Source organism: Zootoca vivipara, chromosome 5, assembly GCF_963506605.1.
Source record: "Zootoca vivipara chromosome 5, rZooViv1.1, whole genome shotgun sequence".
NCBI lineage: Eukaryota > Metazoa > Chordata > Lepidosauria > Squamata > Lacertidae > Zootoca > Zootoca vivipara.
Window position 1 is genome coordinate 77,830,022 of NC_083280.1, and position 144,179 is coordinate 77,974,200.

Sequence of the window (144,179 nt, forward strand, 5' to 3'; positions counted from 1 at the left end):
GCTGAGTGTGGGGGTAGAAAATTAGACACAGTCCCTTTTTATTCCTTCAAGAACAGTGCGCAGGAGGCTCAATGTGTGCAGAGCATGGACATAGCCAAGGAGGGGCATGGGGGTAGTTGCCCCCTAAATGAATAAGAAATAAAAAATGGAGATTCTGTGTCTTTGGCGTTTGTCTAAAAACAACTCAGCAACTTTAAGGGTGTCCTGGTTTTTACTTTTTGAAATATACCTAACATGAAGCCTGCCCCCCACCCCCAACATAAATTCTGGTTATGCCCATGGTGCAAAGGGGCATGGAATTGTACCAGCTGTCCTCATCCCAATCCCATGAGAGTTGGAACAGATCCTGAATATGCACATAAATTGTATGCACACAGGCTCTCAGCTACATTAGTAAACAACAAATTGCATGTTCTTTAAACATTCAACACCAGATAGCGCCAGAGAGCAGGAATAGTTTAAAACATTTCCCATATGATTTTTTTTCTTTTGTTAAAACAATCTAATTTCTGACTTATTTATAGCGCCCCCCCGTGTTTAGATCCGCCCCCTGCAATTAGGGTGCTGAATTTTGCGGAGTTCCTGACTGCAGGCATGGATGCTGATGCAGAGCCTGTTGTTGTTGTTTAGTCGTTTAGTCATGTCCGACTCTTCGTGACCCCATGGACCATAGCACGCCAGGCACTCCTGTCTTGCACTGCCTCCCGCAGTTTGGTCAAACTCATGTTCGTAGCTTCGAGAACACTGTCCAACCATCTCATCCTCTGTCGTCCCCTTCTCCTTGTGCCCTCAAACTTTCCCAACATCAGAGTCTTTTCCAAGGATTCTTCTCTTCTCATGAGGTGGCCAAAGTATTGGAGCCTCAGCTTCACGATCTGCCCTTCCAGTGAGCACTCAGGGCAGAGCCTATGCGCATATAATTGCATATACAGAGACTTGTTCTGGCATTCAGATAAAGGTATGGAAACTAGAGGTAGAGCTAGTGGGCACGATCCCCCTCCTCCCTCAGCATACCCTTTTTAAAGGTATGAAAAAAGCTTGTCCCGTCTCTTAACAGGGAAAGCGTCAATGGCATTTTATTGATCACCCTCCCCCTCTAATTCCAAAATCCCTGCGATAAATCCTATCATTGTCTCCTCTGTGTATGACTGACCACGTACACTTAGGGTTGCCAACTTTAAACTCAGCTTTGGCTCTTCTGCCTTTAACTGCAACCCAGTGCCCAGGCAGTAGCAAGCTGGAGTTTTTCACTGCAGGGAGATGAGCATTATCTGGAGTCAGTGAACAGCTTCCTCCTGCTAATGAGGGCAGATTCATCTGCTCTTAAAAGCGCAAGAGCTGACCGAGCCAATAAAGAAAGTAGCAACATTATCTCTGCATTCACCTCCACTTGTGGGAGTTATGGTCAACACCTGACTAATTTCTTTTCTTGGTCAGTTGGCAATCCTTCTGTGCATACCCCATACAGTATCTTGCTGCAGCTGCTACCTGACTTGTTTGGGCCTTTCGGGGTAAAATTGCTGATGAGAACTGCTCTCTTGCCGTGTCCATGCAGAAGCATCTAGACCTCATTGTTTTGATCCTCTGTGCTTTGTCTGAGTGCATTAACAGTGACAGCAACAACGAGCAGCCGCCCCCTCTTCTCTCGTGCTGGATCCAGCCATCCTGTTCACGATCCCACATGCAAACTCAGTTTCCCTTTGCACGATTCCTGGATCAAGTCTTTTTCTTTATTTCTTTTGGCAATGATTTTGGACAGATTCTTTGCTTGCCTTTCTGTGCTTTCCTTGGCCAAGGTGTCCTTGACACAGGTGGTATTTCTTCCCAGACGCCTGGATTTAGGTAAGATGTTTGCTTATACGGAGTCAGAACGTTGCTTCATCTAGTTCAGTTTATTCTTACCATTGTGCAAATTATGAACAAGATTGCCATGTTTTGTTCCTAGTCTTGCTCTTGTACCTTTAACAGCAAGCTTTCACAGAGAAATTAAGCAAGAGGAGCTTTGGGTGGCATTAAGATAAAGGATGCTATCCTATAATACTTACCAGGGCTTACTTTGTAGTAAACATGCATGGGATTCCACTGAAAAAGGTGGGAAATTTCACATCTCCAACACATACTCAATTGCTTTCTGCAGATAGACACAGAAAAAGGTTGGGATATGCATAAAGGAATGGTTTAACAATCAATCTGTGTCACAGTGGCCGGAGCGGACTACTTCAGAGTAACGACGCTACGCAGCTCTGCATTTTATTCTTTTATTGGTGCTGCGTATTTACAGTGCTGAAGTCATGCTATTTACACGGAGTGATGTGATCAGTCGGTTTCAGAACCTCCTAATGGCTTTTGGCGCGTCTTTCTCCAACACAAAAGCTTTGGCAGACCCATCCTCTTTCCCCTCCTCTTTCTGCGTAGTTCTGGCGTTGGGGGGATGGGTCTCCCTCCCTTATTCGCCCCTTCCTGTCCCGCCTGGGACCCTGGCTCCTCTACCTTGCCTGAGCCTCGGACCCGACTTCCTGCTTCCCTACTGGAATCGGAACTCTCTCTGCTTTCCCCTGTGCTCGGTGATTGGCTTGAACTCAGGAGGGGAGGGACTTCGCGATATCCCCTGTCCCTCACATCCACCCCCCTCCCAAGCTCTCCTTCACCCCTCCCCAGGTCCCCCCCAGGTGTCGGTGACGACTGGAAGCCTAAGAACTCAGTGCTTTCCGAGCCCGTTGGTGTGAACACCTCCCCCCAGTCCTGCAAGCCCCCCCCTTCCGCCTGGGAGGATGGGAATCCCAAAAAGTCCGTGGCGTCAGAGCTGGTGGGGGTAAAAATGTTCTGCCAATCTGCTCCTTCCTCTGACTGGGTGGATCTCGGTGACACCCATACCTCATCCTCTGGTTCCTCAAACTCCGCTTCCCAGCGCCATGGTGAACTGCTCTCCCGTGCTTCCTCCCCCTCCCCCTCCCTTTCCATGTGCCAGGGCTTGGGTCTATGGGGAAAGAGGGCGTGAAATTCTTCTACCAGGAATTCCTCCTGTATCTGAGTGGCTGGGACCCATTCATTCTGGGACGGTGGAGCATCCTCCCATGCCATGAGGTACTCCAGTCCCCCCACCCCCCACCTTGAATCCAGGATGGCCGTGGCCTCATTGAGTTGCTCCCTGCCTTCCCTCTCCCCCCCTCCCTCAGGGGTTTGTTCGCTGTCTCGGAGCCTGCTGCTTTCCCTGTACGGCGACAGCAGCGATCTATGAAACACAGGGTGTACCCTCATGTCCTCTGGCAGTGCCAGCCTGTATGCCACCGGGTTGACCTGTTGCGTGACCGTGAAGGGGCCCAACCTTCTGGGCGCCAGCTTTTTGCATCGCCCTCTGATGGGAAGGCCCTCCGAGGACAACCACACTTTGTCCCCCACCCTAATGACCTCCCCCGGTCGCCTGTGGCGATCTGCCCCCTTCTTGTACGCTTCCTTGGCTCTCTCCAAGTGTTCTCTGAGCTGCTGGTGCACCGTCTCCAGTTCCTCTGCCCAATCCTCAGCCTGTGGGCCCTCCTCCTCCTCCTCCCCCTCCCTCTCTGGGAAAGATCTGAGGTCACGCCCGTAATTGGCCTTAAAGGGCGACACCCCTGTGGAGACGTGCACCGCATTGTTGTAGGCAAATTCTGCCAGTGGCAGGCGATCCACCCAGTCCGTTTGCCGCTGGCTGACGTAGCATCTCAGGTACTGCTGCAGAATGGCGTTGACCCTCTCCGCCTGTCCATTGGTCTGCGGGTGTCTAGCCGTCGACAAGCTGACCTCCACCTGCAGGAGGTTCATGAGCCGCCGCCAGAACCTGGAAACAAATTGGCGGCCACGATCCGAAATAACCCTTAAAGGTAATCCATGCAGTCTGAATACGTGATCCACAAACAGTTTGGCTGTCTCTTCTGCAGAGACCGCCCTGGCACACGGTATAAAGTGGCACATTTTGGACATGAGGTCCACCACCACCAACACTGCGGTCTTGCCCCTGGACGACGGCAGGTCTGTGATGAAGTCCATGGACACTACTTCCCACGGCCTGTGCGGTGTGGCTAAGGGCTCCAGCAAACCTGCTGGTGGCGCTCTGACCACCTTTGCCCGCTGGCAGGTGTCACAGCCCCTTACATAATCCCTCACATCCTCCCGCACCCCTGGCCACCAGAAGTGTCTCATGACTAGGTGAGCGGTTTTGTCCCTCCCAAAATGACCCGCCGTTGGGTTGTCGTGCATCTGCTTGAGGACCGTACGTCTAAGCTGGGTGGTGGGCAGGTACAGTGCCCCCTTGTAGAAAAGCAGCCCCCTGCGTTCTGCAAAGTCGTTTGCCTGCTCCCCCCCCCTCTCAGTTCTCTGAAGATGCGGCTGGCAAATTCATCCGCCGCCGTCAGTGCTGTGAGTTCTGCCTCGCTTACCACTGCTGCTCCGCAGGACCAAGCTGACGGGGGGAAGATGTGCCTGGGTGCCGGTGGCGCCTCCTCCTCCATGTACTCTGGCTTGCGGGAGAGGGCATCCGCCCTGACATTCTGCTCTCCCGGGATGTAGTGTATGGAGAAGTTGAAGTTCGAGAAGAACTCTGCCCACCGTATCTGCCGCTGGTTGAGCACCCTGGCAGTTCTCCAGAACTCCAGGTTCTTGTGGTCTGTGCACACCTGGATGGGGTGCTTGGCGCCCACCAGGAAGTGTCTCCAGTGCTGGAACGCAGCGTGGATCGCAAGAAGTTCCCGATCAAACACCGTGTAGTTTCGCTCTGGCTGGGTCAACTTCCTGGAGAAGAAGGCACAGGGTCTCCACTCTCTGTTGGCGTCCAGTTGCAACAAAATGGCGCCCACAGCTTTATCAGAAGCATCTGTCTCCACGCGTAGGGGCGCGTCCTGAACCACGTGGAACAGGTTCTGGTCTGAGGCGAACACCCTCTTGAGGCTTTCGAACGCTGCTTGCGCCTCTGGTGTCCACCTGAACTTCTGCTTGCCTCTCAGGCAGTCAGTGATGGGAGCCGTAACGCGAGAGAAGTTCTTGATGAACTTCCTGTAGAAGTTGGCGAAGCCTAGTAGGCGTTGGGCATCTTTGCGCGTCCTGGGGCTGTGCCAGTCCAGGATGGCCTGCACCTTGTCCTTGTCCATCGCCAGCCCCTTGTCTGACAGCTTGTAGCCTAGGAAGTCCACCTCCTTGGTGTGAAACTTCCACTTCTCCAGCTTCACATACAGGTGGTTCTCCTTCAGGCGCTGCAACACCTCCCTGACATCCTTCACATGCTGCACTGGGTCATCGGAGTAGATAAGGATGTCATCCAGGAAGACCAAGCATTTCCTGAAAAGGAGGGACCCCAGGACGTGGTGCATGAAGGCCTGGAAGCATGCTGAGCCCCCTTGCAACCCGAAGGGCATTACCAGATATTCAAAAGAGCCCAGAGGCGTGAACATCGTGGTTTTCCATTCATCGCCTTCCCGGATCCTGATCAAGTTGTACGCCCCCCTCAGGTCTAGCTTGGTGAAAATCTTGCCCCTGCGTGCCGCTGTCAGGAGATCATCCACTCTGGGCATGGGGAAAGCCACTGGCTCTGTCACTGAATTCAGTCGTCTAAAATCCACCACCAGACGGCGCTGTTGCGTGTCTTTCTTGTCCACCCAGAAGACCGGGCTGCCCCCTGCTGCCTTGCTTTCTCTGATGAACCCCCGCTTGAGGTTCTTGTCGATGAAAGCGCGCAGATCCTCCAGTTCCTGGTCTGACATGGCGTACAGCTTGGCTGGGGGTATAGTTGCCCCTGGCACCAGGTTGATCTGGCAGTCAAAAGGCCTGTGTGGGGGTAGGTGGTCGGACTCCGCTTCGCTGAAGACCTCCTGCAGGTCCCAGTACGGCTTGGGTATCGCCTCACCCCCTTTGATGTGCATGGTGGCCACCGTGGCTATCGGAGGCCCCTCCCCTGGTTGGTGCTGCATGCAATGTTCCAGGCAAAAGTCTGATCCAAAAGTGATGCATCTCTGGTGCCAACTGATGGAGGGGTCGTGGCGCGCCAGCCAGCTCATGCCCAAGACGATGGGGGGGTCTGAGATGGTGGTGACGTTGAATGCCAGTGTCTCTGAGTGCCTTCCCACCGTCATTCTCATGGGGGGGGTTTGATGCGTGATGGCCCCTCCCAGCAGCTCTCTGCCGTCAATGGTTGCCACGTGCAGAGGAAAATCCAGCTGCAGAAGCTGGATCTGGTGCTCTTCTGCAAAGTTTCTCGAGAAGAAGTTCGCTGACGCCCCACTGTCAATTAGGGCGAGGACCGTCAGGGGATAGCCATTTGGGAGCGTGAGCGTCACTTCTAGAACCACTCCTGCTCTGGGAGGGGTGGGCTGGCTCTGCTCCTCTCTGTGCGGGTGGGTGGGCTGGGGCTGTTGTCTGCTGACTGTGCCTGGCTGCTGCCCCTTGTCTCCTGCAGCCAGGCTTTCCCGTTTCCCTGCTGTGGTGCTGCGTCAGTGGGGGAGGGCACAACCGTTCCCGCCTTTCCTTGCCACTCCCTGCGATGTGGGCAGTCTCTGACGAGATGCTGGGGGGAGTTGCAGAGAAAGCAATTCCCACCCCTTCCCTCCTTGCGTCTTGGCGCCGCTGGGGTTTGAAAAGCCCGCGCGCGCGCGCTATCAATCTGCATGGGTTCCTGGTCCTGACTGGCCCCAGGCGTGGCTTGAAAGGGTTGTTGGGGGAGTGGCTTTTCCTGCGACCGTGGGAACCAAGCCCGCTTTGCGCGCGTTGCTTGCTTGTCGCTCCACCGGGATTCCTGTCTCACCCCCACCGCCAGAGCCGCTTTGCTCAGCTGATCCATATTACTGGGCTTTGGACCTCTCGAGAGCTCATCCTTCACCTCCTCATGCAACCCCAAGTAGAACGCCGCTTGCATTGGGGGTGACTCGAGTTCCCACCCCAATCTGTGCACCAGCATGGTGAATTTCGCCCAATACGCGCGAACTGTCATATTTCCTTGGCGTAAATTATGAAGTTCCTCCTTAGTCTGGTCCATATGACTATCGGACGAATACATCGTTTTCAAACCTTCTAGAAATAGTTTGACATTCTTCATGCAAGGATTCTTTGTTGCGATTAACGGTCTTAGCCACTCCCTGGCTGCCCCGGTAAGGTGCTCCACAATAAACGCTACCCTGTGCTCATCATCAGGGAACTCAGCGTGGTGCAGCTCAAGAGCATACACAATCTCAGTCTCAAAGCCCTGATATTCCCTCGGGTCTCCATTGAACTTGCTTACTAGCGTCCCGGCTCTCCTTCCTGGCAGCACTTGGACTTGGGGTGCCCCTCCCGCCTTGTTTTTCTCTGCATCCAGCTTGTTTTGGAGGTCTACCGCCACCGCCCTTAATTCCTGCTCTCTTTCCTGTAGCGCTCTCACCTGTTCCGCAAGTTGTAGCCGGTCGTCCTGGACCTTCCTAGTCTCTTCTTTAGCTGCCTTCAATTCCCCCTGCGCCTGCAGCGACAGCTGCTGCAGTTCTTGCTGGGCTTGCTCCGCGATCTGCCGCCATTTCTCCGCCTCTGACACGCTCATCCCGGCAACTCCAAAGTAGCCCAAAAAAGGATTAGGAGGTTGCTGTCACAGTGGCCGGAGCGGACTACTTCAGAGTAACGACGCTACGCAGCTCTGCATTTTATTCTTTTATTGGTGCTGCGTATTTACAGTGCTGAAGTCATGCTATTTACACGGAGTGATGTGATCAGTCGGTTTCAGAACCTCCTAATGGCTTTTGGCGCGTCTTTCTCCAACACAAAAGCTTTGGCAGACCCATCCTCTTTCCCCTCCTCTTTCTGCGTAGTTCTGGCGTTGGGGGGATGGGTCTCCCTCCCTTATTCGCCCCTTCCTGTCCCGCCTGGGACCCTGGCTCCTCTACCTTGCCTGAGCCTCGGACCCGACTTCCTGCTTCCCTACTGGAATCGGAACTCTCTCTGCTTTCCCCTGTGCTCGGTGATTGGCTTGAACTCAGGAGGGGAGGGACTTCGCGATATCCCCTGTCCCTCACATCCGTATTCCCAGGGCACTTTGAAAACAGTTAACTCTGTGAGGGGAATAGGGGTCTGCTAACAACTCTCACCACAATCAAATGTTGCTTCAGCAACGGGCAACCCCAAACTGAGAATGGCAAAAGATTTCATACCTTTCAGAAACAAATCATTCACACACATATATATATATATATATATATATATATATATATATATATATATATATATATATTGCAATGATTTTTTGGTGGTGGTTTTTATTGGATTTGTTGTGTCGTGTGCATATTGGCATATTGCTTTGTTATCATAAATGAGAAAGGGTATGTCGCAAGTCCTTTATTTCCTGGGCAATGAAACATCATGGTCATTACTTTAGTGCATTATGTGAACAAACAACTAAAAACTCACCCCTGGGCGTGAATTTTTGGAGGTGGATCAAAAGAGGTTTGTAAATACCGTGGGTTGACGCATACCCTCCGACATTTCTCGGATGAAAATAAGGACGCCCTAAGGAAAAGTGGGACATTCCGGGATCAAATCAGAAACTGTGGTGGCTTATGCAAATGTGACTGTCCGTTGAAAATGGGGACACTTGGAGGGTCTTGGCATCAATAAAGCAGGTGGAAGGGCAGGTGGAAGGATTGTAGCCTTTGGCTCCACCCAATCGCTGCGTGTATGCTGGAAGTATGCAAAGGGCTTCCACATGTGGCTTATGTAGAAGTCTCTTTCAGGCTTCTGCTAAATGTATGGAGGGCTCAGACTGGGGCACTACATTTATTAGATACATGGAGGGGCGATCTCAAAAGGACTTGCAGCACTTTTCAGACCGTTTAACGCACGTGGAAAGGACCACAATCAGACTTATTTTATCAAGTTTTTAATATTCTGTCGGGAGCCATCCAGAGTGGTTCAGGAAATATGAGTGGCAGACAAATATTATTATCCCTGCACACACACCCATTCATTGCACTGTACTGAAAAGACCCCTCTATACACACAAGGGACTCTTCTCTGCACAGTTGGGAACTGTGAATATCATATCTCTCTCTCTCTCTCTCTCTCTCTCTCTCTCTCTCTCTCTCTCTCTCTCTCTCTCTCTCTCTCTCTCTCTCTCATCTATCACTGGTTTAAATATCCCCCTTGCTTTTCTGTATAACCCCATTATTTTTCTTTCGCATTTCAGACTGGCCTAAAAACTGTGGTGTTGCGTATTTCCAACCAAACATATTTGCTAAGATTATTGCCGGCAATGAAGCGAGGCCTCATTCTTGGCCATGGCAAGTCTCCTTACAGGTATGAAATGTTTCAGTGATTCTCAAACCTTGGGCCAGAAGCTAGGTCCAACCAGAAGTAGTTCCAATCAGAAACTAAGTTCCAATCAGCAAAGGCCCTTTCTAAATTTGCTTGACTCTTTCCTGTTTGTAGGTTCAGCAAATTTTATTACTTCCCTGTTCAGCATGGCTGGGAGATGAAGTGGCTAGCTGCCCATTGTTTTGCTCCCAGGGTGGCGTGGTCATGGATTACTGGTTTCTTTGTACAGTTGTACTTTGGAAGTAAAACGGAAGTCCATTCGACTTCCAAAACATTCGAAAACCAAAGTGCAGCTCCTGCAGCCAATCAGAAGCTGCAGAAGCCCCATCAGACGTTTGGCTTCCAAAAACAATTCCCAAAACGGAACAGTCACTTCTGGGTTTGTGACGTTCGGGAGCCAAAACGTTCGGGAACTAAGCTGTTCGATTTCCAAGGTGCTACTGTATCTGTTTCTTCCTTCTCTAATCTCCAGCACAAAAAAATTGTACAGTACAGTACTTCACACTGCAATATTTAGTTGCAGGTCACACTTGGCTTTTATATACCAAGAGTGCACCAAATTATCCAAGTGCCAATTGTCATGTAGGGAAAAGTGCATCATCTTTGCACCACAGGGACCTATCAGCAGGGGAATGCCTAAGTTTGTGAAAAGAAAAGAAAAGAAAAATTCAGCTCTGCATTTTCTCCATCCATTTCCCTTCCCAGGCCCGTTCTAAACCAAGCGATAAATTCGTCCATGTCTGTGGTGGCACCCTCATTCACAAAAACTGGGTTCTCACTGCTGCCCACTGCTTCCAGAAGTAAGTTGTCTACTGTGTGTGAATTTTTGGAGGCAGATCAAAACGATGTGGGTGGCTCATGCAAACTGGTATGCCTTTTGGCATCGATAAAGCAGGCGGGGCGTACCTACTGTCATGGAATGCTTAGAGGACTCACCAATCAGGGAGAATGTTACTGACTTTCTAAAACAAGTACTGTACAGAACACTAACAGGAAACCCCTAGCCCCACCCAGAGACTATTAAGTACAGTGCCACCTGCTGGCTAAACTATATAATGACATTAAAGGTAAAGGTAAAGGGACCCCTGACCATTAGGTCCAGTCGTGACCGACTCTGGGGTTGCGCGCTCATCTCGCATTATTGGCCGAGGGAGCCGGCGTATAGCTTCCAGGTCATGTGGCCAGCATGACAAAGCCGCTTCTGCCGAACCAGAGCAATACATGGAAATGCCGTTTACCTTCCCGCTGTAGCGGTTCCTATTTATCTACTTGCATTTTGACATGCTTTCGAACTGCTAGGTTGGCAGGAGCTGGGACCAAGCAACGGGAGCTCACCCCGTCACAGGGATTCGAACCGCCGACCTTCTGATCAGCAAGCCCTAGGCTCAGTGGTACAAAATTTTATCTTCTCCACCACTTTCCCCCCTCCTATTTTCTGTCTGGCTAAGCTTCTTTCTGGTCATTGACCCTGTCTTGTGGGAAAGTCATTGGAGGAGAGGAGATAAAGGAGGGGGAAGCAGTAGGCAGGGGAAAGGCTTAAGCAGCTTTCCTCCTACCTGTTGTTTATTCCTTACGTATAATGTCCACCTCCACATGTGGCAAAAAGGGGTTGGGGACCTGTGTTGGCCAGTGTAATCATTCATATATATATTTTTCTACATGTAGAAAACAGAGTGGTTTTATTAACTTGTCCAGAGGGACGCAGGTGGCGCTGTGGGTTAAACCACAGAGCCTAGGGCTTGCTGATCAGAAGGTCGGCGGTTCGAATCCCTGCGACGGAGTAAGCTCCCGTTGCTCGGTCCCAGCTCCTGCCAACCTAGCAGTTCAAAAGCACGTCAAAGTGCAAGTAGATAAATAGGTACCGCTCCAAGCCCGAAGGTAAACGGCGTTTCCGTGCACTGCTCTGGTTCGGCAGAAGCGGTTTTGTCATGCTGGCCACATGACCTGGAAGCTGTACGCCGGCTCCCTCGGCCAATAATGCGAGATGAGCGCCGCAACCCCAGAGTCGGTCAAGACTGGACCTAATGGTCAGGGGTCCCTTTACCTTTACCCCCAGTGAAAAACTATACTTGGAAACTTCTTGTGGGAACAATTTTTTTCTGAGTGTCCATGTGGTTTTCCTTGTTGATGGTAGCGATATTAGTCTGGGTGGAGAATTAGACTCAAGTATAAAGGCAGGTAAAAGCAAATCGGGGTGGGGGGCATGTGAGACAACACACCCAACCCTACGGTGCATCATTTTCAGGGGGCAGGAAGAAGATGTCACCAACTGGCGAATTCTTCTCGGCAAGCATCACCTTAATCACCCGGAATCCACAGAACGAAGCTACCGGGTGAAGCGAATTTATCGGCATGAACGTTTTCAGTACCCACAGCTAAATGAGCTAGAGTATGACATTGCTTTGGTCAAGCCAGTGGAAGATATTACCGCCAACAGGTTTATCCATTATGCATGCCTACCAAAAAGAGGCAGTTTTCTCCGTCCGGGACACTCCTGCTGGGTGACTGGCTGGGGGGGCGCAAGAGGTATTTCAGAGTGTCATGTGCCACCAATAAGAATTACATTGTTTTCAATAAGTGTCTATAGCTTTGCAGCCTTAATTTGTGCAAAGTTAGAAGAGGTTGGCCCTGGAATCTGTTTTTGGTAGAATATGTTAGAATAGAGTCTCTAAACATGTGCAGAGTGCATTTCCTTGACAACCAAGAAGTCCGAATCAGCCACCCATGCTTAGGACTAAAAACCAGGCCTTCTAACACAAGTGTCATTATTCTGAGACAGGTTTGAACCCTGACATGATAATTTTCTTTAGAACTTAAGCACTTGTAGAAGATGGAAAATTAGAAGTATTTACCATTTCCAGTGTAATGCAAAGTCACGAAGTGCTAATCTTCAAGGTTCCAAAAATGCTCTGGTTCTTACACTTCTTCTGTTTTATGCACTGAAGGTGGAAAAGATGAAAACTTCTCTCTCTCCGAGGTTTTGAATCAGGCCAAGTTGCCAGTCATAGATTTCAACACATGTCACCTCAAGAAGTTCTGGGGAAGCAAAATCCAATCATCAATGCTCTGTGCTGGACTGGAAGATACAGCAAGGTCTTCAGCTGCTTGCCAGGTACAGAAATGGGCTATTAATGCAGAGCCTTTCCACACAAATCTGTTTTTAGGTGCTATCAGTAGACAACTCTCCCTGTCACTGTTGCTTTGAAAAATTTGCAACTTCAATAGCCAAAGATTTAAGAGCTTATCATGCTACTACTGCTAATTGTGTCCAGATTTTCACTTTTGGAAGTATGGCAACCCTATTATGTCACTACTTAGAGCACAACTTCAAGATCAAGCCAATTATGTATGACAAAGGAGATCTGTGAATAGGATCTCCAATAGTTTCTTAGAGGGTGAATACTGGGGGCTGGGGAGTGTTTCAGAACTATGGCACTGCTAATAACCTTGAAAAACTGTGGAAGATTTTATTCCAGGATATTTAGCATACCATCCCTTCTAGATTGACACTCATGTCTATCACTGGCATAAGAACATGTTTCAACTCTTGGACGATTTTTTTTTTCAGGGAGACTCGGGTGGCCCACTTCTTTGCCAAACTGGGAGAGAGACATGGGAAGTCCATGGGGTCGTGAGCTTCGGGCCAGTTGGGTGCCAGGTGCAGAACAAGCCCACTGTCTTTACTAGGACATCTGCGTATATTCCTTGGATTGAAGCAATCAGAATGCAGGATTTTTTTTTGTAAAGGACAGGAAAGACAAGGGAAGTCCAGGAATATCAATAAAATCCTTTGCAAATGTAGGAATGTGTGCTTATTTTAATACTGGAATTCTGGAAATGGGATTTGGGAAATGAGATTTGAGTTCATGGCTGAGCTGAAATTTGAACCTGCAATCCTACTCACAAACGAGTCTACCAACTAGAACAGGAACTCATTATGTAGCTGACTTTCCAAAGACGCCTTTTTCTCATTTTGTTTTGTGGTGGGGTGCCTCCCAGCAAGTTCTTCCACAGACAGTTGTGCAGCTTACCGTTGCATCTGAAATGTATGGGAAATAAGGTCAGGAAAATATGTGGGGCGCTTCCACCTGATTGGTTTGCAGGCTGGTAAGATGGAAGTTGGCTATTTAAGGAGCATTCATTTTTATTTGTGTGTGTGTGTGTGAAATTAGGTGATGTCACGCCAAACAAGTGTTATCACATACTTTCCAGTCCATTTCTCCATCCATTCTTTTGAGGAAGCACGTTTCTTGTGTTAGACCTCCCCGTCAACTATAATCATGCAACCTAAATTTGCCAGAGACGGACTAGAGGCGCCTGTTGATTACTGCGCTGAATAGAGGGAGGAAAGCTTCTTCCTCGGCAGCACCATGGAAACACAGAACAGAAGCAGAACAGTATCCTCCTCAAACAGGAGGCTTGAAAAAAATACGTCAACAAAAGGCAGGAAGCTTCTGTTAGCATACGGGCTCCAGAAAATGGGGTTTCCCCGCTTCCTTGACTGGCAGGAAAAATGCAGGCAAGTAGGCCTTATGGCGAGCTAGTAAAATTACCTTCAGGGTATATATATAGAGAGAGAGAGAAATAAAAAAAGAAAGCAATGAGGTTAGAGGGAGACAAAAAAACCCCACTCAACACACAACCCTGCATCTGAAATAAGGACAGCAAGTCAGCAACCATTCACAAAGCAGCATTGACATGTCACTCAAGGCAACAACCAGGAAAAGATAGTCATAACATTTTACCATGGACAGAATAATTGCCACACACAAGAAGAACAAGGATATAGTTTGAGTGCCTCACTTCTACTTCTTTAAATGATTTAATGTGTCAACATGAAGAGAAATTACTAATATTGTAGTTGTTGTATAAGGGATTTTTTTTGACTGGAATGCAATTGAAATTAGTAAGATTTTGTTTTGTTTTTAAATACATTTTATTCCAATTTTCCATATTCAACAAATTAACAAAACCAATCTTTTATACAAAATCTTATATTCACATCTTTTACCTTGCTCCGCCGAGCTATGACTTCCCCCCCTCCCTTCATGCGGGTTTCTTGTTAATTCCCTTTTTTGCAGTTCCTTTTTTAACATATTGGTCAATTCGTAAGGTTTATTTTAATCCTGCGAGAGTTTTTAATGATCTACAGTTTTTCTCCATATAGTCCACATATTTACTCCAGTCCTTTTGAAACCTTGTCTCCCCCTGGTCACGAATCTTGCATGTCAATCTAGCAAGTTCAGCATAGTCCATCATTTTTATCTGCCACTCCACAATTGTAGGTAATTCCTGTAATTTCCATTTTTGGGCTAACAAAGTCCTACCCGCGGTTGTTGCATACATAAACAGTGTTTGATCTTCTTTTCTAATCTCTCCTCCTATTATTCCTAACAAAAATGCTTCTGGTTTTTTTGGAAAGGTATATCTAAACATCTTTTTCAATTCGTTATATAAACTTTCCCAAAATCTTTTAACTTTTTCGCATGTCCACCACATATGATAAAATTCACCATCTTTCTCTTTACATTTCCAGCAACTTTTATCACTCATTCTATACATTTTAGCTAATTTAACTGGAGTTAAATACCATCTGTACATCATCTTATATACATTTTCTTTCAAGGCAGTACATGCTGTAAATCTTAAAGTTTGATTCCATAATTTCAACCACGCATCATATTCAATATTATGCCCCAAATCTTTTGCCCATTTAATCATCACTTCTTTTGTCAACTCATCTTTTGTATACCACTCCAACAACAAATCATACATCTTTGCCAAAAGCTTTGTTTTGCCTTCTAGCACTTCTATTTGAAATTTGGATCTTTTATCCTCAAAACCTATTTTTCTATCTTCTTTAAGCACATCATTTATTTGATGGTATTCTATCCATCCTGTTAACACTCCTTTAATGTCCTCAAAAGGTTTTAAACTCCATCCTTTTTCAGTTTTCGTCAAGATTTCCTCATACGTGGCCCGCCTCTTCTCCATATTTACTTTCTTAACTATTAATACCTCTGCTGGTGAGACCCACCAGGGTGTTTTAGTCTCTAACAGCCTTTTATTTCTTTCCCACACCTCGTACAGAGATCTTCTTATCACATGATTCGTAAACCCGGTATGTGATTTCTTTTTGTCATAACATAAATATGCATGCCATCCAAATCTATTGTTAAAACCTTCCAAATCTAACAAGTCCGTATTCTCTAGAGTTATCCATTCTTTTATCCAACAGATACAGGACGCTTCATAATAAAGTCTCAAGTCTGGCAGGGCGAATCCACCTCTTTCTTTCTTATCTACCAAAATCTTATGTTTTATTCTAGGTTTTTTCCCCTGCCAGACAAATCTTGATAAAATCTTTTGCCACTCTTGGAATTGCCTCGTACCTTTAACCACAGGTATAGTTTGAAATAGGAATAACATCTTAGGTAATACATTCATCTTTATTGTTGCGATTCTTCCTAAGAATGACATTTTCATATTAGTCCATCTTTCCAGGTCTTTCTTTATTTCCTTCCATACTTGTTCGTAATTATCACTGTAAAGATTAATATTCTTTGCTGTCATCCATATTCCCAGATATTTTACCTTTTTAGCCACGTCGAGTCCATGTTTTAACTGTAATTCCTGTTTTTCTTCTTTCGTCATATTCATTGCCATAACCTTGGTTTTTTGTCTATTTAATTTGAATCCTGCCAATTGGCCAAATTTCTCCATTACTTCTATAGCTTCTGCAACACTTTCCTTTGGATTTTCCAATGTTAAAACTAAATCATCTGCGAAGGCTTTCACTTTAAATTGCTTTGCACCTACCTTAATACCTCTAATTGTAGATAGGTCTCTTAATCTGATCAATAATATTTCCAGGACCATGATGAACAATAACGGTGATAAAGGGCAGCCCTGTCTAGTTCCTTTTGTGATTTCAAAATATTCTGTTAGGGTATTATTAATTATCAATCTTGCCTTTTGCTCTGAATAAATCGCCTCGATCCCATTCACGAATGTATTCTTCCCAACCATTGATTCCAAATTCCTCTTCATGAATTGCCAAGATATATTGTCAAAAGCTTTCTCAGCATCTACAAACATCAAGACAGCTGGTTTATCTATCTTGGTCTCCAAGATAATGTGTCTTACATTATCCTTTAACTGTCTACCAGGAAGAAAACCAGCCTGATCCTTATGTATTATTTGATTTAAAACTTCTTTCAATCTCTTGGACATTATATCTGCAAAGAGTTTGTAATCATTATTCAATAATGAGATTGGTCTATAATTTTTGACTTCTAAGCCATCCGTATCCGGCTTTGGGATCAATGTTATGTATGCCTCTTTCCATGTATTTGGGATCTTTCCCCCCCAATTAGTAAGATTTTGGATGATCAAGAAAATCATCAAACCATCAATTCTAGCACGCGGGAGGCCACCTAAATTATATACATACTGTAATTCGGTATTTGAACAATTGGTATTAGTAATTGTATTCTAATTTGGTATTGTTATAATGAAGCTATTATTGGATTGAAATTGAAAATTAATGAAAATTATTATAAAAAAAGCAGCGTTGAGACATATGGCAATGGTGAGTAAATGCAAGCTTGTTTTTCCGACACTGTATAACTGTCATTTAATTCAATCTACAAGCTCTTAGCAAAGCTTTTTCGTTTGCTTTTTTATTGCTTAATTTGTATACCGCCCTTCATCCAAAGGCCACAGGGCGGTTTCCAACGCAAAGCACATAATATAATAACAAATAATAATAACCCCTACACGACACTTTTTTTTTAAAAAAAAGCTTAGTAAGCCCAAGGCCAAGGGGAAAACCTTGAACCAAACAACCTCCCTGGCTATTTCTTTGAGCTACGAGCTATTTCCCTCCTCCCAGCGCGCATTACGTAAAGAGGTGGAAGCGACGTCGCCCACAATTTAGTCCGGGCAGCGACTTCTGAAGGCTCGAGTGCGCATGCCTCCAGGGCGCTTCCGTTGGTGCCGCTAACCAACGGGAGGGGGCGGTCGAATACCGTCACCCGAAGGCGCCGGGCCTCTGCGGAAATCTCGCGATATCTTGCCCCCGCTCCACCCCGCGAACTCTCTTTTCCGGCCTGAGCTCCTTGAGGGGAAAGTCGCTTCGTCGGGGATTTTCGCCTTTGCGCCGGCCGCTGCCTGCAGGTTGCTCGGTGAGTCAGAAGGTGGAAGCCGCAGGTTGGGAGGAAGGGCCTCGGCCGCTGTCCGGCATGAGGTTGTTGAGGGAGGTGGGGGGGGGCGGGGGAAGAGGCTCGCCTTGACCTATATTTCCCTCCGCTTTCCGTCCCAGTAACGTAACGGTAACGTAACGGCACGTGGGAAGAGTCCAACGCGTGTCAATCTTTCCTGGCGTTCACCGTGAAATGTAACTCTTAGGCCCTGTGTTGCTTCCTTATGCTGAAAATTTCTGGTATTTCTGCGGTTGGGGGTTGAATGTAAGCCCCTCCCCCTGCCTAAAAAAATAAAAAATTAATGTTTTGGGTGTCGTTGGGGACACGTGAGCGAGGGTGGCTCACATTCTCACCTGTTTATTTATGCCATTTATCGATCGCATTCGTAGCCCAAGCAGCTCAAAGTGCACGGAGCTTCCCCATTCTGGGGAATTGAGTTATTGAGTTATTGTTTTATACGTATATTGTGATCTTTAATGTGAACCGCTCTGAGACCTCTGGGTATAGAATGCTGTATAAATTCAATAAATAAATAAATAAAATTAAATTCTTCTCATTTAACCCCCACAACTATGGGGGTGCTTTTTCTGGGGGTACTCAGGGGCACGCAGTACTGGCACCTTCCCCCACAAATCATCTTAAAAGTGTGGCACTTACTGTAACAACTTCATGGTGACTACCAGTACCATTTTTCCTTTAAAAAGCACTGACAACAACCCTGTGAGGTAGGCTAGGCAGAGAGGCAGCAAGTGGCCAAAGACCACCCAGTGAGTTTCATGACCCAAGTGGGGGATTTGAACCTGGGTCTCCTGGCTGCTGGTTCCTGCGAGAAGGTCTGGATTCATAAATTGGCTACACAGTATTGATGCTCTTAAATAATGCTGGGCGGACTTACGTATTACAGGATTTCCTTTGTTGTTGTTTTTGCTTGATCCAGCAACTGGAACATTGTGGGGGGACAGGATGGGAAATTATATATTTAGAATTCAGGGATGACAAGCCTGTTGCTTTTCAGTGGCAGAAGTGGGTGCATAGCAATCTCCACCTGGTTTTCTTCATTTTAGCCATCTAATTGAGGATGAGGTGGGAGCTTTGCTGCTGCTGTCGTTAAATAACCTGAGAGTCAAACTCTTGCAAGTCTACCATAAATTGCCCAGATCTCAATCTACCTTCAGCCCACCTCAGTACATGATTTTGAATATACAGCTATCCTTATCCCTCAGTCTAGCCTCACCACATCAGCAAAATTGGAATTATGATGCCCTGTACCACATGGGAAGGGTGGAATCATGACCTCTGCTTTTTATATATAAATCCAAACATTGGACATGATCAGGCCAGAGTTAAGTGTTTCTCTGGTTGGTTACTTATATTAAGAATTAAGAGGCAGTGGTGGCAAGCTGTAGCTGATGTGGATAGGGAAAAGTTGCTACACAGTGCAATTGTTTTCTAGTACGGTTGTTATGGAGTGGGTGGGGTTGCCTGTCAAAAGGGCCAGAACTTCCCTGGCAGGTGCAGCCACACCTTGCAATTCCTTGCGTGGTATGATTCCAGCACCAGTCTCTCTGGACAAAGTGCATTACTGAAAGCTTTGAGGTTACACTGGCTGGTGCAATTCTTGTCTTCTGATATTCTCAAAATAATTTGGTTGCAGATGTGAGTGCCATGGTAGATACAGTAGGGCTGTATACCCTGCCAGATGGGTGGAGTATAAATAATAATAATATACTATGTTTATCACTAAAGTTGGGGTTGTGGGGCACAGGGAGAACTTTCAGCCCCTGCTAAGAAGCAAGAATGTAGAACTGCATGACAGCAAGAGCTATTTAAATGTTTGAGATTAAGTGTCTGCTCTGCATGCTGAAAGCTAGAGGGAAATGGAGTTGTGGGATATAAAATTATCTTGGGCTTTGAAAAGGGAGAGAATGCTATTTAAGCGAAACAACATTTACATTCATCTCTGCTTAATACTTTTCTCACCCTGCCTGGTATCACGGTAAAGGAAATTTAGGAAAGGAACTTATGAAATCCCAGGTCCGCCTTAGTGATGACATACCGTGTTTCTCATATTATAAGACATGTCTTATATTTATTTTTTCCTCAAAAAAACACACTATGGCTTATTTTCAAGGGATGTCTTATTTTTTTCCTCCTCCTTCTGCCGTGGCCGGCATTGCTGCTACGCCTATCACTATGTCTTATTTTCGGGGTATGGCTTATATTCCTTGAATGCTTAAAAATCCTGCTATGGCTTATTTTATGGGTATGTCTTAAAATATGAGAAACAGGGTAATGGCCTGTGTGCATCTCAGGAAGCTTCACTTGCACAGCAGTTAGGAGTAATTATTTCTAGCAGCAGCCTTCTCTATTGCCTATTATTCTGCTAAAAGCTAGAATTGGGACTAGTCTTTGTCATAATGCTGGACGTTATGTGTGTAGAAAATGGGTGCATACATTTATTAGTCTGGTTCTTGGTCTTGGTATAAAGGCCACTTACTACACCTTTCAGAATTTGCATCTTAAAAATATATGCTCCAGCAGATTTAGTTTCTTGTGAAACAACAAGAACATACATCTATAATTCAAGAACCAATTAATCTTCAACATGTCTTGTTTCTTCCCACCAATGTTCTGTGTTGGGGGTAAAAGGAAGTATACTTGGTTTCAGTGATATATGTTTATTAAAAGTTGAGTCCTGTTGTTGAGACATGGGCAAGTGGCTTTTTGTTGAAGCCTCTGGGTTTTTAGGGGAAATTCCTGAGGCTTTATGCTGCAGCTTTTATTTGCGTGTGTTTTATGTTTTTCTCTCTTGTATTGGATTAAGAGGAAAGGTAGTCAAAATAGAACAAAGTTGTTGTTTTCCTTTGGTCTCTTTTTAATGGAAACACATAGACAATGGAAAACTGGCAAGTCATAAAGTAGGTGACTTGATGATTCTGTAAGAATATAATCTTGTGTTTATGAGCATGCGAAGAATGTGACCACAAAACCTTTCAGGCACCACATGTTTTGAAGGTGGGATTGGATTTGCAGTCCCTTCAAAATGATTTGTTGGAAAACCACACAGAGGATTATGCTTCTATTAAAATAATCCTAGAGGAGCATCAGGTAACATGAAGTGGTTGTGTTTATTTCACTTCACATTGTATTTCGAATGTGCCCTCCCTCTCATTGTTGCACACACAGTAAATATATAACCCCATGCATGTATTGCACTCCAGTTCCTAGTTACAACCTTAGAAAATACTATCTGTGTTAGGACACACAGTTGTCAAGAATGTCAGTGTTAACTTCATTTTGCTTTGATAGGCTTTGTCTGGTGTGTGCAAGTTGTATGGAGCAGGGAATGTCTTTAGCTTGTAAACAGCCTCTTGACTATAAGGTTCACTAGGCAGTTCCCCCATTTCCTTCTAGGCCCCAAGTGACTTGACATAAATACGGTATGTGTGGGTAAGTTGGCTTGGTCTTTCCTTTCCCCTCCTTCCTCCAGCCCCTCATGAACACTACGAGTCTTTGCATGAGGATCCTCCAGACTGCGTGAGGGGCAGTCGAAGCTCACAAAGTTGGATTCCACCCATAGTTTTTATTTGCCTTGTGCTCTTTGTTTTTAAGGAGCTGGGCAGGAAAGAGTTATATGGGAAGAAGTGTTTGGTTTTAGTTTCAAGCGAACAGAGCATTAATTAGGTTTAGTAAAATGATGTTGCTGCTGGAATATCTGATACAGAGATACTTAATGGTGCATGTAAAGCAGTTGTATCCATACAGTATTCCTTGTGGTTGTATGCAGCTACTTGGTTAATTATTTGTGCTCATGTAGATGGGAAGAGGAGGACTCAGCTATGCTGGAAATTTAGGTTCTCTGACATAACAGTGCCAGAATATAGGAGTGGGGGAGGTCTATGGTATTGGTAATAAGTGCTTCTTTCCACAACCTACTTTAGAAATGATATATTCTGTGAAGCAGGAACACAGTGTTGCAAGAGTTGCAGTTCCTCTTGTAATGAACCTAAAATATCTTCTAGTTCCCTTATAGAGGGTTGTTTGAACTAACTTGCACCTATGCATCTGCTCTCAGTCTTTGGCACAATGAGTTGATAACATAACATGTTGCTTTTCGGAACATCCTGACCCATTTTGGCTGCATAGTGCATATGTAACACAGCTTCTTCTTCCTGTGTCTTGGTCCTACAATCATTAACAATCCTTGAGCTTTTGTGGAAGTCTCGTGACTTACAGGATCTATAGTTTGTTGACTGCTGTGGCTAGCAAGTTATAAAAACTTGAACAGATTGGGAGATTGCCTTCAAATTCCTGTGTGGCAGCATATGATATTTAAGAGGTAACGGATGCATCTTTTACACAAATGTAATCCCATGGAAGGGGCAGACTTTAGCAGTTGCAGCAAAGTAGCAGAATGAAGCAAGATACAGTACAGTAAGTCTTTCTGGAGTTAGGATACATTTCAGAAGGCAAGGTAGATTAGATATGTGGGAGGTGTTTTGGAATAGATATGGTTGCCATATTTCAAAAGGTGAAAATTTGGACACAAAAGTTGTTGAGCTATTTTAAAGAAAATTTGGCAAAACATAGACTTCTGGCATGGGTTGCTATGTGTCCAGATATGACACTCAAGCTATTTCCGCCCGGGTACTGTTTCTGACTGCCGTACTCTAGCTATGTCTGGGAATTCTGAATGTATGGCCACCCTAGAATAGGAGAAACTTGGGAGAGGTGGCTGGGGTAACCTTGTCCTGATAAGTAGGTAATTCCTATTATTAAAGTCTGCATGCTGCTTGTGATATGTGTGAACATGCTGCCACATTATTATTATTATTATTATTATTATTATTATACCACCCTATACCCACAGGTCTCAGGTGCCAGTGAGATCATAGCATTGTAGAGTTGGGACCTTGAAGGTAATCCAACCCCTTGCAGCGCAGGAATCTCAACTAAATCATACATGACAGATGGCCATCCAACTGCTGATTGAAGTGATGTAAATGTTTATGTGAATCAGCTCTAAGCTCCTACTCTGGGTTATAATGATGGGTTCAGACCTGGTGATAATGCTTGGAACATAAAGTTACCGTACATTAAGGCTTCAGTTCTATGCCAACTTCAGAAGAGACCCCACTGCACACTTTGGGGGAAAGTATGTACAGGACTGGGGTGCATGGATGGATTTTTAAGTTTACTGCACATACAATGGTTTGATTTAGGGCAAACAACTGGAACACCTAATCTGCAAGGCTGCTTACCAAAAACACACATTTTGTTTTTTAAGTAGTACCAAACAAGCAATAATTCCATTATACACATGTCTGTGCTTGAATTATGTAAGCTTTGTCAGGTAGGGCATAACCGTGGGATATATTGCAACATTTTGTGGTTTAAACTGGCAGATGGATATTATTAGTATCATTCTTCAGGCAAAACAAAATAAACCTAGAATGATCTAACTGAACACCTGCATTAAGCAGGCAAGGAGGACTGTCATCTTGTAAGCAATTTAAAAAATCATTCTTGAGTAATGCAGGTTTATTTAAATGCTGATTATGAGTAATAAGGACTACATTTGACAAAACTTCTTGTAGTTTGTCCCACAAATGCTTAGCAGGCAAACTTACAAAAATATGTTATCTGCAGCCTTAATTGGCTTAACATTTTAATTTGTTTCATTTGATCATTTGATTTAAAGGCAATATCCTGGTCTAAGATTGCTGCAGTAAAATAAATAAAGCAATAGGAAGGGGTATGAACAGAAGGCTGAACAGAAAGCTCTCCACCCTATGTGATTTTGTATCATTGGTCCTTGGGTGTTAATTCTAATAGCCACACTTACCAGGCTGGTTTTGACACCTAATCCTATGCATGTTCTCTTGCAACATTTAAAGATGCCTCATACCGAGGTGGACCTTCTAGCTCAGTAGAAGGAAACTTGTGTTTGGAAACCTAGACACTTGGACTTCAATTCCCATCAGCCCCTCCCTGCCAAGCTGGCTAATGGTTGGTGTGTGTGTGTGTGTGTGCAAGTTATAGTCCCAACAGCAACTGATGCACCTCAACACCCCACCCCCTTAGCCAATACCGGCTTTTCTGAAAGTGGCTGCCTGCAGAAATATTTCTTAATCCTGCTTCCTGAGATCCTTTCAATTGGGGCTTGAACATGGCACTTTCTACATGTGTGCAAAGCATGTGTTCTGTGTGCCTTTCAAATGTGCATATAGGATCAGGCCAGTGGTTGCATTTTGGAGGGGCTGCCGTGGAAGCGCTCGGCATAACAAAGGCTTGAAGAAACAGGCCTCTTTTAATGCACACCTTTTGCTAGTCTCAAGATTGAAACCGAATTAAGAATGCCACATTTCTGTGTCTCTCTCTCTTTAGTGGATAACCTTCCAGTATGTTGAAGGCATGTGTGTGCAGTAAGTAGTCTTTAGCTATTGTAAACAAAATCTGCTCTTTTTCTTTTTCCCTTATGGGGTATCCAAGAGCCCATATAATTCTTATAACAGTATGTTAAGACTTTTCTCTTTCCTCATATGCCATTTCTAAAGTTCTAACACTGAAACCAGTATCCTTCTAAGCTTCCAAAAGATGGCATCTGCTATCTTTGAATTTTTTTACCTTTGCATTAAACATCATCATAGATAATCCTGTTTATAGCACCCGTATGCAAGCACTACTTCACATTTCGGACATTCATAGATGTAAGGCCATATCTTCCTTTGGCCAGCAATGTAGTTTGAAGACACACTTTTATGCATGAATTTTTAATTATTTAAAAAGGGGCACGTGAACAAATGTGTGAATCTCTACTGGAGAACCAATGTGGCTATATTTGACATGCTTGCGGGAAATGTTTTCCGCATCATTTTCAAACAGTGGCCATTGTGGCCCTACTCTCATGCAGGATCTCCTCAGGCTCAGGTGCGCTGGCCGTCTCTGCACACTTTGCTGGCTCTCATATTTCAAACACTGTGCAGAAGCAATGTACACTATAAATAAAAGGAAACATGCATAATAACCCCTAAACCAAGCCTTAGGTTCCACATGGGAGCGTTGGAATATGGCAATAGCTCTGGCTGCACCCAAATCATCTTAGGGATGGGCCTGTGAACCACCCTGAGACCTGCGGGTATAGGGCGCTATACAAATATTATTATTATTATTAATCGTAAATCTATAAAGGCATGCATGCGCCTAGTGGCAGATCCTCTTTTACGAGGCGGGTTTCACCCTCGTTGGAACAAGTCTACGTGCCTCTCGGTTCCATTTGCATTTGGCCTTTCGCCCCCGATCTGCAGGACGGATTGGGCTCCCTCCCCGCGAGTTGCTGGGCAGTTTTCAAGCCTCCTCCCTCCCTCCCTCTCTCCGCTAAGACGTGCAAGGCTCCGTCCCAGCTGTGGCGGCTCTGGCCACGTGGGCGAGGAGGGAGGCAGCGGGGGAGGAGCCGGGGGCGGGCCCGGAATGTGCTCTGGGAAGCAGGCGCCCTTAAAGCAGCCTTGCGCGGGGCTGATAGCGATATCTCGTGCTGCAGGCGCCGGCCCCTGGCTCGGGAGGAAGCGGACCTCGTCCTCCCTAGAAACCTGAGAGACCGGTGCATAAGGTATGCAGGATTGCAGGGCAGGAGGGAAGCGAAGGGGCAGCCCAAGGCAGCCAAAATGGTCGTATGGATGCACAATTGGGATAAAGGCCCCTTCCGGGAGGAATGTGCACAGGGCCGGCCGATCCGATGCCAGGAAACACACAAGCGCAGGGCTCTGAAAACTGCACACGCGAGCAAGCCCCCTGGATCTTAGCGGGGGAATAAGCGTAGCACCGGGCTGCCGAGCTTGCCTGGTTTCATTTCGCGTGCTGGTTAATATTAACAGAAGCTGTTTCTCGTTTCCACACTCCTAAGGGGTGCAGGGGCCTAGAAGTCTTGTTTCTTTACAGGCAACGTCTGCTTCGCTGATCTGCTTCTTGGAGCAAGGTTGGAGGGCGGGGGGGGGGTGAGAGAGTGATGCTTGAATCCTACAACGGGGAGGAGACATTAGGTGGTATTCAGCTAAGTTTTACTTGGAATAGGCCCACTGAAATTAATGGACCTAATTTAGTCACACTCGTTAAGCTCAGTGAGTCTACTCACTGAGTAAAACTTGGCTGAGTGGCAAGCGCCTATTATTCTCAAAGCTGGTGTCTGAATTCTTCGCTGGATTTACATTGGAAAGAATGCCAGTATCATAGACTGGCTGTGAGCATGGCCAGGATTTTTGTTGGGGGAGGGGAGTTGTTGAGCTTTTTAGGGGAGATCATGGGTAAAAATCCCTCCAAAAAGAAGATATTGGGGGGCAGGTCCCTGCCTCCCCTTGGCTATGCCCATGTCTGTGAGGCATCTTAAACTGAACTAAATTTTAGTTCTGTGTGCTGGGAACCACATCTGTGTCATCTTGGGTACAATGGTGGAAGAAAAGAGGGGTGAAAATGTAATAAAATAAAAAAGTAATGGGGCTAAAAAATAAAAAGGTGAGTGCAATATGCATGTTCCCTCAAAAGCATGGCCTATTGCAGACAATGGAATTTACTGCTAAGTAAGTGTAGGACTGCTGCTTTAATCACCCAAATGGAACAACAACAACAAAAAATGCTTCAAGGGGCAAGGAATATGGCCTTGTGGAATTGAACAGGGGGCTAGTATTGAAAAAATGGTCCCTGCTGGGTTCTGGAAAGTGCAGGCGATTTGCTTTAATAGGGGAAAAACATTTATTGAAACATTCTATCCAATTACAATCTGAAGTCCTGTAAAACATATTTGAGTTTGTTGGTCATGTAACTTGACTCTAGGAGTGTGCTACTATCATGGGTGCCTGAAAGAATTTTTTAGAGTTTTTGGGAAGTTTATGTACAACTTGAATTTATAATCTGTGGTCATGAGCATTAGTTAAACTCGTTGTGAGCAAGGCAGGAGTGTGCAAAGATGATAGAAGCCATCTCTGAAGCCAGCTGGATAATGCAGCTGCTGCTTCCACCCAACAAACACTAATCCAGTCCTGGTTTCTCTTTTTAGAAGTGTCAAGGATGAGTCTACCCCAAGAGAGAAGTGCAAGCTCCAGCAGCAAGGAACCCCTTGTCAAGTGTCTTCAGGCTAAGAAGGACTTGGAGACAGCAATTGCTGGAGTAGTCAAGGCTGAACAGCAAGTTAAAGACAACTGGAGAGAGGTATTTGGGGGAACAGGAATAAATAAATAAAAAATCCCATAGCTTATTCTGGAGGTTATCATCTTGATGCTGCTCCATGTATACTGAAGCATCACATATGTAGCAGCACCTCCTGCTTTACTATACCTGAGTACTTCATAATTCCTCATCGATGCCAGGGAGGAATACTATAAATGCATCTTGTGGCAGTGTTGGGAGCCTTGGAGGAGGGTCAGTTGTGTGCTAGCTATCTCTTGAAACTTTCCACGTTGAAATGGGGGCCCACCACTGCATGAAGTACAAACAACTTGGCATAACAGTGATATTAAATGGGCTCTGGTTGATTCTACTTCAGACACTTGTGGCTTAGATAGAACTTGTCATAAGAACAGTGGCCGAATCCAGCATTTTTTATCTTGCAGGTGAAAGCTCAAATTCACAGCTGCATCAGCCGCCACCTGGAATGCTTGCGCAGTCGTGAAGTTTGGTTGCTTGAGCAGGTGGATCTCATTCAGCAGCTAAAAGAGGAGGCCTTGCAACAGCAGGCCCAGCAACTCTGTTGGGTAAGGTCTAACCGTATACTTAGTTCAGTTTATGCTTGAAACTCTTGGTTCAGAACTACAGTAATTTAGCCTTGAGTATGTGCTAATTGTGATTGGCACGAGAGCCTTGCTGAAGTTGGCTTTTGATGTTCATAGTGAAGTCACGTATAGTCCTTTGTCTCTTACAGTTGTTAGGACAATTCAATTGCCTCATCCATCAGCTGGAGCAGCCTCACAGTAACGACCTTGCCAATCAAGTTTCGGTGTGTTTGGAGAGGTAAGCAAATCTATTGAATTCATCTTACTGCCAGGCTTAGAATTATTATAATTACAAGGTGTGTTTCACACCATTATCAGTGGTATGAGATTGCATACAATTTATCTTCCTGCAAAATAGAATTTTCCAATTTCCTAATGTGTCTTGAAAATATTGAACCACAGATTTAAAAATTGTGACCTTGGAAAGTGAGTGACCTGTATGTGTCCTGGTTTTGATTTGTTGATCAAATTCGTAAGAACCTGAGACGCCTAATATTCTTGGCACTGTTCAAAAGAGGTCACGAAGGCCTCGTTTTCAGCAGGATCTGCTCAACTTTTTTATCTAATGAACAGTGGCTTCATTTTGGGGCTATGGAAAATAATGTTCATGATCGTTTGCTTGGGTACTTGATGCATATTTTCTTTTCCCCCCACCCTACTCTTTTGACAGACTGGGCAATTTAACTCTCCAACCAGAAGAAAATTCCACCCTGAACTTTGAGGCGAATATGCCATTCCTTCGTGAGGCCATCACATCTTTTGGCTCAATCACAACAATGGTGAGTAGAGGATTTCCTCAAGGGTGTGGGATCTGTTCTATGTATCTGCTACTTGGAAGCCTATAATCAGTAGCTACAATCCTGAAGGGCTGCATAAGTTCCTGCAAGGGCATGCTGCTTTCTCTGTGGAGTTTAAACTTTGGACAGCTGATCCTCCCTCCCCGAACTGCTTTTAAAACTCTCCTGCTTTGGTATAATTTTTTTTCTGGTGGTTTCCAACATGTTATTGACTTGAAAAATTCCAGAGTTTTAAAATGACAAGCTTTTGTAAGAAGTAAGTTACAACCAGTAAGTTTATCATAATTCTGACTTGTTCTGTGTATTTAAAAATAGCAAACCTCTGATGATGAAGAAGACTACACCCCATGGATTTCTGGGAAGAACTGCCCTGTGCCAGCCAAACTTGAGCAGGTAGAGTTAAAAGTATTTTTCTGCATGATAGTAGCAGAACAGAAATATCTACTAGCATTTCATTGTGGTCTCTGTGACTTGAGAGACTAACAGAAGGCTTGATTAGAGGTATAGGACCAAGTGTGCTTGCTTTGACCTTACAGTCCAGGAGCAGGGAACCTCTTCCAGCACATGCTCAATGCCCCACATCTGACATCAGATGTGGAGCAGGTAAAGGAAGTGGCTGCAAAGAAAGAATTCAAATTGCCATTTAGCAAGTGGGACTTGCATTCAGTGCCTTTCCAACTTTGTGCCAAATGGAAGCCTTGCTGGGAATGGCTACAACTCCAGAGTTCCTGATTTCTGCCAAAAGCAGGGCTTGTCCAGGCACTGTTTGAATCTAAACTACCTGAAAAGTGGTTTGACCTCATGGCAATGGTGGGTGGCTGTGCCCACATGTCAAAGTTGCTAGCAGGAGGAAGTTCAGGATCTGGACAGCAGCCCCACCCCGATTCTGACTTCTCAGGGTGATTACCTTTTGCATGCACCATAAGTGAGCATGCCTTTCATCTGTAGGGAGTTGCTACAATATTTAGAACTCTGTATATATATTTCCTGTGAATAGCTATCATGCCACGACCCACCAATTAGGGCACTTTATAATAGGTTTAAACTGAGCATACTGTGCAAATTCACAACAAATCTGATTCCAAAAGTGTTTCCTGCTCACATGTTGAAAGAATCCCTTCATAAATCTGTCAGGCTCCAATGATGGTTTGGTTGTTCCTTTGGGTGGTGGTAGTTTTTTCCTGGTGACCTCTAACCAGAATTGAATGTGTAACAATAAGTTTGCTGTTGTGATGTTAGCAGAAGTCTCCTTATGGAACTGTGGGGTGCCCACTCTCTGACTGGCTTCTTGGAAGTAAACCGGACAGTGCTTGCTGTGGTCCACATGTTCCTAGCAAGAACTACGAAGACTGGCTCTTGAAAACGCATTCACCAGAGACCAATCAGGTAAAGTATTCTAATTGATTACAGTACTTGGAAAAGAGTAAGTTTTAGAACTGGTGGGATGTCTCATTTTACATTTTCTGCATTACACCAAGGTGCAAATGGTATCTTGTTAACTGAACTCCTTCCTGGAAGTTTTTAATGTTTGGTATCAATTTTGTTTGTCAGGATTTAAAGTCTCCCGAAATGTGTTACTTGGAGCAAGCCTGGGGAAATCTGAGAAACTTGGAGAATTGGCTCCTGCAGAACCAACAAGAAGGATCTCCTGAGAAAATGGATTCACGCCGGCGCAAAAGTTCCACATCCACAGTTAGTTCCTCTTTTTCCATTGAAAAGATAGATGAGTTGGAGCTCCTGGAGCAAGAAGAGATGGATCTTTCCGACTGGCTACTTACGCCTTCTGAATCGGAAAACATGAATGCCTTGGAGAAGTGGGAATGTGTGTTTAAGCCCTTTAGGGAGGAATACAATATCAGTGATTGGCTCCCCAAAGCCGATTCCTGCAACAATTGTTGTGGCATCCAGGCCAAGGGTATAGAAATAGAAAACCTTGGCAATCTCAGGTGCCTCGGTGAGCACCTGGAAGGGAAGAAATCGTCCACCAATGATGCCTGGCTTATGCAGCCCTCTTTCAAAGTCGAAGATGTATGCAAAGCCAATGAGCCATGTTCTAGCTTTTCAGAGTGTGTGTGCGATGGAAACTGTGAGAAGGAAGCTCTGTGCAAGTGGCTTCTTCGGAAGGAAGGCAAGGATAAAAATGGGGTGCCAGTAGGACAGACACCTAACTCCATCACTGAGCCTAGTGAAGCTAAGCCTCCCCTGAACATCTGGCTCTATCCTTCTCAACAGCTGGGGGAGGAACCGGTCCCTTCTGCAACCGAACAGGACAGTCCCGATATTCTAAAACCACTGAAAGAATTGCTTGAAACCCCAATATCAGCCTGGCTAGCCAAGCCAGAGGCCATAGCATTGGGTGCAGAGGAGAAAGCAAGCAGGGAGAAAGCAGAATTGAGTTGCAAGAGTTCTCTTCTGGAGCTTCTAGAACCATTCCACCTCCCTCTTAATGTAAACAGCTGGGTGTTGTCTTCAGCGAACACAGACTCTTCCAGTCAGCCTCCTGCAGAAGACAAATGGCTGCAACGCAAGAAGGCACATGTATGTATTAACACTTAACTGTTGCTGGCTCCTTTAGCATTACATTTTTTAATAGCACCTACAAGTTCCTTGAAAAGTCTGTGGTGAGCAGTCTTAGCATCTTTTTAGCACCACTTGTTGCTTGTTCAAAAATACAGGATTAGCATGGTGGTCCACACTAGGTGCAGTTTAATGAGAAATCTGCCTTTTATTCCAGGACTATGGCCTTCCTACAGTGTGTGACCTCTTTGCATGCATGAAGCTGAATGGGGAGAGAGAGAAGTGGCTATATCGGAATCCTCTAAAGGTAACCATTCAGTTGCCATCTCATTTTTAGCAAGAGCCTTTAACACCTTTCCTTTGATAAGCCTGTTTATTCACCTCCAAGGTTTCAAGCAGCCCAAGTTCCTAAAAACTTGAGGGATCAAACATTACCATCCCTGGTTCCTTGAACTATGAATCATTATTGTAACCCAATAATTTTGCCCTGTGATCTTTTGATCTTTAAGCACGGCTTGGACTAGTTTTTAAAGTTGTATATTTGGCCAACCTACAGTTTAGATTTTTGTGATGAAATCTGAGGTGGTCATATTCTCGAAACTGGATACTCTCCCTTGTGATGACAATCTGCAATGTTGGGTGTCACTACTCAGTTGCTCTGTAACAGTTCGCCCACGTTGACCTTCAGATGAGGGAATTTCCTTGCTCTGGAGTTTCTATAGGTTTATCTTGTTAGCCACATTGCATGTTTGAAGAGAGGGGAAAGTTTAATGTGCACATGATGGCATTGTGTAGGCATAGACTTAACTGTTGCACTGGTCTATGAACCCTTATCCAGGTCAATTACTTCAGGAATGTACACTGCAAAGTACATACCAGTATCCCACAACCAGGATCTGCTGATACAGAGTGCGTTTAACCTTCCAAGAATATCATGGGTGTAGTTGCACAATTCCAGCAATATTATTGTTTCCAGTAATTGAATCTAGTAAGACAGGGGCATTTGAAAAAAAAAAGGATTTTGTGTAGCTTCTGTTCTAATGTAACAATTCTGGATTGCATTTCTAGATGTGAAAAACCTGGACTGTTTGAAGAGTTACCTTTTTGCTGATCATCGCACATTTGTACTGACTGCAATCTACTGCATTTATGTGGCTGATTCATGTCCTCTTCCAAACTTCACTTTAAAGCTGTATGTAGCTGAGATATGGGTGCCAACTTTGGGCTGTGGATTTGACGCGCACCACAAAGAAGCAACTTTATGCATCCTAGGGGCCTATGAAATGAAGATCTTTCCCTGGCTGGTCACATGGAAGTTAGTGCTTTGAAATATCTTCCTGATTATATGTGGAGTATACACAGCACAAAAGACTCTTGCTTCCTGTTCCATGATTGCTGAGTAAAGGATTTAAAAGTAAACTCTAACTTAGACCCCAGGGAGGGAAAGTCCAACTATGAAAGTGGAGTTTTTATTTTATTTAGCAAACCTATCCTTTATTTTAAACAACTCCTGGTTGTAAATATATTAGACATTTTAGACCAATATATTTAAAGTGATCCTGCTCTTATGCAACCATGATTGTTTTAGAGCTTCATACCAAGTGGTTAAAATGTTTCATTTTCTTGGAATGGATCCTATGCCAAACAGATCAGAAGCTTCCCAGTAACTTGGTGCCAACCTTAAGTTGTGGAAATTGACCAGGATTCAAGTGGTGTCTAGGTATTTTAAAGCACATTGCTATTTAATGCAAATTTAACTTCCACGTTTCTTAACTTTATACTATTATTATTGATACATTTAGATTAAGTAGCTTTAGGTGTTTGGGGTAAAGAAAATGTTGCTTAAGTACAACCTTAATACCACTTGCCTTGTATCACAGGATATTGAGGCATTTCTGAGAAGCTCTGATCTTTGTCAAAAAATCATCTTAAAGTGCTCTTTGACTGGTGTGATTAGACTGATCTAAACTACTGAAAACTATATAAACTTAGGCCTTCAGTAGCAAAAGGGTTATTGTCACCTGTCTTTAACCAGTGCACTCCTTTAATTGCAGTAGTAGTTTGAGCCATTTTATGGAAATGTGTGGCTTTTGAATGTTTAATAAACCTGTTGACCTGAAATCAATAATGAAAATGGAGGTCAAGCCTACTGTCTTAACTGGTAGGTGTGGTAAATATCAAGTCCTAAAATTGCTCTCTTCATCAGTTCAATATTTCCTGATGCTGATTAAGTCTTTCCATTAAACCATTGCTGTGAACAAAAACCAGGTTTCATCTTTGCATACTTCTGTTTCTTCATGGGAGATTTTGTGGAACTGTTATAAACTGGGTATATACACAGAAACAGTGGCAACTTCTTAGTTTGACATGTGCAGACTTTGTATAATTATACGGTTTGCATGTGTATACTAGAAAATACTGACGACTCAATCTGAGTTAAGTTTCTTAGAAAGCTGAATCATTTGGAATTGCAGACCACACCCAACTCTGCTAGTAAGGCAAGGTTGGGGCTGCTGTCTGCTCAGCAGCAGGGTTGTGCATTATGTGGCAGCATAGAGCTCATGCTCCAGCACCATAATTGCCATGGGTTAAGGGGTTGGTTCAGTTAGCTGACAATACTGTACCTTAAAATATAAACATGAAACCCGACAAAGAATTTGTTAGTTCGGTTAAACCTGAAATAGAACAAGAACAACACAGACTCAACATGCTTTATATTTTTCATTCCTTATTATATTTTTACATGTACATGTTTCTCTAGAGGAAAACTAGATTATGGTAATGAACCTCACTCAGCAGATTAATTTAGGTAAGAGGCCAGAAGGTGGAATCTTGTTTCCCAATACCGGACACGACACAATTCAGAACAAAACAGAAGGTAATAGGCAGGTATCACATTATAAAGCAAATGAATTGAATTGTGCAAGTTGTAAAATCACTCTAATGTACTGAGGCACAGTTACCTGCTACAAGAAACAAGTTGCCTATTACCAACAGGATTAAAGAAGTGGCAAAAGCTGTAGGGACAAAAACCTTTTTATTCAAACCAAATCAAGCAACAGTATAGGTACATAAACCTCATCAAAGGACAGACAATTAGCTTGGGTTAAGTAGAGTTAAATAACTTGCCCAGGCAAAAGTGAACATGCTGCCAAAACAAGATCTTCAGCTGACAACTTCACCACACCCTCATAGATACTAGCACATTACCATCTGGCAGCTGGAAGGAAAGACCGGTTCTGATAACCATGTCACAGTGAGGTTTTCTAGTCTTTGTTTCCATTCCGCTCCATGCTGTACTCAAAGGTTTCAAGTCTGATTGCACGACATATGTAGATTCTCAGTTCTCAATGCTGCTCAGAGTGATTGCCTCCACACTGAGCCCTTCATGTGCTCCCAGTTGTTGTAGAGAGCATAGAGACTAGTGAGCATGAGTCCTGCAACGCCACCTCTCGCTATCCCTCGTAGTCCACCTGTAGAAAACAGTGGCGGTAAGAAAAGATCAGCCAATAAATGTCAGGGGCTTAGTCGCATGGGCTCTGCCGTACTAGAACATTTGTACAAGGGAAACACAGTACCCGAGATCACAAAAACTGCCATTGCTTTGGAAAATATTGACACACCTCAATGGGAACAACTTCTTAAAACAGTGGTTCACAAGCTCAGCCACTTAGTAGGAAGAGATTTTAAGTGTCCTCACAGATCCAATGACTGCTACATTTAGGCTCATGATATACAGTGTGAAGAAAAAACAATTCCACTTACATACAGAAAACGGTCAAATATATTAAATTTCATCCCTAGTTGGAATATGAGTATATGAAAACAAAATAGTCCTGTGGCACTTCAAAGACTATTTTTAATGGACTGTGTAGTCCATGAAAGCTTATGCCGTGATACGTTTGTTAAGCTTTGAGGTGCCACAAGAACCTTGGTTGTTTTTGGTAAAATAAACTAGGTACCAACATTACCACCATGGAAATTATACTTAACTAGTAGCTAGTGTAAAGCTAGTTTTATGGTACCAGAATCCCCTTTCTATAGGTTTAAATTTGTTTTACCCAGGGCTGTCATTTCCAGCACCTTAGAATAAAAGCAGTTTGCAGCAAAGCCATTAGGTTTTGCACTGATAGATTAAAAAATAATACGTTGAGCAGGGAGAAAATCCCATCTATATATACAGCCTACAAGGGGCTATGTGACAGGATTTTTGTGTCATGACTTTATATGTGATGCAGGTAAAAGCAGTTCATGAAATAACAGGAACTACAACAGAACACTTAATGCAGTCTTAACTATATATAATAATAATAATAATAATAATAATAATAATAATAATAATAATAATAATAATTATTATTTATACCCCACCCATCTGGCTGGGTTTCCCCAGCCACTCTGGGCGGCTTACAACAGAAAACTAAAACACAGTAATCTATTAAACATTAAAAGCCTCCTCTTAAAGAGTTGTATTTTCAAGCAGGACAGAGGGGAAACGCTAGCCTAGTTTTGGCTTAATTCTGGTGTAACACACCAGAAGAACTTGCTCATGGAGATGAAAACCAGTTCTCATTTTTTCTGATAATGTGTAAAGCCCTGCAACGAAACCCACCCTTTGTACTGCAATGCAGTTGTCCAATACCCAGCTATGGGAGACTCCAAAGGAGAGCAGCAGAACTAAGCACCAATGTACAGCCAAGTCACTTGTGTGAAATTCAGTTTGCATTTGCGGAGCTGGCAGTGTTTGCCTTTCCTGCCTGAAAATATTCACATTAAGGTGAATATGTGGTTGTTTTTTTAAAAAAAAGTTTGGCAAAAAGAAGAAAGAGTGCCTTTTGAATAACAGGGCTTGGAACTCCCTGACCTTTTCAGTTATGCTTGGTAAGCGATAGGCGAATGTACTCCTGTCCCTCCTATGATGTCAATTCTGCTAGCCTTGGATAGCAAGTCACTTTACTGAATCCCCCAAAACAAGCAGCTATCATCTTTTTCTTGCATACATATGTTGAGATAGGAGAATGTCAAAACATGACTTAAAAGAGTCGCAGGCTGCAATATTTGAAAGCAGACACAGAGCCTGCCAATTGGGAAGGTCTATCCAGTACCGACTTTTGCCACAATAAGACAGCTTCCTGATTGCCATTGGAAATATCCCCTCCAAATCATGGGATTGCTAAAAATAAAATAAATGCAAAGTCAGACACCTCTTCATTTCATACCAGGTGTGGGTGGCATGCCGTCTGCTCTTATTTCATGGTAGTTTTTGTTACATAAATCAGCCCACTAATGTAAAAAGTTTTATGTAAAAATGTAAAATGCTGTGTTTTCAGATGGTTCTAGTAAACAGGTCACTCTAGCCTACAGGTGTAGCATGTTTAAAATTTATAATCTATTGGGACAATACTCTTAACAATGGTGGGACCCATTCTATGTAAATAGAACCAAATGGTTTTCAATACAAATCATGCCATTTCCACTGATTATGAAGTGAGAAAGCGAAAAACACCCAGTTTCAAGCCTGATGAAAGCTCCAAGCATGTCCGACAAGAACCCCCCGCTTTCTAAAATAAAAGAACAATTGCTGTCCAGGGCTATCAAACTTCTAAAACCTAGAAGTTTACATATACCTTTGTTAAACCCAACCTAGCTGGGTCCTGTGCCATTGCTTGTATCCAGAATAATGCCACCAATACAAACTATTTCATTTTTTCTCCAATTATACAGGCATAGTCATAAAGCACCACACATTCTGGTTCAACAAATATATTTTCCAAGTAGTGATGATTTAATTTCTGTTGGGTTTCCGTCATAATTAGCTTTCCTTCTCCAAGTTCTAATGCAGAATTCTCAGAAAGAGCTTTTGAGTTATACTAAGAAAGCTCAGATATACCAACTGTCCCTGCTGGTGGCTAGCCCCCTTTCCAAAATTTATCCCAATAAGGGGGCAAGCAGCAGCAGCAACAGCAGGGAGTGCTGGTGTAGGCTTCTGCAAACCACACATCTCAGCTTTAAATCTTGATGCTCCTGAACCTTTCTGAGCATGCTTGAAAGAATCTATTGCTGCATGGGAAGTAGAGCTTCCAAGTTCAATCTTTCCCAGTTCAATTTTTTGGGAAGGGAGAGAAAGGAGACAGAGTGCTAAGCTTTAATGCCTCATTTTCCAAACCAGGTGAGTTAGTTTCTGAAACCCACACCCACACACCCTTCCAAATCCTGCTCCCACTCTAACTTCAAGTTTAATTTATATGGCAGACAGAAGGCAACAAGCAGCAACTAACTGGAGAAAGCAAAGACTGTTCATAGAAATACAACCAAAGTGGTGAACTTTTAAATAAGCACAAACCAAGATTTGAATACATTTTTTCCTTTCTATAGATGCATGTACTTTTGGCACTCAAAAATGATGACAGATCTTTTTCATGTTTTTCGCTAATGTATCACTAATTTCAATTGGTTTTCCGATACTAGTCATATTTAGTCTACCGGTAATGGCACTTTGCTAAGATAAGACTTGCTTTCAGAATTGCAGTAGCATGTGTCAATAACATAAATCTGCCATTTAAAATTGGGAGGAGCCCTGAAAGTTAACTAATGTTGAAACAAATAGAACAAATAGCTTTATTGCTTATGATAATGTTGAACTAGGCTGGACCCGGAGAGTGATCTATTACAGCTGTAGTAGGTAGAAGTTCAGGTAAATATTTCTATCTAGAAAAGATGGATAGACTTTTTAAGAGGACTTTTTGATAAACCGGTTCCCTATTTACTGCTTCCAGTGTGTTAAAATCTGTGTAAAAAACCATGGCCTAGTTTCTTCAGCTCTTCTTTGTCTGTACAGTAACTGCTGCACACAGAGCAGCTCTATTATGCCAGCACAAATGTCTCTTAACATATTTGTTTTCACTTGAGAATTTGGAATAAATTTTTGCATTGGGTTTTGAGGTATATAACTTAAGGCTGCGCAACCCTTCCTTTGTTCCTAGGGGAAGAATAGAGGGTTTTTTTGTCTTTTAAATATCATTTGAAAACAGTGATGTTTTCCAGCTACAGTCTGAATCATCTTACATAAAGTGCTATCCTGTTGGGCTAAAATTGTAGGATGTCTTTTTAACACTAATCCTTACTGTTTCTGGATGAACCAAAGCTAACTGCCAGAGAACTGCTATGGAGTTTCATGACCAAATTCTGGTGTCATTTTCATAGTCAATGCATCTCTCACATTTACCCCCCAATTTCTATTTTAGGAACTGTTTGTTTCCTTTAGCTCTGGATTAACAGTTTCTATCACCATTAATCAAAAGTCAGAACTCACTAAAGGCAGAGCCATTGTATTAGGATTTCAGACAAAGGTTTAATGCATATGGAAAAGGGAAACGGAGTTTTCACATAGCTCATGCCTTGCTCTTAAGAATATATAATCACAAAAGTCAGTAGACATGACATTAAGCACACACAGAACAGATACGCTTACTTTTGACCCAACTCCTGTACGCAGAACCAAAATGAACAAAGGTAATTTTGCCAGCGTACCTGTGCTTTTATACAGCATGCCCGTCATGGTCCCAGCAGCAACTGTGTTCAGATCATCTTCTGCACCTCGTGTTTTTTCAATTATGACTCCAAATGCGCTATACAGCAGTGCTGGAATTGAATTAAAGTTGACATTGAGAACACGAACACACACAAAACAACAACACATGTCCAACACAGAACAACCCAATAAGATTCTGGTCTCAGTATCCTTCTCTCGGGGAAAGTACCCAAAACTGAGCTTGCATTTTTAGGAAGTTGACTTAAGATCAATGAAGGAAAGTTTCCCATTACCCTCTCGCTTCCAGTAGCGCCATTCCATGTTGTTTAGCAGTGCCCATTGGCCACCCAGAGAGGTTTTTCAGGGTATGGACATGTGCAGAGCGATGTCAATGGGGAGAAGAGGGCATGAAACATTTCTGTAAACTTAGTTAACTTTGGTGAAATGAACAGGTAAGTTAATCAGAGACGCAAAATGCAGCCCTGCAATGTAAGGAAATGGCAGAATGTGTCGATCCAGGGGACATGAAAGCACTGAAGCTTCTGAAGGGAAAGGTAATTTGCTACTAAAGTGTTTCAACTGGATCAGCTGTATGGCTCTACACAAGTGCCAAATGCAATATCAATCAATTGGGGCCAAAACCTTTGAAAAGCACCACTAAGGTGCATACAAGGGTTGTCAGCAGCAAAGCCAAATGAACAGACCTGCAATGTTTTACAAATACTGAACATAAAACAACAACACAGTTGAAATAGATTAGTGCCCACTATAACTTTTGAAAAAATTATTTCACATTATTTTAAAAGGGTGACTTTTAAACATCATATAAAACCATTCCTAATCTCATACTGGAAACTAAGAACGGCAGTTGAATTTGTCTTTTGGTTAGGAAGTAGAGCCACACTCACCCACCCATCCTAAAGCCCACAACTAAAGATTCTCTTCCCAGAAAGGAATTGAATTCTAAAATATTTGCAGACTTGTCACTAGACAGGTCAGGGTAAAGGACTATGACAAACAAGGAAATGTTACTCAAGAAAACAAACACAGCTGTGAAGTGTCTGTTAATGTATCACTTGCAAGGGTGGAATCTTGAACTTTGGGACCTTTGAGCTCAAATGGCAATTTTCCATGATCTATGATTTCTCTGCTGATGGGGGCGGGCAGAAAGCGGGGAGGGAATCCTTGAAGATGTCAGTCTTCTGTGACAAAGGGATATTTTTCAGGCCTCTAAATCTCATTTAAGGGAAAGCAAGCACCCCTAGTCAGCAGGTCCTAGATTCATTTTATGCTTTGCAATGCAGTGCAATGACTTTCTAAACCCGAAGCATCCAGAATCCTTGACAAAACTTCCATTCTAATTAAACTGAGTTACTAAGAATGATATTGACATTTCCCACGTAGATTTGGTTTACACAACAAACTTACCTAGAGATCCGAGAGTATTGGCCCATAATGCCCCTTGCCTTGTCACCATATTTAAAATCCTACAAGGAAGTAATGAGAGAAAGAGATTGATTTGTACTGCTTTATCATATGCTAAATTGTTTTCAAGGCCTAAACAGAACCAAAGACAACTCTGTTTCTTCTGCTCACGCCTTCTGTCCTAGAATCTGTTCATAAGGCAAGAGTGAAAAAGGGAAAGCTTAAATGAAACTTGTTCCACCTGGAGAAATCAAATGCTGTACAAACCTTTGATCTCTAGCACACCAGGATTACAGGTTTTACTATAGGAACCAAACTTGAAAGGATAAGTTAAATTCATTTGCATTTTTGAACAAATCTGCTCTGCTTTAAGGCAGGTGGCACTACGTGCCAAGGTTAATTAGAACGTTTATGTAACTCAAATGCAAATTTGGAGCTCAGTGTTATGCAATATTTTTTCCCACGTTTTCTTTTTCCATAAGCATCCATAAGCATTATTTTCCATAAGCATTATTGTTCACTTCTTTTTTAAAGAAGAAGATCCATAGATTTTTCTGTAGGCCAACATACTTAGCATGTTCCAGGTTCTGGAGAAAGCAAGTGCACAAAACATGGACTGTGATCCAAATAATTAGTTAAGGTGTGCATAATGGCTTGCTCATACCCACAGGGAATTTTCTTTCTTTCTCTCTCTCTCTCCCCCCCCTTAAATACCAGAGCCTTGTACCTTATTAAAAAACAGCCTCTGGAAGTCCCTCGGCTTCAGAAGCGCTTTGCCTTGTGGCATGAAGAGCACCAAGGACCTCTGTATTGGGGCTATGAAGCATAATATAATCATTTCTGCCCCGTTAATTACTCTGAATAACTGAAGCTTCTGAACAGATTCCATGGGACACAAACTAAATGCACTACCCAAAACACATGTTTATATAGACATTTCTCTTAGTTCTAATATATCAATTAAATGGTCATTAGGACACGATTCCAGAAGCAACCATATTTGGGTGAATATGAAATCAGGACTGAAAATTCTGGATGGGGTGACTGCTGCCTAGGAATGAAGAAGTATTTCTATGCATAGGTAGCTACTAAAGATGCAGTACAGTGCCTTAATAATCCAATTCCTCCCCCCTCCTTCAGATAAGGCTTGAATTTAGAAAACAACTTTGGGAGCCTGTTGAAGATAGATAATTTTCCTCTCCAAGACACGACAGCAGATTTGAATATATTCATCAAGCAATTCTTTAAATTGAAATGTTTTAAAGAAAAGTGCTTTCATCAAAGGCAACCATGTTAACTGAGCCAATTCTAGATTAACAATTTTTACCAGTACACTGCTCTACATATTTTAAGAATTAGATCATAGTGCAGTGCGGAGTGCTCTTGTTCATTTTCCTACTTCTGCAAGCCTTGGGAGTTCCCCTGAATATGCTGATGCTCCTACATTAGCCTGGATTTGGCTACAGTTCTGTCCACTCAACAACAGTTTGCTATTAGAATACTTTATATCAAGACTGCTCAAATAGTTCAGATTGCATTAAGGAATGTTTCTCCCAAGAAGACTATTAAGCATGCAAAAATTCAAAGTGCTAAATTATACACATTTTAATTTGGACATCCTTAAATATCACTTCTCATAAACTTTATAAAAACAAAGGGGGGGAAAGGTCAAACATCCTCTACCATAGAAATTAAAATCACATGCTGAACAAGTATGTATGCTCCCAGACTAGTGCGGAGTAGAACGTTAACTGCTCAGCACACTCTCAGAGAAGCACAGTATTGCCCCACACTGGTGTCAGCTGCCTCCAGAACAGAGACAGTGACAGACAGATAAAACAGGCAGTACTTTTATCTCCCAGCAGTGTAACACTGTCACAGGCATGATACTGACCCAGACCGCTGACTACCACTGGAACCTAGGGACAAATGATGAATGGGAGACAAAGGTACCTTTCAGCACGTGCAAGGTGTCATCTGCTCACAGCATGCTGTGCACCTTACAGAGAGTAAGAAAAGTGAAACTAAATCGAAAGATGTTCTTCCCACTGTGCAAGCTCCTGCCCAAGCAGAACTGCCATATAATTTACTTATTACAATCCTGTCTAACTGCTAGAACTTGCACAGACATGTGCTGAATGAACACCCATGCCAATTTCCCTTCTGTCTCTTTTTTATGGTTCTACTAACCCAGGAGATTCAGAACTACTTGCTATCAAATTAATGATTCATTATTAACTCATAGTAGCAAATGCTGTAAAGGTGACTTACATCTTACGTTTATTTTACTTATGCAATTGCAGCTTTGAGTGGAAGGGGAGGGGGAATAATAAATGGAGCACAGAGGAAACACACTATTTTTTCTCCCCACATTCTTGCGCAAAGCTTCAATTGTGCGCTTACCGGGCTTTGGGAAGGTGGAGCTATGGCTCTAGAAGGGTCCTAGAGCTCTCCTCCTTCCCAAAGCTGGGCAAGCACTTACTGGGCCCTGGGACTTTGTCAGAGTCCTTGTGCCTCTTCCCCATAGCCAGGGAAGCAGACCTCCACCTTGCAGAGGCCCTGGTTCCAGGGGATCCTGTCTTTATGCAGTTCTGCTTATACACACAATGGCCAGGAACGTAACCCCCACCTAAGATGTGAGCTACATACCTGTATAGTCATTGTAGCTTGAATACTCGCAAAGAGCCTTATTTTTTGGACTAGTGAGATCCTATGGGAGAACAGACTTCAACTGATCATTCAGGTAATGTGGGCTGCCAATTGTGTTAATGCAGGCGAACATGTCCTTTTTTAATCCACTGTACTTTCACAGAATTTGGAGTTAACATGTCTGAGCAATGAATATTGCTAGAACTGAGGTAAACAGAAGAAAGATGGGAGGCAACTGTTGTGTCCAATCTCAGTGTCTAATATGGATGCTCTAGGAGGCAGACCAATAGCAGCAGAAGTTCCACAGAGCTGAGAATCACAAAGAATCAGAAGGGAATTGCTGATGACTCGAGGAACAGGGTATGTCATGGATTCTGAGAGGCAGTTGGGTTATTCCAGTTTAGAGAACATGCAACTTCCCTATTGGGTAGGATACACTTGCCATTTTGCCAAAACCTATCTTCACTAGTTCTGTGACAATGTTGCAGTATAAAAAAATAAAAAATTGTCCAGTAGCACATTAGAGACCAACTACATTTGTTATTAGAACAAGCTTTCATGTGCATGCACACTTCTTCATACCCCATTGTTCTAGAAAATGGTAATAAGAAGTACTAACAGATGGATAATTAAATCTTATAGGTATTGTTATGGTTTTCCTTTAAAACAGTTTTACAAATGAGGGCCACATATGAGCCACATTTTGTGGAGCATATTTATCCTTGCAACTGCTAAGAATGGAGTGACTGGGATATCTGACCTTCAACATATCTTCCTGAAGGTCCAGTAGAGCATTAACATTAGTTTGCTGCCACCTGCTGGTCTAAAGGATTTAATGTTTTCAATCTTTCTACATAACAATCTGTTCAATATACTGTACACTTTTTAATTTTTATTTAAATGCCATAGGATCATGAATTTGAATCTTCTATGTCCAGCATAATTTGTTTTTGGCCAAGATTTCTCTGAAAGAACAAGAAATCTCATTTGCAAGAAAAGCTTATAGAAATCAAGTGCATGTATTGACATCCTATGCCCTTTTAAAATGTGGCTCTATTTTTGGTGGTGTGTGTGTGTGATTGGGTTTTTTAAAATTTTGATTATATATATTGTGTTCTTTATGTTGATCTTTTCTGTGAACCTCCAGGTATAGGGCGGTATATAAATCCAATAATTATAATAATGTATGCATGCACAAATTGATAGGTGGGGATAGAAAGAAAACAAAAAGGTGTTTCCTCAGAAATAACTCAATTACCGTACTTTCTTTTATCACCACCACATGTTGAGCTCATCCTAACTCAAGACTTCTCACACAACTCAGGGCAGTGACAATCTGCTGTCAGGAATACTAAAACATCCCAGATTTGTTACTTAGTCCTTTAGCTATATGGGTACAAAAGGCTTTAAAAGTTAAGACTTACACAGAAGTGTAATTTTATCCTGACTGCACAAAAGGCCAATTTAATTATATCTCACTTACACTTATAGGAAGTCAAAATTCAAGGCAAGCAAGTAGGGTTGCCAGACTCAATAGAGGACAGGACTTGTGTGCCTTTAATTGCCCTACTCTCCTTTGAGTCTGGAAACCTTAAAGAGAAACCAGCAGACCCTTTGCTTGGATATTAAACACAGGGTCTGCTGGTTTCTCTTTAAGGTTTCCAGACTCAAAAACAGCAATTAAAGGCACAGAAGTCCTGTCCTGTCCTCTACTGAGTCTGGCAACCTTACAAGCAAGCAAATAAGTATCTGGAAGGCTGTAAGTCCATGAATACTTAATAATTCTTCTGAAAACAAAATGAAAAATGAGCAACCCTTGAAAGCTGAAAAGTATCTGGAATTATGTACTTACTGTACATTTCTAGGTTTAGACCAAGCCATGCTCTGTGTCTCCTTCAAGCCCAATCGCAGGCCATTTAGTGCACCAAATGCAGCTCCTAAAAAGCAGGATATCAGGATTAACCACAGGAAAGGAAAACTGAACACACATTCCAGTATGGATTAAAAAAGCTCACCAATTAAACATGCAGTCTATGGAAAAATAAACTACAATGATACACTTCTACTAAAGCAGATATAACAGGCATATGTTGTTTTATTGAAGGCAATTTACATTTTACAGGCAAAATAGTGAATGTGGCCTGCCCAATCCTTCTTTCCTCTTTATTTTTTGTTCTTATGTTCTCTTTTCCTGTACCATCACACCCCATAGCAATTACCTATTCTCTACCTTGGGGTAAAGGTAAAGGGGCCCCTGACCATCAGGTCCAGTCGTGTCCGACTCTGGGGTTGCGGCGCTCATCTTGCTCTATAGGCCGAGGGAGACGGCGTTTGTCCACAGACAGCTTCCGGGTCATGTGGCCAGCATGACAAAGCTGCTTCTGGCGAACCAGAGCAGCGCACGGAAACGCCGTTTACCTTCCCGCCGGAGCAGTCCCTATTTATCTACTTGCACTTTGATGTGCTTTCGAACTGCTAGGTGGGCAGGAGCTGGGACTGAGCAACGGGAGCTCACCCCGTTGCAGGGATTTGAACCGCCAACCTTCTGATCAGCAAACCCTAGACTCTGGGATTTAACCCACAGCGCCACCTGGGTCCCTCCACAGCGCCACCTGGGTACCTAGACCCAGGGGAGAATAAATTCCCTAGAAGACATAGAATCTTTGATAGCCTGTTATAAATCTGCAAAGTTTGTATGTTCAGAAAAACCACAAATGCCATTTTTAACAGACATTAATGCCATCATATACAGCTAATGTGTATGCTCCCATTCTAATGCTGAGCAGGATATTAACTGCTCAGCACACTCTCAGAGAAGCACAGCATTGTCCCACCCTGCTGCCAAAATGCCTCCAGAACGGTGACAATGACAGACAGATTGGACAATATTTTCATCTCCCAGCAGTGTAACACTGTCAGGCACGGTAATGACACGGACAGCTGACTACTGCTGAAATTTAGGGAATCAACAACAGTCTCAAACATTCCAAACTTTCACTCAAATGTTCCATTGTTTATTTTTGGCAATGAAAGCCTTGCAACTGTTGTTACAATTTGATGATTATGCCCAGAAAAGCCTTCAAAGGGGATGGCGTTTAAAAAATAATAAATTGTCCAAAGCTTACAGAAAAAGTATCAACAGTGTAAATAGGGGAGATATACAACCTAGATCACAAGGCCTGGAAATCAATGCACCGTGAAAACAGTGTAAATCATTGACACTCTCAATGGTGCTAGAAGACTCTGTTCTGTTGTGCCGCAGGACTATTGCTTTTGCTACAAAAGAGTAACACGCTACCCCTCTACTATAACACACTCAAGTTTGTGTTGCTTGTTTTAGACAAGAAGTATGTCACTGGAGACTTGGTTAAATTTGACACAATACAAATATATTTTTATACACTACTCACCCCCCCCACATACAAATTCTATCCATTTTAAAACAGAACAACATCACAATATAAATTAAATGTTACCCATACCTGTCATGCAGCATCCTCCAATTGTAAAGAATGCCAGCTCAAACCTGCCCCTAGTTTTGCTAGCTCCAGTGGGTAAAATGAATTCATCTGTGTCCTGAAATGGAAATATCCTTTTAAATTACATTTGTGGCTAAAAGCCCATTTGCTTTCTAAAAATAGGTACATTCATTTGAATGTGTTGACATTTACGAGCTAATCAGGCACCTAAATGAAAGGTTAGATAGCAAGGTCCATAAGAGAATAATACATGGTAAATAAATCGACCACAGAAATACAAGCCATTGCATGTTGACCATGTGTGTAAGCTTCTAGTCTAGCACTGAGCAGGATATTGGCTGCTTAGCACACTCTCAAAGAAGCGCAATACTGTCCCCCACTGGTATCAGCCGCCTCCAGAACAGAGGAGCTGACAGACAGCTAAAATGGACAGTACTTTTATCTTCCAGTAGTGTAACACTGTCACAGACATGGAGATGACAAAGACAGCTGACCACAACTGGAGTTTAGAAACAAAACCCTCTGTATCACTGGTTCCCAGATTAGAGAGAATTCACACTTAGTTTCTGCCCATACTAGCCTACAGACCTAGAAGCTGCAAGAAGCTGGGACTGTGTGTCGCTTTAAGAGCACGCATGGCAAAGAGGCAATTGAACACTGTAAGCACTCTCAAGTGGACACTGCGTGTTTGAACCCTGTGATAGGGAGCTTCCTACTTCTCTTCTAGCTTATAAGAGTGGGTGGTGCATGCTTAAGAAGGGCTACACATCTAGATATATTTCTCTTTCTGAACTGTTTGGTGCTGTTTGAAAATGAGCCACTTCACACTGCCCACTGACTTCATTATTTATGAATAAAATTAACAGAGAAGATTCAACTCTTCTGTTAAAGTTTATTAATTTATCCTTATTCATTTACTGAAATATTAGAGGACCCGTCCTCAATTTGGAGCGCTTGATGAGGAAACTGGCCAAAATCTTTTTGGAACCTCACTTGCCCATGGGGTGCTTCCTGAGTGACAAGTGTCTCATTTGCTCCTGTGCAAAGTTGTCTTAGCATATTTGTAGAATATGTGCTTGTAGTTTAACCTTCCATGGCTAACCAGGCCAACATTTACTTACATATGTATAGGGGAAAAGGTAAAGACCCCTGGATGGTTAAGTCCAGTCAAAGGCGACTATGGGGTTGCGGCGCTCATCTAGCTTTCAGGCAGAGGGAGCCAGCGTTTGTCCGCAGACAGCTTTCCGTGTCATGTGGCCAGCATGACTAAACCGCTATTGGCACACAGAGGACTGTGACAAGTACCAGAGCGCACGGAAACACCGTTAACCTTCCCACCGCAGCAGTACCTATTTATCTACTTGCACTGGTGTGCTTTTGAACTGCTAAGTTAGCAGAAGCTGGGACACAACAACAGGAGGTCACCCCGTTGAGTGGATTTGAACTGCCAACCTTCTGATTGGCAAGCCGAAGAGGCTCAGTGGTTTAGACCACAGCATCACCCGCGTCCCTATACCTTTAATACATAGACTCATAACCTTTACATAAATTTATTAAATGAAAATTTAGCAATCAATTGTATCTATATAGTAATATAATTTGAACAAGCATTTACATCTCACCTGTATAAGGTATCTGGGATCTACATTTAAATATGGAGACAAAGGATTCATTCCAGTCACTGCAAAAAATAAAATATAAAACAAAATATAAATTTCAGTATAACTAGATGTAAACATTCATACAATAGTAAAGGGCTAAGAAGACAAAAAAGATGAAGAATTAAAACAGTGTTAACTTTCAAATGTACATTATGGCTTGGGTTGCACAAAATGCTAAGCAAGACTGGCTTAGAACTATCATGTGAGCTCTTCCAAAAAAACAAAACATGAGCTGATTCATACAACACATCAATCCTTGGCTTAGCCTTAGCCCAATAGCAGCAAATAAAGGACCAGAGAGAAGCAAAGCAGCTGCGTTCTTGCTTGGCTTATGTCTGCCAAGCAATCCCTACTCAATGAAATAATATTCATAGTGTGAGCCATGTCTATCCTATGAAGCTGATTAGTACAGAAGAGAGCAGTGTGGAGAATGAAAGGAGAGAAAAGCCAGTACATGAGTTTCTGGCTAAGTAGCCATACTTAAGAAATCTGTGTTTTAATGTAGAACTATCACCTTGAAACTCTGCTTACAACAGAGTAGAAAAGCCACATGCAGGAATACATCAGGAATATATACTTTTTCTGAAATGCTCAAAAGTTATTCAGACCATTCACTGTGTCAAGGCCTTAAAACTGGTCTCCCACATGCTAAGAAAGGAGGCATTTGATCATGCTGGCAAACCCAAGTTAAAACAGGGACCACTTTCAGCCTCATGCCTGGTGGAAACACCATGGATGCTTACAGGACAGGGATAGCTCAGTCAGTAGAGCATGAGACTCAATCTCAGGGCCGTGGATTCAAGCCCCACATTGGGCAAAAGATCACTGGATTGCAGCAGGTTGCACTAGATGACTCTCATGACCCCTGCCAACTCTACTATTCCATGACCTTGAAAATACACCTGGAAGAGTTAAATCACCCCAGGACAGCTGCTTTCCCTCCTTCACAACATTTATGAGCTGCAGCCCCACAAACCTGCCTGCCAGCACCTTCATCCCCCCCACCGCCCTCCTTCGCTTTAAAATGTACAATACTGCACAGTTGGGGGAAAATAAAAGAGGATCTAATACAAGTTCCAAGAAAGAGCACCAGCCTTCTGTTCAGTCCTATTTGATATTCCTCCTACGCTTTCAAGATAGAATTCTATGCCGCCAAAGCTGTCAGTTTTAAGTCTTTTAATTGATTGTATTCTATGGTCAAAGCTGGTTATTATTATTTTAAAATTTCATTTATACTTTTCAAGTTTATACATTCACTAATTTTACAATCATTTTAACATTTCAAAGCCTGACTTCCTTCCCCTTCTTTCTGCGGTTCCTTAAATTTATTTTTTTAATACCTTCTGCATATCCAAATTAACTTAATTTGCTTATTTACTCATCTACTTTAAATATATACGATTATAAAACTGCAGGTTATTACAATAATCCTGTCAATGTACCACTATCACCATCACTTTATCCCCCCCCCGCATCACTTGTTATAACAGAGGGGTGAATAAAATAGGGCACCCCCAACCCCACGCCCGAAACGAATGAAGAAGCTCCCCTCGCCAAATACTCACGAGGGACTCCGGCCAGGTCCGCGTGGGAATAGCCGGGCCCACCCATGGCCGCGCCGCCGAAGAGGCCGCCGAGCCCGGAGCCCTTCGAGTTCCCGGCTCCCCCTTCCATGGAGGACCAACTTCTGCCGGGGGGGCTTCAGCCGCCCGCTCCCCGCCTCCTCCTCGTCCTCAGCAGCGACGATTAATGGACGTTTCTCCCTCGGCGCCCGCTCGCTCCTTCCTTCCTTCCTCCCTCAAGGCCGGCGCGGGAAAAGACAGCGCGACGACCTCCTCCTCAGCACCAAGGCCGCGGCTGCCGTAAAACGACGCCACGGCGGCCGTAAAACGACGTCGCGACGCCGGCGCGCGAGGCTGCTTCGTTTGCGTCTTCTTGTTCCGCTTTACGGCGGCGGCGCTTTCTTGCTTTCCGGCTCGGCCGGGAAACGGGAAGCGACGGGCATCGAGGGAGGGCCGTCAGGGCCGTCGACGAAGGCTGGTCCCTGAGCTTGGGGCGCGTGTCCGAGAGAAGGGGGGATCGTTGGGGGTTGATGGAGAGAAGCGGTGGGGAACCCTCACAACGGCTGGGAGGGCGAGCGTGCGTGCGGGTACCCGCCTCGCTCCCCTCAGCCGGGAGAATGTGGAAGGGAACTTTCCCCGTCGTCTTTCCCCCTCACGGAGCCCCTTCGCCGCCCCCGGGCCCGCTTTCCCGCCGGTGGTGACCCTGTCGTCGTCGTCGTCGTCCCCTTCCACCGGGGCGTGTGAGGCGAGTGGAGAAGGGTCGGAGGGCGGGTGCTGCTCCCCCAAGCATGAGTGCGGGGTCTGACGCCCCCAGGAAAAGGATCAGGTCGGACCCCCCGCTCGCCCCCTCTGCCGTCGGCACCACCACCACCAGCAGCAGCAGCTCGGAAGAAGAAGCGCAGCCCCATTCCTGGAAGAGGAAAGTGACCCAGTGGCAGCCGCCTCTTCCCTTCAGCAGGGAGCAAAGGTCCAGCAGCAGCAAAGCCAGCCCCGCAGTCACAGTGGGGAACAAAGGTTCGCGTCGCCCTGGGGATCCTTTCTCTACAAAAAGAAGAAAAAAAGGCCATCCTTAGTCACTTGCTTTTCTCATCTGGTTTGCTGGGGGGGGGGAAGGGGTGTGTGCATTTCCATTTCCTGCGCATCAGATGCGTGGGGTTCCAGTGCCACCGTTGCCTTAATGCTCCACCCAGAAGCCAAGAGCTTTTGGGTTTACAGTGCCAGCCTTGATCACGCTTGGGTTTAAGGCTGTGGTCCACGAGACGCGCTGCAACTTGGAAGAGAACCCAGGGGTCATCTAGCCCACCCCCTGCAATGCCGGAACCCACAGGCCTGGATTTAAGAGTCTTGTGCTCTACCAATTGATGGAAATGGGCCCACTGAATAAAGTGATACTCGTTTCTTACTCAATGTGTGTAGGATTGGGCTGTAAAGTAGACAGATTTGGCATAGTTGCTTGCAGTAATTTAAAACAAGTTCTGATGCTTTTATCACATTATCTTTAAAAACTGAAAATCATTGTCCTGCTTTTATAATGTAATAGTTTGACAAGATAGTGGCTCCATCTAAGAAGAGTGGTCACTTCCGCTTTACAGAACATGCTGCAATGAAAAGGGAAGCATTATAAGAGGATTCTTGGCTTTGGTGTTCATTTGACAATAGTTAACTGACAACAGTATTTGACTAGTCAATTTATTGGCATCACAGTTCTGTATAATGTTGTTCTGCAACTCTTATGAGTATTTGGAACAAAGAGTATGCTTCTGAATTTGATTGTTTTAGCATCTCAGATTAGTTGTTGAGGCCCTGGTAACGTGTGTTTAGGAAGGCCAGAATGTATTAAGATACTGTAATTATTATTTGATAAATCGATATTGATGAAAGATAGGAACTATGTAGTACAAAGAAAGTTGCTTGGTAAAACTCAAAGTTGTGAATAAAAATTCTCAGCCTGAGAAAGGATACATTATTGGTATACAGTGGCATAAGTGTCTTGTGACACTTGAAAAACTAACCCAGTTATTATGCCATGAACTTTCATAGGCAAGAGCATACATATTTCATAGAATCCATACAGTGTAGTGAAGGTGTCAGAAATTATACACACTTGGGTGTGTAAGGCGCGAGTCCAAGGGAATTTGAGTGGAGCTTCCTTTTGAAGCAGAATTGGAGCTTCTGTTACTGAAGAAATCTCTCTGTTTGCAGTGCTCTTTTTAGCTTTTCTTAGCACAACAGTTTCTCAAGGCATTGTTTCAATTGCACTGGTCTTCTGTATCAATTCTGGACAAATTTATTTTTGAATAATTCAAATAGTACAAACTATTTGATTGTACATATAAATTCATCCAACTTTCTGTTTAGTAATAACCTGAAAAAGCATGTGATTTAATAGTTTTGAATTTGCTTTACCTTCATGGATTAAAGCATGAACAGAATTGGAGAAGAGATCACCCAAGAAATGCCATTTCTAGGAGTACACATTTTTATTAAATAACTAGTGGTATTAGTAATTTGATTACTCAGATAACCTATTGTTATCATATCATACAGATATGCTTGTCAGGAAGCTATGATTGGCTGCAGCTGCTTTTTGAGCATGCCTCACTGACCAGAGTTACCTAAAGCACCATGAAACAAGTTTGGCGTTTGTAGAAAATTCAGATGCCAAGACAATTATAAAATATAATATTGTATCTCTTATGGTTTTAAAATAGGAAGCTGGTTGTTGCAATATATTGTACTGTGTTTCTTCTTTCCCCCCTCTAGTTTACAAACAAAGGAGGATTACCTCTTGGATGGAGAATAAAGGACCCAAGACAGTGGAGTCAAAAAGGTAAAAACAGAACACAGGGGTAATTTATTTATCCAGAATGTAACAAAAGGAGAGAAAAGGACTCATAATCAAAATATGCCTGGTACTTCTTTTCATTCTACACTTACTGCGTCTCCACCCCCATCGTTCAGCTCAGACACAGAGGTCCAGCTCCGAGGGCCTTCTGGCAGTTCCCTCACCGCAAGAAGTGAGGTTACAGGGAACCAGACAGAGGGCCTTCTTAGTAGTGGCGTCCACCCTATGGAACGTCCTCCCATCAGATTTCAAGGAAATAAACTGACTTTTAGAAAACATCTGAAGACAGCCCTGTTTAGGGAAGCTTTTAATGTCTGATGTTTTATCGCTTTTTTATCATCATTATTATTATTATCATTAATTCTGTTGGGAGCCGCCCAGAGTGGCTGGGGAAACCCAGCCAGTTGGGAAGAGTATAAATAATGTATTATTATTATTATTATTATTAGCTGCCGCATTTTGCTCCAGCTGCAGGTTCTGGACCAGGCGCAAGGGTAGCCCCACATTGAATGCATTGCATTATCAAGTCTTGAGGTTACCAATGCGTGAACTTGCTCTTTTTAGCTCTGCCCCTGAAGGCTGGTGAAATTTAACTGGGTGTGTTGAGCCGATGGGCCCTGGGCATGGGGAATGCTTGCTACCTTAAAGTAGGTGGTGTGGCCACTACTGAAGAAAATGGCCTTGGACCCAAAGAATTGCAACAACCTTATTAAAATAGTGAAGTGTTAATATAGCGTTAATTTGTGGGAAGATAAACACTTTATTTGTATTTGTGTTGTTTTTCTTTTTACAGCTCACAAAACAAAACTTGCAGCACAGAAACAGAGCCCAAAATGACATTTGTAAAACAAGACAATGTTTTTGAACATGAAGTGAAAAATGCTGAGGGTGTTCTTCAGCAGGGGTGTTCCAGATTACCTGTGGAAATGAATACCAAGCTTGTGGCCTTGCCTCAGACTGCCGCCCTGCGTAATTGGGAAGCTGAGCAGCTAGGTAGGGATCAGCTTTCAGAAGCAGAGTCTTTGAAAGGAATCCAAGCTGGAGACCAGTTGAAAAATGCTAATGCTAATCAAACACATAAAACTGGCAGTCAGGCCCATCGGGGTTGCAACGAAAATCAGGAAAACTGTACTCATAGGAAACTTTCATCAGGCAGCCCTGTGAAGGTAGCAAATATAAAACAGCCATCAAAGGACTGTGATCCAGAAAGGCAAGCGACTTTGCAAAATTTGCAGCCGTTTAAGAACTACAACTCTGAGCATGTAACTTGCATAGCTGTTGAGTCAGAGGAGGTGGATGTAGTGCCTGAGAGCCCACTCTCAGATGCAGGCTGTGATGCTTGCTCACCTGATTTGTATGGCACTCAGAAAAGAGATCAAGGATGCTGGGGGGAATCTCCTTCTTTTGAGAAAGAGAGTGAACCTGACTCACCAATGGATGTAGATAATTCCAAAAACAGTTGTCAGGGCTCAGAGGCTGATGAAGAAACCAGTCCACTTCTTGAGGACCGAGAAGACATTGATGTGCCAAAAGCACCAAACAAATCCTCACGGTTTCGAAAGGCAGATGCTGACTTGGATTCAAGAAAGTCACAATCCCGGAGAGGTGAAGGTGCTCGATTTAATCTCCACTTGGAAGGGATGGATAATCAAGTCAAACAGGGTGAAACACCCACTGAATCACCTGGTATATCATTAGCTGTGTCATCAGAATGCAAAGGTGCCAAGCATTGTGGGAGGAAGGACTCTAAAATTACTTCCCATTTCATGAGGGTTCCCAGGACAGATGAGAAAAGGTAATCTGTCTCCCCTTCTTCTTTCCATACTATTGCACTCAAGTAGCACTGTAGTTAGAATTTCATTCTTGTCTACAGTATATGGTAAAACTTTACATCTATGAAAACAGACATAAGAACATGTCTAATTCAGTGTTACTTTAACATGAGCTATTGAGTAAGCTAAGGCTTGTGCAGCAACTACAACTCCTACTGGACAGGTATAACTTTGCTCTGGTAACTTCCAGGTTAGACTACCTTAAGGCCTCCTTCGTGGGATGCCTTTGAAGATTGATCAGAAACTTCAGTTTGTTTAAAATACAGTTGTGAGCCTAAATGGAACCAGCTGTAGCAGAGGTGGTGAATTGGATCATCCAGACTTCCACCCACCTTGGGTCATTTTGACAAGTGCAAGGGGCCACCCACCTGACAATCACCAGAAGCAACGTTATCAGGTGGAATGTTTTCCTTTGCTTGTGCAGTTTGAAATCAAACCATATAGGCAAAGGTACAGGGTTTTGCATGCATCACCAATCTGCTGATTGGTGGTGCCTGCAAATCCCACTTATGGCAGCGAGTCATATCCTCTTCTGCCTTGCATCTGTCTTATAGGATGTCAGGTGTAGGACAGGTTGGAGTGACTTGAAGAAAATGGCTCCGCAGGCCAAACTAGGGCTCCTGCCATGCCTAATTAGACCTGTGATCTGGAGTTTTCCCACCACTGGATTACAGGGATCATAGTATCTCAACAGGTCCTAAACAGTTTCATTTTGATGCATGTGAAAGTGTCTGTGCTTATGTTTAAAGCTCTAAATTGCTTGTGACTAGGGAATCTAAAGTTGTCTATTTCCGCATGAAAGGAATGTTTTGCCCTTTTGCTGGTTTTTATTGCTCTACTGTTGGTATTCTATTATTGTTAATAATCATAGAGTTGGAAGGGACCCTGGGGATTATCTAGTCAAACTCCCTGCAATGCAAGAATATGCAGCCTGTCAATATGGGGATTGAACATACAAAATTGGCATTATCAGCACCATGCTATAACCAACTGAGCTAATTTGTTTCATGATGGGTTGTGTGTGTGTGAAATTGTTAGCTGCTTTGGGAGCTACCTGCTGAAGAGTGGTATATAAATTATTTTCATAAATGAATAAATCTTGTGTATCCTGAAAACTTCTCCCAATATTAACTGAATATGTTCACTTATCATGGTTCCATTGTTTTAGGACAGCAGGTGAGCATTTTGAGTGTGCAGCAAATCCCCTTACCCACCACACAACACTAAGTTTCTTAAAAAGAACTTCAAGGGATGACTTGAATGTGTGAAATAGTCATCATAGATTAAACATCATAGCTCTTTTTATTACTTGATATCACCTCAAAAACAGTACTTTTCAAGAAAGGTGGTTCACTCATGCAATTGTGAGCTACATGTCACGTGACAAAAAGAAATGTATTACCAAATGACCCATTACTGAATGATATGCATGTTCATATGCTCAGCCTTGTGTGTGTGTGTGTGTGTGTATGTTGCAGTGCAAATTTTGCTTCCCCTCCCTCCAAAATACAATGATATTTATGGAGGGGGTGAGTATAAGTGCCTCTGAGAATATTATATTTAGTCCCCAGGGTGTAATAATAGTTCCTCTGTTTATATTTTGGAGAGAATGAAATAATTTCCGTTAGATAAAAAGCATCAGGCTAGTTTACATGATGCAAACATATTGCCTTACTGGTTTTGAATGTTAGTAAGACATCTAGAAAAAACAACATATGTTCAGCAAAAAGGCATGCTTAATATGATAATTTAATTTTCATTTTAATGGCAGGAATGAACAATGTGAATTAAAGCCGCCTCGACCAGGAAGGAAGATTGCTAAATATACTCCTCCTCCACTTCCAACTAATAAAAAATGGTTTGGGACACCAATTGAAGAGATGAGAAGAATGCCAATGTGTGGGACTCGTCTGCCACATTTGAGGCCATCTGCCAATCATACAGTGACAATCAGAGTATGAAAATCCAAGTTGCTTTACCAACAAAACTTCCCTTTGTAAATTAAAGCCAGACAGTTATTGTTCTCTACATAAAGTCTGGATTAAGTATTGATTCAGCAGGTTGTGGAGGTCTTTAGATCTCCATGTCTTGAGAACAGTAGACCCTAGAATTCAGAAGAGCAGCGTTTAGGGGCTAACTACCTGTTTCACACAGGTGTAAATATTCATGCCCTGTTGCCATTTTTTGTTTTAAAAGGACGACCACTTCAGGAAGGGATGAGTGAGATCACAGAAGTGTGGAGGGCAGGCAGTTAAAACATGTTTCCACCTGTAACTTAGCTCAAAATTGCCTCTTTGCTCTCCTAGAGGGAGAGCAGTTTGTTAAGTAGCTCTGCATAGCTTTGCAGTCTTAAGTTAGAACTACCTACATTGGTACCTTGGTTCTCTAACGGCTTAGATGTCAAACAAATTGGCTCCCGAATGCTGCAAACCCAGATGTAATTGTTACAGTTTGCAAACATTTTTCGGAACTGGACGTCCGTTGCAGCTTCCACTTGAGTGCAGGAAGCTCCTGCAGCCAATCGGTAGTCGTGCCTTGAATTTCAAATGGTTTCGGGAGTAGAATGGACTCCTGGAATGGGTTAAGTTCAAGAACGAAGGTACCACTGTATTTTTGTAGAGTATTGAATATGTTTATTTCAGTGTAATGCAAATTCTTGTATACTGCACAGACTGGACCTTATTGCCTGTGTATTTTTGGATATGTATTTATATTTTAAGTTTTAATGTGCATTGTACTTGCAGATAAGATCACAGGTAATTTCTTCCTTTTTGTAAGATTTCATACAGTGCTCCTTACATATTTTCTCTGTTGCAGGTAGATCTTTTGAAGGAAGGAGAAGTGCCTAAACCTTTCCCAACACATTATAAGGATTTATGGGACAATAAGCATGTTAAGATGCCTTGTTCAGAACAAAATTTATATCCTGTAGAAGATGAGGTGAGGCATGCTAAAAATTTGGGTGATAAAACTTTTGTCAGGCTAAAAACTCCACCAAGTTTCTTAGATATGCTCTAAATTCATAATCATAAATTATTGTGGTTTTAGACTATTTGTTCAGGTTCGATAACTATTCTAATGCATGTGATGTACTGCACTACATTTAGTGTGTGGATCCAGATAATTGTGTGACAGCATGACAGCTCATTTTCCTGCCTGCTACTTTTAAATATAGTTGCTTAGCACTGATAAAGTGTTTGTATTATGAGTGAAGATAAAGTTGCCACGACCCTTACTTCTCGCTACAGTGGCTTGTGTTAAGAAGGTTAACATGGTAGGTGCATGCCAATATATTTCCATGGGCTATAAAAATCCATGGTTCCAAGCTATCCTATTTCAGGAGGACAACAAATGAACAAACTTTGAGCCAAATAATTATATCTAAATATTAGAAGCTGTTTATTGGCTACTTGGGCTTATGGTAGAATTTGAGGTGATATTATTGGTTTGTGTAATTCCACGCTTTTCATTTTTTAAAAGAATAGCTCCCCATCCCAAAGGTTCACGGCAGTTGATTTTACAGCGTAGAAAGGATTTGCAGAGGTTCATAGAACATTACAGACAGAGCAGTGGAAGATTTCAAAAGCATATGAGTTGCTTTTATGGGTCGTGTAGTCAATCTAGTGTTCTCTTTGCATCAGTGGCCAGTTTGATTCCTCCAAAAAGCAGGACATGAGATTGATTCTCCCCTTTTGTTTGCTAGTGTATGATATTCAGCAAACTTGCTTCTGTATATAGTGGACTGGTTCCCCATTAATTTGATTAAGCTACTGGAAATCTCCATGTTTTGTTGATAGTGAAGTCCTTGATTAGTTATGTGGCATGTGAAGTACTTCCTTTTTGTCATTCCTGAATCCGCTGCTAAATGACTTCACTAAGCATAAAGACAAAGACACCATATAATCATACTATTTTGCTGTATGGAAGAACTTTGTCATTCTGATGTGTATACAGTTTATTTTTCTAGAGTCCACAAAAACTAAAAAAATGCTGAGTTGTTTGATATACTGTACCTGACATTTGGAAGAGTCAGCTTACCTTACTTTAGAGCCAACTTGAGTGTACTTGTACAGCTTTCAAAAAAAAAAGTGTGAAAGCCAAGCATTTCAAGAGTCCGCAAACATTGATACCATGGTGACCAATAATATAATGCTATAGATTAGTGTTTAGTCTCCATTCCCAATATCCCCCACCCTTTGTTTTTGTTTGTTTAAACATGGTGGCATTTTCCCTATTAGTAGCTAAACTATGATGTTGGATCAACCTCTGGTGCTGAATCACTAATTCTGCCACATCTTCCCATAGTCATCTGATTCACTGACTGAATGGGAACTAGCTGCAGCATTTTATTTTCCTCAGTCCTTGTTATTGCTTCTGTGCTTACCTATGTCTGCAGCTCTCCTTACCAGAGTCGAACTCCAGTCTCTCAGCTCTTCTTCAGGTAGCAGAGTCCACTTGTAACTGGCCTCAATCTTTTCCCCAGAGAAGGGAGGAAATTAGACATTTTTCACCAATCTTTTCAGCATAGTTCTTCCAAGGTTGATTGAAGAAAAAGCTATCTGTAGCTGTTGTAGCTGGCACGTCCAACAGGTAGATCATGATCTACCAGTAGATCACTGGATGTCTGTGGTAGATCACTGATAGATCACTGGCTCTCCCCTCAGAAGCTCAACAACTGTGAGCCAAAACCCTAAAAAACCGGGACTTTCCTTCTCCCTAAAAAAAGCTCAACAACTCTGAGCTGAACCCCCCCCCAATAAAAACAGGGGTGTAGATCACTGCCAGATTTTAATTCAGAAAGTAGATCGCAGCCTCTTGGGAGTTGGCCACCCCTGTGTTATAGGAAAGGATCTTCAGCAGAAAAACTTGGAGTGGACTTTTATTTTTTGTTTTGTGGAAAAAGGATGGTATTCACTACTAGTCTTTTTAGCCATGAAAACATATTGCATTGTTTCTTGAAATAAATAAAGCTTTATGTTGGGGGATGTGTGTAAGGAATGAAGAACAGTAAGAGCTGTTCAACCGTGGTACAGTCTCCCTTAGGAGGCTGTGGACTCTCTATCCTTGGAGGATTTTAAGCAGAGGTTAGATGGCTATCTGTCCCAGATGCTTTAGCAGATATTTCTGCGTTAAAGGGGGTTGGACTAGATGAACCTTGGTATCCCTTCCAACTCTATGATTCTATGAATCTTTCTATGGCAGGAAAGTTGGAAATGTCTATGTGAGACGATATTAATCGTGAATTGCTGCTGAGTTGGAGTTGAGCGGGAAACAAGGGCTACATTTTGCAACATGGAAGTCTTAATTATGTACAGCTCCTAGAGAGATGAGTGCAGTCTTAATTTTTGGAAAGAGACTTTAAGAGAGTCAGGCTTTTAGGGGAGGTATTCCATCTGCCCTGTAAGTCTTCACCCTGAATTCTGTGTGAGGAGCAGCAGGCTGTATTTGTTCAGGCCAAAGGCTAAGACACATTGCATGTGCTAAGAGGTGCATCTATAGTACAGTGGTACTTCGGGTTACAGACACTTCAGGTTACAGATGCTTCAGGTTACAGACTACGCTAAACCAGAAATAGTACCTTGGGTTAAGAACTTTGCTTCAGGATGAGAACAGAAATTGTGCAGTGGCAGCGTGCTACCTCAGCAGTTTCAGGTTAAGAACGAACCTCCAGAATGAATTAAGTTCTTAACTGTATACCCACTAGCAAAAATAATTGTTGGCTACCATATCAAATTTCAGTTTATGGACTCCTGTGAATTCTAAAACTGAGCCAATAGTTCTCTCCTCTTTTCCTCCATAATTGTGACACAGTTATCAAGTAGGCAGTCATTCTATTCCAATTCACTATTATTTTCATGTTAATTGTAGCATGAATATAATTTTCTGAGCTGAATCTTAAATATTATTTTCTTTCTTAAGAATGGTGAAAGAACTGCTGGGAGCCGATGGGAATTAATCCAGACTTCACTGCTTAAGAAGTTCACCAGCTCCCGTGATTTGAAGGTAAGGCGGAAGAACACTATGCTTTCTATTAAAAAAAAATTGGCTGCATTTGGTTGTCATGCTAAACCATAATTTAGCATGATGTGAACCAACATATGCTAGTAGGTCCCCTTTCCTCCTCCGGCACTGTGGCTAAGAGGAATTTGGAAACTTTCTCTTCACTTTTGCCTAACCATAGTTTACCATATCATCTGAGCAGACAAACTGGTTAATGTTAATTGTGGCTTGATTGAAACAAGCCAGTTTGAAATAATGGTTTCCTCAGAGAGATTTCTACTTATTGCCATAGTAAGAAAATTGGAAATGTTGGAAGTTTCCACTTAACAATATTAGAGAGTGGATGACCTGATTTAGTATGGTTATATTTTTGCACTCCCCAAACCATGAACATACCCAGTGGACTTTGTGATTTGGAGAGGTGACATGTTTGAAATGCTGATTACCCAGACCATCAGATATGCTACCATTTCCTCCTATCTTGGCAAGTGGCAAGGTACACACAGCCTGTGATTTGGGTGGCTTAACAAAATCAAAACTTTGGAACTATTTGGGGAAATTCCAAAACTGAGCAAATACTCCTTTGCTAGCTTCCTCCAAACATGTTGTTTAAGAACAGGTGAAAGTACAATGATATTTCTCATCTTTCAACTCAATCACATTTTAGGGCTTCTATTTACAGTTGTATCAGATGCATGACAAGTAGAATTGTGTGGTCTGATTAGATAGTATTTTTAAATAATATCTCTACATTAGAATGAATAAAATGCTTGTCACCAGTATCCATGAAAAATACTGTACTTTTAAATACTAAATTTCAGTTCAATGGTTTTAAAAATAAATGGCTCCTATCAATAGCACTTTTAATTACTGTAGAGCAATTCAACCAGTTGACTATATGAACCTGCAAAAGCATTGGAACCAGTGCTTTTTTCCTTAAAAAAAGAGGTGCCAGAACTCACCGTGAATGCCTCTCTTGTTCTCTTATAATGGCAATGGCATCTACCAGAGAGGTGCTGGAACTGGGTTCCGGTAAGTTCCAGCTGAAAAAAAGCCCTGATTAGAACTATGAGCAAGATTCAGCTTCCCTTTTGTCCTTTTTAGTTAGAATACTGTTCCTGTGTCAGAGCAATCCAAGCCAAAACAAGCCCACAACTGTTGTCCTGCTTCATTTGTCTTTTAAATGAATGAAATATCTCTTGATCTCATTTTCAAGATCTATATTAGTTAGCAGTCTCCTTTTCATACCCAGGTCTTCTATCTGCAACAGGGGAGACATGTTGAATATTTTATTATACATGTCCATCTTTTTTTCTTTCTTTCTTCCAGATGCAAAGGACAAAAACCTTTTACCTCCAGTGTTGTATAGAAGAAGAAATTTTGGCAGGTAGTGAGAAATGCTATAGTTGAAATTCCATCCTCTATACAACTATGAAAAGTAAAGGAATACTGGCCTCTCTCTGTCTTAAAAGCATAATAATAAAAGTGGTATGACTTCACAATACAACCCACCTTAGGTCAGAATGTGACCCACCAGTTAACTGGAAACCAGTGACATACAGAGAGAGCAGTGAAATGTTTATGTTGATCTGTGGAGGATAGTCACTTTGTGCAGAGGTTTCTTACCTCCCAAAAATATTAAGCCATTTAGAAACTGGAAAATCTAATACTTGCAAATACTGTAACTTGTTGTTTCACATAAACCACTATGTATTAGCAGCAATTGCCCGGCTGCCTTTTGAAACAGGAAATTATTGAGTTAGTACAAAGTAACTGGAAGGTGTACATAAGCCTGGGTAGATTCTTTTTAAAGAACATGTTCAGGAAGCCAAACTGGTCAAAATCACTGAAAGTATATTAAATAAAGTTCCTGTAGGTGCTGTTGTCTTCATATGTATGTCAGTATACTTCTTTTGTTGGAAAAAACAAGCTGGGCGTGTAGAGTATGTGCTTATAATTACAGCATTTTCTCTCTTTGTTTTTTACGGTAATGTGTGGTCCTTGCTGTAGCCCATTTCACCATGCTGGAATGCGTAATCCATTGTGGTGGAATTTAAAGCTGAATATCCTCATGGAAAAAATTGTTTTTTTCTTTAAGTATTCTTTATTTGAGCTTCCAAGATTCTCAGAACAGGTTGGTCTGCCATGCAGGCACAGCCAAGACCCATACATGTTTAGCTTTAGCAAGGTGGCAGCATCATTGTCCATTGCATTCTGCCCTGCAGCCAGAGTTGGTGTAGACAAATTTAAGTAGGTTTGTGTGATATAATAGTAAATATTTATTTATTGAATTTATTTATAGACCTCCTATACCCGGAGGTCTCAGGGCGGCTCACAGAACAAAACCAGAACACAAAACCACAAAATATATAATCAACAACAACCCAGTAACCCCCCCCCCAAGCCAATAACCCTCCAATAATTGATTTCAAAATGCCTAACTGGTTGTTTCAACACAATCTTCTGGGAAGGCAAAGAAATGTAATACCTGATCACTTCTTTTGTGAATGAGTAGTTCTGTTAGTGTTGTGACACTAATGCTTTAGTAATGTGTAAAGAATAAAAAGTAACTTGATAATTTTGCCTATATGATAGAAGCTCATTCTACCCAAAGTTGCCTGGCATCCTTATTCATGTACTACCAATATAGAGAAATACCTTTTCTAAATGGGCCACAATTATTATTGTAGCTCAAGGTCCTTTGTAATGCAAGTGGTGTTGAATTATGTGTTTTTCAGTGTTTTTGGAGGGGCCTACCAATGACAATAAAGCAAAATAATTAAAGCTGCTCTCAAGGTTGGTGGTGGCCTGAGTTTGCAGGACAAAAGATGTGCTAACATCTCTGTAAGGCAGTCTGGCATCCTTCCATTCATGTTTGTATTCCTATCCTGTCATCTATAGAAATAATCTTGATACAGTTGCTAGAAAAGGGGTAGGTGGTTCAAGATGTTGATGAAGTGGGACTACATGCTTCACAGTTAAATGAACATCGCATCAATTTTGCAAGATCCTACTGCATGAAAGATAGCACAGTGAAATATTGCTGTGCTGCACTTTGAGAATGATTAGTAGAAATAGACTGTTTTATTAGACAGTCTGTAAGCTATTGCATTGCGTAGTACACTTTTTCAGTATTCCCCCCCCCCCCATCTTGCCTGAGGAAGCTCTATGTAACAGGCGGTCACTTCATGTTCTCATTCAAAAGGGTTAAAAGAGTGACCCTTATGGACATGTTGCAGAAATTGTGGGAGTTAAGAAAATTGGGGAGTGGTGTAATAGACAGTGGCATAGGTCTGAGTCTCTGGTATTACATTATTTTTATGTCTGAGCAGAATCTGGGTTGTGACGACCATTGAGGTTTTAATACATACAGTTCCCGCCATGGCTGAAGCCCAAGGGGAATTTGTTCCCGAGTCACAGGGCACCTGGTTGGAGCTCTTTGCATGAAATAGCAGAGTTACAAACAAAAGAAAACAAATAACATAAAAAGCTGGTTGGAGATTTGGCACAAAAGCTTATCAAAGGCTAAATGTGGATTGGGGGCGGGGGCGGGACTAGCTTATGCAGGCTGGCAGCATTCCCCCATTTAAAAAGCTCTCATGCTAAATCCCCAGACTGCATTTTGAACTTAATGGAATTTAAAAGTTACTGGGGGTGAGATGGAGAGAATTTCTGGAAAGGAAATACCACCACGTATTGATTACACTATTCTGCGTGCACTGTGGTAACGAATCTGTTTAAGAGCCTTTCTGTATGATTAAGGGTATAATTAGAAAATCTGAATTAAAAAGAGAGAGATGAAATCAGCACAAATTGTGAAAATCAGACTGACCAAAGATTTTGAAAATAAGTGCCATTACTAAAATCAATAGGGGTAAAAATTATGTAACTGAAGAAAATAAATTCTGAACTTACTATTGGTAAGATTTTACCAGAATAATGGTTGGATTGGCCTTTGCTGGGAATGCATAAAATTTGGGAAATTCTGTCCCAGGGTGGGAGGTATTGGATTGAATGGATCAATGGGTCCATTCTTGCAACTCTGTGTCTGCTGAAATTTGGCTTCTCCTTTACAGTGGTACCTCTACTTACAGACGCGATCTGTTCCGGGGTGCCGTTTGTGCCCTGAAAAGTCTGTAAGTTGACCGCCGCTTCTGTGCGTGCACGTGACATGATAGAGCATTCCTGCGCATGCGCGAAGCGTGCAGATCGCTCCTGCGCATGCGCGAAGCAGCAAACCTGGAAGTAAACACTTCCAGGTTTGCCGCGTTCGTAACCAGAAAAAACGCAATGTGAACCTAGTGCAGCTAGAGGTATGACTATCTTCTTGTGACAGGGTATGTTTTCTAAGGATTGCTGAAAAATTGTCCAGAACTACTTGGACCAGCAGAGGGTGCTGATTTCTCAAAATTCAAGTTGTTCTACTGATCACCTTTTTACCACTTTTTGTTTCATAGGAGGCTATACTCAGATATAATGTTGCATATGCCAAGAAATGGGACTTCACAGCCCTTACTGAGTTCTGTGATAAGGTAACAAGCTTTTTTCATATTGGAAAATGAAATAAATATATGTTTTGTCATTATTTGTTCCTTTGTCATTACTGTAATATAATTTATTTGTAATGTTAACCAGTAAGTAAGTGAATGCACTTAGTGAAGCATGTGCAGAAGTGATAATTATAGATAGAACAATGGGAATAGACTTTGTGACTCAATTCAGACTTTGTAGCTGATAATGGCTAAAGAAGTTTTAAGTATGGTTTGGCATGAGCTCTGAATTGACAGACCATAGTTTATTATGGGCCCTCAAACCAGAATTGGAAACAATGATTTGAAGTGGGTTTACAAATAATGGTTTTAACTAAATGCAGATTAATGTGATGCCTGAATTGACAAGTCGTAGTTAATACAATTGCTTCCCTCCAGGGAATTAAGTTTTGGGAAGGTGGAACACAGAAGCAGACATGTTGTCTGAAACTATGGTTTGCCTGCTTTATATTTGGATGCTAAAACAATAGTTTGCTTCTTAAACTATGGTTAGTATAAACCATACTTGGTGTGATGTCTCAGTTAAACATATAGTACATTTCTCCAGTAATATCCATCACCTGAGTGAGTAGTCAGTGAAATTGGACAAAACCAAGAAACAACGGAGGCTGTACTATTAAAAAATTTTTTTACTAGTAGTTTTTTATTCCACTCATTAATACTGAAAAAGTATAAGCATGTGACCACCATCTTTCCCCTTTGTATTATTAAAAATGCAGTTGGGTATTTTAAACTAATGTTAAACACAGGAGACACTTATAAACGGCAATAAAGCATGCAAGACACTTAAAAGTTCAAGAATCTGATGGATTGGATTGAGAATGTCATCCAAAGAGAGTATATGCTTTCAGTGACCTTTGCAGAAGAAGGAGTAGGGTTCAATGAAAAGAGAATGATGATGTTTTCTTGTTTATTAGAATAGTAAATTATTTTGAATTATTTTGAAATTTCTTAGAAATTTAAGGAGTGAAGCTAGAGTGACACATTCAAATGATTACTGGGTCATATGACATTACTTGAATGATTAAAACTAGAAGAAAAGGTGGTGACCTATTTAACCATCTTTTTGTTCGCATACTTGCACATGTACAAAACCCTCGCACAGTTAACTGACAGCTTTGAATTACTTCTGTCTGTCCTTCAAAAATTGAAGAACTACAGGTGAAACTCAGAAAATTAGAATATTGTCGAAAAGTGCATTTATTTCAGTAATTTATTATTTTTTATTTGTCTTTAAATTTTTACAAATGCTTTCTTTTGGAAATTCCACAGCAATAAAACAAATAGTTACAATAATACAAAAATAAACATGGCTATTACATTTCATTAATTACATTCCGTTTATAATTGACCCGCCTAACGACAAATAATTACAATTACAATAAAGGCTTGACATATCTTGCTTTGCATGTCATGCATCTATCTCATACATTGGTTTCACCTTTTAAGTTGCATTACTGAAATAAATGCACTTTTTGATGATATTCTAATTTTCCGAGTTTCACCTGTATTTTGACTGTTCAGGCATGTATTTTAAAGAGAATTGACCTTATGCATAAGAGTTAAGTACTGCAAAAGCTTTGAGGTATCCTGTTAATTACCAAGGCAGCTGCTGAAAGCTTTGCAGTTCCAGAGCGTGCTAGCTATTGAATGGAAATGGAGTTTCCTTGGGGACTAAATGGAGATGATTGCCGATTAACTTGAACATGCCAGCTGGAGTGAAATGCGGGGTTTGATCCCAGTGATACTGCAAGCTGACAGAGCTTCAACAATAGCTGATGCTTTGACTTGTTTGTCTTCTACTCTTATTAAGGCAAGATGTTTCATATAGACTTAGCTTCCTTTTGCTTGGGAGACTAATAGTTCAAATCAGAGAACTGGCTGGACAGGGGACAAGGGAGAATAGTAAAGTACCATTGTACAGTTCTTAAAATCCGTGTAACTGTGATCACCCTGTAGATCAGTGTTGGGCAAACTTTTGAGCTGGGTGTGTCAAAATTTGCCAAAAAAACGAGCATAACTTGGGTGGTGTGTCACTTCGAGAAAAATCCATAATTTCGCGGTATTTATAGTTTAAATAACAAAAATGTATAATTGTAAAATATAACTGTATTTAATAAACCAAAAACTAATTATTTAACCAAACCAAACAAAAAACCCCTTATTTATCACAAAGTGCCCAGAGTTGTTGAGCTTTTTGGGGGGAGCTGCTGACCAAAGTTTTGGAGGTTTTTTGGGGGGTGAAAAAGTTGCTTTGCTTTTGGGGGGGGATGCCCCAAAGCTGTTGCGCTTTTTGGGGGGGAAAGAGAACAGAAATAAATGAAGAATAATACCTTTGCTGGAACTAACACACAACACCGACACAGTCTGCCGAAGCGCCAAAAAACCCCAGCACAGAACGGGTTTAAAAACGAACGCTGTTACACCCAATCATCGTCTGCCAAAGCGCCAGAAAAAACAGCACAGAAAGGGTTAAAAAACCAATCTCTGGCTACCAGCAACAACAACAACAAAAAAGGATCCGGGTTTTACACGACAAGCTGTAGCGTGAGGAGGAATGTGAGAACAAATGGGGGGGGGACAACAACTGCGCAAATGGGCCGATGGGCGCAGTGAGGGCTCTGCGTGTCACGTCTTACACGCGTGTCATATGTTCGCCATCACTGCTGTAGATAATAAACTGTGATCCCAAAATACCGGATTCCATGGCAGCTTCTATCTTCTATCTTTTTTTGGTTTTTAATAGAAATGGGGAGGTTTCTAGCCCTTGTGATTAGTGTTTACATGATTGCAGAAAAGAGAAACCACAGTGATCAGGGGGCTGTTGAAGCTCTCCTATGAGTAGAAGTTACAGTGTTTGGGCTTTTTAATTCAGAAAAAAAAGTTGAGTAAGTGGGGAGACATATTAGAGGTGTATACAATTATGTGGGATGTGGGGAAAGTGGTTTAGGAGAAGTCATTCCCCTCTTCAAATACTAGAATATTACGAAGCTGAGAGGTGGAAGATTCAGGAAACGAAGAGAAACCACTTTGTTTCCTGAATCGTTAGATAAATTGTGATGCCCACTAACTTTGATGACCTTAAAAAGAAAATTGTGCAAATTAATGGAAGGTAAGGATATTGATGTCTCCTAGTCTCAGTATCATGGTTTCTTACATGCTGTTTCTGATCCCGGAAGTATCTAAATTATCAGTTGCTGGAGAAGATGAAAGGGAGAGGACCAGTGTGCATTGGTCCTGCTTGTGGCCACCATTGGAAATAGGGTGCTGGACTAGATAAATGTTGGATCTAATCCATCAGGTCATTAGGGTGGCAGAATCTCTGTATGTGTGTGTAAAGTGTCCACAATTAATTTATTAGGTTATTAGACTATGGAGGGGGGAGGGGTTGGGGTTTTTTTTTTTGGTGGGGGGTTAGCCCTCAAAAAAGGAAGGTATGTATTTATGTATGTATGTATGTATGTATGTATGTATGTATGTATGTATGTATGAGTAGTAGGGGTGGAATGGAATTTTGTCTATGTTGGAGTTGAGGCCCATTGGATTGTTTGAGCCTGGTTTGTGAAGGAATAGTAAGTGGACTATGGAGGTGCCTATGATAAGAAATGGGAGTATGAAGTGAAGAGTAAAGAACTGAATTAGGGTTGGATTGTCTACTACAAATCTACCTCAGACTCATTCTACTAAGGTCCTTCCTATGTACAGTACTGCAGAAAGGAGGCTGGTGATGACAGTGGCTCCTCAAAATGATATTTGTCCTCAGGGTAGTACGTATACCTTAGTTAGAATGTTGAGTGATGAAGTGATACTAAATCCAAATATGTATTTCTGCTTGAGCAAACAGGAGAACTTCTATGGAACTTACTACCGTAATAATAGCATTGTGCAAACCTTTCCACTAGCATTTGAGCAAGATATTTTGTAGATATGTTCTAGCAGCTATTTTCTTTCAGTAGAGTCCTCTAAAGCTGAGAATATAATCTATTTCAGTAAAAATGACATCTTATCAATCAATCAATCTAATCGGCTAATGTTGGTTTTCCTTTTACCTGCTGCTGGAAGTAATGAGCTGTATTTTATGGCCCACTTGTGTCACGTTCCACTAAATTAAATCTCAAACATTTACTCCGATAATTTATATTCCTAATGTATCAGTTCACTTAATTTGGCAGTTTCTCCCCCCAAAGGAATTGTAATAGATTTCCAATAAGTTACAGAATAAAGATCATCAGTGCTAATGAATGCTTTTAGAAGCCTGTATCTTTAGTCAAACATTTATTTTTCATTCTTCTCTGATGTTTAACAGTTATATCAATGAAAGGTAAATTAATGAAATAGTGCGTTTTTTTGCAATTTACAAGGAGCAGCATTAAGTGAATAGTGTCTGGTTGGTTTTTTTTTTAAAGGGTGTATCTTATTTTATAGTAGTATTGCTTTTCAAAAGTAATGATCATTGTTGGCCTATGTTGCCCGTTAATTCTTTCTGATGAATGTACACAGTCCAGCCTTGATTATTTCCTAGTCATAAATAAGAGATGGAAGAACCTTTGGCCTCCGTGCTATTAGGATCCCTTTCCATTTTAATTTAGCTCCCAGAGCTAGTCCTATTAATGAGACACATAAGGATTTATTGTTGACTTGACATAAGTCAACAATGATAAGGAGCCAACAGTAGCCTTACACAAGCACTGGGTGAGCTTAAAGTTCCTTGGGAGTCACTAGGAGATGATTAAGGTCATATGCAATTCAAGTTTCTGACATGCCCCCTTAACCAAATGCCAAGTCTATAATGCTGCAGTTTGCTTTCCAAATGAATGTTTGATAGGAGCATCAATAGGTGAGACATACAAGATCCTTTATTATTATTTTTAAAAGTTTTCTACCCCTTTCTTGTTTTTCTCAGAAATCAAAGCAATGGGAATGGGCTGTTGATGTTATGAGATTGATCTTGTGCAGCAGCTGCTTTGATAAGAACATACAGTATGGGCTTGAAGTAGAGAGACATTAAATCTCTCTATATGCTCTCCACTATTTAATTGACTTTTGGATGGCGAAAAAGAGAGGATACGGCACTTTTCCTACTTCCTATTTCTGTTTCCTTGTCTGCATGTGAGTTGCTTTTGTGTCCATGGAATGGTTGACTTCATTTAACCATGATATTAGACGAGGAAGGCTTTTTAGAAAAGCACAATACTAAATGACTGATCTTACATGACAGCACGGGACAAAATTAACCTATTTCTCAGACTTGCGCATCTTGTAAGAAACTTAAAAAGGATCTCAGTTGAATGTACTTACTGTAAACATACACCTCAAATTGTAAGCTATTCAGATTAATATCTTTAATTAGAACTGAAATGTAAAACATCTGGCATGCTACAGCTGGGATAATATGACCATCTGGAAAAAACCGTAGATAGGGATTTTTCCAATATATCAATAATGTATATCTTAAGAGAGACCAGGATGTTAAATGCTTTAGTTGTAGCTCAGCCTTTTCTATGATATTGCTGTTAATATTCATTCTCTTACAGTTTGTATATATAGCCAAAGTGAGAAGCTCTGTTTTCAGAGCAGAAATGCATAAAGTTTGCCTATATGGTTGTCTGTATCTCCTAACTAAAGAGGACTGTACCCTGTTCGGTTTGCTGATGCACACTTGAAAGGGGTAATATGAACGATCCCTCTTGTATGTCACTGTGGGAGCCAGCCTTTATATTCCTACAAGCTCACATCAGTGCATCTGTTTCCCCTTACCATCTGTGTGTGTGCGTGTGCGTGTGCGTGCTGTGTAGATATTTAGATCAGACAAATGACTCTGTTGATTTAACAGTTGCTTGGATACTCAGAAAGCACTTACTTAGTATTTTTGTTGGTTTTTTAAGACACAACCAGTTCTACTAAGACACTGAATTGAATTTGAGTGTGATAATCTAATGAAGACTTGCTAGCTTTGAGCTTTAGTTGAGGTAAGCAAACACGATGTGTACAAAAGCATTAAAAAAGTTGTAGCTTGTTAAAACCTAAAACAAATCCGCAGACCAATTCTGGAGCCCTCTGTCCTTCCAGTATGTATGAAATACTATATTTGTTACAAGGAATATCTTGCCCTAAATAAGCATTGCTAATGTACCTCTGTGCACCTATGAGCACAAAGTTTATCTTGCCCCACTTCATGATTATAATTCAGATATTTTTTGTCAATGTCTGAAGAGAGCTTTAGATACCATGATTCAAGCTGGCTTGTTCCTGTTGGTTAAGTTGGCTGAGAGCAGTAAGAATTCTCATCTGGAGACCGAAGATGGAATAACTTGGACTTACTGTGCTGTCCAGACATGGATATCTTGTTTTATAATATGCAGAAAAATCATTGTGTCTGACATGTAGGCCACTCTTTTACTCCTCTTGATTCCACAGGGTGTTGAGATCTACTTGATCTAACATTGAAGTAAAACTTAGGGTTAATTTCTACTAGTAGTTACAAGGTCAAGTGCCTGCTATGGACTGCTGGATATAAGAGATTTGGTTGGACTGAGAATGATGAGAGTACAGTGGTACCTCGACTTACGAATAACTCGACTTATGAATGTTTCTACTTATGAACAGAGCTCCGTCCGCCGTCTTGGATGCGGTTTAGATAGGATTTTATTGACTTGCGAATTTTTAGATAGGGTTGCTTCGACTTACGAATTTTTTTCTCCCAATGCATTCCTATGGGATTCGACTTACAATTTTTTCGACTTACGAATGTGCGTTCGGAACGCATTTAATTCGTAAGTCGAGGTACCACTATATATTACGTGGTGCAACATTGCATTGGTTAAATGCTATATCTGCTGCAGCCTACTCTCTCTCCACACATAGTGAAATCAGATGCAGGTTTTCAACTTCCACATTACTTCACTGCTTGTAGATTATGATAACCACACTGTTCCCAAATTTATTTGAATATAAAGTCTCCCAACCTTGTGACATAGAACTGGGAAGGGAGCATGCAACTCCCCCAGCTACATCTCACCTTAACAACTAAGGTTCTAGGTGTCTTTAAACAAGTCACTATTTCCTCGGCCCTGGTCTGCATTACTGGGGTTATAAGAATGGTTTCTAGTCAAAATAACACAATTTTTGGTATCTCTTGTGGAATCCACATAACATTCAGGAGGTGTTTTAGGGTTGTGGTTTTAGTTCTGAGCTCTTGGCCTATACCTATGTAAATTAATTTGCCTTGAAACAAGTTGATTATATTTTGAGGCAAATGTGTTATTAGGTTCGGTTAGCAAATTTTCACTCCAAATGAACAGTTCTGTACAATATGCTTGCATGTATTAACTACTGTATGTTTTTAAAAGACCAACAGAAGAGGGAGCCCTTCCACTGCAGAAAAGAAATAATCCACTAGACCTGAATATTGCTAATCTTCTTTAATTTCAGATGCATGTTTAAATGAGAAAAAGTCAAAGCATTGCTTTCAGTGTAGATGGACATAGTCCAAAATGTGCATAAGTCATGCTTATTTTAAGATTTCTTACCTTCTCTTCACCACAAGTTTCCAAAGGGGACTACAGCAGTATAGCACACAATTCTAAAAACAAAACAATTATAATTACAAAAGGAAGTAAAAGCATTCCATCCAGAACAGGTATGCTATTTAATTAATTTATTTATTTGCTTGCTTCTATCTTTCCCTTCCTCCCAAAGGAGCCCAGGGTGGCAAACAACAAGTGATAAAACAATAAATGCAGATTGGAATAATAATAATAATAATAATAATAATAATAATAATAATAATAATATAATTATTTGTACCCCGCCCATCTGGCTGGGCCTACCTTTGAAGGTGACCCGGAAACTACAACTAATCCAGAATGTGGCAACTAGACTGGTTACTGGGAGCGGCTGCCGAGACCATATATGGTAACACCGGTCCTGAAAGACCTACATTGGCTCCCAGCATGTTTCTGAGCACAATTCAAAGTGTTGGTGCTGACCTTTAAAGCCCTAAATGGCCTTGGCCTAGTATACCTGAAGGAGTGTCTCCACGCCCATCCTTCTGCCCGGACACTGAGGTCCAGCGCCGAGGGCCTTCTGGCGGTTCCCTCACTGCGAGAAGCAAAGCTACAGGGAACCAGGCAGAGGGCCTTCTTGGTAGTGGTGTCCGCCCCATGGAACGCCCTCCCATCAGATGTCAAAGAGATAAACAACTACCTGACATTTAGAAAACATCTGAAGGCAGCCCTGTTTAGGGAAGTTTTTAATGTGTGACATTTTAATGTATTTTAATCTTTGTTGGAAGCTGCCCAGAGTGGCTGGGGAAACCCAGCCAGATGGGCAGAGTACAAATAATTATTATTATTATTATTATTATTATTATTATTATTATTATTATTATTGATTAATAAAAATGTTAATCTAGATATTCCAAAAACCCTGAAGGAAAGAGGCTGTAATTATATGGTCAGCAGATGATTAAAATAGGAGTGACAAATTCATGCGAGGTCAAGGCCAGGCATCCCCAAACTGCGGCCCTCCAGATGTTTTGGCCTACAACTCCCATGATCCCTAGCTAACAGGACCAGTGGTCAGGGATGATGGGAATTGTAGTCCAAAACATCTGGAGGGCCGAAGTTTGGGGATGCCTGGTCAAGGCTATCAATGGCTACTAGCCATGTTGGCTATGTTCTGTCTCTGCAGCTGGTATCAGTAATACTTCTGAATACCAGCTGTGGGAGACCACAGGAGGGGGGAGTGCTCTTGTGCTTGAATCCTGCATGAGGATTTCCCACAGGCATCTGGTTGGCCGCTGTGAGAACAGGATGCTGCCCTTAGCCTGATCCAGAAGGCTCTTCTTATGTTAAGGCGCATCTGGTTTTTAAAAAGATACTCATAATACAAAGTGTTGTGGGGAATTTTCATTGGCGCTGTAGTGCACAGGGAAGGGAGGTTGAGGTCTTCCCTTCCTGCGTTCCTGGTTAAAATCCTGCCCCCGCCCCCAGGCGTTGAGTTCTAATGACAGCTTTTCTCCCTAAGGCAGGCTTCTTCAAACTCTGCCCTCCATATTTTTTTGGCCTACAACTCCCATGATCCCTAGCTAGCAGGACCAATGGTCAGGGATGATGGGAATTGTAGTCTCAAAACATCTGGAGGGCCAAGTTTGAGGCAGCCTGCCCTAAGGCTTATTGCAACTCAAAGGAGGTGCAAATTCATCGGGATAGATACTATACAGGAAAGGGTTAAATCTCACCTCCAACCACATAGGGGTCTTATAAACCTCCCATTTTTATTTCAACAACCATGCAATTACAGTAATTCAGAGTTTGGTCCTAAGAGAATTTATAATACTTTTGTTTTCATGGACCAGGCAGAGGGCCTTCTTGGTAGTGGCGCCCGCCCTGTGAAACGCCCTCCCATCAGATGTCAAAGAAATAAACAACTATGTGACATTTAGAAGACATCTGAAGGCAGCCCTGTTTAGGGAAGTTTTTAATGATTGATGTTTTAATGTATTTTCTAACTTTTGTTGGAAGCTGCCCAGAGTGGCTGGGGAAACCCAACCAGATGGGCGGGGTAGAAATAATAAATTAATAATTAGTAATAACAACAGTATTTATGAACACATACAGATGATGAGCCATAGCCTCTTTGCAGAAAAATCTATATAGGTAAAATACATATTTGGATGCCTGCCTCATGTCTGTTCACTTCTTTGGTGTAGGAGGAGGTGCCTGGTATATGTTGTTAGCTAAAGTCCAGGTATTTATTGCAGTGTTTTTGCTTTCTTTGCAGTTATTTCTAGAGTGCCTTCAAAGATTATGGGTTGTACATAAAATAAGGCAGATCCTGTTCTCTGACTTACAAACTATGTATAGATGGCGTGTCAGTTAGAATGTAAAACCCATATATAATTTTAATGAAATGGTTGCTTCAATTAATAAAACCAGAATAAATGGCAAAGCTAGTATATATAAGCACTTTGTACCGATGACTGGTTTTTTGATCAATCATTTTTATAATTGTCTGGACAGTACTAAAAGAAACAGGCTGTACTGAGAGAGGTCAGTGCTATAAACATAGGCTTTTAAGCTTGGAACGAATGACCTAAGGCACAAGAATATATTATCCTGTTACTCCATGCTCCGTTTCATTTTAGTTTGTACGCTTTAAAAATACTAGGTCATATTATAGTTGCAGAATCCAGTATTAATAAAACTGAACTTTCAGATGCAGAGTGGAGTTTTTTTCCCTATACAGAATGTTAGAAACATTCCCTTTTAAAAAAAAACAAATTGCAAACTTATTTGAACTCCAGAATTGAAAGACGGTTGCTTTGTGGACTATATGCATTTTGGATGTATGAGTTAAGCATTTTAAAGATGAACCAACAATAAGATTTAAGTATGTGTTCAAAGTAGAGATTTCAAGTGTCTGAGGGTGGACTTTATTTTAAACAGATATCAAAGGGCTTAGACTAACATTTATATGCAGCAATTGTTGAATTATCTGTTCTAAGACCTTTCCTGGTATCGATGTCAAGCTTACTGGTCTGTTGTTACCTCGGTTTTCTACCCCACCCCCCCTTTGAAAATGGGGTCAACATTTACGCGTGCGTCTCCAGTGTGCAGGGACCTCAACTGTTCTCTAAGAATCTTCAAAGATTATGAGATCCTCTGCACCTGCAAGCTCTTATAGTACCCTTAGGTGCAACTCATCAGGCCCTAGAGATTGTGTTCCCTTACCACCTCTTACCCTATCTTGGGCTGCATCTCCCTCCTTGCACCCTTTCTTCTGTTATCACCAGGTTGGGCACTACTGGTCTTTTCCTTTTGGGTGAAGATAGGCAGAGTAGGTGTTGAGCAATTCTGCTTTTTCCTCTGTCACCCAATAGCATTTCTCTGTCTTTTCCATACAAGCCTACTTGCTCGATCTTCCTCTTTCTCCAAACATAACTGAAGAAGCCTTTTTTAATTATTATTTTTAACCTCTCTTGCAAGCCTGAGTTCATTCTGAGCCTTGGAGAAATAGATAAACTGTGAAAGGAGCTGGTGGGAGCACTATCTCATGCTTTATTTAAAAATTAGAAGTTTACATTTTAAAATGAAGAAAATACATTCTTATTATACACTCTCATAAAACATTTGAACTTTATTTAAAATTATGGAAATCATATAAATGAAGCATTGCTTGTCAAGTAAGATACACCTGAGAGATCATTGCAGTCTGGGATTGGCAGGAGACATAGTTTAGCTTTCAGAAACAATTAAAGAGAGCCAAATTAACCTCTGTCGGTGTAAGCTGTCTCCTCCTTTCTTTTCCAAGTGTCAGTCTGTGGTTTTGATAAATGTCAAATGTTCCTCCCCTCCCCTCAAATAAGGCTCTTTCCTGCATAATCCAATGAGATTTCCTCCCCCTACTTCCTCTGAAGATTACCTTGTCTTTTTCGTTGCTTTTTCTAATCAGAAAACCATTCTAAGATAGTGGCTGCATTTTTGACAGCTGTACATGTTTTCCTAGTGGATTCATTTCATACAATAACTGAAGTAGAGAATGGATACAGCTTGCCATTCTCCTCTCCTTCCCTTGTGGTGCTGGTAATTCATTTAAACAACTTGTAAGAATAGAAAATTTATGTATAAAAAAACAACACTAAATAACTTGAGTTTACTGACATGCTTTCGGTGTTTAGAGCAGTGAATAGGTGCCCTTCAGATATTTGTCAGACTATAACTCCCACCAGGCTCAGCAAGTATTGCCAACGGCGCCGGATTATGAGGGTTGTAGTCCAGCATCCTCAGGAGAACATCACACTGGCTGCCCCTGGTTAGAGCAGGCATCCCCAAACTGCGGCCCTCCAGATGTTTAGGCCTACAACTCCCATGATCCCTAGCTAACAGGACCAGTGGTCGGGGTAGATGGGAATTGTAGTCCAAAACATCTGGAGGGCCGAAGTCTGGGGATGCCTGGTTTAGAGGATGCATTTGGATTGTGCTGGTAGTCTTGAGTATTTTCTTAACCTTAAATGTTAGAAATTGGAATTAGCATTATTTGTGGGCCAGTGCCTCCAAAATCTCTTCCGCCCTAGCAGGAGGAGATGTTGTGCGCCCACGAGGCCTTCACGTGGGGGGGGGAATGGTTGCCATTCCCCCCCAGCCCATTGGTCGGCTCCCTGCCGCGGCGCGCCCTTGGCTCACCCAATTAGGAGGTTCCAAGGGGGCGTGGCTCGCTGATTTAAGCAAGTGCGCGGCAGGGAATCGGCCTCGCTTCTTTAGGACCCCCAGCTGCATTGCAGGACTCATCCAACGGTGGTTAACCCTTCACAGACTGCCAGCAGAGCGGGCTGGAGTCGGATATAGTCGTTTAGTCTACATCCGTTATCAATAAAGTTGTGGCCTTCTACGCCCATTAACCTTATGCAATGTGTCCTGTGTCTTTATTTTTCCCGGGGAGGCATCGGGGTATCGCCACACAATGCACAATAAGCACATATAAGCAATTCTCCATTTACCCTTCCTACTGTAGCCCCATATCCCAAAACCTTCTGAGAGTTTGCTCAGGATAAGCTTTTCAGGGGACTCAGGAGAGTGTAGTCTGGAGAAGGGAGGAGGAAACCCCTTTTGGGCAAGCCATCTCTACACTCATGCTGTCTTGGATACAAGCCAGTGATATTTGATTCAGGTTTCTGGAGTCACCTTCATGGTTCTTGGTTTGCTTAGATGACTCTGCCTCCAATATCAAGAAATGACCCCGGTCTGAAGGGTTTTGTACTCAGTGGCCTCTGCTAATACATGGTCATGTAGACTAGGCTTTGTAAATGGACACTTCATTGACTGTGGATCGTAAGAATTTTCTCTATGAAACCAGGTAGTGAACCTTCTGTAAAAATATTTTTAGAATGAGCTGATCCTCTCTTCCTTTTTTGCTGTCCAGTCAAGTGACTGCTTGAAAGTCAGGGCATCAAGGGCTGCTGAGGGGGCTTCCAGACCAGCTGGCTGTTGAACATTCATATAAAACTTGCACGGAGGTTATACAATGTAACCTGCTTATTGAGTAATAATAATAATAATAAATTTTTATTTATACCCCGCCCTCCCCAGCCAAAGCCGGGCTCAGAGCGGCTAACACCAAATACAAAACAACTGGTTAAAATACAACACAAGAAGACTAAATACATCAAAATTAAATTAGAAATAAAAAATGCAGCCTCATACAAAAGGGGAAAAGAAAGGGAAAATGGGGGAGGGAATCAGGTTGGCTCCAGGCCAAATGCCAGGTGGAACAACTCTGCCTTACAGGCCCTGCGGAAAGAAATCAGGTCCCGCAGGGCCCTGGTCTCAGGAGACAGAGCGTTCCACCAGGTCGGAGCCAGTGTTGAGAAGGCCCTGGTTCTAGTAGAGCAGGGGTGTCGAACTCAAATTCATCGGGGGCTGCATCAGCAGTTTGGTCACCCTCAAAGGGCCGGTTGTATCTGTAGGACTATGTGTCCACTCTTTATTATCATAAATTATTGTCACTGCATTCAATTATTACTGTTTTTTGTAATAATGTAAGTAATAACTAGCTCTGAAAGCAGAAACATAGTCAGAATAATGGCAAGTAGATATTCAAATGTACAATTATTGTACAATTTATTGAAAAATGATTTTTGGTAACTGCACTGGGTGGTGGAGGCTCTCTAGGGTTTCATGCAGGACCTTTGCAGAGCTACTAGTACCTGGAGATGCTGGGGTCCTTCTGCATGCAGGATAGATGTTCTGCCAGTGAGCCACCACCCTTCACCAAAGGGACTGGCTGAGGTTGACTCACTGGAGCTGCTCTCCTGGTTCCAGGGTTTAAGGGCCAGAAGTATAAAGCAGCACCCTATGTTTCTGAGGAGAGGGAGAGGGAGGAGAGGGAGAGGGAGGAGAGGGAGAAGGAGAGGGAGGGGAGGGAGGGAGGGAGGGAGGGAGGGAGGGAGGAAGGAAGGAAGGAAGGAAGGGAAAGAAGGGTAGGAAATAAGGAAGGGAATAAAGAAGGAAAGAAAACGAAAGAGGGAGAGAAGACAGAGATAAAGAAGGAAGGAAGGAGAGGGAAAGAAAGAATAAGAACGAGAGAGAGGAAGAAAGAAAGGGAAGGGGGGGTCGCAGCCTTGATTCAGCGCCAGAAAAGAGCGCGAAGGGACCCAGGGGCAAAAAGCATTTCCCGTGCAGCGTGAGGCAGCGGGTGTCCGTTTTAGGAGAAGTGCGTAAAGCCTCAGAGTTGCACGTTCGTGAGGCTGAGCCGCTGCTGAGCTCACGTTCATGAGGCTGAGCCGCGGCAGGAGGAGGAGGAGATGAGGCAAGAGGAGGAGGAGGCGGTGGCGGCTTGCCGGGTCGGTGTCCGGCAGCGCCGTGCGGAGAGTCCCGAGCCTCTGGGACGCAGCAGTGCTCTGTAGCACTTTGAATCCTCCTCCACGCGGCACTGCTGGGTGCTTTGTCTGTGCTTCAGCAGCAGCAGCAGCCGTTTCCAGGCGCCGAGCCGTGGCAGGAGGAGGAGGATTCAAAGTGCTACAGAGCACTGCTGCGTCGCAGAGGCTCGGGACTCTCCGTGCGGTGCTGCCGGGCGCTGACCCGGCAAGCTGCCTCCTCCTTCTCCTGCTGTGGCTCGGGGTGCTCCACGCAGCGCTGCTCTGGCCGCCTTTCTACCTCCCCGGCCCCAGCTGTTTGTTGGCGCTTTGTCGGTGCGGCGTTTCAGCAGCAAGGTCCCGCTGCTGGGTCCCGCTGGCTGGGGCGCTCGGCGGGCCACATGACGAGGTCTGGCGGGCCGGATTTGGCCCGCGGGCCTTGTGTTTGACACCCGTGTAGTAGAGGCTAATCTGATTTCCTTTGGGCCCGGGACCACTAAGGTATTACTGTTTGTGGACCTTAAGGTCCTCCGCGGGTCATACCGGGAGAGACGGTCCCGTAAGTACGAGGGTCCTAGGCTGTAAAATAAGAAATAAGTAGTCTTCCTGACACATTTGTGTGGCAGTTATGAGACATTGCCAGCTGGTGACGGTTGCCCCATACTTTCCAGTGCAATTTCCCATCACATTTCTTATTGAACTTCCTGCAGTTAGAAAATTGATGGGATAATTGTGCTAGAAGATGCAGGATAATAACCAGATTTTGTGTGAATAGATAATCCGTCTTAATAAAGACAGTTTGGGGCTATCTGTTGAGATAGGAGAGTCAGTGCTAGCTGAGAACACACTTTTACATCAAGTTATTTTCTATAATCACATTTATGATGCCTATTAATTTTGTTTGATTCTGTTCCAAAATGTGTTAAAAATAAAGAATGTCTTTCTGATGCAGAAATAATCATATGGCTTAAAATAATTTGAAAGTGATGCTATACTGAGAAGCAGATGACTGTCATTTTGGGGAAAACTGTAGTCATTTTTCAAACTAAGAGAAAAGAGCAGCTCATTTTGAATTCAGCAGACAGCCTTTTTCCTGGAATTGTGTTTTGTATTCATTTAACATAGGAGGAGAAACTTCCTTTTGTTAAAGAATGCTGTGGCAGTAAATGGCCACATGTAAAGACAATTCCTAATCAGTCATGGCACTTAGTTTATAAAAAGTCCAGCAAGCAAAACCCCTTTTACAGTATTTTTAAAGTAGAGTGTGTGTGTGTGTGTGTTTGAGCTTGCACAATTGCAACTGGTCTGAGGGAGAGATTCATCTTCTTAAGGGGAATATCAATCAGTTAGCAAGCATCCTTTGATTTAAAATGGGGCAGACAGAGGACAAAGTGAAGCCATTTTTGTGTGGTGCATCACATGCTTAGTTTAGCCCAGGCATCCCCAAACTGCGGCCCTCCAGATGCTTTGGCCTACAACTCCTATGATCCCTAGCTAAGAGCACCAGTGGTCAGGGATGATGGGAACTGTAGTCCAAAACATCTGGAGGGCCGAAGTTTGGGGATGCCTGGTTTAGCCTGTCAAGATTACAGTTTAAAAACTCACACCAGCATTTCTGTCCCATGCTATCCTTCCTTGCTTCTCCTTTGTGATGTCAAGTGTGCTCAGGGTTTTGGAGGATCAGTTTATAAAATTACTTACGGTGCTGCTTACCAAGCCCGCTTTTACTGCACAATGAACATTTGTTTTGTGAAGCTGCAAGTCACAGTTGTTCAGCCTAGAGCTGTTAACCTCTTGTTTATAATATGCTGAGCTCCTTGAATCCTCAGCACAGTCCTCAAGTGTAATCTGCCTGAGCAAATTCCCATTAAAATGAGCAGGACTCTTGCTGATACAGGTCTTTGATGATCAGAGCTAAAACTAGGTTTCATGTAAGCAATCACTCATGTACTAACCTTGATAAGACTCCCCCAAGTAATTTCTCTGGTGAGTGGCACACGGTATTGTGTAAACAAGGTACCTTTCCTGAGAAATAAAATTTGCTTTAAAATGAGAGTTTTAAAAAATGGTATCTGTCAGTATTCTGACATCTCTTAGGTGGTAAGATAGATATAGTCTAGGTTTTATACCATCATACAACTATGTTTCAAAGTGTAGGTTGCTCAGAAGATGAGACAACCAATACAGTGTTATAATAGGATATGGATAAAAAGTGGTCGGAAGTGTGTGGGGGTGGGTTATGAACAGTACTGTAGTGTTATTATATGTGAAGAAAAGCCCCCTTTCCTGCAAGTTTCAAAATACCAGTGTCATTAAAGAAAAATCAATATTCTTGTTTTCAGTATTCAATAGTTGAATCCTGAAGGTAGAACTTGAGCAGTAATTGGTGACAAAGGGTTGATTCATACATTATACAGCAACAAATCAGATTTGCCAGTGACTTCGTTGGTCATTGCAGGAATGAGCCTTGGGTTCACGTACTCCCTCTCCAGCTGCTTATTGAGTGAGGAATTTGGAAGCTTTTGTTCTAATTTGAGAGTTGGAATAAGTATTGTCTGAACCTGGACACACTAGTTATTCTTAAGTATGATGGGTTGAAGCTGTATGGCTTCAAGCCATAGTGTTTGAAGCCAACTAGTTTCAACCAACCATAGTTAAGATTAACCACATTTTAGGTTTCAAACAGAATACTCAGCTGTAGTCAATTTACAGTTAAAACCTCTGTACCACAAGAGGGGAGGGGAGAGAAACAATTCTGACTCTCATGCATGTAATGATAAACAACATTAAGTCTGAATAGATCCACTGAGTAGCTGAGTAGTATCAGCTTGTTCTGATAAAGGTACCCATATCATACATGTGCTGGTTGCACCGTGTGGCAAGTCTAAACCAAATAAGCCCTTGCTTTTAGAGGTTGAAGATCCAACATAACTTCCTATTTTGGATCTGGTTGAGATCCATGGCAATATATAAATTCAATAAATAATAAAAATAAAACAATAATAAACCCTTTTCATTCTTAAGTGACTGGTGGCCATATTTGTCTAGGTAGATGCTGCAAGAGCAGCCTCTGGAGGCTGGTCCTTAACAAACCTATACATGTCCTTCTTCGTAATACCTGATGCATTTATTCTAATGTGAAGTGCTAGTTTGCTAATCGATTAACTTATTTGCTGCAAGTAAATGAAAGACCGTTTTACATTCAGGCAGACCAAAGCAGGATGAAGCAGGCGTAAAAAGACCTTATTTACCCAGGCATTTTAGATTGTAGTTGATTTTTTTGGAATTGTGTTCTGTTTTTAGTGGTTTGTCTTGTTGTATTTTGTATGTTTATTTGTTGGTTTTAATTTTTATATACATGGTGTGAATTATTTTTTTTTGCAATTTTGTATACTGCCCTGGAATCCTTTGATGGAGGTGAGTTAAAAAGAAATAAAATACAATTAAAAAGAAATAAAATACATTTTAAACAAAACAAGTGCAGTTCTTATTTGTTTTCCAAACCTGTGCTCTGAAATTGTTGGTTGTGGTTCTGTTTCAAGGGGGAAGTCTCCTGTGCTCTTACTGCATTTACTTCCAGAGCTGCATAAGGGAAAGGTTGAAGTGTTGACAGCTGTGACAAAGTCCAGTGCCATAATCTGTCACCAGATGAGTGAGACTATAGAGTTTGTGGCAGTCAACAAAGCATGGCAGTTACTATTCATGTGTCAGTTTTAAAAGACAGGAAGTGCTACCCAAAGGAGAAGAACTATCAGAAGCTGACAGTCTTATAGATGCTTAAGGTTAAATGTCTTTCTTTGAATTAAATTTATATGTATTTGTTTTATATTGCCTCCTGAAAACCAAATCCAACCTTTAACATTCCAATATGTTACTACTTGGGAATATGTTTACTTTTGCAGAACATATCCACAGTTTTGAATTTATCTCTTACAATTAAAGCCTAGGGGCTGCTAAAGTGCTATTTTACAGCCTAAACACTCTTATTTGATGCAATTTGTGTAACAAAGAAATCTGTTACCAAAAATAGGGATCACTGTGGAAGTATGTAGGTCACACATAAATAATCAGAAGGCTCACTAGAATATTGCAAGAACTGTGCCATAAAATTTACAAGTCTTCATCCATAAAGAAAATGCATGTGGATGCCAAGGAATGCATGGATCTTCTTGTCGCCCCCCGCCCTTCAAGTCAACATTCATTGGCATCGGTTGGTCACACAGAGAGTAATAGCTTTTCGGCATCTGGAATCTATTGCGTTTATTTATTTGGCACATTTGTATTTCACCTTTCCTCCAAGGAGCTTAAGGTGGCATAAGTATTTTTTTCTTCTTTCCCCAGCTCCACTTTATCCTCACAAACACGAGATATATGGCTTTCTCAGTGTCAGCTAGTGAGCTTCATAGCTGAGTGGGGATTTGAACTCCAGTCTCCCTGCTCCTAATCTGACATTTCTAACCACTTCCCCACACCTGTTCATCTCAACTGACAATTGAAATTACTCTTGTGCCCCATGCCTGTAGTTGAGAGCAATGAGGAATTTTAGTGTGCTCTTACATTTTGTGAAAGCTTCTGGACCAGTTTGATGGCTTCTTCATTTTCCTAACTGTTAGATTTCTCTATGCAGATGCATTCCCCCCATAAAATTACTTTGAATTAATAGATTTTCTTCACTATGTGCCTTGTGCAGGATATATTATTGTTATTATTATCATCTAAGCATCTTACAAATATTATAAAGCAACATAGTCCATGGCTTGCAGTCTAGTTAACATACTGCAAAAAGAAAAAGAACTAGATGATGATTTGTGAAATGAAGAAGAAAAAAAACCTCAAACGAAACCTTAAATCTAATAGTACTGTTCCTTTTCAGTATTATGCGGTTACCAGCTGTTGCAAGCCTAAAACTCAAAGCGTAGTTTTCTAGTCCATGCAGCTGCAAAATATAAAGTTGTAATTGTGTGGTGCATGAAATGTTCATAAGATAAAAATCTGATTGTTTTGCAATTTATTTTACTGGTATTTTTAGATGGTATCATCTTCCATTTCTTCCCTTTTTATTTTTGTTCATGTTGTCTGATTAGATTGTGAATAAAGCCTTGTTCTTTTTATTGTTTGTCATGCTTGAATGTTGTTGTTTTTAAGGTACTTGATAGATAGACATTATTCAATGTAAGCATAAGCCAGTCAAGTTGGGTTGTAAAGTAGAGGGGTTTGGAGGGACATTGTCAAGGTTGACAATGAAAATCTAAAGACTGGGGAGGGGGCATCTTCATACCACCACCAATCCTTCCCCATTTCTCCCCACCCCCACCCCAGTCCCGGCTGCAAAGAAGAGCCAAGTACAGCAGGCTGTCTGCTTGAGTGAAGAGAACCCCGGTCCTTGGGGACAAAAACATTTGGTTGCTAGGTAACACACTTTTATGGGGGATAGCGTACACCTATTTGAAAAAGTCGCAGGACTACTTTGCAAAGCCTCCCACAGCCTCCCCCCCGCCCAAAGCAAACTGCCTCCAGGGTCTGAAAATATAGATGGGAATACTGTAGTGTGTAACCTAGGAACTGTGTTTCCCTTTCCCCCTAACCTTTTGGATGGGGGGGCATAACTGTAATGGGGCAAGTGTGCCCCTCCCCTTCAAAATGAGTCAGAGCTCTTGTCTTTGATGTTCATTGGGAGTCTAGAAGTAAACTTTCAAGACATGAAATTAGTTACGACTATAGTATTTTCTGATCTCTCTGCCCTTAACATTCCATATTCATGGAAGCTCTCAGGGCCACTTCTGGGGTTTTTTGTAATCTTTTTCCTTTTACTTTTTGAAGTTCTGCATATTCAGGGAGTCGACTTCCTTATTTTTAATAGCCCTGTTTTGCTTCCAAACTGATGCACACTCCAAACATCTGCGTGGGTTGTTAGAATAATAGCCTTACTTTTAAACTTCAGGATTGTTAAATATTCAGGATTGAAAATGTCTGATCTTGATTGGTCATATATTAAAATCCAGGTTATGGTTTCCAAGAAGATGGAAGAGTTGAGTGCCAAGGTTCTTAAAAAGCTTGTTGTAATGTGTGCACGCTTCTAAATTCCAAGAATCTTATTCTTTCATTTTAGTACATTTCCATGCCCTTTTGTTGCAGAAATAAAATTTAAAAATATAGTGCCAAACATTTCAGGTTTGACTTGGTGCCAAACACTGATACTACTCTAGCATTACGGTAGATGCTGAATTGTAAGGGCTTCCGAGTTTTATGTTTGTATATTTGACTTTTAAAAATGCTTGCACTGAGAAATCACTTCGTCTTGAAAAGCCAGTTGCTTTACAGAGAGACCAATTTGGCAGACCATATTCCTAATACTAGACCTAAATGCACCCTCTTATTTGCATTCTAGGTGCTTGAAGATGCAGAGGCTCAGCATTTGTTTCAGTCCATTTTGCCTGATATGGTGAAGCTTGCACTCTGTTTGCCTAGCATCTGCACCCAGGTTAGTACACATCTTAAGTATACTCTCTGTTGCAGATTAATTTGCTGTGCACCATCACAAATGGTTGAGGTCAAAATGCCAAGGTCCTTATACGTGGTACTTGCCTTGCTGAGCTGAGGCCTAGGGAATAGTGAAGACAACACACATCCATAACAATATAAAAGGACATTAAAAATTCCCTATCCCATTTCTGAACCTTGATTTGAGCTATATATCAAAATCTTGCATACACTGGAGGGATGTGGTAGAATAGTCAGGAAGCTGGCATTTTCAGGTGGCTTCTTTTTGTTCAGGTCTTTCTAATGTACAAAAGGATAACCGGTTGTGAAATCGTTGTTGCTTTAAGCAACACCTTGCTTTCTGAGAATTCTTGATTTGTCACTTTTTGTACAAACTCAAGTGTAACAAAATATTTGATCGGGTGAACATATTAATTTCAAACAAAATAAATAAATATATTATTTCTTCCTGTAGCACCTTAGAGACCAACTAAGTTTGTCATTGGTATGAGCTTTCATGTGCATGCACACTTCTTCAGATATCCTGAAGAAGTATCTGAAGAAGTGTGCATGCACACGAAAGCTCACACCAATGACAAACCCAGTTGGTCTCTAAGGTGCTACTGGAAGGATTTTTATTTTTATTTTGTTTCGACTACGTCAGACCAACACGACTACCGACTTGAAAACTGTGAGCAGGGCTTGGGGCTGGGGTAAGTGAATACAAACTAGACCTAAATGCATACTCTTATTTGCAGACAAACTACAGTTAAGTATCAAGTAGGTAGTCGTGTTGGTCTGACGTAGTTTAAACAAAATAAAAAAATTCTTAGCACCTTAGAGACTAACTGGATTTGTCATTGGTGTGAGCTTTTGTGTGCATGCACACTTCTTCAGATACTTCTTCAGGGTATCTGAAGAAGTGTGCATGCACATGAAAGCTCATACCAATGACAAACTTAGTTGGTCTCTAAGGTGCTACAGGAAGAAATAATATATATATATTTATTTTGTTTCGACTACACCAGACCAGACCAACACGACTACCTACCTGTAACTATATTAATTTCAATTTAAATAATAATATTCCGTATCCAAGTAATAATTGTGTAATTGTGGGGGCCATTTCCCCCCTTCCCCAGTAATACATTTTTTTAAAAAAAAATATGGGAGTACAACATTTATGCTTAGTTAAATGCTGACAAAGATATTTTCAGGAAAAAAGTAAGTAGAATATTTTTTTAGTCCTTTGGACAGCTGTATTATTTTAAAAACGTAAAAACAGCAGAGCTCTGAGATCCACAAATAATTATATATTTAAAGCTGTTCTGTTGTGTAGATAATACTCCTGCAGGGAGGGCAAATTCAAATCCCCAAGTTTCCTTTTGATCTATATACAGGCACAGACCCTTGTGGCAAACAAACAATATTTATTCTAGATTCAGTGAGAAGCAGTTTGACTGGAGTGACTCACTTCTAACCTCTAAACACATGTTACCTCTGTCACCTCAAAGGACCTCTCGGCAGTAGTTTTAATGGCAGGAAAGAGTTTGTCCCACATTGGTCCCTTCTTAGACCCCATCCTGTATAAGAATTGCACAAGGGCTGAGACCTTCATATTTCTCAGGGAACTCTGCTTCATGCTTTTCTCCAGAGCTCCAAGTCCATTAGACTACTAGGCTTTCCTGCACACTATATTCTTCAGTTGTGGGTAGCATGTTCTGGCAACAATGCAAACCCCTTCAGATGGGAAAAATAGCTAGTGCTACAAAAAGCTCGTCTTCGCTAGCACACAGGGAAGTTCTGCAGGCCTTCAGCACTGCCTTTCCTTGCTCTTCTCACTATTCTTGCCAGGCACAACTCTGGCCCAGCCCCTTTTGAATATAGCCACCCATGGACTCTACCCCCCAGCCTACTTCCCTCTGCCAGCTTGTTCCCCCTACCCCACCTCCGGCTCCAACAGGATTTCCCTAACAGCCCCTTTTCCTCCTTTTGGAGGCCCATGTCCAGTCCTTAAAGTGCTTCCTTGTTTTAAGGAAAAAGGAGGTAGCTGCTCAAACAGCATTTCTCTGAATGCAGGCAATCTTTCCGAAGGAGCTGCTTATTCTGATAGTTCCTTCAAAGCCCTGCCCCTACGTTGCCCTCTCACCCCCACCCCTGATGCCGCGGAGGACCAAGGTTGAGCCACAGACTGGAGGTTCCCCACCCCTGCCTTTAGAAATATACATATTTAAAGATTGTTCAGAGATGATACATTAAGCTGAATCCATCCAGGAATCTTGGATGTAGCTCAAACTACTAACTTGGAACAGCTTATGAATTCTGTTAAAAGTTGTTCACATGTATGCATCTCTAGAAGATGTTCCAAAAGCCATCCTGGATACAAACAGTTAAATTTTAATAGCCACACTTCAGTTAATGGAATAAAAGCAAAACAATTGATTTCTCATGAATCAGAAAAGCTCATATTTAACTAAGGAAAAATAAGGAGATTTGGAAAATCTGTAGAAAAGGTATGAAATCCCTTTCTTGATTAATTCTAACTGTGCATTTTGAAGTAGCTGCTCAGTTGTCACTTAACATTGAACCATGGTCTCCATGAGCCAGAATCAGAGCATCTGGCTCATGTATTTCCATTTCTTCTCTATTTTGAGGATTGGGAGCTAATTTATAGAATAAACATATAACAATGGTAGTGTTTGAATGAAGCATTATGTGGTTTTCCTTGAAGCTTGAATTTTTTTTTGCTCTCAGTTATACGAAGAAAATCAAAGAATACCTTAGTTATGTTGTTTTGTGTTTCACCCTGTGTCTTGTTTTGCTGTGATTGCTGTAATTGCCCATTTTCTTTAATCTGTGACAGGGAGACTGTAAAATACAGCTGTTGCAATCTCCTGATGTTTTTTTTTTCCTTCATGATTAATCATATTGCATCCGTTGTTCCTATGGATGCTTCCTTTTTGTTCAGGCTAGTGCTGCTTTGTCTGACATTTTTTGTTGTTATTGATTAGAAATCTCCAGTTCGTCAAACAAGGCATCCCAATCATCTTGGATAAACAGCTCTTGATTTTAATGGTGCTGCTGATTTAAGAACCCACTAAGGCCCCTAAATTACTTTTGCTCTAAATTAGTAAATGTAATTTTGTTCTCCTGGGTTCTGGGTGATGGTTCTTTTTTTGTTTTTTGAATTGCTAAACTAATTATGCCCATCTTTCTGCCCTTTTGTTAGCCAATACCTCTACTGAAACAAAAAATGAACCACTCCATCACCATGTCACAGGAGCAGACTGCTAGTTTGCTAGCAAATGCCTTCTTCTGCACTTTCCCCCGGCGAAATGCCAAGATGAAATCAGAATATTCTAGCTATCCAGATATTAACTTCAACAGGTATGGTGCCAGTTTAAGTAGCTCATACTTTCAGGAGTGTCTTGATCTAGAGGAGAAGTTTTTCCTATTGTATTGCTAATTCCTGAAAGAATCTCATTAAAATAGGAAATGATCCCTGACAAACCTGTTTTGTGAGATTTGGAAAATATGGAAAAGTAGATCTGAGACTAAAGTTATTGATGGAAATGTTATGGAGCTTAAGATGACCAGAACTGTTCATAATTGGTGAAGATAACCTTTATTGTTAGAGTGCTTCTTTCCTTCCATTAAATCATGCTCACCGCTTCAATTCTAGTAGTGGTCCTTTCCCTCACTTGTCACTTCCTTCAACTCTTCCCCATTTATATGGTAAGAACAGCCCTGCTGTATCAGACTGAAGGTCCATCTTGCACAGCATGTTATTTTCATTAGTGGCCAAGATGATGTTTCTGGGAAGCCCAGAGTCAAGATATGAAGGCAACAAATTCTCTTGTTGGAAATGTGTGATAGGACACAGAGGGTTGCTTGGGGGAGGGCAGAATTTCCCCTAAATCAGGTGGACCCGATTTAGGAGTCTAACAACCCCTACACCCTTTCCCACATTACTCAGAAACCCCTCCGCCCCACCCGAACATAAGATACTTTTGAGAAGGGGTGCAGATGGCTACAGGACGAAGAAGAGACTGGAAACGTTCCTTCAGTTAACTTACCTTAGTATCCAAACGATTGATAGGAGCTTAGGAATCTAGTTATGAGTTTTTAAAGGTATTTTAATATGCTTGTGATAATTTCAGATTTCATTTGAACCCAGTTAAAACCCTTTAAAAACAAGGTGCATAAGCCCAATGCATAGATTTTATCTGTCCTGACATGAGCAATGGCTATGGAAAGTGTGTTTGTTGGTAGACCAGCTTAGATGGTGATGGTGGTGGTGGTGGGGGTTCTTTAACTGCTGCCCCTTGTCCTCTTCTCTGTTGTTCAGGGTTGTACATGCTAGTATGCATGCACACGAAAGCTCATACCAAAATAAAAACTTAGTTGGTCTTTAAGGTGCTACTGAAGGAATTTTTAAATTTTGTTTCGACTCAGACCAACATGGCTACCTACCTGTAACATGCTTGGTTTTTTGTTTTGTTTTCTGTCACATTGGACACAGCCCTTTCTGAGTGCATAGTGCATTCACAGCTACTTGTAGTTAAAAGTAGGTGACAACTACCAAAAGTTCTACAAAATGCTTAGTGAGGGTCTCTTATGAAAGCATACATCTGGGTAGAAAACACATTAGGAGTTCTCTCCTCAGATCCTAGGGTTACAGTACTTCAAATTGTTGCTTCTAAACACTTAAGTAAAGTTACATCAACCATTCCGTTTATAGCTGCACCCGCTTTCAATAAATAAATAAAAGTAAATCAATTGAATACTAAGACATGCTTGGCAGATTGGGTTTAGCACCTTTCTTAGATGGATATATTCCTTCTCTTAGGAAATATCATTTTTACATTGTGTAGGGCTTGGCCATTTTAGGTAATAAAATGAAATGACACATTTAATATGTACATATTAAACAGAAAACTCTCAGTTGCGTGTCTTGAGATCTGACAGGACCATCAATCTGTTTTATCAAAACAAGAGACACTTGGTACAAAAGGTTGAGAACACTGTATTTTATTTCCCTTCAATCTTCTCAAGTATACCATTGCTTGGTACTCTTACATGCTGATGACAGCAAGTGATCCAAAGTGCTTTGAAACATCCAGCTGACAGCATTTTTAGGAATCTTTATATATTGGAATTGGAACATAAAAACTTTCTCTCTTCTTGTATTAGACTGCTTGAACTTGATTGGATTTACTTTTGAGTAAACATGTGAAGGACCAGGCTTTTATTGCAAGGGGACATTCCAAATTTCATTGTCCCTCTGGCCTTTGTTGCCAATCTCACTTAGATTTCTGCCAATAGCAAGTACCTCAAAATGTTTCCATATTGCTTTTCTTCTGTAATTTTGGCAGAAGAATGAAAGGCAAATCAAATATTTACCAGTATAAAAATAGGCATCTTCTGGACACTTGAGAAGGATGTATTCTGAGGATTTTTTAAAAGCATCCTGTGATATATCACATGTGTAATATTTTGCCTGCATAAATATTTTAGGAATGTAGGTGATTGTTTGGTTTGTGTACATGTGAAGATTTTTTTAAAAAAGTCTTATAAATTAAAGGGGATCATGCTAATTCACAGATCAATCTTATGCATATCTATTAAAAAGTAAGTCTCTTGAGTTTAGTGGGGCTTACACCTGAGTAAGTGGGTGTAGTGTTGCCCCTTCCATGTAGTTTCTTTAAAAACTTCAGTTATTGAAAGCCAGTTCAAAAGACTGGCCTGCTGTTTAGAATCTGTGCACAGTGCAGTGCAGGAGAGAACTTCTGGCTGCAAAATCCTTCCAAACCATTTATACCCCACCTTTCCCAATCGCTCAAGGCAGCATTGAACATCAGTTAGCACAGCTACTCTTATTGTATCAAACTTATTGTATAAAAACATCAAAACGTACATAGCAGCAAAACCAAAAATGGGGGAGGGGTTACTTTCCTTTGTTACCTAGCTCAGTGTTTCCCAAACTTGGGTCTCTAGCTGTTTTTGGACTACAACTCCCATCATCCTTAGGTAGTCATGGATGGTGGGAATTGTAGTCCAAATATAGCTGGAGATCAGAAAGTATATAATTACTGCAACTGCCTCTTTTCCCCTCCCTGCTTATTTTGATCCAAAAGACTTGCAGAAGAGCCTTTGTGCCCTCACTCCCTAGATGCAGTCATTTTTAAGTTTCATGAACAAAATTGCATTCACATCAAGTAGAAAATTCCTGATTGATCCTTCTTTTCTTTTCTTCTGAATATGAATTTTCATGCAAATATTAAGCTTAAAACTAGAAAGTTCAACAAGGAAGGTTTGTTAACTTCTCTTTAAAAAATGGGAGAGTGGGGAAATGTACACTAGTTAAGATATATGCACCTTTATGGAATAGTTTTAAGAAAGGAAACTATTATGTTGCATATTGTGTTTATACAGGGAGAATGGAAAATCTAATTTAGCTGTAATGTAATTCTCTCTAACCATAAACATCCATTTGATAACATTAATGAGTATTCTCTGTGGGATTTTTTTTTCATTTGTTCAGAGTAATCTGATTAGGGGATAAAGGTCCATATTATATTTATGAAAATTGATTCTGTTTACCGTCTACATATAAACCAGTTTTAAACACCTGGATGTTTTCAGGAGCCAGTGGTCCAGTATGTGGGCCTAAAACTGGTTCTAAAGACCTGCCTCAAGTGTGAATTGTATGAACTAGTCGCAGAAGGAAAAAGAATACAATAGCTGTATTGTATTGTATTGTATTGTATTGTATTGTATTGTATTGTATTGTATTGTATTGTATTGTATTGTATTGTTGTTCTTTATTGGCTAGTACAGAGGTTGCCAACGTGGTATTCTTCAGCTGTTGTGGACTCCAATTCCCATCAACCCAGCCATCATGCTCAGTGGTTAGGGGTGATGAATGCGTTGGCAGGCAGCAGTGAGCAGCAGTGTGTGGTATGGGTTATCACACATTGTGGAGGGCGGTGGCGGGGGAATGGCTTCAGTGTGGCAAGTGCATGAAATAATTCACTTTTAGATGAAACAAGACAATATTTTTAATTGTGTGGAGATGATATTACACCTGACATTTGCTTGACTGCAATAAATCTAAGAAGATATTGCCTGTGAGGTTAAATGGTTGAGGTGTGTTTCTTAAGCTTGAAGCCAGGGGAATCTAAAGCCTCTAAGCTACTTTCTATGTAAATAGAGAAATTGAAGCTCATTTACTTAATTAACTTGAAAAGACTTACAGCCATAACGAAAGGTTTGTTTTCTACATCACTTTGTGTGTGACATCATTTCAAGCTGCTTTGAGGCTATCTCACCCGAAAGCATAAAATCTAATTGGGTAGTGAATAATTCTCATGTCTCTCAATTTTGTAAAAAAAAAAAGGGGGGGGAGTAATCTGCAGACACCCATTTTATGCTCAATTGACTGCCTAATTCACTGCTGGATGTGAAAAGCAGTACTTAGATGTTAGAGGAGGAAAAGACAAAGTGTTGCTATGATAAAGCTGAAAAATGACTTCTAAAATAAGTCCTCTGCATTGCATCCAACTAAGTCCTATGCAGAGCAGACTCATCAAAAGTAATGGACTTACGTTGACCAGGTTCATTGATCTTGGTGAGTCCCCTCTGAGTATGACTTCCTTGAATGCATTCCTTTCATAATACGGACCACACAAATGGGAGCTTTTTCTTGACAGCCCTATGCATCAACTGCAAAATAAGGAACGATAAGCCTACTTAATACTTGGGCAGGGCAAGGGTTAAAAAAATGGTGGAAAAGATGCATCAGAATTTATGCATCAGAGTATTACAAATTTACCTGGAAATTGATGCCAGTTTTCTCTTGTCTTTTATTTGCAAAGGAAAGTCAAAGTGACTAACATAACATAAAATAAAAAACAGTTTTCAAAATGGGAAGCTTGCCATAAACCAGTAACAATAGAAATACAAAACAGCATAAAACCTAGCCTTCCAGTAGCAGATGAATAAGGGGAATAACAGCAGGAGCACCATATTCAGAACATGATCAAAACCAAATTGGAACCATAGTAGTAGCTAGACAACCTTGGTATATTTCTCATACTATACCCTGCATTTTGAAGACCTCTGGCATTCTCTCATATCTGACTCCATATTATTTCAGAATGCTTAAATCTCTATTTAAAATGTCTTCAATTTGATTAATATTGCTGCTGTATTTATTCAGAGTCTGGAAGGTCAGAGACAAATTGTGGATTGCAGCAATAATCAGCCCTGTTCAAGTTTTACATCTCTCTTCTAAATTGAAGTAGCCATGTGGCAGTTTGACAGGGCATCTTGTTCTGGACAAAAGTGGCACACTGGAGGGAAATATGCAACTGCAAGTAATTTATCAATTACTACAATGTAAAGCTGGGCTTGCTGAGCTTTGTCTTTTACTTAGACTGCTCTGTAATGAGATTTATTTCTTAAATGACTTGTTTTTCTGCTGGATTCTTGCATTAGTAAATTGATTATCCGAATTCCAATCAGGGAATTGCTTTGGGATTGGGCTGCAGTGTGGCTTGAGAAACTGTAATAAAACATATGCATATATTCTTGTCATTCAGAGTTCTGGGTGGGGTGGGGATCAATGTGTTAATTGCTTAGAGCATCCCTAGCTACAATGACTGTCCTGACTCATTTATTTTGACATTCATTACGAACACGCAGGCATGATTAAGTTGTTACTAGTGAACCAGTTTCTTGTGTTAGTAAACTTCTCTAGAAACTATAATATCTAAGATGATTTGCCTGTTCAGGCTGGTTCCTGTTTTCCATCTTTAAAACAATGTAAAATGTGGAAAATAGGATTGGTGGATTTGTACACCACAAAATTGAGCTATGCAGATTGCACAAGTATGACCTATATGTCTTGTGCACAAACTTGGTTTTATTTATTGATATACAGCCTTTCAAGGAAAGAAAAAAGTTTTCAAAGAAATGTCCCTGGTTAAAAAAAAAAGGTATAACAAATAAAACAGTGCAAAACATCTAAATTCCAAGGATTTCACTAGAGTTTTGTCTTCACTCCTCATTGGCAGGAAATGCATTGTAGCATGTAGATTTCATCAAATGGATGATATTAACAACTCCTGATGTGGAATGCTCAAGGAGGTGGTCGTTGGAGCCGCTGATGGACAAGCAGTATAAAGGACCTCTTCCCCAGTCTTCTTGTAGGGCCAACAGTGGCGAAAGAAGGAAGAAGTAGCCCTTCCCCCTGAAAGGACGGGGAGATAGAGAAATCAGCTAAAGTAGAGAGGAAGTACAATGGAAATTGAGTTGATATTTTATTTATTTGTGGAACAATTCAGTGTAAAAACTGTGAGTCTGAATGTTAACTCACACTAAAAACTGGGCAAAATAAAAACATGAAATATAGTTATTTTCAAGGTCATCCAAACTATGAGAAATCACTTTTTCTTTTTTTAAATTGCTGTCTTGATTTGCATAATTATTTTAAAGTGGAACTTATTTTAAAATTATAGAGTAGACTTCAATATTGCAGTGTGACAAACGTTCTGTCTGTACAAGCATTTCAGCTTGCCAGGCAGAACAAACCCTCTTCTCTTCCCCCTGCAGGTAGCTCACAGGATTCTCCTAAACCCAAAAGCCACCGGGGGGGGGGGGAGCATGTGGTGGGTGGGACAAGTGGGGAGCAAGTGCAGGACGTCTGCTGACAGTGTTTGGTAGCTGAAACCCACCCTTATTTTTTCTTTATTGTACCTTTCTTGTAAGTTAACCTCTGCAAACTAAAAAACCTAATTACATTTCAGTACTGAAAACCTGAAGGGTAATGGGTTCTTTTTGTTCTGCTTTGTATACTGTAAAAGCTTGTCTGCCTTTCTAACAAATGGAATTAGTTGGATGCTAATATGTCACTTTCCATTCCCAGTTAACATTTCAGTATTTCAAGAATAGTTTTTAATAACGAGATTGCATCCCCCAAAGGGCTTTTACTATATCTGATATCTTTTAGTGAACATGCAACTAGAGGCATTCTGCTTCTGAAGTCCCCACAATTTCTCTCTCCAGGCAAATTGCATTATGCTACCCATAAAGACTTTTTCGTCTTTCTAAAGACGAAACAGTGTAAGGGCAGGTTGCTGGAAGGTAGATGACACATTTTTTAAAAAATGATGATTTGGGGTAAAAGTATGTTCTTCCTTAATGACTAAAAATAGAGGATGTCTCTTAGGTTGGTTTTCATAAAAGAATTTATTTAAACACTAGGTGTTTTTTAGAGTGCAGTTTTTAAAAGCTTTAAAATGCAGTGAAGAAGAAGAATTGGGAATGTTTCTTGAGTAGTGAATTTTTTCCTTCCTAACATGGCCATTGAGGTATAAGTCAGTAAAAGTAACCTTTTCACTTGAGGGGATGTAGATAGCTCTTCAGATATTCTAGATTCTGAGTTCTTTACCACTAAAGCCAATGCAGATGTCACTGCAGTTGGTTAGCTATGTATGAAACTGCTCACACAAATGGTCTACACACAGGAACAGCATAGCACCTGACAAACTGATTCATGTAGCTCCTTTTCCAGGAATAGGAAAATCACAGGCCAAGAAAAATAATTAATACTCAGCAGTTGTGTGACTGGAACCTCAAGACACATTTCTATGATATGGCAGACAGCCGAACCATACTTTTCATGACGATCCTCGTCACAAGCCTGGCATATCTGGAACTAAACTTGATGTTCCGATAACTTTGATAGTCTTGGACTTCGTTATTTTAACTCATTTGCAACTATATGCCTGTTTTATAGTTTTGTTTTTCATCTTTTAAATTTTGTCTATTATAATTGTTCTCTCTGCTTTATATACATTATAAAATGAAATATATATTTTTTTAAAAAAATGCCCAACAGTTGTCTGAGTGGTCCATGAGAAATATACTCACAAATCTAGTACCGGGTATATTCCCATCAGATATATTGCTATGAGTTCATGAAGAATGTGTGCTCAGAAAGTCAGTGTGCGTCCTAGGCCATTTTTAATTTTTGGACATTGTAAGTAATTTTGTTGTTGGCGTCCATCGATCTTGGTAGATGATGGAGTAGTATGCCTTCAGGCATAAAGCCAAACAGTTTTGGGGTTACGGCACCTGCTGTGGCTGTGGAGACCAATACAGGAAAGACATGTTTTGTTGCAGCTGGGGCAGATGAAGGCACCTGGACGTGCTGCTACAGGTGCACTATGGGGTTTCTTCTCTCTGCGCTCCTCCTAGCAGTCATTCTTCCTCTGGTCACTGTTATGGATACGTAACCTGACAGTCTCCAGGCTCTGCAATTGTCTGCAAGGGATTCCCATATGGCAAGGTTAACGCTGCCAGCTTTCATGTCACATTTTCAGGCGTCTTTGTACAACAGAAGGCTTAAGAAATTTGAAGTTTCTTTGATATGTGGGGAACTGATGTGTACAGAACTAATAATACTGGACTGTCTTTAACTCAGGTTATATCAAATTTTATTCTAGGGCCTCCATATTTGAAGAATTGCTACAATTCTTCATTCAGTCACCCCTTGCTTCCTTTGGTTAGTAAATTGCTGAATCATAATAATCCCCCCTTTTTTGCTTTTTGTAGGTTGTTTGAAGGGCGTTCACCAAGGAAGCCTGAGAAACTGAAAACCCTTTTCTGCTACTTCAGAAGAGTCACAGAAAAAAGTAAAACATTTTAAAACAGTCACATTCTCCCGTAATAATTTCAAGATTTCCAGGAACAGTATCTTTCAGCCATCAAATTCTTGAGAGAACACACATGTTTATAAAGTCCTCCAGAATGTTGTTAATGAGGGGGGCAGATGCACCTCTTCAGGGAGGGCATTTCACAAATGGGGAACCACCACCATAAAGGCCTTGTCATGGGGGCATGACTGATTGTAGGGCCCAGGATGGCTAATACAGTCATACTCAAAATACTTCCATATAGCTGTAGTTGAGCTGTGGTTTAAAGAAGGATATACATACAGTATATGCACACTTTTACACACACACACACACACACACACACACACACACACACTGTGTGTGTGTGTGTGTGTGTGTGTGTAAAGGTAAAGGGACCTCTGACAGTTAAGTCCAGTCACGAACGACTCTGGGGTTGAGCAACAGGAGCTCACCCCATCGCAGGGATTTGAACCGCTGACCTTTTGATCGGCAAGCCCAAGGCTCAGTGGTTTAGACCACAGTGCCACCCGCGTCCCATATATATATATATATATATATATATATATATATATATATATATATCCCTTAATCTAAATGACCTGAGAATACAAAAAGCAAGCTAGCAATCAAATTGAAATTAGTAATTATGTCAAAAACAGTGAGTTCTCTCCAATGCTATCCTACTCAGAAAAGGCCCATTGAAATTAATGGAAATATCCAGTGGAAATATCTAATATTGTTATACTGCCCAAGTTTTTATGATACAAATATTTTGCCCTTTTTTCATTTTCATATGTTTGAAGGTAATGATGAGACTATTAGCCTTTTACTAGTAACATGTAACCTCTTTTTTGAAGGAGACAAAATGGCATATTTGTTTTTTCCAAGTAATTAATAAGACAACAGTAATTCATCTTTCAGATGAAAAGAAATTAAATATTCCATTCCCAAAACTTATTTTTATTACAAACAGTAATTAAATCACTTGTAACATTATCCTGAGTTGCTGAAAACCAAGAGCTTTGTATTCAGAAGACAAACATTTAATTTGTGAAACATGATCTCATAATACCGGTATGACAGTCCTCTTGTGAGTAAACACAAGGTTTGTGCAGAAATCACTGCTTTTGGAAAACAAACAAACAAAGCTTCTGAATATCTTAGAATTTCTAGCTTGGTAACAAGACTCTTCAAACATTTTCCATAAAGTCATTTGCCAGGATATTTCATGTCTTCTTCCCTTATGAATTAGGTTAGCAAATTAGTAAGCCAAATCATAGCAAACCACAAGAGATGAAACATTTCCAGGGGATAAGATAGTCTCTATGCAATTCTGTGCATAGCTACTCAGAAGGAAATCCCACTGTATTCTGTGGTGCTTGCTCCTAGGAAAGTGTGCACAGGATTGCAACCTTAATTGGGTTTACACTATTAATGTTTTTAAATATGTTCACCAAAACTTTTAGCAGAGATAAATAAAAAAGGCCTCTTTAGATTTCTAAGATGCAGCCTTTCCCTTGCACATAATAATCTACATATTTAGTCTGAGTTCTACCTGTCATGCAGATTTATTTTCGGGAATAAGCCAGAGTCATGAGGTTTATCTCCCTTTCTGAGTTCCCCTTTGGAGAACACTTGAGTGACTTTCTGAAGAAGCCAGACACTCATACATATCAAACCTATTTTTGTCCTGCACCTTCAAATGCATACCTTAGAAGGGTTCACTATTGGAGCCCATCATTGTCCCACTTCTAATCCATTAGAAGACATCAAACTTGAAATCTGTTGCTTAGGCTTACATACGTTGCAGTACATTCTCCTTCATTGAGAAAAGGTAGCTTGGATCAGGTTAATGCTCCTAAATCAGAAGGATGTAGCTTTCTCTTCCTAGGAAGGTTACATAAATAAAATGTGTTTTTCTATTTTACCAAAGACCACTTTATAGGTTTCTGTCCCTCAAAATCACTCTCAAGATAAAGGTACACAAAGTTTAAAATTAAGCAAACAAAGCGTGGAGTACACACCTCCTCTAGTAGTTTTAAATTCAAAAGAATATGAACTGAGATATAAGATGGGTATTATAAATAGATTACAACCACCATTTTCTACTTTCTGTTCATTATTTGTTGTTGATTTATTGTTTGATTGCACTTCTACTCTGTTCACTTGCAATTTAAAAATCAAAACATCGATACTCCATTTCAAGGAATGAACATCTTAATATAGGCAATCAACTAGTTATATGTTGTTCTTGTATTTACATGAAACCCAATAAAATTGTTTGGACAAAAAACAAATATTCAACATATTGTTTCTCTGGCAACATTTCTGTGCTAGAAGTACATCCTTTGTAGATTTATCCTCCAAATGAAATGAAGTGCTACATTTTTATATGCTTGCTTGGGTTTGTTTGCTTGTAGAACCCACTGGACTGGTGACATTTACAAGACAGTGTCTACAGGAATTTCCAGATTGGGAAAGGTAGTGTAAAATATCTCTCTTAAAATAGTTTCTATTTGATTAGAGCAGTTATACCTAAATCCCAGTAGCGTTTCAGTGTTTTTCTTTTGCCTGACATCCCGTGTGTGTGTGTGTGTGTGTGTGTGTGTGTGTGTGTGTGTGTAAACCAAAGGTTGGTTGCATAAGCATCTTGTGCTAATGACTTATCTATGTCAGTTTCACAGGGTAGAAAATGCCTTTGGGATATAAAATAAAGTTATTGTTGTTATTGTTATTGTTATATCTCAAATTATCAAGGTCTCTATAACTTCTGTTTCAACCATGTTTGCACCTCGCAGTAGTCCATAAATGATTGTTTAAAAAACACAAGCAACTTGTACCTGTTTTGCTCCTCTTGGCTCATGTTGGAAGGAAACAAATCCTAATACAGTCGTACCTTGGTTGTTGAACGAAGTGAGTGTTCCGGCTTTTGAACGTTCTTTTGGAAGCCAAACATCTTGTGTGGCTTCCGCTATTGTTTCCGGTGCGCCTGCACAATCGGGAGCCAATCAGGAGCCGTGTCTTGGTTTCTAAACGTTTTAGAAGTCGAACAGACTTCCGGAATGCATTCTACTCAAAAACCAAGCTACGACTATACAGTAACAGGATGCTACGTGGCAGAGGGGGCTGCAGCAAGAAAAAGAATGCTACCCATCAGCAGAAGTGCCTTCCACACACACAAGAACACTTTAGGGTCTAAGGCCACATTTGTACATTCTATAGATTAGATCGATCGATCTCAGTGCTATTTTCTAAATGACATTAACTGTATGCTAATAAATGATCACATGTTTCCTTTTAAGCTGAGTGAGGCTAAGCAGAGAAAGCTGCTTTTTTAATTTTTGTTTCTTCTGGAAATGACTAATGTAACTTTGCATTAATGCCAATGCACTCAAATTTTGTACAGAAATGGCTTTATGAAGCCTATTAATTTCTTCCGTTAGCGTTTGGGTCTTGTTCAAGTAGGGGCAAAATAAAGGTTTTTAGGAGCAGTAAATCAATAGCTAGATATGACTAATGCAGCTTAATTTAAACTTGTCTGTTTAATTGCACTACAAGATGATTAAATATGCCAGGAATACCATTTTATGCAGAATAAAAATTTCTGTCTAGATAAAGAATGGGTATTAAATCAAAAAGTTTGAGTATTATGTAAAAAAAAAGAAACGGAAGAGAATTTTTTTTGCAGTATAGTACGATGCTTCTTTTTGTTTTTAAATAAGCAAAATGGGGCCATTTTGAATGAAAACCCGAAAGCTTTAAATTTTCCATTTCAGCAGAAATATAATAGATTTTCCATTCTGCTCAATATGTGTCAATTTTTCATCTTTCACCTCGGCATTCAGTCTGAGGTTACCAGTGGATATGCTTTCCATGGGTGTTTTTCTGTGTGGCAGCAAATAGGCATTTATAGAGTTTCAATTGCATATATAAATGGTAAAAGAACAAGAGATGCTATTGATTCTTTGCATGCTAGCAATGCAGAATCCAAAATGGAGTTTGATTCCCCTCTCTCATGGGACTTGTTGCTTGCTTGTATTTAATGAGAATAAACTTATTAAGGGCATAGGGCCTAATCACAAAACTACTATGGTGTGTGTTGTGCTAACACTCCCACCAACCCTTTTTAGTATTATTTAATTTCTCTCAGTATAGGGATGGTGCTCCATTTAATGGGAACTGTCATCTCCACCAAAACAGTCTGTACCAAGTGCAAGCATTTACCACTGTGGCAACCAACATGGTTTTAGGGTACTGAATTAACCATAAGTGCGACCCTTCCTATGTAATTAAAGAATTCAGTACAGATTGATTGACAGGAGACATTTTCCTTATAAATTTGCAACATGATAAAATTGATTTTTTATATTTTTTTAAAAAAGTATTTTCTCTCTCTAACATATTGTTCTGTTCCTGATTTCTGTGGGTATTTAATTACAGAACCCAGAAAAAGCTGTCCAGGTTGCATGTCACATATGAAGGTACTATTGAGAGCAACGGGCATGGGATGCTACAGGTAAGAGCAGCATAATATATTGGCTTGTGCTATGCTCTAACAAGGCTTTTGTTCTATTGGGCATTTTAGAAGAATCATTCGGCTGTGCCCTAGGTTGTATGTGAAGTACCAAACTAGTGTGCAGTATAACAGACACAGCAGAATTGATTCTGACAGCCTTAACGTTATCTATTGTCTCCAGCTCACCTTGTTTTCCACATGTGTACTCTGTGAATAACCTTTTGATTGACAATTGGAATACCCGGATAGCTCCAGGTTCCTCAGGTCACACAGAGATTGAAGAGCGACAAGAGAGGGGTGGTTCCAGGGTATGAAAGTGACAGGCTGACAGTTTTATTTTTTGTTTCCTTTATTTTGGAAGTGCCCCAGCAGATGACCAGTTCAGTAGTTCAGGAGGCATTGTCTGTTGCTAGTGGAATTGCTTTGGTCTGAGAGCCAGTCAGCTAAAACAGATTGATAACGATTCCGCCTTGTCCATATCTACAAGCATTTTGTTGTTGTTTTAGCAGAGAAGGAACTGAATTCTGAAGTGTGGTATGGGTGGCTGGTATCTGTTTTGTTAATAACAGTTGATTTATCCCTTTTAGACTTAAAACCCATCCACCAGCCTCAGGATGCCAGAGTAATAGGATTTACACCAATCTAATTGTGGGTTGTTCTTCTGCACAAGCCTCATTGCAATCACAGGGAGATTCACAAGACCATTAATGTGGTCTCGTGCTGTTTCCCTTCACTGTAATGAGGCTTGCCTGGGAGAACTTCCTAGAAGATTTTCCCCATAGACCATTAATGGAACAAAATCTATTTAAATCCAGTTTGCATCCTTGTTTTTCACTTAAAAAAAAATTATTATTTTTTACAAATGATATTCCAAAATAACATATACATCATAAACCTATCTGAACACTATACTTAGATGTGTTATAACATTAAATCCCAGGAGAGAGAAAAATCTATATCCTATTTTGGCATTTCTCTGACATTTAGGCCATCCTTAAAAGTAACATCTCCTAACTCTGGACTGCAGTTACAAATTTGAATAAACCTCTTATGTGTCCCTTATCTCTGTATGTTTTCTGGGACTTGTGTCTCACTGTCTTCCTGCTTAAAACTTGTTTCTCACTTCTGAATAAAACAGGAAAATGTTACAGACCACCATCCTTTTTTAGACCTGTTAGAGTAAAATGGGGCAGGAAAACTTGGATTAGTAATTATTATGTAATGCAGAAAGAGTGGAAACTCCATTTTCCAAATGCAGTTGTGGATTGCAGGAATCTGTGATGCGTCATGGGGGAATGCCCATATAATAGAGGGGGAGGTCTTGTGGCCTTCCAGATGTTGTACTACAGCTACCATCACCTATGACAATTGGTTGTGTTGGCTAGGGCTGATGAGAATTCATTGAAATCTGGAGGGCCACAGATTTCCTATCCTTACCACAAAGCATGCTCTAGAAAGCCTCCAGGGGGGAAAATAGCAGCCACTACTTAGCAAGAGCAGACAAGACAAAACAACTATTTCCTGCCCTTCGGTATGGCATTTGAGCATATACAAACAATGTGCCAGAGACACACATAATCAGGAGCAGGGCAAATGAAGGCCCGGGGGGGGGGGAAGTCTTAACTGTAACATCTAATGAAAAATTGTGTCCATAATACATTTTGCAGTGTTAAGAAAATGCATGGGGTAGCATAAGTTACAATTTGAGATTAAAAAAAAACAAACTCCAAAAAAATAGTAGAATGTGCATAGTGTTGTTTGTATATTGTTAGTAGCTGGCAAAATTACATGATCTCATTATTGTACTCATTATACTGTCTCTTCTACCATTTACTGATCTAGTTCACTGGCTTATTATCATGAATTAGATTAGTGTGGTTCTGAGAAGAGAGACTGTTAGCCCTCATATACCCCCTTATTTTATGGGGTTTGACCCTGTTTATAATCTTTGAGCACTGTTACAGTATGCAGAATGAATATAATAAGACAACAATTCATATAATTATAGTTGATGACATAAACACTAATTTGGCTCAGGTAATAGCTGCTGTACAGTGGAGGAAGCTATAGTATTTTAATATGGGAATTGTTCAAAGGCTTTGAGTTCTTAACTTCTCATTTGTGTGTGTCTGACCTTGGGCAATTCAATTTTCATTCCCATGTCTCTGGAGTAGGTAGTTCTAGCAAAACACAGGTAAGGAGCCTATGATGGTCACTCCACTCTGGCAGATTTTATTTCATACTTCTCCTTGAAACATGAGGCCATTTTCTAATGTCGTGAATATTTTCTTCTGAAGCATAACTTTATAGCTTTTGTTACACTTGAAGAGCCTGAAAATACATTAAAACTAAGGTGTGTTTTAATATTGCAAAGCAATATTAAGTTTTCTCCCAAGGCACTTAAAACTGTAGCCTTGAAGGCAGGAAAATAATTAATAATGCATTTGTTGTTCTGTATAAATTTGCATTGAATGCACCCAATTTCACCTCAGCAATGTTATTGTCAGTCCCGTTTCAGCTATGTACCGTAGCTTTCTGATTCTGCATAAACAGAACAAATCCCTCTACTTGGCCAGACTCAGACTAAATATTAGAATGAGGTCTCTTGGGAGCTTTGTGCATTATACGTTGAGCAATAGTTCAACCACAAATGCCTTTCAGCATTTTTATTGTAACTCTCATATTTTTAAAAAACAATTCAGTTGTTAGTTAATAAATTTATATCCTGCCTTTCAGTATGTTTTGATCAGGGCAATTTTTAAAACTCCAGCTTAAAATAGTAACATGAAATGTAAAACAACAGACACAATCTAAAACCAGATCAAATTCCAAGCAAACTTTTCTAAAGAAAACAAATCTTAGAAACCCTGGGAAAATACAAAAAGATTCCTGGCTGGTCCCGAAAGGATGGCTACATAAACGCTGAGTCAGTCTCTTGTAGGAGACCATTCCATAGGTGGGACACCACCATCAAGAAAGCTGTCTCCTCAGCCTGGTCTACTGTGTGTTATTTGGCAGGGGCACTCAAGAGAAGAGCCTCTGGCGATGACCAATTGTATGAAAAGGCTGATCGACTTTTCTTTTTAATCAGACTAGTGACAGAGACCCCAGGGACTCATAGAGGAACATTACTTGAAAGAGATAACAAGGCACTGATTATATGTGTATCCCACATTGTTGTTTTTTGTACAAAAAAGCCAAGAGTGTACAGCTTGTTATCATCTGGCAATTTGTTCCTTTCATTGTGAATGTGAGCTCTCAGGTGTCTTCTGTCATACATTTACTTAGATCTGCCTAGACTGAAAAGTGCTGATAGAATTTAATTACAGGACTTAAATGTGCCCCAGGGTAGGCTGCAGATGGCCAAGGACGTAGTGTATCAAATAATATTTCATCAGTCCTTTAAAACACAAATAATCGCAGTCATCTGAAATGCAAATAAAACACACAAATCTCCTTAGGCCACTTCATGTGTTACATGTTTGCTATTGTGTGCCCAAGCGGCAGGAGGTTGCAACCAGTTCCACTTCCCTAGTATGTGCGTATCATCATGTGGAAGAAAAATGCATTTATTATGTGCATATGTTAAAGTTTACAGGCATAGAAGAATGTTTTTGTGCAGCTGTAAATAATATATAGTCGTTCCTTGGTTCTCGAACACAATGCATTCCGGGAGTCCATCCGACTCCCGGAACCATTCAAAAACTAGGCCCTGCTTCCGATTGGCTGCAGGAGCGTCCTGCAGCCAGTTGGAAGCCACTGAAACCATGGTGGACATTCGACTTTCGAAAATCGTTCAAAAACCGGAACATTCACTTCTGGGTTTCGATTGTTTGGGAGCCGATTTGTTTGGGAGCCAAGGTGTTTGAGATCCAAGGTACGACTATAATGTGTTAAGACGCCTTTGGATCACAAGTTCATTGGCTTCTATTCAATGTAGCACCACAGCTAAGGTTCCATCAGTTCAATGACTTTTCATCACACAACAGAATATTATTTCCCTCTTCTGTCCTGTGTTTCTCCTAAATCTGCGGAGTCCCCCAACCCTCCAGAGCAGATTCGAGGATGAGATGGGGGAGGAGAGAGAGACAGTTACCTTGTGCTAGTGCTAATCCTTGTGCTAGTGCAAGATGTTCATTGAAATCTGCAAGGCATAACCTTTTCTGTGTATACTTGTCATCTAAAAAAAATCAGGGCTTAACTAACTAACTAACAAAAAAGGAGCACAATAAAATGTCTCAGGCTATATGGTAGCATTGCTTAAATATTTTGTGGTTAAGATCAAGAGAACCCCACCTGAACATGAAAAATGAGCATGTATAACAGATCTTTACATTATTGGGGGTGTTGGAAATGTTTTTGACTGTGCTGTAACCACACAAATTATACCTCTGTTAGGTTGATTTTGCTAATCGCTTTGTTGGAGGTGGCGTCACTGGGGCAGGACTGGTGCAAGAAGAAATTCGCTTCTTAATCAATCCAGAACTGATTGTATCTCGCCTCATTACTGAAGTCCTGGATCACAATGAATGTCTAATTATCACAGGTTAGTTTTTGTAAACCTCAGACTTGAGAAATATTCACATACCTCATGTGAACCTGGTGCCAAATAACTCCAGAAACTTACTCCCAGTTCATATCACTGGACAAAAGACAGCAATCTAGGATATGTATTCACTGGAATTGAGCCAATGTGTTTTTAGAATCAGAGAGATTCAGATTCAAATCCCTACTTAGCCCCAGTGTGTGAAATTAGGCTAGTCACTATATCTTAGCTTAACCTACCTTACAGGCTGAGGATAAAATGGGGGTGCAGGGAAAACAATTTATGCCACTTTGAGCTCCTTGGAAAAAAAGTCTAAAAATGAGCCAGAAGTCAAATGATGCAGCTGGTTAGATGCATGGGAACTCTTGAGCGTTACCCAGCCTAGAGGAAAGTACAATACAAAAATAACTGGCAACTTGGATGTATGTGATCCTTTACTGTTAATAGTAAAAACATATGATCCAGGTACCAGATATGATGTTAGGGAGTAAAGGCATTGATCAATAACATCAGCTGATGGGCAGGTGTCTGTGGTTTGGAGGAAATGGCTTGGTGGGCCAAGATTGGTCCACAAGTTGGAGGTTCCCCATTGGATCCGAAAATTGTTATTGTATATGTATTTACTATGGCCCTTTGTTTTATTTCCCCAAACCGAAGAGAGCAACTAAGATTGATCTGAGCTATATAAAGAGGAGTATCATAATCTGTTCGGAGGGCAAAAGCAAATAGTTTTTAGGGCTTCTGAATCCAAAATGGATGCTTTTATTTCTGAGGGATGGCCAAACAAACAAAGGAAGCATTTTTTCCCTCAGTTTTTTTCGTGCACTTTACTTTATTACAGTACTTTCTAATTAATATCTGTGATGCAATGTTCTGCTCCCTTAATGGAAACAGCCATTTCATCATCCTCATTTGATCCTTGGCTTACTTCCATATCTGTGCTTAGGCGAGTTTCTGCTGTGTACAGCTATCTGTCCAATAAATTACAGTCTTTCGATGATGCATCTTGACTCAGTGGCCTAGGCCCTAATGGATGTAACTGTGCCCCTGAAATTTGCAGAAGAGACGGAGAGATTGGAAAGAAATTAGATTTGTTGCAATTGTCCAGCATCTGAGATCATCACAGTAGCAAATATGAAACACAAAGCAGAGGCTTTTCCCACCTACTGAGTGGTCAGAGGGAATAGTTGAAATCGGATGTTTTGCTTTGATACCTGCATTCATTTTTATTTTATTTATTAAGTTTATATTCTGCCCTTCATCATAAGACATCAGGGTGGTTCATAGAATAAAATAGGCAATTTGAAAATGTATTACGAGTCTGACAGCTGTAGGTAATTACACGTTGCTAAAATGAAAATTAGCATACTTTGTGTTTGTATGAACATGGTCGATATCACCAAACTGCAATTTGATAGGCATGTTGCATTTATTACAGTTTTCTCAAAAAAGACTTTCTCACAAATGGTGAGGGAGACACCAAAGTGGTCATTTTTTCATGCCTCCCTCTTATACCCTTCCCCAGTTCTCACTTATGTAGTTGTGGTGAACATAAAAAGTAGTCCCAAGTAGAAGACACAGAAACACTAAGGGAGGGAAAGAACAATTAAAATTATTTTAAAGCCTTTTTAAATAAAGATGAATTAATTCATCTTAACAAAGGAGAAGGTATTCCTTTCCATATGCTTTAGTGGAGGCATTACTATTCATCATGTGTCTGGTTTCATATTCCAGTATTAAAGCCAAGTGTATTGTGAATAATAATATGTAGGGTACCATAGCTATTTGGTTTTGATGAACTTTCTAATCCATGGCTTAGAAACTCTGAGAAGGTTCTTAAGATCAGACTGAAACTCACTTCCTTGACTATGTTATATGAAAGGATAGATGATTATTCTAAGCTCATCAGACAGTTTCAGGCCCCAAGACAGTGCAACCTTTCCTGGCCTTCTATACCGATCAAGCATGACAACCTCCTTCAGTTTCAACAAGGCAGCCAGCGAATTATAATACTGCTAAGCAAACAATTTTCTCCTTCTCTCTCTCTCCCCCCCCCCTCCGCCCGCTACACTAGAATTTTGCAACTTGTTTTATTCACTTTGGATTTTGACAAGCTGATTTCCCATGTGCAAGGCATTCAGACTTCCTTTTCAGCATATAACCATAATACCAGTAAAATGATTTGTTTAGCAGAGACAGAGAAAGATGGTTGGTAACAAAGTTTGGCAACTTGTTCAATGGTTTGGATACACATTCTGGGACAGCTCTTTTGCATATATTTATTTGTGCATTTGGCTTTTCTGGATCCAAACTACATTGCTTTTGCTTATTCAAATGACATTTCCTATCAACCTTAATGAACAGGTTTTCAGAAGGGGAATGACTCAGCTGATGATGGCTTTTAAAATGTGAACTTTCCCCCCGCCAGGTACAGAGCAATATAGTGAATATACTGGCTATGCAGAAACGTACCAGTGGGCCAGGAGCCATGAAGATCAAACACCCAGGTAATGTTCTTGTAAATGAGTGGCTTTGACACTGTGAAAGTTGATAATAGATCCTCAGGGCAGTACTTTGCTGTGAGCTCATTTCCCGTGACTGCGATTGACAGTTTCACAATACAGAGGACCTGCAACAAAAAGTGCATTTTACAGTGCATTTTCTCTTATAAAAGGAGTGCTTCTGTTTAGGATGGCAGCCAGCTATTCCCTCCCCTCGTGTTTCGTTTTTCTTTTCCAGTAGTCATCCCATAGATACTTAGCATGTTTAGTCCTCATTGTGCTGTTTTTTCAGGAGGGTAGCCCTCTTAAGTTTTTTTTTTGTGTGTGGGGCAGACGACAACGACTCCAGGACACAAGGACCTCCCTCTTCTTCCTCTGTTGCCCCATTTTGACTACGATCCTATCAAGACAAGCCCAGTTTGTTCTTAGGAAGAATTATGCTCGGGATTCTACTATGTCTTCACACCTTGAGTTTTTGTTCTCTGATTCACAGTGTGTAAAGCTGCTCAGGCCACTTAGAACCATGTTTCCTCTTTACTTTGGAAAGACTTAGGGCACGTCTGAGGCATATCAGATGGAAGTGCAAAGTACCATGGAAACATACATGCAGTCAGAGACGGTGCACGTGTAAAGAGAAAATCTGGAGCATTTCAGAGTTAATCAACCCTTTTCTCATAAGTAGAGGGATGTATACCAGTATCATGTTTTCCAGAATGTGTCCCCCCATCTCTCTTCAGAGCATGATAAGAAGTAACCTTTACTTGGTATATTTAGTTTTTATATACCTACAGTAACAGTAACTCCTACTGGAACTGGTTCTGTGATGTCTCATAGTTAGTTCTCCAAAAATTCTGTCTTTTGGGGGGAGGGCATTTTCTGGCACTGCTCCTAAGATTAGATTAACCCAGGAGGGTTCTTAGGAGAGAGCATGTGTTTGATAGAGAGGCCCAAGTGTCTGGACAAAGGCTTTGCTAATTTCTGTCACCTAGTTGAGACTTAAAGTGCCTGTTTATGCTGAGGAAAGGCAAGAAGAAAAGGATTGTGTTTGAAACATGCAGCAGTACAGCAAGCAAAACGAATGTTGTCTCTTTTTTTTGGCCATCCAGGGAGTCTTAGTGGTTAAATCACATAATGTCCATTACTTAACATTTGGGATCTGACGTTCACATTGTATAATTAATGTATTTTTAAATCTGTGGGGAAACTTCATGTGTCCTCCCACATCCATTCCCTCTTTGATTGGAGTTCACCTATGATCTATTACAGCATTGCTTTTCCTTGACATTATTTCTGTGCTTTTTCACCACTGGTGAAGCCCAGGAGAGATGAACTCATTTTCAATCTTGTTTATATGAGCAGTATTATCGCACAGTTAATTTTACTGCCCTTTTTCTCTCTCCCCCTTCTCCTCTCCCCACCCCCTTCCGTTCCAATGCAGGGATGAATGGCAGAGGCGCTGCACAGAAATTGTAGCCATAGATGCATTTCATTTCAGACGTTTCCTTGATCAGTTTGCTCCTGAGAAAATTAGAAGAGAGCTCAACAAGGCCAGTAACTCCTTAATCCATCCTGCAGCCTTAAGCCCATCATTTATTTGCAGCCATTTCATTAGTGTTTGAGTTGTGCTGTCCAATAATTTTTGCAGTGTCAACAACTCCTTGAAGGGAGACTTCCTGCTTAATTGCAGTGTCAGTTCACACAAGGCGTTATTCATATTTTCAACAGTAAGATTAAAATCGAACCTTGCCAGGTTAAATCAAGTTGGTAAGTGGTTCTCTCTTGAAATACCTCCTTTCATTTTGGAAAAAAATGAACTCAATAGTTGCGTTCTTGGAGCTTTATCCAAATATCCACAGAAATGGTTGCAAAGCAGTCATGCTTACTGATTCCTTATGCAATGTGTTGTTGTGATTGGTCAACTCCTAGATAGCTGCCTATTTTTAAAAATAAATTCTACTTAAAAAGTAGCAGTATGGTGCTCATTAATTTTAGCCATATGTGCCTTTCCCCTTCACTTTTTCACCTAATATGCTCAGTTTTCTTTTGTGAAATACTTTTTTAAAACCAACGTAAAGGCTTGGGGTGTTTGGAAATCATGGGAAGCGCTACTTGTGTGACCTACATTCAGTTAGCATATGCTTCTCTTGTGGGACTTGATCCATCAGTTGAAGGCATTTTAACCCAACTCCAGAAATGTAACTTGCCAAATTTGAGATGACAGTGAAATTTAGACAAAGTGATCCCACCAGAATCCAACACTAAGTGACTGCAGAAGTACTTTCTTGTCTGGTTAAAACAGTTTGTCTGAATCCTCTGTGGTAGCATCACATTAACCTGTCTTTTAAATAAATAAAAAATCTTATATATTTCTTAAATCACCTTGCACAGTTTTTAATAGCATGCAACAAAATATTAAATCCCTGTGAAATATTAAACTATCCATACACGACTATCCATATCTGTTTATTGTGAGAACCAAACCTTTACACAAATATCTACATGACAATAATTTAAACAATATTAAAATTCATTACATACTATGAAATATTAAACATTGCATTGGTTCCACTTGTTAGCCACAGTAGTTTGTCTAAAGCAGCAAAAATACAAATACAGAAGCTATTTCTACCCTTTGTAATATATCTTCATTGCTAGCATATGAATTTGCCTAATAATCTTGAGGGGTTTTGATATGACACAGCCATATATGCTTAAGCATGTTCAATTTAACGTGACAGGCATTTCTTAATAATTAATATTTTCCATCTAAGATCCATACTCTTTAAGATTATGGTTTCAAAAATGCTTAGCATAATTAAGAGTTATTTTACTTTTTAAATAAGAGAGTAAAACTGGTATTTCATATTAAAAGTAGCATTAGGTACTATCACTGATAGTAATAAAATAGGCTCCTGCAATAGACAGTAAATAAAATTAGTAAACTTCTACTGACATCTTAATTGGAAAACTAAATCACCTGCTCTAAGCATCTGACATCAGACTTGATGCATTCCATCATGTTGATAGGAAAGATACAAGTTATATATTAGGATAGATTTTATACATTTTCATGCTGTACACAATTCTTCCTCTTTGAATAGAGGTGATTTTAAAGTAGTGGATCATACTTGAAGCAACTGCTGAGCGACATATTTTGCATTTCATTAACTAAATCAAACACAGATTTATGAGGAATATGTAAACTATGTTACACTGTAGACTAAGAATCTCATTGGATGTTTCTTTTAAGATGCCTGCTTGCTTATAGGTGCTTGAAATTCCACCTGTCAAGTGTTAATTTAAGGTTGTTTGTGAGGTGTATTTGAACAAATTTTTGCTTAACCTTTGTCAGGAATCTTGGGCAGTGCCAGTGGCTGCCTTGTCCCTGACTCCCTCCATTGTATCCACACACACAAACCTGGGTTGACCAATTCACTTGATTTTCCCTGTTAAGCCACAGTCTCAGTATAACAGTTTGGTCTACAGCTTCTTCGCTTCAGAGAACTGGAGAGAGGTGTGGGAGGGGGTACCATTCTCGGTGCCTTTCCAGATTATTTTTTCTTCCTTTCTACCATAGTCTTCTATTTTATTTTTTTAAAGCATCATATGCACTTATCTTCACCTGCCAGATTGTGAGACCAAGAAAACCCACCCACTTAGGAGAGGCTGACAAGCTGTGACACAGGTTCTTTGCAACAACTTTGCATCAGCATAAACATGCCCTAAGCTGTGAGTGAGCTGGTAGGCTGGGCAACTAGGAAAATGACAGACTGAGCTTCTCTCCTTCCAAGACTAAGAGGGTGTCAGCTCCCTTCCCACTTTAATTTTTCTCAGTGTATTGTTTCTTCGTTGAGTTGATATCCCACCTTTTTCTCAAAGTGGCATACATGGTTCTCCCTAGCCTCATTTAATCCCCACAGCAACCCTGTGAGGTAGATTAGGCTGAGAGGCAATGACTGGCCCAAGGTCTTCATGGACGAGTGAGGATTTGAACCCTGGCCTCCTGGTTCCTAGCCCAATACTCTAGCCACTACACTTACCCTTCCAGGGGAAGGGGCAGAGAAGATGCATGCAAAGAAGCCTAGAAAAGCAGATTCCTTCCATGAAAAAGAAAGTGCTTTCCTTGGGATTTTCAGACCCAGACCATACAAGGTTGTGCATATTCATCACCAAAGGAACTAAGATTGCCAAGGAAATTTAATCGCTTCAGTTAAAACAATATATTCCGAATGGGTTGAATTTACCGAAGGCTGGTTTAAAGTATTTTTTTGTTTTCTAAGATTCAGGAAAGTTTGGGGCTAGTAGGAATGGATGGAAGAAGAGCCATAGGGGCTAGGTAGGTTTAGATAGCATGAAAGAAGCATAAACGAAATACACATGAAGAATTTTGATGTCATACACAATCTTTATTGCGGTGATACACTAAATACAGTTCTTTGTGGTGTTAATAGAATAACAGCTGAGAAATCCCAATGGCAAAGTGCTATGAGCTATTTTTCTTCCTTCAGGCTTACTGTGGTTTCTCTCGACCTGGAATTCAACCACATCACCTTTCTGCAGTGGCTACTGGAAACTGGGGCTGTGGTGCTTTTGGAGGCGATTCAAGATTGAAAGGTAAAGGTTAGAAATATTGTAAAGAATTACGTAAAACTAGAATCACAATCAATCAATCCTTTATTTCAGCTTTAAGCTCATAGACAGAACAAGAACAAGGGCACGCACGATTTAGTTTACAATTAATAACAATAAAATAAGTTTAAAGGTATACAGAATTAGATAAAATTATAATAAAAGAATTTCAAGTTACATATAACAAACTGGCTAGATGAGGTCTACGTGCCCTGGCATCTCTACGTCCTAAGTGACAGAGGCAGGTGGGTGCCAGCTCAGCATCAGATGTACTCTCCATCATCTCTCCTGAAGTGGGGAGGCTCCTGTGCAGCTGGGGAAGGTGCCAGAACCAGCTCCTTCGCTGCAGAAGCTGGAGTGGGCTTTTCTGGCAGGAAAGTAACTGGCGACAGTTCTGTCAACTGTCTGACTCATCTACAGAGCGTGGATCTCCATCCCCTCTCCCACTGGGACCCTCCTTAGGATCAGGCACCACATGGGACTCAGAATCCACCACCACTTGTAACTCCCCAGGGTCATCCTGATCCAGTCCCCTGGGTTCCTCCCATTCCTCATGAGGGTCCAACCACCCCCTCCAAGACTTTCCCACTATTGACACCAATGAACTCCTTCATTCTGTATTCACCCGTTTCTCTTGTATCAATTTATTTCAGCCTTAATACAAATCTTGGCAGCTGCAGAGGCTGGGCGAGACGTTGTTTATTTTACCTTTGGAGATGCTGAGTTGATGAGAGACATTTACAGCATGCACACTTTCCTAATCGAGAGAGGACAAACTGTTGGTAAGCATCAACGGACTCTTTGGAAGAACATGTGATGATAAACAAGGCAGGGTCATAGTCGCTATTATACTACTGACGTAAATCAAGGAAAAGATTTTTGGGAATTGAAGAAATTGAGCTGTGGTGTTTACAATTCAGTTGTTTATGAGCAGGCTGTTAAAAATTGGCTGTTTCAAAATGAATAACTTTTGATTTTGTTTTGTTTTGTTTTTCATTTTCCAGGGGATGTCTACAGGCTGTTGCTCAGATATTACAATGAGGAATGCAGGTGTTGCTCTACTCCAAGACCAGAAATCAAACTCTACCCTTTCATATACAGTGCAGTAGAGTCCTATGCAGATTCCACTGATGACGAAAGAGGATTATGTTTTGATGACTAAAAATTTAATTTTCAAGACGAATATCCCTTCCTGTCTTCTCCATGTAGAATATTAATTGAATTGCTGGATGTAACATACAGAGTAGCTTAATATATCCATGTATATAATTACTGTTTTATGCATTATATCTGAAGACCAATCTTGGATAGAAACAAAATTTCTTTCCAGTGTAGAATGTAAATCCTAATCATTGCATAATAGAACGAAATGTTTGGTAAACATATCCCCCCCCCTCCCTGCTCAAGGTTCAAGGTTGAGTTTTTGATCTCTTTTCTTTATGGGCTTATTTGAAAGCAGCAGATTTGTACTTGCCTACTGTTTCTTTCCATTTTTTATAGAGATGCTCATATATAATAGAAAGAGATTTCCTATATAAACCAGTTTCTTAGCACTCCCTTCGGTAGTATAATTTATGAGAGGCGGTGGGGGAAGCCTTGTAATGATCTGTTCTATTGGACATACAGTTTCATAAACAAACCACCCTTAACGTCCCACTAATAATTTTAGTTAAAGACATTGGGTTGGATCCAGTGCTAGGCCTACTCTCAGAGTAGATCCATTTAAGTGAATGGACATGATTAACTTGGGTCCATTCATTCCAGTGGGTCTACTCTGAGTAGGACTTGCTGTAAGCAAAGCTGCCCTAGAAACAATAATGGCAAGTGTATCCCGAGATTGTGTCCCTTTTGATGGAGGCAGGATGAGGCAAAGCACAATGGATCCAGATTACAAGAAAGCCAGGATCAAAAGTAAGAGATGGTAAAGGGATTTATATTATTTCTTACATTAGAAGAAGAAAACTATAGCAAGGGCCATATATTTCTGAAAGGATGAAACAGCTTTTTAAAATGGTTTTAAATTGCACCAGTTTCTTTGTTGCAGTTTTCTGATATTCCTGCAATTCTGATGGATAAATATATCTATATATTATTTAATGTACAGTGAAACCTAGATTATTGTACTAGGATTTCAGTTATATAATATACAACCCTGTAAGGCATGCCTTCCTAAGTATGGACAATATTGTTGAAACTTTGCTTTGGTAAATGCACAAGCTGAAGGAAACATCTCCAAGACAGTCCCAAATGGGAGTTGTGTGTGGCCACAGTTCACAACTCATCATTTCAGTGGGACACTGGAAAAAAACAAAACACTATTCCTTGATTTTGCCCTTCAGGGGAACGTGCTCTTAAAGGAAGGAAACAAAAATTCACAGGAGGGACATTGGTAGAAACGTTGCTATAACCAGTTCTCTGTTGGCTAATGGAAAAGCAGCATTAAGGAAACCTTGCTGCTTAATGCTGATTGCAGCATAATGCTGCATTGACTTTTCTCTCCAGCTTTGAAACAAACTAGCACAGGGTGAATAGGTTAATAAGAGTCGTATGGTCCCAACTGCTTCCTAATTAAAGAGAAAACTAAACTGTCCAGGATGCTGCATCAAAGCCAAAAGGCATAATTCCAGGTCGATTCAATATTTTCCCTTTGTCTTAATTTCTTTCACAGCTATTCAGTATCTTCCTTCTCAACTATGTGGTATACTCTCTATTTTTTAGCAAGAGAGAACTTTCTGGTGCTGCAATCTTGAATACTGAGAGAGCTGATGGGCCAATGATCCATTAGATGGGAATGTGCCATCACAAACAGCTGTGTAATAGAGTGCTTTTCTCTCTTGACCAACCTCTCTCTAAATTCCGCAATGACAAAACATGCAATTATAGTCACCCATGGCTGTATATAATAATTTATAAAAAGCTGAAGTATATCATTCTTTAAACCTGCAGGTTGTGCTTTGTTATTTTTGGATTGGGGCGGTGAAAAATCAGTATGCTACATTTACATGATTTCTTTTGTAAAGGAAAATAATAAATCTGATGAACATGTTTCTCCACATTTGACTTTTGATGTGTTCTTTTTTTAAAAAAAAATGGCATATGTTTTTTATGAGCAATGCCACGGGCCTATTGCCGTCCTACTATTCCATGCTAAAATAATTAAAATTCTGCAGCCAAACTATTCAAACTATGCACTTGAAGAAACTGAACAGTACAACTTAAAGGTGAAGGTACCCCTGACCGTTAGGTCCAGTCGCAAACGACTCTGGAGTTGCTCGCTCATCTCACTCTATAGGCCAAGGGAGCCGGCGTTTGTTCGCAGACAGCTTCCAGGTCATGTGGCCAGCATGACTAAGCCCCTTCTGGCGAACCAGAGCAGTGCACGGAAACACCATTTACCTTCCCGCCAGAGCAGTACCTATTTATCTACTTTCACTTTGACTTGCTTTCGAACTGCTAGGTGGATAGGAGCTGGGACCGAACAATGGGAGCTCACCCCGTTGCAGGGATTTGAACCGCCAACCTTCTGATCAGCAAGCCCTAGGCTCAGTGGTTTAGGTCACAGTGCCACCTGCGTCCCTACGTAACTTTAAAATGTGCGAATTAAACAAAAGTACACACACACACACACACACACACACATTCATATAACATTGTGAAATTTTTGCTATTTTGTTTAATTTTTTCTGGTTTTGCTAGTTGGGGGTTAGGGAGAGGGATTTAAGAATAAGAAACCTTTATCATGTCTGGGTCCCTTTGGACTGCAGTTGATAGCTTTCAAAAGTGTTACCTATCTACAGCAGGAGCAGCTGGCCTGTGGTCTTCCAGATGTTGTTGGACTGCTATTGTTGTTGCATCCATCGAGAGACAATGGAGTGCACCTCCAGGGTTGAAGTCAAACCACTGGAGAATCATGGCGCCCTCCGTGGCTGCAGAGACTGGCAACTCCTAATTGCTGCCTCCTGCGTTCAATCAAAATACTTTATTCAACCGATAGTCAGAAAGAAAAACATTTCTCAATGCAAATATAAAAATATAAAACTGAAGGCATCAGAGGGATACATAAATGAAGTATGACCGCGCTACTGAACCTCCTACAGGTAACCCACATCAAGGCATTCGATTATACGTTTCCCACACTTGAGCGCCAGGAAGAGGAATTTAGCCACCGAGAAGGTTACTTTCCCAGTGGGCTTGTTTAGCAAATATGCTGCCTGCCGTTCTCTTAGTTGGGAACTAAACGGAGATAAATATGGGGTTATAAGATATTGCCTTAAATCATTATAAAAGGGACAACTCAGTAAAATGTGTTGTGTGGATTCTACCTCACCCAAGGCACAATGGCACATTCTCTGACTGTATGGGACTCCTCCAAATCTTCCCCTCAAAACTGCTGAATCAAGAACATTCAGTCTGGCCGCAGTAAGTAAGCTGCGGTATTCCACGTAGCCCAATGCACCTGCTCCCCTAAAAACATCCCAGATTTCACGCAGGCTGTGTCCTGTCTGGCGATATCCCCCAATCTCTGAGCGATCACCGCTTTGGTGCGGCTATACGTCATGGACTCAATATAAAGGGAGGACAAACTGCATTTCTGCACTTCCTCTACCACTTCCCCTTCCCATGGAGATTTTTGGTGCTTTAGCAGCACCAACATGACCTCTCCGGGGGCTGGGCTTCCCAGGTGACAATACCCTGCCTGCTCAGCCTCGTGGGCCAAAGGAAAGCAGAGCTAATACGTTTGACACCAGCTTGGCTGCAGGAAACAGGCATACAAGGTGCTATCCAACCATCTTAGGAGACTACCATTATCATAATATATTTATATATACCCTGCCTTTTCCCCTGACAGGTGGTTTACACATAAAATAGGAACAGCTGAAAAACATGGGGGTGGGGAGGCAATAATTTTAAAACATTTAACAGTAATAGAATATATTCTATCTAAACCACTGAGACTCTTGGGCTTGCCGATCAGGTGGTCGGCGGTTCGAATCCCTGCAATGGGGTGAGCTCCCGTTGCTCTGTGCCAGCTCCTGCCAACCTAGCAGTTTGAAAGCATGCCAGTGCAAGTAGATAAATAGGTACTGCTGTGGTGGGAAGGTAAACAACATTTCTGTGTGCTCTGGCTTCCGTCACGGTGTCCTGTTGCACCAGAAGCAGTTTAGTCCTGCTGGCCACATGACCTGGAAAACTGTCTGTGGACAAACGCCGGCTCCCTCGGCCTTAAAGCGAGATGAGCGCCGCAGCCCCATAGTTGTCTTTGACTGGACTTAACCGTCCAGAGGTCCTTTACCTTTTTCTACCTTTTATATTCTATCTATTTAAGAACATGGATAATTACCATAAAGCAGCATGGCACCAGCCCTTTCATTAAAAGCAGCCAGTTCCCAACAGCCTGTTGGAATAAGATGGCGGAAGGACAAGAAGGAATGACTACAACTCCTCCTTATCCCTGAGCGTTGACCACGCTGGGTGGGACTGATGGGGGATGTAGTTCCATAACATCTGGAGAGCCATAGTTAAGCCACTTTTCTCTGTAGTTAACTTTTAAAAATGGGATGACTCTTAATTTGGGGCAAATAGAGAAAGCATTTTCCTGTCTTTAATATGACGCGAGCAAATTACACATTACCAATTATAATGAAAAGCAACCTTTTTGTGTGTGTCTTCAGCTTGTTGCTCATGAATTTACCTTTTGTTTTGTGTACATAAATATTCATGCCCAATGGTTCTTTTCAAACCCTGGATAACATCAGAGGCAGGTTGAAGTGGGTGCCCCCTGGTGTAGCTCCACTAACAGCAGGATGTTGTCAGTGGCTGCTCCTCAGTAGAGCTGCCCCCCCACAATCTCCCTTGTTTGTGACCTTTTTAAATATTTCTCCCACCCAACATGAGTGAATGTCATTACCTGAAACCAAATGCGTCAAGCAGGACTTGGGAAATGCATTCTTTGGGGTTTTTTAAATTATTAAAAGTAGCATCTGCTCTTTAGAAATGTAAACTCTTTGTGGCAGCAACGTTTGCTGATGGGAAAGCTCGTTGGCAGCCAAAGGCTTTGTTTTCTCTTCGTCTACTGCTGTTTTCAAAACGCAAGACTTGTGTGTACAATTTGGACAATCCACCCATCCTCACATTGCACACATTAGTTGGGTTATTTGAATTACATCGTACAACCTTGGAAATACGGGATAATCAACAGAGAAGTGGAATCCATGCATGCATTCATGTCATATTGAGTTATTAATTTTTTTGCAGTTAAGAGCAACATTTAATACTTTCTCATTTCTGCCAAAAGTTGCAGAGTGGAGAAATTGCAGAACCTTGGTGCCAAATTTATCATAACCACTGAAGATACTCTGGGACTTAGCACTTATAGGAAAAGATACTATAAAAGATACTATAAACTATATCAGACTGAGAAAAAAGAAGAAAGGTCAGCTTCACCAGCATGGTTTTCTTGATGCCCAAATAGATGATTATAAGGCAGGGATCAGCAAACTTTTTCAGCAGGGGGCTGGTCCACTGTCCCTCAGACCTTGTGTGGGGCCAGACTATATTTTTTTAAAAAATATGAACGAATTCCTATGCCCCACAAATAACCCAGAGATGCATTTTTAAACAAAAGGACACATTCTACTCATGTAAAAACACCAGGCAGGCCCCACAAATAACCCAGAGATGCATTTGAAATAAAAGGACACATTCCACTCATGTGAAAACATGCTGATTCCCGGACCGTCTGCGGGCCGGATTTAGAAGGCGATTGGGCCGCATCCGGCCCCCGGGCCTTAGTTTGGGGACCCCTGTTATAAGGTTTATAAAAAGTTTATGGAAGTTTAAAGATTGCTGTAGATCTCCCAAGTGACTGGCAATAGATCAGCAAGCATTTCAAACTCCCACTTATTTAACAACAGAAGGAAGAAAACGGTGCTTGCTGCCTGTATTAAGTTGCTGAAATGAAGAAAGCTACCTAGGAATGGACTTGTGTGGAAAGACGGAGTTCAATGTAGATTTGTAACTGAATGTGCTCAGAGGTACCCTGTTCATTAATTATAACTCATACCTCTCTCTGGTTAACATATGTTACATTTATAGTAAGAAATGAAGTTGATCCAACAAGTCTGAAGTCTGTCCAATCATGTAATACACAGTCAAATGGCTTAGCATTCACTACACTGTTAGTTCCCAGCTTCCTAGTCTGGGTAAATGCCAATACTGGAAGGACCTTCTGTCTTGAAAGAGATAAAATATATACCTGTAAAAAAAAATCCCTTCAAATGCTATTTAGCATTTTTAACATGATTGAAAAGATAGATTAAATTTTGTGAAGTATTATCAGTTGCTTGTAGCTTTCCAATATTCCATAAACCTTTTTTAAAAAATTAAATGCCTGTATATTTATGGCCTTGTTATGTACACAGCCTATTCCTTATTAATTTATCTTTGCTTAAGTGAATTCAACCTATATGTGGGGCATCTCTTACTCTTACCTCCATTACAGCAGTGCCATCAATTTCTGGCTAACCAAGCTGTCTCCTTGTGTTACGACGTTATTTGCAATTCTGAGTGGAGTGACTCTTGGACTATGGTTAAGAGAGATCCAGTACATTTCAATTACTCTTTTATGTGTATTAATTATATCACAAATAGCTGACTGATCTTGTGCAATTTTTCATCAAAGGACCCAACAAATGCTGTTATTAAACCTTGTGTTGCTAACTCTGTCTTCAGATCGCTCACACTGTAAGGTAATTACGCTGCTGGAATTTAAAGTCATTATTTCTGCTGTTGCCTGAGGAATTTGCAGAAGAAATAGTGTTCATAAGTTGCCAGGAGCATGGGTTTCTTAATCTTTGTCGTACAGCATCATTCAAATAAACAAAATGACATTTTAATTTGTGATTGCTTGACCTTCTACAAATTCAGGTTATGAAGGAGTGTTTTTGCTTTTTATATTCCATGAAAATTAGAGAAGAAGTGGGGAAATTGATAGGATATTCTTAAATTTATTTAAATGAAACCTTCAACAACATGGAGATACCCATGAATCTTTGAGGATTACACTACTGTATAACATAGTCTCATGCACAGAACAAAAGAAGCAGGAGAAAAGAATTCAAAAAGTGTGACCTTCCAGTGCTAAGTTGAAAGCTGATACTGAACATGACTTTATGGACATTGCCGCATCTCTGTGGTGAAAGGCGAGTAGATCTGATGTTGGCCAGAGAGTGGCAACAACTCTAATACCAGAAGTACCAATAACAATGATCTTGGGAATTGGACCCATAGTTCACATGGAAATGACTTAAAATGTTTTCTCTCTGCTTTTTGACACTGAAGCCACCAATATCAGATTTTAAAACACAGACAAATAAAACAGTAATAAAGGATCAAAATAAAATTTATAAATAAGTTAAAACTACATCATCTTAACACGTAAAGCAACAGCAGAATTAGATAATAATTTGAGATAATGGGGGGAAACGGCCCCAAGCTTACCTTCAGTTGAAATCTAACATAAACTAAACTATTCCACAACCTGAGGACCAGGCAGCTGTAATTCCTGAAGGCAGGGCCCCCGAGATCAAGGCTTCTGGTGACAACTTTAGCAAATGGGTAGGTTCACAGAGAAGGTGATACTTCAGATGCCATGATTCTAGGCTGTTTAAGGCTTTCTTTGTAGTCAACACCAGTACTTTATCAGTAGAGTACTTCAATAAAAACGCAGTCCACAAGGACAGAAAACTTAACAAGATTGTAACTACTGTGGGTTAGGCTCTATAATGAGGTCAAACTACACAGCTCTTCCTCAAGCTAGATTTTTTTATATATATAAAAAAATGTAACTTAGATTCCAACTCTACCCCCATTTTATTCAATTTAGTGTTAAACATTAGATTTACTGTCTTCCAATCCTCTGGGGAGCTCTGTGTGCACATTACATTGAGAGCATGAGCTGTCCTAGTTGCACTTTGCTAATGCTATAAAATGGTTATTAATAGTAGAAAGACAAGAGTTTTACTCAAGCCATTTTTCTTGGTGTTTAACAAGATTTATAAGTGTCCTCTTAGAAAAGGTGTTTCCAGTTACTTTTGACCTATAGATAATGTGCCATCGCACATTTTTGAAAGTATCAAAACTTCCGATTCAAAATACTTGCTCTGACATTTTTCTTTGCAATATGGGACCTATGAAGCAAATGTAGCATGAAAGAGTGTGCTGGTAATCTAGCCATTTCACTATTTGTTTGAGCAGCACCCTGCTATGACTTCGAAAATAACGATTTTGTTCTGAAAGCATCAATCAGGATTTGAGATATCCCCCCTCCCACCTTCATTGTCACTGCAGAAATGGCTTGCTGCTTGGAATCTCGCAAGGAGACAATACCTTCTCCACAGTACCTTTTAGGAGATTGTCTTTCAATATGATAAATGTGTGAATATATATTAAAAAATCGTGTTTGTTTTCCATGCACTGGTGGGAGCCACAAAAAACATGTTGATGGTCCATGTCCATCCGCACAGTGGGTGGCAAAGATCCCCCTGAACCATTTACTTGTAATTTCTTTAACAACAACAAAAAGAGAGACTGAAATAGCTTGGCCACTGGTCCTTAAAAAACATTACTGTAACCAGGCATTCTTTTGTCTAAGCCCTGGACACAGCCATAGTGATCAGAACATAGAATTGTAGAGTTGGAAGGGACCCTGAGGGTCATTTATTCCAACCCTCTATACTGCAGGAACCCTAACTAGATAATACATGGCAGATGGCCATCCAACCTCTGCTTAAAAACTTCCAAGGAAGGAGAGTCCACCACCTCCCGAGCAAGTCAGTTTCACTGTCAAACAGCTCTTACTGTCAGAATTTTCTTCCTGGTGTTTAGTCCAAAATCTCCTTTCTTGTTGTAACTTGAATCTATTGGTTCAGGTCTTAGCTGTCGGAGCAGGATAAAACAAGCGTGCTCCATGTGACAGCCCTTGAGATATTTGAAGGTGGCAATCCTATCTCTTCTCAGACTCCTCTTTACCAGGCTAAACCTACCCAAATTCCCTCAACCGTTCTTCATAAGGCTTGGTTTCCAGACCCTTGATCATCGTGGTTGCCTTCCTCTTTGCACATCCCAGCTTGTCAATATCTGTCTTAAACTGTGGTGCCCAGAACAGGACATACTACTCCAGGTGTGCTCTGACCGAGGCAGAATAGAGCATGAAATCACAGCTATAGAAAACAATGCAGTGAAAATATTGTTACATTTTTTAAAAGATCATGTTAGAGCAGTGTCCAGTAGAGGGCAATGGCACAATACTTAATTAATGCTATCAAAGCTCTTTATTCGGAGTGAATGTCCCAGTCTGGCTCTGTACAAGTATGAGTTTGCTTTGCCACTTTCCCAAATGCCTGTGTCCTTACTGCTGCATAGTTATATCCACAATGCTTCGTGAATCTAGGGTATTATTAAGAGCTTCAGCTCTAACATTTGAAATTGATATCCATGATAGCCCGGCAAAAAAGCCATTCCAAAGTCAATATGAAATTGTACCAACCAGTCACTTACAAGTGGAATGGGAAACCTGTGGCTCTCCAGATGTTTCTGGACTACAATGCCCATCATCCCTGACCATTGGCTAGGGCTGATGGGTGTTGGGAGTCCAAATAACTGCTGAAGGACCACAGGCCCCCTATCCCTGAAGGCAAAGTGTTTGCAAGGCAATCTTTCTCTGATGCCCACCTCTTTCCAAAACCACAGAGGTGACTAAAACTTTTAGAGTCATTTACAATTTATGAGGGTCTGTATACAGCTGTCAAGGTAGTAGCCACCATATTGTATACAGATGAAAATAATCCTTCTGCGTATGTTTACATGTGAATTATTCAATGGGGACTGCTCAGATTGCATTGTAATCTTGCTGTTGGTTTTCCTTTGGGTGGGTCATTATTTCCTTTAAAGCTGCCTTCTTATGGTCTCTTTTACCTTGTTTTTTTCTCCCTCAGGTGTTCATATACCTAAACTGCTGTAGCATCTTTCAGTTACTGTTGTGATTTAGTGATGGGAGAGTCTTGTGGACTCCTATTGCCCCAAGAACGAAGCTGTTCCCAGGAAAGCCAACCATTTAAGTTTCCTGTGCTTGAGAGGATCAAATAGTTAGCAGCCAGACTAAGAATTACTGTGCGGGTGGCGCTGTGGGTTAAACCACAGAGCCTAGGGCTTGCTGATCAGAAGGTCAGCAGTTCGAATCCCTGTGACGGGGTGAGCTCCTGTTGCTCGGTCCCTGCTCCTGTCAACCTAGCAGTTTGAAAGCACGTCAAAGTGCAAGTAGATAAATAGGTACTGCTCCGGCAGCAAGGTAAATGGCAACTCCGTGCGCTGCTCTGGTTTGCTCCCTCGGCCAGTAAAGCGAGATGAGCGCCACAACCCCAGAGTCATCCGCGACTGGACCTAATGGTCAGGGGTCCCTTTACCTTTACCCTACTTCTTGTTAGATATTGTTAGGATCACACTTTTTAAAAAAACAACAACACCTGAATATTCTCCACATGTAGTCATAACTGCAACAGCCGAGCACAAGGAGGCAAATATCATACCATACTGGCAGAGTTGGGGAAACCTCAAGGTTTCCGGAAGGAAGGAAGGAAGGAAGGAAGGAAGGAAGGAAGGAAGGAAGGAAGGAAGGAAGGAAGGAAGGAAACCTCTCAGAACATCTAATTAAGGGCTGTGTGTGTTTATTTCCCATGAAATGCTGACTGGGACTTTCACCACTTTGCATCTAAGCTAAGTTTTACTGCCTGTGCAACTTCTGAAGCATGGGGACCTGATCTTTGAGGAGTTTGTAAATAAACCAATTTTTAACATGCCAAACATGCGGTCTTTTCCTAAGCTGGGGGAAGAGGGAAATTTGGAACTCACAAGGGCATATTTAAAAGGTCTAGCAGCCTGCATTTCCATGCTTTACTTTGCTGCATATTTTGTGACGTTAAATCTCTGCTGGGGTTCTCTTACCAAAGAGAACTTGCCCCAAACTTGGATCTTAGCATCCAAGAATTCTGCATTCTCTATATAATTTCTCCCTTGCACCAGCAGTATGTGTGTAGAATAGAATGAAGTGGCTGGAACCCTGAACAGAAGCACCCCACACTAACATTTTATATTTTCTGCTTCTTCTTTGTTTAATCAGGAGTTTCTTAAAATTGGAATAATATTGTAGGATATGAAGAGTTACAATGCAGAAAGCCCGTATGAATCAGAGCACGTGGAAACAGGGGCAGCTCATGCCTCAATGGACAATTTTAAGATATTAATTTATTATTAAGAAGGTAAGTCAGATAGCAAACCTCTCTTAAAAACAACGAATTTAGCACTATTTGTGCTCAGCCCCCATCTTTGCAAACTCCGTTCTGTCTTCTGATGTAATGCCCATGCCACCACTCTGGCGATTTCAGCTCCTGTCTAGTCAGTGATCTCAACACTGTCTTGAAAGATTCACCCTGTCTGGAGGGAGAGTCATAATTCAGACTCCCTATTAGCTTAGATGTAAGCCTGCAATGCAATGGATGACAGACTGTGCCAGTTATGCTTGGTGGCTTTATGATATTGAATGAACTGTCAGCTTCAAACATTTCACTGTAGGGCAGGGGCTAGCTGTGAGCTACAGTCCTGACAGAGAGTTAACTGTGTTCCACCATGAGCCAGGGCTTCACTTACTGCAGCATGTAATGTGCTAAGGAGAGTAGAGGTAACCCCAGGCTTTCCCCAGATAGCATTTAAAGTATAAAGGATCCAAAATGGATAGTGTGATTTATTTAACGTTTTCAAAAGACACATCTCATATTGTTAAGAGTACAGCAATCCTATTTGTTAGCATTTCCATAAAATGCAGTACAGATAAGAATGTCTTGCTCATTTTATCCTTCCACTGCCTCTGTCTCTTCCCTAACTAATAGGGCCCTTATTATTTGCATAGGTCAAAGAAAACAATATTAGAGGTGTAGTCTCTTAGGTTCAGTCTGAGGAACTGGAACTGCTTTATGTTGTACTGCTCCTAAAGCAGTCTGCTTAGCTCCCTGGGATAAACCTGGCTATAAAGATTGCATGACTGGCTTCTCATCATAAGCATGAAGGGAGAATGAGAGCACACCTTTGATATGTATATATGACTAGAGGCTGTGTCCCTGCTCGCTTCATTCACCAACCCCACTGCCATTTTCCCCCAGATTAACCCCACCTCTCCCCGTATGAATTGACATGTGTGCCTCCTCCATGAGAAGTCTGGCGGGTGGTAACACAAGAACAAGCCTCTTCTGCAGTGGCACCCTGTTTGTGGAATACCCTCCCCAGGGAGGCTCGCCTGGTGCCTTCATTATGTTTCTTTAGGCACCAGCTGAAAAGGTTTCTCTATAACCAGGCCTTTGGCTGATTAACATTCTATATGGCCTTTTAAATGTGTTTGCGGGAGGGAGGCTATTGGTTTATTTTTGTTTTATTATGTATTTTGTGTTCTCATTTTGTATTTTTATGCTGTGAACTCCCCTGTGATATTTGGATGAAGGGCAGTATACAAATCTAAATAATAATAATAATAATAATAATAATAATAATAATAATAATAATAATAATAATATAAAGAGCCAATAAAATAAATAAAAAACAATAAAAACATGAATATTGAATGTGTATCTGCTGTGGACCACCAGAATCAAGCTGAAGGACCACTGGTGGTCCATGGGCACAATTTGGGAACCCCTGAACTACGCTATTGATGGGAAAACATACCATTGCTATGCCCATGCTTTACTTTTTATTTATAATTCTTTATTATGTGGTTGTTCCAGTACCAATGCTGTAAAGTAAAAAAACAATAAAGCAGGCAGGAAAGGGAGGCAAAAGAGAAATGGGGAAATGAGTTATCAGGGTTACTGATTAGGACAATCCATTAATCAATGGGTTAATCAAAACGTTAGTTGATTAAATTACTGATGAAACAAGTTCAAAACTGCAGCCCTGATTTTTTCCCCTCCAAGCAGACTCCTTGCAGCACAATCCTAAATTTGTTTATACAGAAGCAGGTCCTATTTAATTCAGTAGGGTGTACTCCAAGGTAAATGGGGTTAGGATTGCATTCTTTACTGCAGGTCAGCACAATCAAACACAGCACAGAAAAAACAGGGCGATGAAATGGTCACTGCCACGAAAGTAAAAAGGGAGTGATACTTAGTGTGTTACTACGTATAAATGACCCCCTGCCATTCAGTCAATCTGTCTTTTTAATGGATTCAATATCTAAGCTGTGAGTTGTCTGAAGACCTTGAGTACTTTACATTAAGAATGAAGGCTGAAGTGGGAGGAAGGTGTTAGAAATTAATTACAAGTCCTCTACCCATACAACAGGTTCTGAAAGTAGTTTCAAAGCATTCCATTAAAAACAGAAACGTGCATGGAACAAAAGTAAACAGAAGAAGCTGTTTTGTTCTTGCAGAACAGCCCAGTAGGGGCATTACCTCTAAAGAGAACTTTAGCTTTGAGGCACAACATGGTGCTGATTAGTGCAAATAAACCTCTAAGTGAGGCACCTTTTCAGCAATTGCAATCAGACACTGCCACTGGGGCTTCGAAAGCTTCATTAGCAACCCCCCCAAAAAAAACCCAACCCGAAACACCCCCCCCACCTTTCTAAAATGAAAGTCTATTTTCAAATACCAGAGGACTTCAGCTGATCAAGAACACTTTTCACACTAAAGTACTTGGTTGTTTTCTTGAAATGAAAAAGCTCAGAAAGGTAATAATGTACATAAAAAAAAAACCCAGGGCTACTCCTCCTCAAATATTGGCGGAAATACATCAAACAAAGATTTTTGAATAAAAGCAGAAATCTTTTTAAAAGAAGAGAGTACTGCATGGCTTTTTAAAAGGAAAAAAAAGCTTGTTAAATAGCCTTTGAAAAAGAAAAGAACATGAGGTTTCCTCTCTCTGTGTAAGTGCTGTTTAAAATTGGGGTCTTTTCACTAAAGATGCAATAGAATTCCCATTGATTGGCCATTGAGCAATCTGAGCTCTGAATTCTTTTTTGTTTATCTTACGGGTTATGTACCTATCCTAGACATTTTATCGGTAGATTAGTAGTAGTAGTAGTTGTTGTTGTTGTTTAGTCATGTCCAACTCTTCGTGACCCCATGGATCAGTTCCTTTTCTAATTCCTTGGGAGAAAATATTACATAGTTTTCCCTGCAACACCAAAGGCTTATAAATCACTTGTTAATCTTATTTAGGTTGAATTTTAATAATGAATGAATGAACTCTCATGAATTGGTCACTCTGCCTTAATTATGAATGAAGGAAATGAGGTAATATATCAAACACAATTTCCTGTCCTCTATCAAGGCATTGAGATATGCCTGATGAGAAAATTAGCCTTGGTGTGAAGTGTTCTGGTCAGCAAGGAGTGGAACATATAGCAAAGGGATAATCTGCTTCTCCTAGTTTAGAGCCTTCAGGAAAAAAAAGTGGAAAGGTCCAATTATTAGCTTTCACACAATCCATTTGGATATTTGTTCTATTCATTCATCTGCTAGACACACAAGGGGACAAAAGCATTGTTGTGGTTCCTCCATCCTCTATCACTTCTCCCATAATGGACATATGAGCAGGTATTTATGTAACTGTGCATGCACACCTTTTAAAAATATTTTTTTCCCATTGGAAGTGAACTTCTGCAGCATAGGCTGATGTCACAATCTGAACCACCTTGTTCCACCTCCTCTGCCACCTCAGGGGATAAAGTTGCAAGCACAAATTTGGTTGGCTACCAAAGCCAGACAACATCTGTGAATATGTGCTTACGTAGGTTGTCTCTGTCTGTCTGATTGACATAGTTGTCCTTAAGGTCCAAGGTTCTTCCCTTTGACGGTACCTCATTTTATTAGTATATTTTGCTTGAACATGTTTTATCTGTCCTGAGTGATGGGATGGGCTAAAAATGGAAAGGAATGAATACAAATGAAGTTCTTGTAATAGAGTTTGAAGTGTCCATCTATGTTTTTCTAATGCAACCTCTGCCTCCCCTTGCCAAATCTGAATTGATGTGGAGACTACATAGGATAAATGGAGTAGGATGGTAGAGTATACATAGAAAGAAAGCATATTTAATTTATGCAAAATTCTTCTGTCTATGGACCTATCAGTGTTTAGTATACTATGAACTAATGTAAGGCAGACTTCCCCAAGTTGCTGCCCTGCATATATTTTAGACTACAACTTCTACCTGCTACAGCCTGTCTGCATGGATGAAAATTGTAATTCAAAATATCTGGAAGGCACCATGTTAGGGAAAGGCTGATTTAAGCACATATGAGTATAATCCCATGTCCAAAAGGACATTCCCTGTTAAAAAGTATTTATAACTTAAATATAGTGGTGATGTTATTAAAAACAAAAGCTGTGGAGAAATCCTAGAGGATGGGGCGGGGGAGAGAATTGTCGTAGAAATTTCTTGTTCTCGTGAAACACCTGTCAGTTGCTGCCCTTTGCAATTTGGTTCCTTGTGAGATGATGATCTAAGCCCAAGGGGGATTCAAAATTTACAATTAATAGCCTACTTTCTCACTCTAATGGGCCTAAATGGGATTAGCAACTGGGGTGTGTGTGATGGGGATTTTGAAGCAATGTAAAGTGATGTGACAATAGAATGGCACCTGAAAAAGGCTTTTGGTGAGTGCTGCTAAACCATCTTTTGAAAAATCTGAGTAAGAAATGTGGAGGCATATACATGTAAATTTATATGAATATCAGAGGCTGCATCAGGCCAGCATGCAAAATTGTAAAATAAGGTAATATAACATGAGTATAGTTAAGGGTGAGAATGTATGTAAAATAATTACAGTGCCCCCAAATTGGTGCTGATAAAACACACATCCTATCATTGTAAAATCAAAAAAGATTCTTTTTCTAAAATTTCAGACTAATGGCAAAGCATTCAAAGGTGCATGCCTTGCTTTGCGGCTGAGAAAGGGCAAGCAAAAGGTAATCAGTTGATGGCCCATTTCCCTGTCTTTGTTCTCTGTTAATTGGTCATCTCTCATGGGAAGCTGAGTCTAGCTATTAAGAGTCTGGCTTCCAGTTTAACTCTCTAAACCATAGCTGCCAAGTTTTCCCTTTTCTCAAGAGGAAGCCTATTCAGCATAAGGGAATTTCCCTTAAAAAAAGGGATAACTTGGCAGCTATGTCTAAACATTGATTAAATTCTGACACTTACTAAATCCAGGAATTATCGGTGCTTGCTACCCACGAATTTTGACACCCATAAACTTACGACATTATGATATAACAAGGGAAACATCTAAGTCTGTTAACAGAGGTGATAAATGATGTTGTTTAGTTATTTAATTCAGTGGGATGTTCTCAAAATATGAAAGAAAATTAAAATGTCAATATTGACCTCCTCCACCCTGGTGTGCTCCAGGAGCTTTGGGTTATAATTACCAGTCAGTATGGTTCGCGCTGGTGGGAGCTGATGAGAGTTGTAGTCGAAAACATCTGCAGGGCACCAGGTTAGGGAAGCCTGGTCTAAAATTGGCTTTAAATGCAACTGAGTGTTTCTTCAATGTCTCTCTTCCAGCCACTTGAAGGGAAGTAACAGTGAAGGGACCCACACAGTCCTCCCCCAATTCCCTTGCTAATACGAATACTGCCAGTGTATGGGATATGGGAAGATCAGAGTGTTTCAGGAGAAGGGAACAACCTAGCATTGTTGCCATAATATTTTAATTTGTGGCAAAATGTTTTCTGACAGTTTATGTTAATATAGGGGGTGGGGTGGGGTTAAATTCATTGGAATAACACTCCATGTGGATTTAACCTCAGGGTATTTTCTCCATTTGGGATTATTCTGTTCTTCTGCACCTGGATCATCCAATGAAAGCCAGGCTCAGAGCCAGTGAGTGAATGGATGCATGAATAAGCAGGCCAACAACCGTAAAAAAGATTCTGAGAACCTGCAGTAAAGCATTACTTTAAGTATTATTATTAAAGCACTTTAAAATATATATTGTGTTGTGACCTGCACTGTTATCACAAATGATGAGAAGTGGGATATAAATTGTATAGATAAATAAAATAAGTAAATTATAAGAACTCATCTAATAGTGGGATTTCAGTCGTCGTACTATATACTCACACAAGTCATAGTGGTGGAACAACACATAACACAATGGAAAATAAAGACAGAACTAGAAACAGGCAAACTCCCCAAACATTAAAATGATCCAGGATGAAAACCCTTCAAACTTATCAAGAAATATTTTAAGGCACTGAAAAATGAAAAATAAAGCAAATGAAATGTCATATTAATGACACTATTCAGTTAGAAGTTCTCCCTCGTAGAAAACTAATTGAAGAACTGGAACATCTTAGTCAGAGGCACAGGCATTTCTCTGGTAATTTGCCAATGTTATGAACACATTGCCACAGAGAATGGCCTCGTTGGGCGCATTCCCTAAGGAGATAACCCCATTTGCCCACAAGTTTTCCCCTTTTCTTTTCATTGAAAACCTGTTAATGTCAACTGCGACAAAGATCCACTTTTTCAAATTTGTTTCATTTACAGGTGGTAAGGTTCAATCAAAAATTAATTAAAGGTAAACGTAAAGGGACCCCTGACCATTAGGTCCAGTCGTGACCGACTCTGGGGTTGCGCGCTCATCTCGCATTATTGGCCGAGGGTTAGCCACTAGCAAATGATGTTGAGAAATTTGGACAGAATTAAACTTCCAAGTGTTTGCTGGCTATCCAAGGCTTCATTCATAAGTGTCTATTATTTGTGAGAATCCCAAAGCACAGACATAATAGTACTAGGTAACATTGCTGAAAATGGAAACAGCTCTGAAACATTTATGCCAACACATTTCACCAGTTCAGGGTCTATATTTGGTTTTTTTTCCTGTTAGAAGCATACATATTCCTCATTACAAATTAAATTTCAATAGGATCGTCTATGCACTACTCAGATCACCAACATTCCATTAGGTTTGGGCAAAGATAGAATTAAAGTGAAATACATTGAATTTGTAACGCGGGTGGCGCTGTGGGTTAAACCACAGAGCCTAGGGCTTGCCAATCAGAAGGTCGGCAGTTCAAATCCCTGTGACGGGGTGAGCTCCCGTTGCTTGGTCCCTGCTCCTGTCAACCTAGCAGTTCAAAAGCACGTCAAAGTGCAAGTAGATAAATAGGTACTGCTCCGGCGGGAAGGTATACAGCGTTTCCGTGCGCTGATCTGGTTCGCCAGAAGTGGCTTAGTCATGCTGGCCACATGACCTGGAAGCTGTACGCCAGCTCCCTCGGTCAATAAAGCGAGAGTGCTGCAACCCCAGAGTCAGTCATGACTGGACGGTCTGGACCTAATGGTTTGGGGTCCCTTTACCTTTTACATTGAATTTGCATGATTTTATATGTGGTCTACATCCCAATCCCAAAGAAGGGCAGTGCCAAAGAGTGCTCCAACTACCGCACAATTGCACTCATTTCACACACTAGCAAGGTTATGCTTAAAATTCTACAAGGCAGGCTTAAGCAGTATGTGGACAGAGAACTCCCAGAAGTGCAAGCTGGATTTCGAAGGGGCAGAGGAACCAGAGACCAAATTGCAAACATGCACTGGATTATGGAGAAAGCTAGAGTTCCAGAAAAACATCTACTTCTGCTTCATTGACTATGCAAAAGCCTTTGACTGTGTCGACCACAACAAACTAAGGCAAGTTCTTAAAGATATGGGAGTGCCTGATCACCTCGTCTGTCTCTTGAGAAATCTCTATGCTCACAAGAAGCTACAGTTAGAACTGGATATGGAATAACTGATTGGTTCAAAATTGGGAAAGGAGTACGACATGGCTGTATATTGTCTCTCTGCTTATTTAACATATGCAGAATTCATCATGTGAAAGGCTGGACTGGATGAATCCCAAGCCGGAATTAAGATTGCTGGAAGAAATATCAACAACCTCAGATATGCTAATGACACAACCTTGATGGCAGAAAGTGAGGAGGAATTAAAGAACCTTTTAATGAAGGTGAAAGAGGAGAGCGCAAAATATGGTCTGAAGCTCAACATAAAAAAAACCAAGATCATGGCCACTGGTCCCATCACCTCCTGGCAAATAGAAGGGGAAGAAATGGAGGCAGTGAGAGATTTTACTTTCTTGGGTTCCATGATCACTGCAGATGGTGACAGCAGTCACGAAATTAAAAGACGCCTGCTTCTTGGGAGAAAAGCAATGACAAACCTAGACAGCATCTTAAAAAGCAGAGACATCACTTTGCCGACAAAGGTCCGTATAGTTAAAGCTATGGTTTTCCCAGTAGTGATGTATGGAAGTGAGAGCTGGACCATAAAGAAGGCTGATCGCCGAAGAATTGATGCTTTTGAATTATGGAGCTGGAGGAGACTCTTGAGAGACCTATGGACTGCAAGAAGATCACTGGAAGGACAGATCCTGAAGCTGAGGCTCCAATACTTTGACCACCTCATGAGAAGAGAAGACTCCCTGGAAAAGACCCTGATGTTGGGAAAGATGGAGGGCACAAGGAGAAGGGGATGACAGAGGACGAGATGGTTGGACAGTGTTCTTGAAGCTACCAACATGAGTCTGACCAAACTGCGGGAGGCAGTGGAAGACAGGAGTGCCTGGCGTGCTCTGGTCCATGGGGTCACGAAGAGTTGGACATGACTAAACGACTAAACAACAACAACAATATGTGGTCTTGACACATTCACTCCAAATCAAATGAAAGCTTACATTGGTAAATTACACTGTACAAACTATACCTTTAAAGGTATACTGTGTACAAACTATACCTTTAAAGCATATTCAAAGTACATTTTGATAAAAGGGCTCTGAAGTTTCACAAGTGCTAGGGGGGAGTCCCCAAGGACACCACATTGGTGACTCCAGTGTTTAATTAGAATACAAAGCTTTTCACACCTGCTTCCTCTTAAAATTTCTTTGTCACTATATAGATACTGTACTGTAGTTTGACACTGGTAAAGCAATTTTAGCTACACACTTGCTCTATTGAATGAATTGCAGCACTTTCACTCTGTTTGTTCCTTTCTAGGTCAGGTGAATTTCTGCTTTTAATCCCACGGCATTGTAACCTCAACAAAAATTGTGATACATGTTGATATTTATGCCACAGAAAGTGACAATCTTAATCAGTTCTACAGATCAGACCTTGGTTGGCTGTTGCTCTGCTGCTCCATGAAGCACAGCAAATATAGCAACATACATAATCAAAGCAAATCTGTAGCCTGGAAGAAAACATAAGCAAAAAAGGTATGATAGGAAACTAAAGAAATAACTCAGTTCATGTTGCAATGTTGTGCTTGTGTCATTTTGCTATATACTCCAGCAGAGAATGGGGGGATAAAATTCTTTCTTATAAATGGGGATTTTCAGTTATTACCAGTCATGTTGCCAAGGTCTAAGATACTTTCCTTTTATTCTATTTCAAATACTGGTCTTAGATGGAAAGATACAAAAATAAAATTCAAGAGTATCTGGATTTTCTTCATGAAATAATACATGTAAATTATTATCAACAGGCTTTAATAAATTACATCTTTGAATTTAGCCTCTGGGTCTGCTCATCCCAAACCTATGTCCAGCTACCTGGGTAAAATATGAATAAAGGTACTGAAATAAGACTTCCATCATTGGAGGATTTTAGGTAGTGGTTGGATGGCCATCTGCCATGAATGCTTTAGTTGAGATTCCTGTATGACAGGGGGGTTGAACCAGATGACCTTCGGGGCCCCTTCCAACTCTAAAATTCTATTATTCTATGCAACAGCGGCAGCAGAACTAGAAAGAGATCAATAAAGCGGGAGTTTGAAAATACCAAGGCTGCAGCTTGAGACAAAGTGAAAGCTAGGAATAATTCTACAAATTCTAGATCACCAGGCCTCCAAGATCACAAAATTGTGAGCAAGCTTTTAAGGCCACCAGAACTATATAACTGGAATGTAATTGAAATTACTGTAGTAAGATTTTGGAATGCAGAAATAAAGAAAATCATCAAACCATCAATTCTAGCACACCAGAACTATTAATCATGCTGGATGTTAAGCAAAGCGGGGTGGGAGTGGGGGTGAGACCTGGTTTGATATTGAAGCCATAAAAATATTGGGTGTTTTTTTAAAAAAAAATTAGGTATTTTGTGGTTTTATACCTTGATTTTATTCTGTGAACTGCCCTGAGACCCCTGAGTATAGGGCAGTATATAATTCAATTAATAATAATAATACTTGTTTTAAATATAGGAGGAAGAAGACTCCCTAACTGGGGCTTCTTTGTGGTGATGCCCCAGTTGCGAAACTCCAGAGGTGGAGATGGATGTGCTATTGGGTTTCTGTCACATGGTGAGGATCCACTCCCCGTCATAGCTTTTAAAAACCATTTTTCCATCACTTCCAGCCGTTCGCCTCCCTTTACATTTTCATGTCTGCCGCTGTCATTTTACTGTTGGTGTTCAGAGGTCTTGCACAGGTGTATTGTTTCGACAGTTGCGTGTAAACCATTTTTAGGGGTCGTCTGCGATGGGAAGCGGTGCACAAGAGCTTCAAAGAAACACAACGGACCAAATAATTGCCGCACACAGGAAGAACAAGGATATAGTTTGAGTGCCTCACTTGTTTTATAAATCATTTAATGTGTCAACACGAATGGAAGTTATTAATATTGCAGTTGTTGTATAAGGGATTATGATTTTGACCGGAATGCAATTGAAATTAATAAGATTTTGGAACGCAGAAATAAAGAAAATCATCAAACCATCAATGTGGCACTTACTGTAACTACTTTCACGAGAGTAGTTACCAGCAAACACCCCCCTCCCCCACCCAGAAAGGCAAGAAACAACCGCGAGGAACTGAAGCGCGCCGACTTTTCCGTAGTCTCGGAAGAAGAGGAAGGAAAAACGGGACGGGAGAAGTCCATGGAGGCGGCGTCGAGGAGGGAAAGAAAGAGGCCCTCTATCTATTCCTCGGAAGCGTGGAAGCGGCAGTGTGAACTCCCGCGCGGTTGTGAGCCGGTTCACACGCTCCTCCGCTCCCGCTGGCGGGCGGGCGGGCGCGTGCGCACACCGACGCAGGCTCCCCCTCCTCGCTCCAGCACCGCCCCGCGCGCGGACAGCGAATTCCCGCGGCGAGGCCCCGCCCCCGCCGCGTTTACGACAGAAGAGGAGGCGGGCCTCTTTTTCTCTTCGGCGAGCATCCCTAGGCGAGCGGCGGGCTCGCGCGCCTCACGTGACACAACAGGTATCTCTCTCTCTCTCTCTGCTCCCCCCCTTTCTCCGTTCGGAGGGGAGGAAAATTAAACGAGGTCTGTCCCCTTCTCTGGCGGGTGAGGGCTGCGGGGGGTGAGGTGGAGAAGGAGGAACCAGGGTTTCTATGGTAACGGAGTGACACCCCTTCCCCCCCCCGCGCGCACACATACACCGTTTCCTCCTCCTCTTCAGGCCTCGGCCGGTCTCCAGGGGCATCATAAAGCAACGGCAGAATGCGGGGAGATTGGGGGGGGAAAGCAGCAGGGATTCGTGGGGTGCTGTGGGGGGGAAATGAGAAATAAAGGGGGCGAGGGGGGCTGAGGGGGTTGGATGAGGATGAATGGGGGGATGGGATGATCTTCCCTTTCACAGCTGCTTAATCAGCAAAAAAACAGGGGGTGGTGGTCTCTAAGCAAAGGTCTTCTTGATGGTTCCCTAACATTTACTTGGAGGCATCTTTCCACTGTAGTGATAATTGGGAGGGGAAGGCCTAGTTGCCTTGGCAGAGGTGCCCTTCAGTTTGACCTAACGGGGAGGGCGGACTTGGAAGCAGAAGAGGGATTTGAAATCAATCAATCAAACCGCTGTTTTAATTGTGTCATTGAGGGCTGGAGTTCTATGGGTGCAGCTTAGGGTTTGCTGGGCTGTCTCCGTGCAGGCCAAAGCACCCCTGCCTCTCCGATTGGCGGTACGTATTTGGAGTAGGGAGGCAATGTTGATGATGATGGACTTTGGTAGACGTGGTCCAGCCAGGCATGAAACCTAAATGGATGGGGTCATCTCTGCTTTAAAAGGTACATAAATTTTCAGCTAAAGTAACCTGGCTGCCGCTTGTGCATCTGGCTGAACGATTCAGGACCTTGCGTTTCATCTCTGCTTCATTGGATATCTCTGTGAACTCGCCAGCACATGCCTAAAGAAAAATGATAAATGCAAAAAGGGGAGGGTGTATAATTAAACATGTTAAATGGGGAAGCAACAGTTAATTTATTAGGTGGTATTTCAAGAATCCCTGCAAATCCAAAAGAAAATATACACATTACAGTATTTGTCTGTGTGTATCGGAAAGGTGTGTATCGGAAAGGTGTGTATCGGAAAGGTGGCGCTGTGGTTTAACCACTGAGCCTAGGGCTTGCTGATCAGAAGGTCGGTGGTTCGAATCCCTGTGACGGGGTGAGCTCCCGTTGCTTGGTCCCAGCTCCTGCCAACCTAGCAGTTCGAAAGCACGTCAAAATGCAAGTAGATAAATAGGAACCGCTATAGCGGGAAGGTAAACGGCGTTTCCATGTGCTGCTCTGGTTTGCCAGAAGCAGCTTTGTCATGCTGGCCACATGACCTGGAAGCTATACGCCGGCTCCCTCGGCCAATAATGCGAGATGAGCGCGCAACCCCAGAGTCGGTCACGACTGGACCTAATGGTCAGGGGTCCCTTTACCTATCGGAAAGACAGCCCCATGTCTAATATAGTCTTAATAAAAGACTAAAGTATGATTTTCAATATATATTTGTCAAATCTGTTCTAGAAATATACACGGGAATATTACTTGGTATATAATTTTGTGACTTCACATAAATTGATATCATAAACAGTAAGTCAGTATAATTATTAAAATCTCTTTGTCTTATTTATTACATTTATATCCCACCTTTGCCTTTGTTCAGATACCAAATACAGTACTAGCACATGAATGTTCAGATTTTCTGGGGAGCTGGGGGTGGTGTGGAAGAGAAGGGGAAGTTATGCCACTTGAGCATTTATGCAATATTGGATGTCACCTATCAATATTTCCCTTTTCACAATGCCCACATGCAAGTTGACATTTTTGTTGAACTAATTAGCACAACCTCAGTATCTCTCTTCTGGAGAATCCAGATTCTGAACAAGTTGCTGCTCCTTAGCCCCAAATAGAGGGATTTACTTCCATCAAACTTTATTTGCCACTTTGTTGTACATTTTCCCAGTTCAGGAAAGTCCTTTTGGAACTCTTCCTCATTTGCTTGGGTTCTTACCATCCTCAATAATTTAGGTATCCCATGAAAAGTCTGCTCCCTGATTTCAGATTCTTTTTGACTAGTAAAACAGCACCATTCCTATAAAGATTACTCTTGATCTGGAGGCTAGGTGCCGAACCAATGGCTTCAAGTTATGAGAAAGGAGATTCCAATTAAACATCAGGAGGAACTTTCTGACAGTAAGAGCTGTTTGACAGTGGAATGATTTCCCTTGGGAGGTGGTGAACTCATCTTACTTGGAGGTTTTTAAGTAGAGCTTTGATGGTCATACAGTATGTCATTTATGATTTAGTTGAGATTCCTGCTTTACAGGGGGTTGGACTAGATGACCTTCAGGGTATCTTCCAGCTCTACAGTTCTGTGATTCTGTGATTCAGAAGCACCCCACTGTTTAGTTCCCTTAGTTATGAAAGCTGCCCCCGCCTCCAGTTCTTTAACCAGTTATTGAGCTTTAAGAGGACCTGGCCTCCTGAAAAATTTGTGAATGGATTCCCTAGAGCTTGGAAGAAGTTACAAAATACAGACATGTACGCCTATAAGCAACACTTAAAAAACACAAATCTACACTCATTAAAAGCTTAACTTTGGTCACCCAAAACCAGCTTGAATGAGTAAGTTGTAGTTGTCCTAGATACCCCATAAAATTAAGCACATTGTGGGGTTTGTTCCCCATTGGGAGTGCGCCTTTGGGGGTGAGGTCAAGCTGTTGGAAGGTTGCAACACCTGCTGTGGCTGTAGACACTGATGTGGGTATTTGTTCAAACTTTGGTGAAATGAAAAGTGTTTTTGACATCAGCTAGATTCACATTAGGGACCCAGGTGGCGCTGTGGTTAAACCACTGAGCCTAGGGCTTGCTGATCAGAAGGTCGGCGGTTCGAATCCCTGTGACGGGGTGAGCTCCCGTTGCTTGGTCCTAGCTCCTGCCAACCTAGCAGTTCGAAAGCACGTCAAAATGCAAGTAGATAAATAGGGACCGCTACAGCGGGAAGGTAAACGGCGTTTCCATGTGCTGCTCTGGTTTGCCAGAAGCGGCTTTGTCATGCTGGCCACATGACCTGGAAGCTATACGCCGGCTCCCTTGGCCAATAATGCGAGATGAGCGCGCAACCCCAGAGTCGGTCACGACTGGACCTAATGGTCAGGGGTCCCTTTACCTTTTACCTTAGATTCACATTGGCATAATGGCAGGCTACAGTTTTTTGGCCAAATGAACAAACCAAAGACTCTGACAAGCTTTTGACTTGTGTGCCACTCCCCTCTTGTGCATCAGAGGAAGAGATCAAAAGCTTCCACTTTAAAATTAAGTGTATTTCCATACAGCATCCAGGATTCATGGAGGCTTGGACCATGATTAATGAAAAAAAGAGGCAGAATCTGAAAGTTCATTCTTTATTCTGGCTTGGCACTTAACTGACTCCAAGAGAACTGTAACTGTCCAAGTTCTGGTTGTCATCAGGAACTGCACTTAGTTTAAAAAGTGCTTGGTTTTCTTCTCCTTTGTTGCATAAGAGAGCATTGGGGAGCTTATGATCCTGAGACTTGTTTGTGTAGCATGGAAACATGGTTTTCTTTTACATCTGAATCAAACCATTACCTTAAACTAAGGCAACAGAAGCTCCTCAACCCTGACCCCTTGGCTGCACCCTAGCCATACAGATTTATTTGAAAGAAATAGCACTTGTTTTCTTTCTGTTTATTTCCAAAAACTTAGGATAGCTGCATTGGGAAGGTTCCTTGTGATATTTGATATCAGCTCTGTGGCCTTTTGTGTTAAAATATCTCCTCCCAGTCTCAGTTCTAAAAAGATTAAACTCACTATTTTCAATGTGATTTAGGTCTCTGTTTAAGGTTGCTAGCAAATTCTCCAGTTTTTCTCTGACTCCTTTCGATACATAGAATCATAGAGTTGGAAGAGACCACAAGGGCCATCCAGTCCAACCCCCTGCCAAGCAGGAAACACCATCAAAGCATTCTTGACATATGCCTGTCAAACCTCTGCTTAAAGACCTCCAAAGAAGGAGACTCCACCACACTCCTTGGCAGCAAATTCCACTGCCGAACAGCTCTTACTGTCAGGAAGTTATTCCTAATGTTTAGGTGGAATCTTTTTCTTGTAGTTTGAATCCATTGCTCCGTGTCTGCTTCTCTGGAGCAGCAGAAAACAACCTTTCTCCCTCCTCTATATGACATCCTTTTATATATTTGAACATGGCTATCATATCACCCCTTAACCTTCTCTTCTCCAGGCTAAACAAACCCAGCTCCCTAAGCCGTTCCTCATAAGGCATCATTTCCAGGCCTTTGACCATTTTGGTTGCCCTGCTCTGGACACGTTCCAGCTTGTCAGTATCCTTCTTGAACTGTGGTGCCCAGAACTGGACACAGTACTCCATACATATTTTATGAGACAGGTATTGGGGACTCTGGCACTGCCTGTTTTGATAAAATTTTGGAGACCCACAGAACAACAATGCACAAGATTCTTTCATAGGATTTATAGCTATAAATGGCTTATTCTGGGATATTAAAACATACCTTGGGTCTATGTTACTCTGAATCCCTTCATTTATTTTATTTTATTTGGATTAATAATAAGTACTACCAGCAGATCTGTCTGTTTTAGGGGTGACTCAATGATAAGAAATGGTGACGTGGAGTTGAGGTGGAGTAACACAGCTGGTTCAACTTTTGCCTGTGCTGATCTTGATCTTCATCACCTTGTGATGAAGCTCTGTATGGAATAACATGAATGAATTCACTATCCATTTTATACCTATTTGCTGTGTGATTAATAGGGCAGCTCCATGTATGATGGTCTGGTCCGTAGATTTTCATCATACCAGAAGTTAATATTCACCATGAGTCCAATTTTAGTGAATTTAACCTTAGTTCAATTTTAGTGACGGCTATTGAGGTGTGTTATGACTTATTCATGAAAATGCAAACTATTCAGGTTTTCCAGAGGCATTAACCGTCAGCAGAAATATGTGGGCGTGTACATTTTGAAACCTGTTCCAGGGAATTTGTTGACCTATGACATGTAGTTCTCTTGTTCCACCTGAGTTCAAAAAGAATCAGATCATTCTAAGATTATACCTGGTACCAAAATTAGTTTGTTGCAAACTTCTCCTTAGGGGAGAACAAGAGGTTAGAGGTAAGTTAGACATTGACAGGATCATTTGTGCCGTCAGGGTTATCTAGGTTATTGCTGTATTTAGTTGTTTTAAGGAGTATTATAAATATACATAAGATGCACTGATACTTTAAAGCCCTTCAGCTGTTTATTGTCCCACTTTAGTTTATTATACCCCAGCAGTTTGATAAATACAAATCACTTTTCTTTTGCAATCCAATTCTCTTTCACAGAAACATACTTTTTTAAAAAAACCTATGATAAACCCCATGTTTAATTATCATTTGTTTCCAGATGGAAATTTGTGTTTAATTTTTGGGTTGAGGTGGAGTAACACAACTGGTTCAACTTTTGTCTGTGCTGATCTTGAGCAGACTTCCATTCCTGGCCTGTTTGGAAGCAACGAACTAGAATTCTGCATTCAGACCCCATGCTTTCTGGTTTCTTTTACCCACATGTGAAGAGAGGACAGAACCTTGAGCAAATGAGATGCAAACCCCAGCATGCTATGTAATCACATTGTGGTTTAGGTAAACCAGAATAAACTAGGAATTTCTGGCTTTTTCTTGTTGTTGTTTAGTCGTGTCCGACTCTTCGTGACCCCATGGACCATAGCACGCCAGGCACTCCTGTCTTCCACTGCCTCCCGCAGTTTGGTCAAACTCATGTTCGTAGCTTCGAGAACACTGTCCAACCATCTTGTCCTCTTTCGTCCCCTTCTCCTTGTGCCCTCAATCTTTCCCACCATCAGGGTCTTTTCCAGGGAGTCTTCTCTTCTCATGAGGTGGCCAAAGTATTGGAGCCTCAGCTTCACGATCTGTCCTTCCAGTGAGGCTTTTTCTTAAGGGATAATAATAATAATAATAGATATATTTATACCCCGCCCATCTGGCTGGGTTTCCCCAGCCACTCTGGGCGGCTTCCGACAGAAGTATTAAAATACAATAATCTACTAAACATTAAAAGCTTCCCTAAACAGGGCTGCCTTCAGATGGATAATGCTGTGTGTCTCAGATAGTTGAGTATTGTTGATGAGAGCAGTGTGATCATTTATACTGTATGTCAGTTCAGTGGGCTTACTCCTAAGAAAGTGGATCTATAATTGCAGCCCAAGTTTCTGCTGTAGAATAAACACCAGGAAAAAATAGGCTAGATTTACTGTACTGAGGACAATTTGAGGATTAAACAGATTTGACTCTCATTTTACATTCTGACATACTCAGTGATTTCTGTTTCATATCTCCATTAATTGAAGATGTGTACCTTCATAGATATTGATTAATAATGTTGAATGAAAAATGTTAAGATACTAAACTTTGTGAGAGTAAGCAAATCTGTCTGACCATGTGGATTATCCATCCATGAGATGGATTATTGTTTAAATGGGACTGTTATAGAAAAAACCTGCTCCTTTTCCCTTATCCAAGAGCTCATATAGAGTCCTTAAGTGGGTTCCCTGTTGGTAGGAGAAAATAACAAAGGCCAACCAGAGAATATTGTGACGCAAAGCAGCTAGTAAGCCTGTTGCAACAACGTCCTCACTTACCATGTGCAGGAGGGAGGAGGAACCCAGAACAATGGTGAGCAAGCCCTTATATAGACTTTTGAAATTGCCCACCCTGTAGCTCAAGACCACCCCCAAAACATCATACATACATCACAAAAGGGGGTTGTCTACAGCAGAAATACATCACAGAAGGCGGTCTACAGCAGAAATCCTGTTTGCCAGGATATTTGTTAATGGTCACTGGTTGCTTTACCTGGGCAGTCTGGTTATTCTTTTGTGATGGTAAATACCTGAAACCAGGTCACAGGCTCACTCTATTCATACACAAATATGCCTTTAAGACAGGTAAGCAAGAGACAATGGAGAGGCTTTCACATTTCCTTCCTCCCTGCAGAGAAATATTTGAGGTCAATTTGGGAGAGTCAAAATGGCTTCAGGATGGCTCTCCTGTACTATTTCAGACACGTGGTTACTTACTGTATGTATGTGTTTGCCTTGTACATTTATGAACATTTATACCTGAAGGAGCGTCTCCACCCCCATCGTTCTGCCCGGACACTGAGGTCCAGCTCCGAGGGCCTTCTGGCGGTTCCCTCACTACGAGAAGCCAAGTTACAGGGAACCAGGCAGAGGGCCTTCTCGGTAGTGGCTCCCACCCTGTGGAATGCCCTCCCACTAGAGGTCAAAGAGAACAACAACTACCAGACCTTTAGAAGGCATCTCAAGGCAGCCCTGTTTAGGGAAGCTTTTAATGTTTGATGGATCTCTGTATTTTAATGTTTGATGGATTTCTGTATTTTAGAATTTCTGTTTTGTTGGAAGCCGCCCAGAGTGGCTGGGGGAACCCGGCCAGATGGGCGGGGTATAAATAATAAATTATTATTATTATTATTTCGGACCTTAGAATTCTTATAACAGGTCACTGACAGTACTTTGTAGTCTCAAGAATTTTTTTTTGTTTTTAAGTTGACTGATAACCACAGAAAGATGGTTTTGTTTTCCCTTTTGGGGGGAAACTTTTAATTTTACAGTTAAACTGTAAATAAGATTTTAACTATTTTTCAAAAATTACATTTATCCATAAAGTTCATTTCTAAAGTTTTTGTTGTTGTTGTCCTGTTTCAGATTGTGTATTTAAATCACCCCAGAAACAAGGAGTTTTTGTTTCAAATGTTACCTATCATAGGAAAGAAAGAAATTTTTGATTCGTGGAGAAAAGACCTAAGCAAGTTCATCTGGCTAGGGAAAAAAGCGAGAATACAATATAAATTATTAACAGACAGCAAGGAGAGAGGTGGCTGGGGGGTCCCGGATCTCAGACTATATTATGCCTCCGCATGTTTTTGCTGGATGAGGGAATGGATAGTACTAGAAAATTGTGAAC

General features: G+C 41.3%; 4 protein-coding genes and 3 non-coding genes across 9 annotated transcripts; 3 read left to right on the plus strand and 4 right to left on the minus strand.

Annotated features, from left to right (window-relative positions):
* The first annotated feature begins 1,745 nt into the window (after nt 1-1,745).
* On the plus strand, nt 1,746-13,039 carry LOC118096145 (chymotrypsin-like elastase family member 1). Its single transcript, XM_035137507.2, has 6 exons — nt 1,746-1,842; nt 9,167-9,276; nt 10,000-10,094; nt 11,540-11,820; nt 12,240-12,406; nt 12,863-13,039. Exons 1-6 carry the CDS (start codon nt 1,746-1,748, stop codon nt 13,037-13,039), a joined length of 927 nt encoding a protein of 308 aa, XP_034993398.2.
* Nucleotides 13,040-17,356: 4,317 nt separating this feature from the next.
* Nucleotides 17,357-32,840, plus strand: NCOA4 (nuclear receptor coactivator 4). 3 transcript variants are annotated; one of them, XM_035137611.2, is made up of 10 exons: nt 17,357-17,480; nt 26,548-26,699; nt 27,101-27,241; nt 27,409-27,497; nt 27,930-28,038; nt 28,372-28,449; nt 29,296-29,442; nt 29,608-30,594; nt 30,791-30,880; nt 31,642-32,840. In XM_035137611.2, exons 2-10 carry the CDS (start codon nt 26,559-26,561, stop codon nt 31,645-31,647), a joined length of 1,788 nt encoding a protein of 595 aa, XP_034993502.1. In that variant the 5' UTR covers nt 17,357-17,480; nt 26,548-26,558; the 3' UTR covers nt 31,648-32,840. The 3 variants fall into 3 exon arrangements, with proteins under 3 accessions (XP_034993502.1, XP_034993503.1, XP_060130972.1); XM_035137612.2 differs by lacking the exon at nt 17,357-17,480 and adding an exon at nt 24,949-25,107; XM_060274989.1 differs by lacking the exon at nt 17,357-17,480 and adding an exon at nt 24,949-25,107 and having other exon boundaries at nt 29,299-29,442.
* Nucleotides 32,841-33,593: 753 nt separating this feature from the next.
* Nucleotides 33,594-49,185, minus strand: LOC118096188 (mitochondrial import inner membrane translocase subunit Tim23). The gene is made up of 7 exons (XM_035137614.2): nt 48,884-49,185; nt 47,280-47,338; nt 45,661-45,754; nt 44,031-44,115; nt 39,533-39,591; nt 38,104-38,214; nt 33,594-34,046 (listed from the first exon to the last, which is right to left on the minus strand). Exons 1-7 carry the CDS (start codon nt 48,990-48,992, stop codon nt 33,931-33,933), a joined length of 633 nt encoding a protein of 210 aa, XP_034993505.1. The 5' UTR covers nt 48,993-49,185; the 3' UTR covers nt 33,594-33,930.
* LOC118096670 (small nucleolar RNA SNORA74) lies at nt 41,243-41,446 on the minus strand. The gene has a single exon (XR_004693949.2). It is a non-coding gene; the product is annotated as a small nucleolar RNA SNORA74 (small nucleolar RNA).
* LOC118096671 (small nucleolar RNA SNORA74) lies at nt 44,935-45,133 on the minus strand. Its single transcript, XR_004693950.1, has one exon. It is a non-coding gene; the product is annotated as a small nucleolar RNA SNORA74 (small nucleolar RNA).
* Nucleotides 45,958-46,161, minus strand: LOC118096672 (small nucleolar RNA SNORA74). The gene has a single exon (XR_004693951.1). It is a non-coding gene; the product is annotated as a small nucleolar RNA SNORA74 (small nucleolar RNA).
* Nucleotides 49,186-49,304: 119 nt separating the features above from the next.
* On the plus strand, nt 49,305-115,907 carry PARG (poly(ADP-ribose) glycohydrolase). The gene is made up of 18 exons (XM_035137508.2): nt 49,305-49,894; nt 51,644-51,710; nt 52,519-53,520; nt 55,329-55,512; nt 56,375-56,497; nt 59,477-59,560; nt 64,015-64,089; nt 84,849-84,941; nt 88,170-88,327; nt 96,560-96,639; nt 99,063-99,123; nt 101,083-101,158; nt 105,557-105,704; nt 108,133-108,211; nt 109,644-109,752; nt 112,714-112,819; nt 113,488-113,616; nt 113,839-115,907. The coding sequence occupies exons 1-18, from the start codon at nt 49,669-49,671 to the stop codon at nt 113,994-113,996; spliced, it is 2,958 nt and encodes a 985-aa protein (XP_034993399.2). The 5' UTR covers nt 49,305-49,668; the 3' UTR covers nt 113,997-115,907.
* The last annotated feature ends 28,272 nt before the right edge of the window (nt 115,908-144,179 follow it).

Coding starts and splice junctions, on each gene's coding strand:
- LOC118096145 (XM_035137507.2), top strand. CDS start 1,746: ATGATTTTGGACAGATTCTTTGCTTGCCTTTCTGTGCTTTCCTTGGCC. Junction 10,095..11,539: donor GCTGCCCACTGCTTCCAGAA/GTAAGTTGTCTA, acceptor CATCATTTTCAG/GGGGCAGGAAGAAGATGTCA. Junction 11,821..12,239: donor TGGCTGGGGGGGCGCAAGAG/GTATTTCAGAGT, acceptor TATGCACTGAAG/GTGGAAAAGATGAAAACTTC.
- NCOA4 (XM_035137611.2), top strand. CDS start 26,559: ATGAGTCTACCCCAAGAGAGAAGTGCAAGCTCCAGCAGCAAGGAACCC. Junction 28,450..29,295: donor TGCCAGCCAAACTTGAGCAG/GTAGAGTTAAAA, acceptor TTGTGATGTTAG/CAGAAGTCTCCTTATGGAAC. Junction 30,595..30,790: donor TGCAACGCAAGAAGGCACAT/GTATGTATTAAC, acceptor CTTTTATTCCAG/GACTATGGCCTTCCTACAGT.
- LOC118096188 (XM_035137614.2), bottom strand. CDS start 48,992: ATGGAAGGGGGAGCCGGGAACTCGAAGGGCTCCGGGCTCGGCGGCCTC. Junction 45,755..47,279: donor ATCCCAGATACCTTATACAG/GTGAGATGTAAA, acceptor TTTCCATTTCAG/GACACAGATGAATTCATTTT. Junction 44,116..45,660: donor TGGAGGATGCTGCATGACAG/GTATGGGTAACA, acceptor CCTGCTTTTTAG/GAGCTGCATTTGGTGCACTA.
- PARG (XM_035137508.2), top strand. CDS start 49,669: ATGAGTGCGGGGTCTGACGCCCCCAGGAAAAGGATCAGGTCGGACCCC. Junction 51,711..52,518: donor AAGACAGTGGAGTCAAAAAG/GTAAAAACAGAA, acceptor TTCTTTTTACAG/CTCACAAAACAAAACTTGCA. Junction 105,705..108,132: donor TGAATGTCTAATTATCACAG/GTTAGTTTTTGT, acceptor TCCCCCCGCCAG/GTACAGAGCAATATAGTGAA.